The sequence below is a fragment of the Polypterus senegalus genome, chromosome 13 (assembly GCF_016835505.1).
Source record: "Polypterus senegalus isolate Bchr_013 chromosome 13, ASM1683550v1, whole genome shotgun sequence".
Lineage (NCBI taxonomy): Eukaryota > Metazoa > Chordata > Cladistia > Polypteriformes > Polypteridae > Polypterus > Polypterus senegalus.
Window position 1 is genome coordinate 72,104,325 of NC_053166.1, and position 143,056 is coordinate 72,247,380.

The 143,056-nt window shown below is 40.1% G+C and overlaps 3 protein-coding genes and 1 long non-coding RNA gene across 7 annotated transcripts in view; 2 read left to right on the plus strand and 2 right to left on the minus strand.

Annotated features, from left to right (window-relative positions):
- si:dkey-13a21.4 (uncharacterized protein LOC494576 homolog) overlaps positions 1–7,535 on the minus strand; it is a 32,792-nt gene extending 25,257 nt beyond the window's left edge. Inside the window, exon 1 of the mRNA XM_039775445.1 lies at positions 7,057–7,535. Within this exon, the coding sequence (XP_039631379.1) occupies positions 7,057–7,109 (53 nt within the window). The 5' untranslated portion in view covers positions 7,110–7,535. The remainder of the gene's footprint in view (positions 1–7,056) is intronic.
- A 2,645-nt stretch (positions 7,536–10,180) lies between these two features.
- Positions 10,181–29,111, plus strand: cdk20 (cyclin-dependent kinase 20). 2 transcript variants are annotated; one of them, XM_039775703.1, is made up of 9 exons: positions 10,181–10,227; positions 10,346–10,456; positions 11,924–12,037; positions 12,890–13,078; positions 23,301–23,422; positions 24,526–24,588; positions 25,562–25,685; positions 27,647–27,802; positions 28,683–29,111. In XM_039775703.1, the coding sequence occupies exons 1-9, from the start codon at positions 10,207–10,209 to the stop codon at positions 28,872–28,874; spliced, it is 1,092 nt and encodes a 363-aa protein (XP_039631637.1). In that variant the 5' UTR covers positions 10,181–10,206; the 3' UTR covers positions 28,875–29,111. The 2 variants fall into 2 exon arrangements, with proteins under 2 accessions (XP_039631637.1, XP_039631638.1); XM_039775704.1 differs by having other exon boundaries at positions 10,196–10,213.
- A 9,809-nt stretch (positions 29,112–38,920) lies between these two features.
- Positions 38,921–78,436, minus strand: LOC120541973. 2 transcript variants are annotated; one of them, XR_005636123.1, is made up of 3 exons: positions 78,076–78,436; positions 41,762–42,408; positions 38,921–38,975 (listed from the first exon to the last, which is right to left on the minus strand). It is a non-coding gene; the product is annotated as an uncharacterized LOC120541973 (long non-coding RNA). The 2 variants fall into 2 exon arrangements; XR_005636122.1 differs by lacking the exon at positions 38,921–38,975 and having other exon boundaries at positions 41,327–42,119; positions 42,231–42,408.
- Positions 76,397–120,403, plus strand: gata1b (GATA binding protein 1b). Of its 2 annotated transcripts, none has more exons than XM_039774001.1 (6): positions 76,397–76,582; positions 97,359–97,638; positions 99,617–100,078; positions 106,026–106,171; positions 114,040–114,168; positions 119,592–120,403. In XM_039774001.1, exons 2-6 carry the CDS (start codon positions 97,428–97,430, stop codon positions 119,898–119,900), a joined length of 1,257 nt encoding a protein of 418 aa, XP_039629935.1. In that variant the 5' UTR covers positions 76,397–76,582; positions 97,359–97,427; the 3' UTR covers positions 119,901–120,403. The 2 variants fall into 2 exon arrangements, with proteins under 2 accessions (XP_039629935.1, XP_039629936.1); XM_039774002.1 differs by having other exon boundaries at positions 114,043–114,168.
- The last annotated feature ends 22,653 nt before the right edge of the window (positions 120,404–143,056 follow it).

The window sequence follows — 143,056 nt, forward strand, 5'->3', positions numbered from 1 at the left end:
TCAAATTGGTCTAAAAGGCTACACAAGCAACTATCCAAAATTGACTTCCATAAAATCTGGCACTAAAAAAGCATGAAAATTTTGTTTAGAAAAGGGACAGCAGTCCCTGGACCAAATGTGAAGGCACAAATGGATCTGTTATTCCAAAAGAACTTCTCGTAGGGGGCTGGGAAGAGGAACCTATATATTCCACTTAAACTCAAATAAAAAAATGCATAGTAGCTCACAGGTGCACATACCATATCCAAGGGAAAAAGAGGATCAGCATAACAAGACTGAATCAAGAATGAACACTTAGTCTTGTTTCAATTTTTTTTTAGATTAAGTTCCCTGGTCTCAACTGGTGTGAACTGACTCTAGGTTTCTGTTAATGTTATGTACGTCTCAAAGTACACACCAACATGTAACATAATCTGCTCATACATGAATCTAGCACAATAATACCTTTGTCCATAATTCAGTGACATTGTACCATGCCAAAAAAATCTGAGGGAGTTCATTTTAAACATATGAGTAAAAAAAGATGCTGGCTGTCACCATCATTTTGTGGTGGTGTGGCAGCACAACTAGACTGTTCATTTTATACAGTAGACAGACATGGGAAACTCAAGCAGGTAAGTGAAAATGTCTGAGGAATGTATAGCAGGTACTTCCGTTTTGCCAATTTTAATCTTGCAGGAAATGAACACATCTCAGGAGAGTGTAAACAAGGTGTTCGCTGCCCGTTCTGTTAGGCTTTAGTGGCACACCAGGCCTGTTTAAAAAGCAGATTTAACAAGGATGCAGGTGTTCCAAACTAAGTGATTGTGAAGTCCAGCTTATATGAAGATCTACCTGGACTTTATCTGATAACAAAGGTGTAAATCAGAGTTGTACGGACATCTCTCTAGAGACCCATCTTCAGACCTCTTGACCCAAAAGGACCAAAATGGACTGAAGCAATGACATAAACCTATAATTCAAAGGATGACAACTAAGATGGACAGAAGAACTCACCTATTACAAGACTGATTTTGTAACTGAAAGTGACTTTAATACAATCAGGAGAAAGTTCCACCTTCCTTTAAAACTCGTTGCACCATCCAGAAGCTCCTCTATCTTTCTCTCTGGGATATTTGTTGGACACTCTTTTAACTCCCTGGGGATTCTCACGGGAAAGGGGAAAATATACAAAAGGACCCTCTGAAACCTAAAAGTAATGAGCTGCCCTCTTGGAGAGCTGAACCCGACAAACTCTTCTTTTTGTGAACCTGAGAGCTGGGATCCAGTTTACCAAGCTAAACAGTGAGCCAGTCTGAAGGATGAGAAGCAGCCATCACTACAGGAAGGGAACTTCTGCATCTACACTTGTGCCAGAATGCTTTTCCCGAAGATTCAGACAGCACGACAAAGGACCCTACAGCAAGCTACAGCAGCAACAAAGCACTAACAAGGATCGTGCAGCAAAAAGAAAGAGTGCACTGCAATGCAAAAAGAATCTTCCACTTGAACCCAGAGCAACAACTCCACTAACAGCATCGGACATTATCCATAAAAACATGGTATTGTAAAACTATTCATCTGTGCCAAGATAAAGTAGAACTCGAACTACCAGTAAATAGCCAGCCTATATTGTATGTTTGTCTATCTAGTGTGTCTGCATCCAGTCGTATATGTCAATACTAGCTGAAATACCCAGCGTTGCCCAGGGGAAAATAAAGGTTTTTTTTTTTTCTTGCAATTGTTTGAGAAAAATATTATTTAAAAAAAAAACACAACTTTAAAAATAAATGAGACGGTTCTTGAAACCCAAAAAATTGATCATAAAATCAGACTCCAACTTGTACGCCCGTTCAAAAATGTGACACTTAAATTTTTTTTAATACATCTTCTTGCCAGTTTCTCCGAAACATTGAATTTTGTTGCAGCAGCACAGTTACCAATTTCTTTTGCTACTTCAAAAACTTTTAATTTAAAACCAGCTTCATATTTTTTTCTAATTGAGTGCTCCATTGTAGATAAGGGATGCTCTTATGATAAAGGTTTATGAGGGTGTGAGATGCAAAAAACACAAAACAGTGCAAATGTTGCTTTGGAATAGTTCAGGTATTACTGTGTGGTCACGTAGACTGCGGTCTTGTAGTTATGTTATCATACAGTTGACGATCGGAATCAGCGAACTCTATTTAATTTCAAAAGCAACAGGGGCGCAGTGATGCTCCAACATAAAGAATGCTGGCAGTCACCTCTAGTTCGCCCTCTGGTGGTCATTCTGAGTGTCAACTGGATGATAACGTGCATACAAGACTGCAAGATCACCCCCCACCCCACCGAGAAGGGGGTGGGTTAGGGCTGATTATATATACATATACTAGCAAAATACCCGCGCTTCACAGCGGAGAAGTAGTATGTTAAAGAAGTTATGAAAAAGAAAAGGGAACATTTTAAAAATAGCGTAATATGATTGTCAATATACAGTAATTGTTTTGTGAGTGTTATGAGTGTTGCTGTCATCAAGGATTTGATTATCATTATTTCTTTCAATCAGGTTCGTATTTGTAGGATGTGTTGTGTTCAAGTTACATTCAGTGTTTGTCAATCGTTGTAAAGATAGCAGGTTTCATTCATCGATTCGTTTCTTACTGCATCAATAAACAGCTCGTCTTCCTCTTTATCTGAGATGTGACACACTGCATGCACAGGTTTTTTTTTACACTGTCTTCCTTTAGTGGGACATTGACTTTTTCCACCGTGTGCTTTGTTTCCGCAGTAGCTGCACTTATGAATATGCTTGTATGTATCAGACGCTTCATATTTTTTTGCTGCCTTCTCAATTGTGTAATTCGGTTTTTGTTCAGCACTCTTTGGAACTGTTGTTTTTTGTCTGTGCACTGTGTCAGTTCACGTGTGCCGCCCAGTGTACATGCATCGAAGGTTCCCAGCTGTGCTGGTGTCATCTCGTGCGATGTCCACGGCTGTATTTAATGTTAGCTAAGACCCGGCACTTAAAACTTTCTCTCGCAGTTTCGCTGAGTTTGTGCCAAACACCACCCTGACCATCTCATCTTCCTCTGCATAAGCACATTCCTTCACCCATGAATATTTAGCGGCAGTGTTTCTATTGGATTGCCGTTGACAGACGGCCTTATATGGGCAGGCACTAAATTACGTGGGAGGCGTAACTCCACCTCCCACGGCCATCGAGCAGACGTCTATTATAGTATAAGGACGAAAAAATAGGTTCCAGTTATGACCATTACGCATAGAATTTCGAAATGAAACCTGCCCAACTTTTGTAAGTAAGCTGTAAGGGATGAGCCTGCCAAATTTCAGCCTTCTACCTACACGGGAAGTTGGAGAATTAGTGATGAGTGAGTGAGTGAGTGAGTCAGTCAGTAAGTGTGTGAGTGATTGAGTCAGTGAGGGCTTTGCCTTTTATTAGTATAGATATGTATATATTTAACATAACAAGTGTGCTTCAGTTACCTCGAAACATGTCTAAAGGCTGGAGACTCTCCCTCTTACAAAGGAGAAAGGTAAATAAAGTAAGAATGCTGAATTATTGATTAATTACAGGTATTGCTGGCAGTTTAATTAATCTATATCAGCCCTAAAAGCTTTAGATGCATACAGTTATGTCCATAAATATTTGGACAGAGACAACTTTTTTCTAATTTTGGTTCTGTAAATTACCACAATGAATTTTAAATGAAACAACTCAGATACAGTTGAAGTGCAGACTTTGAGCTTTAATTCAGTGGGTTGAACAAAAAGATTACATAAAAATGTGAGGCAACTAAAGCATTTTTTTAACACAATCACTTCATTTCAGGGGCTCAAAAGTAATTGGACAATTGACTCAAAGGCTATTTCATGGGCAGGTGTGGGCAAGTCCACCGTTATGTCATTATCAATTAAGCAGATAAAAGGCCTGGAGTTGATTTGAGGTGTGGTGCTTGCATGTGGAAGATTTTGCTGTGAACAGACAACATGCGGTCAAAGGAACTCTCCATGCAGGTGAAAGAAGCCATCCTTAAGCTGCAAAAACAGAAAAAACCCATCTGAGAAATTGCTACAATATTACATGTGGCAAAATCTACAGTTTGGTACATTCTGCGAAAGAAAGCAAGCACCGGTGAACTCAGCAATGCAAAAAGACCTGGACGTCCATGAAAGACAACAGTGGTGGATGATCACAGAATCATTTCCATGGTGAAGAGAAACCCCTTCACAACAGCCAACCAAGTGAACAAAACTCTCCAGGGGCTAGGCATATCGATATCCAAGTCTACCATAAAGAGAAGACTGCATGAAAGTAAATACAGAGGGTGCATTGCAAGGTGCAAGCCACTCATAAGCCTCAAGAATAGAAAGGCTAGATTGGACTTTGCTAAAGAACATCTAAAAAAGCCAGCACAGTTCTGGAAAAACATTCTTTGGACAGATGAAACCAAGATCAACCTCTACCAGAATGATGGCAAGAAAAATGTATGGAGAAGGCGTGGAACTGCTCATTATCCAAAGCATACCACATCATCTGTAAAACACGATGGAGGCAGTGTGATGGCCTGGGCGTGCATGGCTGCCAGTGGCACTGGGACACTAGTGTTTATTGATGATGTGACACAGGACAGAAGCAGTTGAATGAATTCTGAGGTGTTCAGAGACATATTGTCTGCTCAAATCCAGCTAAATGCAGTCAAATTGATTGGGCGGCGTTTCATGATACAGACGGACAATGACCCAAAACATACATCCAAAGCAACCCAGGAGTTTATTAAAGCAAAGAAGTGGAAAATTCTTGAACGGCCAAGTCAGTCACCTGATCCTAACCCAATTGAGCCTACATTTCACTTGTTGAAGACTAAACTTCGGACAGAAAGGCCCACAAACAAACAGCAACTGAAAGCCGCTGCAGTAAAGGCCTGGCAGAGCATTAAAAAGGAGGAGACCCAGCAACTGGTGATGTCCATGAGATCAAGACTTCAGGCTGTCATTGCCAGCAAAGAGTTTTCAACCAAGTATTAGAAATTAACATTTTATTTCCAGTTATTTAATTTGTCCAATTACTTTTGAGCCCCTGAAATAAAGGGATTGTGTTAAAAAAATGCTTTAGTTCTCTCACATTTTTATGAAATCTTTTTGTTCAACCCACTGAATTAAAGCTCAAAGTCTGCACTTCAACTGCATCTGAGCTGTTCTAAATAAAATTCATTGTGGTAATGTACAGAACCAAAATTAGAAAAAAGTTGTCTCTGTCCAAATATTTATGGACCTAACTGTTTTTGGTAATCTGCCAGAGTTTTTTAAAATTTTGATCTGTCAGACTACTATATCAGACAATGAAGCTCAAAGTAATAACAGACTGGATCACACAGCAATAAAAAGACAACTTTAAGTAGTCTGTATTTACAGAGAATAAATTATTGTTCAATGGATTAGAGAATATTTTGCATTTGTATTCCAATTAAGATTGTTATCTAGGTTAGATCCAACATTTTTTATACAGTCAATATATGCAGTTTTCTGTCTCTTGAAATGAAACATCATTTCTTTGATCTTTTTGAAATTCAGAGAAAGACAGTTCTTGCTGCACCAGTTTACCAGACACTCCACTTGATTTAAATAATTGCTTTCATCTCCTGCAGATATGTGTCCTATCAACATGGTGTCATCAACATAGGTGATACCAGAACAATGGTCTTTGTTAGATCTTAGAACACTTGTGTACACAGAGTAAAAAGTAAAGGTGATAAGACACATCCCTGAAGACTTCCTTTATTAGAATGAATGACTTTTGAAAAAGTGTCCAGTACTCTGACAGTCTATGAATGATTTAAAAGAAATTCCTGAATCTATAACGTAATAAATGAGTTAACATTCATACTGTTCAATGTTTTAATTAGTATGCGAGTCTTGATTAAAGTCTGGCCTGTTTACCACAGATTTACAGTTTGATTCTAGACTCATGATCAAGAAAACTTTTAGGGCCAATTTCAGGCCAAACATTTTAATGGTCAGGCAGCAGACTCAAGTACCATCTAGAAGTCCCTGGTATGCCTACTCCCCAAGTCCCACGTACATTTAAGCATGCCTGATTGGTCTGCAAGAATCTAAAATTGGCAAGACAATAACTCTTCCAGTCAGTGGCCTTCTGCTGTTTTTGTTTTTACCAAACTTACCCTTAATGTATTAACATAGTTTTTTTTCAATTTAGGAACCTGTGCTGCCTGCCACTTATGCACCTAGAGGTCCAGTTTTTTCCTTCATCCCAAACCCAGACAGTTTAGGCTGACTGGTAATTTAAATTTGCCAAGTATGTGCACTCCTTAATAAAATGGCACACCATTAAAGGATTATTTCTTTCTTCTGCCAAGTGCTGCCTAAATACAGTTTCAGAAAGAGGAGCTTTAGTATTTGAACACATACAGTAGATCCAGAAAACTTGTCAATCCTTCTATTGAACATTCTGTCCCTTCTTAGGTGTATGCAACTGTCAGAACTGTATTAATTTATAAAGGTAACAAGTCTCCATATGGATAGTAGTTTCAGAACATTTTACCACAGGAAGTGTAACAGAAACAGAGCCCTTCCTTAAATTCTGTAATCTAATCCAGTTTCAATAATTTAGATAAAGAATGTTGGGGAACTTCTAGAAAATGCATTTCATCCATAGTATGGCCTTTCTTTGCTGTTTCACTTCATCTGCAGACACAGCACCACTCTCAGTCTTTATGGATGGACAGCAGCAGCTTCTGCATTACACTGTCAGTCACTGATTTAGGAGGATTGCGCAAACCATTACAGCGCACACCTCAAGTGACTTCGCTTTTAATAGTAACATTTACACACGTATTGTTTTTCTGACATTGCCCTGCAATCCCACATCTGTCTTGTGTGCACTTTGTTCATGTTTTTATTTAATTCCTCTTGACAAATTTAGTGAAATCTACGTCAACGGTGTAACGCACTGTGTGGCAGCTTAAGGGTACCTCAGCGCCGTGCCACGCCAGCACTGCCATGTAGTTACTTATTAACACGAAGTCGCAGTCCCAAACACAGAAGACAAGCACTTACCCCGAGTTCCCTAGCAGGATGACTTTCAGGTGCACCTTTTTCCAAAGCGCCATGCTGCGCAGGCGTGAAACTGGGCGAGTCGGACAAACGAGTCTCGCAAGCTGGTTTTAGTTTCACCGTGACAGAATGGAAAGAAACAAAGATATGCGCGTTAAAAAAAGGAGAACTACTGGGCAGTTTCAGCAGAACTTTCCCGGTGTAGGTTGTAAAGGTTCAGGATTAGCCTCTTGGTAATAACACTACATTGTGTAGACAGAAGTGAATCCCGGTGTTTACTTCTTCTCCCGAAGCTGTCTCAGCGTCACCAAGTTACGATCTGATCGCGCCTGGAGAAATATCGCGTATCTTAAAGCTTCTTAGTTCACATAACGTATAGCAATCGGAACGCCCGTGAAGAAACTCTGCTTCATGTACAGGTCTCGGTTCCTCCTTCTGCTTGCCCTGGCCTTTTTTCCCCTAAACACACCCTAGTGTTTTACTCTGAAGCTCAAAGGAGGAGTCTCCGACGCCAACAAATTCCATGTATTGGTGTCAGGGTTTCATGGCATAAAGAAAACGAGATTTCACAAATGTCTTATCTTGCCCCGCAGGCAAACAAATGAACCGATTATGTGTTTATTTATAGAGCAAGACAGATCTCGAAAATGAGACTTTTATAACCTTTGTGAAAGGTGGAGAGCCGTCTACTTATCTCAAAAACCTCGACGTGCTGAATGTTATTAACTGTTTAAAGGATGGTGTAGTCTTGCGATTCTCGTCCACAGAGTTCGAAAGACGTTAGGTACGCTGCGTTAAAGTAACCGAATTATTACTGTACTACTATTAACTTCCATTGTAAAACATTTAAATCTAGGACAAGCGATTATTAGACTACCAGTTTGCTGATTTTTAAATCCTGTGAACTTTTTTTGTTTCCCTAGGGTCTAATTTGTAAAACATTTCAATCTAGAACAAGCGATTATTAGACTACCAGTAGGCTATGCTGATTTTGAAATCTTATGAACTTATTATGTTTCCCTTGGGTCTAATTTGCGTTCACTTATTTTTACATAGCCGCTTATCTTATCTGCAGTGTCTTTAGAAGCTGGTGGCTGAGCAGTTAGTAAAGTGGAAATTCACACTGCACACACAATGGTCACTCGTACTGTGCCAATTTACAGTTCTTCCAATTAAAGGAAGGTGTATTTGTGGGAGGAAGAAATGTGCACATTTCACAAAGTTACTGTACGCTCTTGTGTTCGAGCGACGGTAAAACTCGAGCGCCCACTAACATTGGTGGCCCTGTGGCACAGTGGTGAGGGTTACTGCTTCTCAACTCCAAGATATTGAGTATAAAATCCGACCGCCGTCCAGTATATACGTGAGCTTTCCTCCAGCAACCCAACGAGAAGCGTCTTAGTTCAATTGTGACGCTAAACTGGGCTGGAAACTGTGTGTGTGTGGCGCTGTGCCTTGTAATGAGATTCCGGGTGCAAAATGCTGCATTAAACGGGCCACAAAGTGGATGACAGAAGATGTTAATTTTTCAGTATTGCTTTTTCAATCCGATCTGCCTGTTCATAGTTAACATCTAATCGTCCTGTCTATCCCAGGTTATTTAAATACTCTCAAAACGTATGGTTATTTAAGATTGGTGATACATTGTATCGTCTGCAACTCAATCGACCTCTTTATAAATTTATAGTTCTCTGTGTTCCACGGTTAAAAAAACTAAAGTAAAGTAGTTTGGTCATAGAAGCTAAAGAAATCGAAAAATTGTATACAGATATATATCCACAATTAATTAAGTTCGACCTTTGAATGTATTTGTAAAATGCGTATAATAAATCTGCTTTAAAGAAAAAAACTACTAAATTTGGTATTACTGTGTTTTACTTTATGACTTGGTAGATTCTCTCTCTCTTCGTCAGTATTTATTGGCCTTGATACGCCATGAACTACGAAACGTGTATGCACGTTATACATGCCAGACTATATACAGTTAAATATATTTACTTATGAATTTTAATACTGCTTTGGTAAATATGGCAAATACACACAATTACAATACTTTCATTATATCTTACGGCTTTCATCTTTGATATTTTAATCCTTACTCATTTTTTGACAGAGCCAACATAACACAAAAACTAAAAAAAAACAAAAAACTTCATGGCTTTTATAAAATATCCAGAGAATTATGGGATCCTTTGTCATAACATTGTACCTGGAACATAAACATTTTATTTGGATAAATAAATAAAAACGTAACAAAAACGACATTTTAACAGTATCTTTTAAAATGATATAATGCATAAAACATTTCTATTGGGTCAGGTGTCCCATAATTCTGTGCCAATGATGTAAATTAGTATTCTACACACATTAAATGCTGTGATGAGTGATTGACAGTTTCACATTTGTCTCCTGATATGAATGATTATATGTCCTTCTCCTGTTCTTACCTATCCATCCATCCATCCATCCATCCTCCCATCTTTTAGGGCCAGGGATAAAACCCTCAGACACAGGCAGAATTTGTATACTTAACACAGCTAGCTATTCACCTACCAGTAGTCAATTGGAGCCCTGCAGGTAGCATCACTACACAATATAATGCGCTTTATAGTTTCCTATATTTAAATAAATGTGCTGTTTTTTTTTTTTACATTTTAATATTATCAGTACACCAATTCCATTTTCAGCACCCTTGTCCAGAATAGGTGCATGGCAGGAAAAAAACCTACATGGCCATTGCAAATTATATTCTCTGTGTCTGATAATTTCACGCAATTAAATTGCATACATTTACATATGAAGAAGTGAATGTATTCTTATTTCCGAAGCAAAACGGATTTACATTTTACGTAAATTACGTTAGTGTGCCCCTGAAAGAGCTACTTACCCTGCCAGCATTCCACTGTGGAGATTTTGAAACAATTGTAATCTGCCGTACCTGAAAGTTAATTAAGTTGATATTCACAATAGAGAGTAAAGCATAGCTGCTCCTTGCCAGCATTAGGAAGTTGGTCACTTGGACATGCATTACGTCGCCCTTTGCAACCTAGGTACTCACTACGTGCCACCGTCCAAAAGTTGGCGCCCAGTCTTTCCCATGATACCTTGCGCGCAGTTGTCATGGTAACGGTGCTTTCGTTCGGCGTGTCGGAAATGAGAGGTCGGGCTGTAAAGGAACGTTGTTTAAATGTGTCGCTGTCCTAGAGCATGCAACTTATTACCGTCGGGCACTTTTTCATTTTTCTATCAGTACATTACATTTTGGCACTCTGTGTCACGTTGTTTCGTTTAGGCCCGACAAGACCGCACGATCCTCGTCTTTTCCTTGATGGACCAGTACAGCATTTTGGGTCGCATCGGCGAAGGGGCTCACGGCATCGTATTCAAAGCTAAGCATATCGAGGTGCGACTGTTATAACTCATTTTTATGTTTGTTTTAAAATATGTAAAGAAAAACTGTGCATTGTTAATTAAAATCGTGTGTGAACGTTCCTTATAAATTGACCCTGCTGTCGATGCTCCCGGAATAAGGTTCTTGCAAGGGAAAGGGTTAAGGGGATTTGAAAATGGATGGAAGAAGTTATGCTATGACAGCACCACTTTCATTTTAGCGTAATTCTGTCACATGTGGGACTAACGTCTGAAACTTTGTAAGTTTTTGTTATTCTAGATTTCATCTCGTGATTGCTGGGACAGGCTTCTGCTGTCACATTAATCGTTTTCAACAGAATAATTTATGCATGTAATACAACTGAGTAAAAACAACAACGTGTTTTATAGTTAATTCTAAGCGTTTTAAAAGAGTAATGTCAGTTGTATGTATTTCATCCTGCAATTGTGCTAATTTTAACATCAAGTCAGTCTTAAATTGTCTTGAGTTTTAGCAGTGCTTTATCTATTCATATTGATGTACTGAGCAAATTACAAATGATCGTGTACAGCAGTGAGTCAGATTTAGTAATTATTTTTATAGATATGTGTGTAATATGCATTACTGTATAAGAAAACGTGTGCAGCTCTCAGTCACTGCATGAAGAAGAGCACTACATAAGAATAATTCATGCTATACACAACATACGTTTTTGAAAAATAATTATAAAAAATAGGTATCTACAATTTTCTTTCTGAGGGCTTCATGATCTAGGCATGGTTCTAACACACACTTCAACAACAAAAATAACATTTAACATTTAAAAATTAAACCCAAAATGTTTTAAAGTGCAATTTAATAAAAGCATTCTGTAATGTTTGCAAAGCACATTAAAATTTTACCACTAACATAAAAGTTTTAAAAGGTTAGTAGTATCATTTATATATTTTATTCTAAATAACCCCATAATTTTTTTAATTACTTGTTAATGTCTGTGTTAGTTATGATTTATATATTTTATTCTAAATAGCCCCAGAATTTTTTTTAGCTACTTGTTAATGTTTTCAGAACAAAGCAAGTTCAGACAATTGGTACCAATATAGTTTAACAAAGGTGTAACCATTTAAGAAGTATATTAACCCACTCCCTATTATGCTACCTTTTTTAATCCTCTGTGCACTATTTAAAGCAAATCAATCAGTAATCTGTAATGGCTAGCTCCACAGAGTTTAATTTCAACTTAAATGTGTGCTTTTTTTACTGCAAAGCACAAGGCTGCTGTTTCATTCCTCTCTGCATTGTGTGGTAATTACAGAAATCTGAAATTTTAAAGTGTTGGAGGTCAATGTTTGCTATGAACTTGTTTTACATGAGTATATGGTATACTTTTAAGTTTATTTTACTCTATCTTTGCCTCCCTGTTATTGTGCCAACCTAAATTATAGAAATTTCCTGGATAACATATGACCCGGGCTTCTTGTATCCACTTCTTGAATTCAGACAGGAGAAACAGTTGCTCTCAAGAAGGTTGCACTGAGAAAACTAGAAGATGGGATCCCCAACCAAGCTTTGAGAGAAATTAAAGCACTGCAGGAGATCGAAGACAACCAATATGCAAGTGAAACCTGTCTGTCTTGTTTAGGTTTATTTTGAACAAACTTCTTAAAAAAAAAGTCAAAGAGAACCAAAACCATATATGCTTTCTTTAACGCTAAATAATGGTTATGTGTTTTTGAATGCACTTAATGACATTCAGTAACTTTTTGATATTAATCACAAAACAGTACCTCCAACTTTGATACTGTATTTTTAATTTCTCAGATTTTTTTATACTAATTTACAAACCTTTTTTTGCTGCTTTTTTAACACAACAATGTGAAACATTATTTGATCATTTAGGCTTAATATTTAACAACTGTAATTTTTCTAGTTTATCTGTAATATGCAGGCCATATTTCATCTTTGCTTTGTTCAGCTGGTATTATATCCTTGTATATGATCATATTTGTGTTTGGGAATGGAGGCAGTCCTAAATTAATTAGATCCTTACTTAGCATTTATTGGATGATGTCTATAATATGATTAGTAATAAGATTATGAAGCATCTTTCTAACGTCATGTTAAAAAATACCATTTCAATGATATTTGTTTTGCAAGTGGCAGGAAGCTTTAAAAGTCTTTGCAGTTGGTCTCCTTTGAGTCCCAGCTATAATTCTGGCTTGGCTATGCTGTCTGTCAAATCTTCCTGTTAATCTACTTTAATGAATATTTGCTTGGTTTGATGTTTACATGTTTATAAAGTCATTCATATTCTCACATTTATTTGAATTTTTCTACATAGCATTTAATTTTTATTGAAGAAAAACTGATGATGTGAAATGTGATTAAGTTAGTCATTTTTCATTGGTTATACTGTATGTTAACACCGTATATCTTACTGTTTCTTTTGCATCCCTATTTCCATAGGTTGTGAAGCTGAAAAATGTTTTTCCTCATGGCACAGGATTTGTACTGGTCTTTGAATACATGCTATCGGACTTGTCTGAGGTCATTCGGAATTCAGACAGGCCACTCACAGAATCACAGGTTAAAGGATACATGATGATGCTTCTGAAGGGAGTAGCTTTCTGTCATGAAAATTTTATCATGCATCGGGTAACTAAATACTTCTTGCAAATAGGACTTTTTGACAAAATGCAGTAGTTGGTGTATTAATGCTGTTTGTAGAGTGTGTTGGATTAGTTTTTTTGGCCTAAATTCTTTTTTTAGGTTTGCTTTCTGTAATTGTGGAAGAGGTCTTGATTTTCTATAATTTGCTTAGAATTCAATCAATTAACTTGAGACTCTTAGAGTTAGCAAAGTAATGAAAATTGATGTAGTTACAGTGGTGTGAAAAACTATTTGCCCCCTTCCTGATTTCTTATTCTTTTGCATGTTTGTCACACAAAATGTTTCTGATCATCAAACACATTTAACCATTAGTCAAATATAACACAAGTAAACACAAAGTGCAGTTTTAAATGATGGTTTTATTATTTAGGGAGAAAAAATCCAAACCTACATGGCCCTGTGTGAAAAAGTAATTGCCCCCTGAACCTAATAACTGGTTGGGCCACCCTTAGCAGCAATAACTGCAATCAAGCGTTTGCGATAACTTGCAATGAGTCTTTTACGGCGCTCTGGAGGAATTTTGGCCCACTCATCTTTGCAGAATTGTTGTAATTCAGCTTTATTTGAGGGTTTTCTAGCATGAACCGCCTTTTTAAGGTCATGCCATAGCATCTCAATTGGATTCAGGTCAGGACTTTGACTAGGCCACTCCAAAGTCTTCATTTTGTTTTTCTTCAGCCATTCAGAGGTGGATTTGCTGGTGTGTTTTGGGTCATTGTCCTGTTGCAGCACCCAAGATCGCTTCAGCTTGAGTTGACGAACAGATGGCCGGACATTCTCCTTCAGGATTTTTGGTAGACAGTAGAATTCATGGTTCCATCTATCACAGCAAGCCTTCCAGGTCTTGAAGCAGCAAAACAACCCCAGACCATCACACTACCACCACCATATTTTACTGTTGGTATGATGTTCTTTTTCTGAAATGCTGTGTTCCTTTTACGCCAGAAGTAACGGGACATTTGCCTTCCAAAAGTTCAACTTTTGTCTCATCAGTCCACAAGGTATTTTCCCAAAAGTCTTGGCAATCATTGAGATGTTTCTTAGCAAAATTGAGACAAGCCCTAATGTTCTTTTTGCTTATCCGTGGTTTTGCGTCTTGGAAATCTGCCATGCAGGCCGTTTTTGCCCAGTCTCTTTCTTATGGTGGAGTCGTGAACACTGACCTTAATTGAGGCAAGTGAGGCCTGCAGTTCTTTAGACATTGTCCTGGGGTCTTTTGTGACCTCTCGGATGAGTCGTCTCTGCGCTTTTGGGGTAATTTTGGTCGGCCGGCCACTCCTGGGAAGGTTCACCACTGTTCCATGTTTTTACCATTTTTGGATAATGGCTCTCACTGTGGTTCGCTGGAGTCCCAAAGCTTTAGAAATGGCTTTATAACCTTTACCAGACTGATAGATCTCAATTACTTCTGTTCTCATTTGTTCCTGAATTTCTTTGGATCTTGGCATGATGTCTAGCTTTTGAGGTGCTTTTGGTCTACTTCTCTGTGTCAGGCAGCTCCTATTTAAGTGATTTCTTGATTGAAACAGGTGTGGCAGTAATCAGGCCTGGGGGTGGCTACGGAAATTGAACTCAGGTGTGATACACCACAGTTAGGTTATTTTTTAACAGAGGGGCAATTACTTTTTACACAGGGCCATGTAGGTTTGGATTTTTTTTCTCCTACATAATAAAAACCATCATTTAAAAACTGCATTTTGTGTTTACTTGTGTTATATTTGACTAATGGTTAAATGTGTTTGATGATCAGAAACATTTTGTGTGACAAACATGTAAAAGAATAAGAAATCAGGAAGGGGGCAAATAGTTTTTCACACCACTGTATTATTATCATCTAATAATATAGATGTGTATTTGCGTCTTTTCTAAGTTGGCTTCTGTTCAGATATGTCAAATGCTTGATATATTTAGTCAAAAATAATTAATCTACTGAAATCATACAGCATTTATTTTAAATTGAATCCAATTTACTTTCTTGAAAAACTTGAAGAGATTTATTTGCAAAAAGCATTACAATTGTAATCTTTTTTTCTGAGTTGTGTTCTTGTTCACTTTAAAGCCCCTTGTTACTGTTTACTCATTGAAAGATGCTGTATAAAATGCAGTTTCACTGTTAAAAGACAGTTACATTAGAGCAGGGTTGTCAAACTCAGTAAAGGTCAAAAATAAGACTTTATATGTTAAATGCTTGCCATAATATAAACAAACATCTATTGCCACTTTTACTGTACAAACAAGGCACACAGGTACCTCTCTGCTGATCAAAATCATATGTTCTGCTGTGTTCTCCTTTTGAAGCTCTCTTTAGTCAGTTTTCTTTTCTTGGACATTACAATGTGTTAGGAAAGCTATCAGTAGCTGTAGGACCAAAATCAGCACTGAGTGGAAACAATTACATCAGTGGAAGTGCCAGCTCTTGCCTTTTTTGCTGCCCAAGGTGAATCTGTAAATGATGCTTCCCATTCTACCCTCCCTTATGTCATGGAATGTAGAATTATTTCTGTTTTACCCTTTAATACAGTACTACTGTATGTTGTATCTATGCAACATTTTGCTTGTAACCTGGTAGTTTTATATGGATTATAAATGGATGTATATATTTACATTCATGTACTGTATGCATTTTATGTGAACATTTTGTTTTAATGGATTTCACAGTATTGAGTAAATGATAGCTTAGTAACAGTTTATTACATATATTAGGTAAATTAATGTAAACTAGATCTGGCATTTTAGGACTGTGTATTTTTATTTAAAATTTGAAAACAGAAAAACATAAATATATCCACATAATAGTATATTACAGTGGTTCCCAAACTTGATCCTGGGTTTTTATATTTGTTTATATTTTTTTATAGGTTTTTATTCCAACCAGGTTAGCAATTGGTGATAATAATCAATAACAACTGATCTTATTTAATTAGCTGGTCTTTTTTGCTTTTATCGTTATTCTGCATTCCGAAAAACAGAACAGTATGGTTTTTAAATTTATAAGACATTTAGAAATATTTCTGCTTTTTTTCCAAAGCTATAAATGCTTAACTCTATTTTGTTGTTTTCCTATTATTTTCCCCTTTTCTTGTGTAGTTTGCTCCCTTCATTTAACCTTAATAGTGACAATTAACAACCAGCGCAGCAGGTACCTGGGATGATAAAAGCAGCAACGACTTCAGTGTCAGACTCACTAATTAGTAAATACTGTAATCAATTAAATAACCAGAACACATGGAAAAGCAGAATGAAAATTAGGTTGAAAATACTGTTAACAACATAAAAAAACACACATTCCCATATATCTACAACTTCCCCATATAACTACTTATTACATTTTAATAAAAATCTACCAAACTTAATTTGTAACATCTACATTGATTACAAAACGCAGAAACTGTGAAATAATGACTCCCTTAATTAGGCTAAGAGTTCAATGAAAAACAGAAGTTAGTTGGAACAAAAACCTGTAGCCACAGTGAGTCCCCAGAACAGAGTTAGAGAATCTCTGGTATATAGGCTAATTGCATGATCATAGTTCCATTTTATCAGCATAAATACCAGTTTTAAAAAGTAAATAATAATATGTTTAATTACAATTCTAAAAATACAAATCACTAAATTTGAAAACTGCTTTTTTGTTGTCTTTGTCTTTGCAAACTTACACAATATTTTAAATCCTTTGCTAGTGCTAGTTCACTGTTCACTGCTAAGGTTGCTGAGAATGATAAGCATAAAGATATCCATCTATCCATTTCCTAACCTGTTTATACAGGGCAGGGTTGCAGGGAAGCAGGAGCCTCTCCCAGCAAGCATTGTGCGCAAGGCAGAAACAATACCTGAACAGGGTGTTGGTCAATCAAAGGGCAAACACACACATCCTCACGTATACTAGGACCAATTTAATAACGCTTGTTTACCAAACCTTTGTCTTTGGACTGTTGGAAGAGACCAAAACACAAGGATTTATTACAGTATATACATTATAAAGGACACACAAGACTGCTACAATGAATGGCTAGGCTTTCCCAGATGTTTAATAAATTATTCACTTCAGTACTAAAATAGAATAGTATTAATAATTATTATTATAATAATATAAAACAGACCTTTCATAGATTTTATTAAATATGCAATACAGATACTGCCAAGGTTGTAAAGTTTGTGCTGACCAGTTCAGTGAATAGGCAGAACTCCAGCCTTAGATTGTTTTTGTTCCTTATTTGGTGTGGCAGAATATTATGAGGATTCGTAATGGGCACATGAATGATTTTTCTAAAACCAATGACATCAATGAGGAAATGGAAAGGAAAGAGTATTTATATATCCAAAATCTGCATAAATATGTAAATATTGTAAATAAATGTAAATGTAAGATAAAGAGCAAACTTGCCAAAAGGGAAACATGACAAAAACAAAAGTAAAACTATTAATCTGCACCAGAAGGGAAAAAACTGTTTGGTGTAAAGAGACACCTGCATTAATATGGACCATGATTGGAAGGCACATGACACAATAAAAAACGGGGTCAAATATACTGGCAATGGGTTACATAGACCACTGTCAGAGTTGGTCAGACATGCGCAATGATCACATTTAAAGCCACTGGAAATGCAAATGCTTTCCTATCCACATACAACAATCACATCCCTGGAAAAGACAAAATAATTGTGTGGTGGCATCAGTCAGGTAAGCTGCAAAAGAATAGCCAGCCAGTTTCAGGGAGGCATTTTTTGATTTACCATCACATAGTTGGCATGTTAAAATACTGAAGTTGTTTATGTTACAGTGTGGTATTATAGATATAAAATATATATATATATATATATATATATATATATATATATATATATATATATATATATAATATATATATATATATTTTTTCACATTTTCATTATGAGTAGCCAGACCTAACCCGGGAGGTTCCACCTCTTTCTACCGAGCCTATATGTTAGTTACCTCAGTGAGCATTTTAATGCCATGTTGTAATTATTATATACAGGATGGAGAAGTCCCAGAAGAGAAGGGGACAGGACCTGCAAAACACCCAGGTGGGAGCGTGCGGGCCGAGTATTCAGGCGGGAGGGTGCCCCGTGGTTCGGCGAGACCGTGCGGGCTCCGCCCCAGCACGCAGAACTAGGCCATCTAGAGAGGCCAGGGAGTGTGCGGGTGGGGCTCACGAATTGGGCTGCCCTGGAGGGGGGAGACAGAGGGACTCAGTATGCTCTCTTGGGGAGAGTGCCTGCCCCCAGTGAAACCACAGCCCCATTTACCACCTAGGGGTGCCCCAGACTGGCAGGTGAGTAAAATAACAAAGTGGAGGTTGGACCCTGAGAGGCCGACCAGTAAACAAGCCTGGTCCTTATGGGCAAAAGTATGGCAGTGGCTACGCCCTTGGAAAACAAGCCCTACCAGGTAATTGAGCAGGTAGCTTGCTATCTGCTCCTGAAAGCACTTCCCAGGGCTTCACCCAGCCGGTCTGGGGCGTGCAGTTTAAGAACATATAGCCGGGTATGTCCCAAGACCTAGCCCCTCCCTGTACACCCGGATATATATATATATATATATATAGCTAGCACACGCCCACCTCCTAGGTGGCCACCTGGGCACCGAAAAACTCTGGAGCGGATCAAGCTCCGTTTTACTGGCCAGGAATTAATGAGGAGGTTCGCCGCTTTGGCGCTTCCTGCCCGGAGTGTCAACTGCGACAGATTCCTAGGAGGGACCGTGCTCCTCTTGTTCCTATTCCATTGATTGACGCTCCCTTCCACAGAATCGGGTCGACCTGGTGGGACCTCTAGAGCCCTCAGCCCGAGGACACAAGTACATTTTAGTCCTCGTGGATTATGCTACACGATACCCGAAGCTGTTCCGTTGCGCCAGCTACCTCTAAAGCCATCGCACGGAATTACTAGGGGTATTGCGCGTGGGGATCCCCAAAGAAGTCTTGACAGACCAGGGGACCCCTTCACCTCGGAGACGTTCAAGGAGACTGCCAGATTACTGAAAATAAAGCATTTAAAACCTCGTGTATCATCCTCAAACCGACGGATTAGTAGAGAGGTTTAATCAAACTCTCAAGCAAATGCTGCGTAAGGTGGTCAGCGAGGATGGAAGGAACTGGGATCAGCTCCTCCCCTCGTCCTTTTGCCTATCGGAAGTCCCACAAGCCTCCACGGGTTCTCCCCTTTGAACTACTGTATGGGCGACAACCTCGGGCATATTGGATATTTTGAAAGAAGGCTGGGAAGAAGAGGCTCTTCCCACCACTAACATACTGGAGTATATCGCGCAGTTACGCGATAGATTTGGAAAGATTCGCCTGTCCTTAAAAGTCACATGGAGGAGGCTCAAGCAGCACAGGTTCGCTACTACAACCGCTGCACGCCTCTTGGGAGTTCCACCCGGAGATCGGGTCATGGTCCTAGTGCCTACCTCCCACTCTAAGTTGCTTGCCCACTGGCAGGGCCCCTACGGTTAAGGAGAGGAAGGGACTGGTCGACTATTTGGTGAGTCAACCCAATCGTCGGCCAAAGGAGCGGTTTATCATGTGAACCTGCTGAAACCGTGGAAGGACAGGGACCCCGATCCCTCCTCCGCCAGCCCCGCCACTCTTCGCCACACACACGACCTTAACTTTGGCACAGACTTGAGACCCAGGCAACGGCAGGAGCTGGAAACAGTTATCCGGACCGCTCGAGAGGTAGTCAGTGAACACCCGGAAGGACCTCTCTGATTGAGCACAACATTGTGACAGAGCCCGGGTTGTTGTCCGAGAACGCCTGCACGCCTTCCCGAGGCAAAAAGGCTGAAGTGGAGCTTGAGATCAAGCGCATGCTGGAACTAGGTGTAATTGAGGAAAGTTATAGTCCCTGGTCCAGCCCCATTGTGCTCGTCGGTAAGCCTGACGGGAGTTGGAGGTTCTGCAATGACTTCCGCCGGCTTAACCAAGTCTCCCAATTTGATGCCTATCCAATGCCACGCGTGGACGACCTCCTCGAGAGGCTTGGACAGGCTCAATACCTGACCACACTTGACATGACAAAGGGTACTGGCAGGTTCCTTTAACGGACTCCGAAGGAAAAACGCGCTTAGTACCCCTAGCGGACACTGGCAGTATCGTGTCCTTCCATTTGGGTTACACGGGCTCCAGCAACCTTTCAGCGCCTGGTGGACAAATGCCTCATAACTCATACAGTGCTGCCTACCTAGATGACGTGGTCATCTATTCCAGCACATGGAAGGAACATATCCAAGCGGTATTACGGACATATCGGATTAATCCCAAGAAATATATATATATATATATATATATATATATATATAGATTTTGCTATATATATATATATATATTTTGATATATATATATATATATATATAGGTATGCGGCGGTAGGCTCTGGCGATTAAATATCACTCATATATACCTGTTGGGCGGAGTTACCCTTGTATACCTCTACAGTATATATATATAATCATCGCCGGGTGCTCTATACGCTGATGCTCTCTCGGGTTCACGACCTCTCGGTTATATATATAGCTAAAGGGCTAGTGAAGGCAGTTCTGAGCCATATGTATAATATACCTAACCCGGAGGTTATATATATATATGTCACATATAAACCAATGAAAATATATATATATAAGCACTTCAGTGCTGGTATAGTTGCAGCCAGGATATATACCTTTTCTGTCTTTGTCTCGTTTTGTGACAATATATATATATATATATATATATATATATATATATATATATATATATATATATATATAATATATATATATATATATATATATATATATATATATATATATATATATATATATATATATATATATATATATATATATATATATATATATATATATATATATATATATATATATATATATATATATATATATATATATATGAGGAACTTGTGCCATGAAAATGTGCCTTCAGTTATGAATATCTGACTTTTTTCATGCAGAGTAAGCATGCAAGTTACAATTGATTGGCAAGAGGCCGCAGTATAAGTATAAGCAGTAGTCTTTTGTAAATTGTCTTGAGTTTGATATTGGCAGCATAAACTCCATTTGCCTGTGAATTTTTCATATTTAAAGTAGGTTCACAAAGTTATTTGCAATACATTTTAGAATTAAGAAAGATCAAGAGTGGCCAAAGTGTTTTTAAAGTCAAACATCAGTGAATAAAATCATATCAATCGTATTTAAAAACTCGGTTTTAAAATACAGTGCAGTGCATTATCAACTTAGGCTGGGCACAATGCTATTTTAGATCAACTGTGTTTAAGCATATAAAATATGGTTAGGTGAATCATTGTAGAAAGATGCAAATTTCCATTTTCTTAAACATAATTTTTAAGCAGTCTTGCATATAGTGACATGAAAATGAAAACAACACATAACATTTAGTTTTTAAAATTTTTTTTTGTCAATTTATGTATATTTGTTAAATTTATATTTATTACTCTAGGGGGGCTCTGCCCCCTGCTCGCTTCGCTCGCCAATCCCTGCGTTTGGTTAATCGGATATATAATTTTAAAAGCTTTGTTTTTTCTTTGGAATTGTTTCAGTTTCATTATTTACACTTTTACTTTAAAGCTTCATTAAAAACAATACTTGGAATTACCTTTTCTTCAAGATCGCATTGAATTTTGATTCTGTTTTTGGAGATGCATTGTGACAACGTAACGCATAACTGCGTGTGAGTGAATATTGTTTCTGTTTCTCTAATAAATAATCTGGCTTTTTCTAACGTTTGTCCCTGTGATTTGTTAATTGTCGTAGCAAAAGCTATTCTCACAGGAAACTGTATATATTTTAATACAAATTGCATATCAAGATCTCCTTTGGTAATGTTATTCGCGGAATATATATTACATTACCTTTCTTGTCGCCTGTTAAAATTTGCATCGCTTCTCCGTGATCATAAATATACACCTGACCGAATTGTGTTTTCTTTGAAATTAAACTTGTCATTGCTTTAACTGTTGCGGGACCACAGATTCTCATAGCGTATGGTCCATTATTGTGTAAATCTACATTCTGTGCATTGAATGATGCGAAAGTGAAAAGACTTTGTTTTCTGCTCTTTTCCTTTTATTCCTGACCTCGATTTGACCTGCTATTTTTTCAATCACACCTGGTCCTGATGATTAATTTCCTTTTATTTGCGCTAATGTGATCTTTACTATGTTTTTTTTTTTGATACCGTAGCGACTGACATAATAAAGTGTCACAAAAGTTTTACTTGAACAATCGCCTACTTCGTATCCCCAAACACAACTTTTTAGCACCCTCTCCAACCCCTCATCCCCCGGGTCTCGATTACTGCATCAGTCAATACCCCACTATCATCTTCCGTGCTGTACTCTGCCCTCCCTCAATCGGACCTAACAGTCACTTAAAACAACAAAACAAAAAAGGCTTCAACCTGGCTGGGACGCTACAATACTTTCGAATTGTACTGCTTTCATATTCTTTACCTTTCTCTGCATGTGTATCGTGCCATCGTTTGTTTGAGCCTTTCGAATTCCACTGCTTTCATCATCTTTTATCTGCCTTTTTTTCTCTAACGCTTTTGGGTCTCTTTTCTCCGTGCTGCTCTTTCTTCTTTGCTTAGTCGTTGACATTTCATGTAGAACGTATTGTCCTTATACGCTTTATATGTGCTGAGAGCACATGATTTGTGTGTGCTACGTGTCTTTACACGACTGAGCATTATTTGATATTGTTTGTGTCTCATGGGTCTTTTAAGTGTCTTCCAAGAATGCCCGAGAAGATCACGTCTCGTTGCCCTGCTTTTCCTTTCTATGTACAATTATCAGTATTACTCAACTCTAGGTGATATTGGAACTTAAACACCCTCCTTTAACATCAAGATATTGAATGTATAAGTTGTCTAGTATGATTTTCTTTAAGAACCCACTTGCTTCAGCAAATGCCTTGATGTACTGCAAACTTTTTCCTTTTTTGTCAGTGAGCTTTAGAGTCCTAATGGATTGTTCCTGAATATTTTGTTTTCCTTCCACATAGAACATTCCTACATACTTTATAATATTATTATGGATGGTTTTTACACATTGTAAACAGACTTAACTACTAACCGCACAGGTACAGGATACTTCTGAATTTTTCTGTCCATTGTTTTTGGTACATGTATAGTAAACATGCATTTTCTTTATGTGTCTGTTTAATTACATTGGTAGGATCTGAAACCTGCTAACCTCCTAATAAGTTCAATGGGTCACTTAAAGATTGCTGATTTTGGACTTGCGAGGGTATTTTCAAATGAGGGAGACAGACTCTACAGTCACCAGGTGGCCACCAGGTGGGGACAACTATATATGTTTTTGTTTCCTTACTAATAAGTGTTTGCCTCTCAACCTTGAAATTGGATATTTTTAAATGTATAATGCTGCCATTTTCTTAGACTAATTTTTGTAATTTTCCTTTAAATTACTGTTCTTATACATGTTTTAATTACTTTAATTACTTAATTGTGCATTTTAATTACTTAGGCACTTTCTCATGCAAATTACAAGTGCCAGTTTTCATTAAATATAAAATCTCAACATCAAAAATGACAGTCTTAAATGTTTTTGTATTTTTAAAATTGAAATAAATGAAGCCCTTATTTTTTATACTTTAAATAATTTTGTTTTACCGTAAAGTGTCCTTGTGCATACTTTTTAATATATGGAAATACTGTAAGCCAATACTTTATGGTTATTCAAAGGTATTTAGTCAGTTGGAATGGTTTAGGACAAGATTGTGTGGAGAGCTGCAACTGCATAGCTGTTTGAATTGCCATTTGCTATATTTTGGTGACATGCTTATTGCCCACACGTGTACACTGGTTTCTTAGCCTCCAAAATTAACCTTTGCTCAGGCCTTTGCAATTTTTTTCATAATGCAAGTCAGTTGTAAGGACTGAATTCCAACCAAACTTTATCAGATTTGTTTTAGCAAATAGATATGATTAGTGGTCGTAGGTGTGTCTTTGAAGTCCATTGTCACAATACAAAATGTACCTTGATTAACCTGGACAAATTAGCTCATGTAAAGCTGTTGATCTTTAGGTAGTCTGGATTAGGTGGTTTACATTTTTGATTGCTTTTTGAAATCAGAGATTTTCTTGTGTTTTGTTATGACCATGCCCTGCACATTTGACTATTTTTGTGAAGAATTTATCAGAATCAACAGTAATATCGAGTTGAATGTGGTAATGATGGTGGGTGGAGAACCAACAATGATGGAGTGTTTTACAAGAAATTCTTGAAATTGTTTTAAAATACTAATTAGTTATAATGATTATATTCGTAGCTTTATTTTGACTTTTGTATTTGAAAATAAATTCTGCTTAGATAGTACATATTAAAAGCATTAATACAGTATACCAAATACCCAAAAAAATTATTGATTATTTTGTAGATGGTATCGTGCTCCTGAGCTTCTTTATGGAGCTCGTAAGTATGATGAAGGTGTGGATTTGTGGTAAGTAGTCTTCCATTAGTAATCTGCTTTGTTCTGTTTTTCCTACAAAACAGCTAAATGATTAGATTTTTTTTTCTTTTGGTTGGTTAATGATTTACCGATAACTGCAACAGGCTTTTCTTCAGTATTTTTGCACTTTGCTAACTCTTTGTCTTCTACCTTCATTAAGGTTCTAGTTTTTGACATGGTACTGTCATGCTTTATGGTACAAGTGTTAATTTTTTTAAACATTTAAAGGTATAAGTAAAATTTTGGCCCATCATACTACTCCATAGATCTTCTGCTACCACAGCATAGCATCTCATTTTTTAGGTGGCTAATTGTAATTAAGATCTTACATCAATTTAGTTTCATTTTGCTGCTTTCCTATTAAACACACATTTTGTGAAGCTTATTGAAAGATTTGCCATTTGGAGAGTTTTTTCCATCTCATAGTAAATGTGCTTTAGACATGCTTTAGGTCTTTTAACCTCTCTGACTAGAGTACCAGTTCTTAAATAGTCCTATTTTATATAGATTCACAACTCCTCACATATTTTATACTTTTTATGTAATGTTAGAAAGTGACTTTTACTCGTTTCAGTGTGTTAGTCATTCTCATATAGAGTTCATTAATTTGATGCTTTTATGTGCACTTCCATGAAACTGAATATCTTAAAATCTTGTTTAATATTAGTGGTTTTTGGTTTAACAGTATTTATAAATACAAACATCTAGCACTAAAACTAGTAGTGGACTACTTTTGTACACTATAAATAGCTTTAGAAAAATTGTTGCATTTTTGTAATTATTTTATTTAAATTTAGTAAGTGTGATTCAGAGATCCATAGTTATTTTGTAAGTTATACTGGTGCAATAAGATCCTCTGCCTTGTCAAATAAACTCATAATGCTGCCACCACAAAACTGAAGAATTACATCAAAACTAATACTAAATCAGTTTTTTACTATTCAAATTTTTTATTGTGTTGCAGGGCTGTTGGCTGCATTTTTGGAGAGCTGCTCAACAATTCGCCTCTTTTCCCAGGAGAAAATGACATTGAGCAACTTTGCTGTGTCTTGCGAGTACTGGGCACCCCTAATGAAAGAATCTGGCCAGTAAGACTGTCATTATAATGGGGGGTGACCTTATTGTGTAAACATTCAATGCAAATTGCTTGACAGATGTAGTCAACAGTTTCTTCTCTTTATACTATTTAAGGCTCTTGTCATTTGATTGGAGCTAGCCAAGATAAATCAGCCTTTCATTATATAGAGGTTTTCTTTGCAATCACTGTGCTCTACTATTTTATTAAATAAGTGATAACATTCAAGAACAAATCAAGTAGTGCTTTTGAATGCCAGTAAAGTCAAAAGAACATACAATTTAAATTTAAATGGTGTTTTTGGCAGAAAATCTAAAACTTGCAGATTGCATAAGTGCCTTTTGTTTTACTTGCAGCAATAGTCTAGTCTTTACCCTGGAAATAATGATGAAGTTTTATATACAGACACTTTAACTTTACTCCTAAATAATTTGTAATTTAAACCACAGCAGCATGCTCATTTGGTTTGCAGCAATTGTTTGTGTATCTGTGACCCAATTTAGTGGAAAAACTTTAATAAGGTCCTTTATATTTCATGTTTGATTATGCTTGTTTGATGGAGCTATTATGTTGTAGTTTTGTACACAGAAATTTAAAAAAAAAAACCTTTAAATTGTGTTTAGGAGAGTATATATACATTCAAGTCTGATATTGAAACACTCAGAGATAGTCATCAGCAAAATTGTAAAACAAATCAATATAATAATCTTTCCCAAATTATGTAATTCATCTTCACAGCATGAAGATGATCTTTTGAATCTACAAACTGAAAGTAGTGTGCCCTACCAGTATCTCCCCATAACTAAAAAAAAATATCAGAGTCCAAGCCGACAAAGAAGGGATCAACACTAGGAGAACACAAAGTACAGAAGAATTTTATAAAACAAGAAACATGTTTAAACTGTATGGTGGAGTGGTTAAAAATATGACCATCTTAAAAATACATACTAAAGCACTTGCTTGCCTTTCTGACACAAACATAATTTCTCATTCTTCACCACCAAGCCTTGATCTGAAACTCGCTTCTACCAGCATAAACCTTGGAGTTTTGTCTTCACCATGCTATAGGAAAAAAAAAACCCTCAGTCATAGATGGCCCTTTTTTACTATAATGACAACACCAGGCTTTGAGTCTCCTTTACATATACAGTACATCCCAAGTCCTGTGCAGCCTAGAAAGGCTTGGATTCTCAAAGCAACCTCCATAGTGTTATTTCCTTTAAAGTAGAAAAAAGATTACACTCCTTCCAATCAGGGGATATTTGTTGCATTTTAGCAGCTTAGCTTGCCCTGTCCTCTTCTTGCCCTTCATGTTGTCACACTGAAAAGGGCAACATGGTTCCAGTTTCCCCTGTGCTGCTGCCAGTTAGGGTGGAAGACTTTGTAGCCTCTTGTCTGCCTTCCATGGCCCTTCTGTCCCACTGAGTAGAGGGTGAGGCCTCCAGGCATTTTACCCTCTAGGAACCGCTTCGTAATCCCCTCAGATATCTCATTCTGGGTCCTGCTCATAACTGGCTTACTAGATAGATAGATACTTTATTAATCCCAAGGAGAAATTCACAAACTACACAAATACTAGCCACTCTTTGGGCACTGGTATGTAGTGTGTTACTTTTACATAGATGTTTGATTATCAGTAAAAACATTATGTTGATATGTACCCTTTTGCAATGATTTTACACCTGACGATCCTTTGCTCCCACAGGCTGAGAATTACAAGTGTGAAATGGCATATGTGATGTGGGTTGGAGGTAGTGAACCTAGGTTGAAGTGGTAAAGTGAAAGCATTTTTAGAAAATGTTTGGCCTGTAAAATGCTGTCAAGGATAAAATGTTTTCTATTATTATATAATAAAATTTTGTTACAATGATCTATGTTTATGGTAAGGAATTTTAGAAATATTTGTTTTTCTGTTGCTCCTTTCAATCTTTCAGTAATAATGACCTTCCTTGGTTTATAATGTTTGTTTCTTAGGAGATCACAGAGCTGCCAGACTATAACAAAATCACATTTAGAGAAAACCCTCCCATTCCTTTAGAGCAAATTGTTCCAGATGCTTCACTGCAGGCTGTGGATCTGCTGAAGAGGTTCTTAGTGTATCCTGCCAAAAAGAGGATCAGAGCCAAGCAGGTCAGTATATTAGCATTCAGTCAACATTTGTACTAAATGGCCTACCTGCATGTAGAACAAAATGGTAAGCACTGAATTAATTGTTGTGTAATGACCTTATTGTTAAAAAAAATAAAACTTAAATATTTGAACTGATTCTGTATGCTAATAATTATGTTTATGCTTTTTGTACAGTATTTTGTGAAAAATCAAGTCCACATGGTGTTTTAAAATACTTTTACCATATATACTAATTTAAATGTTATTTAGACTGAGTCTTGCCTCCATTCTGATATATTTTTGTTGAAAACAATTACTTCAGTTATTCCATTGTAATCTGTTATAATCCATAAGTCAATTATCATCATAATTCCATTATAATCAAAAGGTAATTGTAGCTTCAGAATGCTCAAAAGACTTGGTTGTTAGTCTGGAATCTCTTCCTGTTAGGGCCTGAGTTGACATTATAACAGAACACATGAAATATTTACTCTTGCCCTCATGTATGTATAAGAATATGTATAGGAACCCATCTGCAACAGAGATTTATTAATTACTTGAATTATTCAATATACAAATGACATTATCCTGTTGAATGAGCTAACAACAACAAAGGGATCTCAGAACATTTTATCAAGCAATGTAAAGGTCTAAATAAATGTACCGTATTTATCCTTTCAAGTGGTTTTCTACCTATTCACTCATTATATATATAGTACAAGTCCTAAAAGCCGGAATGCCTGTTTCAAGTGTCATATCACTGATACAGTGCAGACCTCTTCAAACTTTACCTAGAGACTTTGCTTCAGGGATGTGACTCAAAAACTAAGTATAACAAATATAATGCATGCATATGCTATTTACATTCCCTTTAAGTATGCTCCATTTTGCTTTTTTTCAGGCACTACTGCACCCATACTTTTTCACAGAGCCTCTTCCTGCTCACCATTCAGAGCTTCCAATTCCTCAAAGGAATAGCAAGAAGTCCCGCCAGCGTCTTCAGCATCCCTACGAGTTTACTGTGGATGAGCCCATTGAGGAGAGTCTAGTTGATCCACAGCTAATATGTAGACATGCAGAGGTGCTACTTTGACAAATTCCAGATCTCAAATTGACCAAAATGCCTCCAAATAAATTTGTATTCTTTTTAGTCATTAAATGTATTTATGCTGTTTCTTGCTTATACTTCATCAAGAAATTAACTGATACTGTACTTGCCACAATCCTTGAAGCTGCCCTTTTGAATTAATATACTTTGAAATTAAACAAGTGTCACAACAACAACAACATTTATTTGTATAGCACATTTTCATACAACAAAATGTAGCTCAAAGTGCTTTACATAATGAAGAATTGAAAAATAAGACACAGTAAGAAAATAAAATAAGTCAACATTAATTAACATAGAATAAGAGTAAGGTCTGATGGCCAGGGTGGACAGACAAAACAAAAACTCCAGACAGCCGGAGATAAAAATAGAATCTGCACAAAATCTGCAGGGATTTCAGACCATGAGACCGCCCAGTCCCCTCTGGGCAATCTACCTAACATAAATGAAACAGTCACCAGTATGCGTTATGCATTTTAGAGAAGTCCTCAGGGAGGATGTCTTCGGTTTATTTCTTCTGGAATTGCACTGCTATAATTTTATTGAATGTTAAATCATTTAAATTATTCCAGGCCTTTAGTGGACTCAGTGTTAATGTGAAATCACTTCTATTCATACAGTGTTTTAAATCAAATTATTTTTATGAGCTTTTTTAGACGATTTAGCAAGACAAGGTAAGACAGAATACAGCTATGTGAAATATGGGACACAGAGGATGGGTTGAAACTCCTGAATCTTATAAATTGCAGAAAATGTTGTGTAGTGGCTAATTAACTCAGCTTTAAACCACAAGTTTGCCAGATTTCCATCTTGTGCTTCAACTGTAAAAAATACATTTGACGGTTTTACAATATCCAAGTATTGTAAGTTACCTTGGTTAAAGATGTCAGTTAAATATGTAATAAATGTGAGTGTAGAATTTGCCTTGAAATGTAAAATGTGTTTTTATCACTAGGTGGCTCTATTGGGTAACAAAGAACATTCAGAAAATATTCAAATACAATCACTTAAGTCTAATGATATGTTAAGTTAACATAAATAATATTGTTATAAACTTACAAAAATAAATACAATTTGACAGATACAGTTGTTTAAAATACTTCCTGTAATTTAAGGAACGATATTGTATCTCAAACCCCAAAAAGGTTGCATGAAAAAAGAAAAGTGCAGTGACTGTTTGGGAAATTGTAAAGAATGTGTGTTAGGCCACCTCTTTGTGAAGCCCTAAATTACACTGTTAAAAATACAGAAAATCACAAGGGCGTTTGTCCCTGTCCATGTGGTTTAAGATTATGTACATTTTTATTGGATACTTAAAAGTATAAAGTAAAGTTTCTCCTTTTACTAGTATGCTTTAAAATACTTGAACAAAATATATGTATACAATTTCTTTTGTAGGTTATGTTTAACTCCATAAATAAGTCACCATGTATTGGGTTGCAAATACCAAACTTACATGGCAATACTCGGCAAGCTCAACTTTTAAACATCTACTGCTAATAGTTAAAAAATAAACTAAATCCTGTTGTTATAAAAAGAACAGCACTTTGACTTCACTTGAGTTATTGCTTTTGGAAATGATTGAAATAAAATAGATACTGCTGTTTATTTGCAATCATATTTTAAATGAATAATCAAATATGCACTCAGTTGACAAGTCAAGGTGATTCTTCACTTAATTAAATGTGTTTTGAACAATTTTAACTTTGTTTCTATATAAGCTTGATAAATTGCTTTTCAGTTATATATATATATATTTCAACATAGAGTATCATGCTGTGAAAGTGTTAACAGACTGTCTTTTCTGCTTGTGTGTTTTGCTGTACTGCATTATTTGTATGTAGTATGATTTTTGATATGAGCAGTTTAAAAGTTGCATTTGTATGATGTAAATTGTCTGTCATTGCCACCAGTGTACTCAGGGAAATTGTCTTTTTGTGAAAAAGAGAAAACAGTTAAGAGGAGATTCAGTACAAAGAAATATTTTACTGAAAACTTTACAAAGCTTTAGCCAAGTGGCTGCTTTTATGCATTAATCTTCATCATCAGTTCATATCATTTTTTATTTTGTGGTTATGTACTTCTTTCTTAGCATGAACAAGAGAGAATTTCCATTTCTACACACAATCCAAACTCAACACTTTAGTAATCTGAATTGCATATACCTATAGATGTACGCCCAAAGCCTGTTGTAGGGTGTTGGGGCTAAATAGCACATTTGTGCAGTATGGCACAGTGGGTAAAAGCAGCACTCTCAACCACATGGTTGCCATTTTAATTCCTGCCACCAAGCCATTGTGTGACACTGAGTCCAAAAGCCACTCAATCTACCTGTGCTCCAGTTGTACAAAATATATGTAAGAAGTCATACTGTATCTGTACTACTCAAGTGCATTGGGGGTGGTGTTAGCTATAGAAAGGTACTTAAAAAAATAAAGGTTAGTTAGTTGTTTAGATTTCAGAATTAATCACTGGCGGGATTTTGCTCTGCCACATTTAATATAATAACAGTTTGCTGGTGCCCAGTCTGATAGTCCGTTATATAAACTGTTTACTGTTGTTGACAAAAACTATCAGTTTGCAAAAATATTTATTTCCCCTATGTCAATAGCCATACAGCATATGTCTTCTGTTCAGACTGGCATACCTAGCATACAGCCTGCTTGTGCGCCTCCTTTAAAGTAAGTCGTCCCACAAAGTCTGTGTATCTAAATGGTTCATATCACAATAGTGAGTTGTCACTCCCATGTCTGCCTACATTTCTTAAACTCTAAGTGTAGTCACAGTTGCATCACTCTACTTCCAGTTAAACAAAGGCTAGTGTGGAGTGTTCAACATTTGTGGTCTTGGATTATGGGCCTTCTTCCAGCGGGTGACATGCATTTAGTAGTTTTTAGGGGTGTGAATGGTGTTGTCAGGTCTTTTTTTTCCTCTCTCTCTACCCCAAATTTAACGTACCTAAACTTTTGTTGGCATACATTACTCAATGTGTGCTATTCACCTAATGCCAAAAGGCAGTGAGTTTCCAGTGCACTTATCATCAAATTTCTGTTACATTTTAGTATTCTGTGTAATTTTAACACTTGCCTGAGTGCTGCTTTCAATCCATCGGGCTGATTAGTTTAAAATGTTTTATGGCAGTGATTGACCATCAGATGAGCTTTTTTCAGTTATGTATTCCATGGTCTTATTTATACCATTGACATTTGCTCTTTTTCTGGCAGTGCCACACTAGAGGAAACCTATCAGTGCATATGCCTTGAGTTGTGATTGTCTTAAATTACCTTCCTCTCAACTCAGAAATAATTTTGCTTTTTTCCAGTTACTGCATCAAGACAGGTGATGGAAATACAGACTTACCATTAACAGTGATGCGCATCATTTGTGTCTCATTCCTGTTAGAAATCATGATGGACTTTACCATGAAGAAAGCAGTGGCACAATCCACCTTTGGCATCTTTGGGTGGCAACTCACCGACTTGGACTTCGCCAACGACATCTTGTTGCTGATAGAAACCAAGAAAAACCTGTGAGACATGACATCCTGGCAGAGACTGGGAAGATCAGGATAATGGAAGGTCCATGGAAGTCAGTATCAACATGAAGATGCAGATCTGAATTTGCTGGCAGGTAATCAAGAATGTCCAGGAATTTAACTATCTCAGCAGTGTTGTGGCCTGTGATAGGGCACTAGGAAGGATGTGAACAGCAGAATCAGCAAGCCGTTTGCAGCATTTCAGCGACTTGGCCTAATTTTGTACTCGCCATCTATCAGTATAACTATAACGATTCTGCTGTGCAAAACGATCCCTGCTCTGACGGTCATCTTTCTCAGCAGAACATGGAAGATCGTTAAATGGGTTCCTTAGAGGCTGAACGTCTTCCACCTATACTGTCTTCACCATATACTCCGCATTTCTTACTTACTAATAATAATAATAACACATTTTATTTATTTGTAGGCGCCTTTCTAAACACTCAAGGACACCGAACAATAGACAAAACACAGATTATAAACAAAAGTTAAAATCAGACGGAGCAATTGTAATCGAAGAGAAAAGCAGTCTTAAACAAATGAGTTTTAAGTTTAGATTTGAAAAGTGAAAATTATTCAATATTTCTAAGCTCAGGTGGTAGTGAGTTCCAAAGCTGGGATCGAATGGCAACATGGAGGAGGTCAGACAGATATGGAGGGGCAAGGTTGCGGATAGCCTTAAAAGTTAGTAGAATTTTGAATTGAATTTGGAACTGAACTGGAAGCCAATGAAGCTGCTGCAAAACGGGAGTGAACAGAGGAGGTTCTAGTAATGATATGGGCAGATGAATTCTGGACCAGTTGAAGCTTATAAAGAGATTTGCGAGAAAGACCAAAGAAAGGGGAATTGCAATAATCCAGATGAGAAGTGACAAGGCTAAGAACAAGGATAGCAGTGGTGTGAGGAGTGAGGGAGGGGCGAATACGATTAATGTTACGCAAGTGGAAATATGCAGACCGGGAGATGTTATCGATGTGGGACTGAAAGTATAAAGTACTGTCAAGGATAACACCCAGACTCTTAACCTGTGGGGAAGGGGAGACAAAGGAATTATCAATAACAAATTAAAAATGATCAGTTTTGGATAATGTTGATTTTGTACCAATGAGGAGAACCTCAGTTTTGTCACTACAGTAGAGTCTCGCTTATCCTACCTTCGCTTATCCAACATTCTGTATTATCCGACGTCCCACCGCAAAAAAAAAAAAAAAATGCATCAATCAGCAACAAGAACTGCAAGTTGTGAGCGTAGTCTGTTTTTTGTTGCTCCCGACTCTACCGCAGCTAATTACAGTGGAACCTCGGTTTGTTCTGGAAATGTGCTCACAGTCCAAAGCACTCGTACAGTACATCAATGCGAATTTCCCCATAAGAAATAATGGAAAATCAGATGATTCATTCCACAACCCAATACTATTCATATAAAAATGATTAATACAAAATATAAAGTAAAAATACATAAAGCAAATTAACCTGCACTTTACCTTTGAAAAGAATCATGGCTGGTGTGAGTAAGGTTCTAAACTCTTGTGGGATTCCGCCCAACGTGACGACACGCGGAAGAGCGTCCCAAAGCAATCGCAGGCAGCCAGCACTGTAGCACTTCACCATAAAAGCCAATCCGAAAAGATCGCAGACATGCTATAAGCGCCTGCCGTCGATGGATGATACAAGGAACATTATAAATGCACAGGGCACAGTACCACTTGGCCACGACCCTGCCTGACTGCTGTGTCTGTGTATAGGAGAATGGCAGATCCAGCTACAATAAATAACCACGCTGTGCTGTTGCTGTTTCAAGCTTAAAGCTGGTGTTGCTAAAAGTAATGAGACTCAGCTTCGAGTTTTCGGGTGGAAGACGGGGACTCGCAAGTCACAGCATAAACACACACACGCAGTCACAATGCTGTAGTAAACAGTATACGCTCGTATGGATGTTGACTATATGAGTGACGGAGTTAAGGCTCTAGAAACTGCAATTAATTACATTGAGCAACAAGAAGAAGCTACATGAATCGACATAATGATGCTGCAAAGATGGCGAGACTTGACAGCAAAGAAACGGCACTCGTCAGGAAAGCAGGCTACAATCAAAAATGTCTTTATATCATCACAGGACTGAACTTTGTAAGTACAGTACATACTGTATTTAGCTTCAGACAATTCTGTAACTGTAAGTTCATTTTTTCAGTTTGTTCTGTTTTGTTGTAAAACAACATTATTATGTTCGTAATGTGTAAAATTATAACATAGTTTGACGTTTAATAGGCTTTTTCTTAACACCTGCCATTATCCAACATTTTCGCTTATCCTACGTTCTGCCGGCCCATTTATGTCGGATAAGCGAGACTCTACTGTATTTAATTTAAGAAAATTTGAAGAAAACCAGGATTTAATTTCTGCTATGCAATCAGTAAGTGAGGAGGGTGGAAAGGAAGCAGTAGGTCTGCTAGTGAGATAGAGCTGGGTGTCATCAGCCTAACAGTGGAAGCTAATGTTATATGTTATAATGTACGAAAGATATTGCCAAGGGGAAGGAGGTAAATAGTGAAAAGGAGGGGCACACCTGAAGTAACAGCGGTGGTTGGGATGTGAAAGTTTTAAGCTGAACAAACTGAATGCGGCCTGAGAGGTAGGATCTTGTTACAGATTTCCGAATGCGACTGGCTGGATACATTCTGCATCTCTCTGCAAGCTCCTACCAAAAACTACAACATACTGGACACTGCACAAAGGTCACAGATAGACCAACAAACACAATGGCATGCAGTATTCTAAGAACACCTCCAGTCTGTCAATATCAAATCTATGGACACAGGAAATGTAGCTTCAGATCAAATTCAATGACATGCATTACTTGACCAATGCACTAACAGCACCAGAAGTCCGAAGACTTAGGTCTATTTTTTAAATAGACTGAATGTTTTTGTGAGCTAGTGTGGTGATGCCGAGGTCCAAGCTAACACTATCCAGCTCTAGAGTTGTCTGTAGAGTTTTCACGTGTTCCACATATCTCTGTGCATTTTTTGCTGTTCCTGTAGTTCCCCCAAGTCCCCAACCCATTCCTGCTAACTTAATTCACTATGCTAAACTAACCATGTTTGTCTGAGTGTGGGTCTGTGTCTCTTTGTACCCTTTGATGGAGTGTTGTTGCCTGCTTTGTACCCAGTGCTACTACGGTACAATTCAGTCTTGGTGGCAGTTTTCTTGATGGATGGATGGATGGATGATGGCCCCTGGTGCTATGGCCTGTTTGCTCGCAGTGCTCTTGGAACCTTCCTCCACATGTTCTGAAACTGTCTCCCTGTGGCTTCGCTTTGGACCAGTGTTTCTAACTCCCTCTCCTCAGTTATTTCCTGCCATATTCCTTTGTCTCCTCAAATGTTGGTACTACTGGATTTTTCCTCCATATTGTTCTCATCTCTCCAGCGGAGGCTTATAAATTTGGCTTCATTAGCAGCAAAGTTATAGTTAGCTTCTCATTGGAAACATCCTGAACTGTGCTCTCCCCTCACTTGGAAATGTTCTCTCTAAGATCTCTTCCATTTAGAACTAATGAAACCCACTTAGTTAAGGACAAGGCGATGGTGGGCCTGTGAATCATGCTTCATTACCTTTTCCTTCCTCTCTTCTTGTTTCTATCTCCATTGGCAAAGGCACCCCTGGTGGTCTGCATTTTTAGGTGTTATGTGACCTGTGGCTTGGGTAGGCGTCTAATTGATTTTACTTTGAGTGGCAGTAGGCTAAGCTTAACACGAGATCCCAATTCAGGCTGCCAGGAATGACGTTATTTAGATAGAGTGAGCCGCCTCATGTGTTTCACTTAAGATGTACTACCAGAAGACTCTGTCTCTTCAGGTCCATTGAGAGTTCACAATAACACCATCGTCTTTGATTGCTCTCGACCTTGAACTCACTCTTGTTTAAACACATTAGCTTTAATGTGTTTGTGGTGGATGTGGCTATGCCCTTCTTTGTGGCCAGAATCCTGTGGTTTATATCCAGTCTGCTTTATTTTAGACACTTGCAGCAATTCAGACATTTATGTTACAAAGGTTTCTTGCTGGAATCAAAAGTTGTTGTTTTGTGTGTTTCCTGGTACCAAGTTAGATCCCCATTGTAAACAACTGCAGAAGCCACATTTATTCATTTATAAATAATCACTATCAATCAATCAATCAAGCAACATTTATTTATATAGCACATATTCATACAAAAAAATGTAGCTCAAAGTGCTTTACAAAATGAATAGAGAAATAGAAGACACAATAAAAGATAAACATAAGTCAACATTAATTAACATAGAATAAGAGTAAGGTCCGATGGCCAGGGTGGACAGAAAAACAAAAAAACTCCAAAGGCTGGAGAAAAAAATAAAATCTGTAGGGGTTCCAGACCACGAGACCGCCCAGTCCCCTCTGGGCAATCTACCTAACATAAGTCAAACAGTCCTCTTTGTATTTAGGGTTTTCATCGAAGGACCTGATGATGATGGTCACGTAGACTTCTGGCTTTCAGTCCATCAATGTTGGTGCATCATGATGCTTTGAGTAGGTGGTGGTGGCGCAGGCCGCCACCACAAAGAAACCGGAAAAAGAAACAGAAGAGAGAGTAGGGGTCAGTACGGATTTTAGAGCCACCATGAATAGTTATTATGAAGAATTGAACATACAGAGTATCAGGATTAAGTTAACTCTTTGAGGGCTGAATATTTTTTCCTAAAAACGTACTTTTCTGACAAGCACACAAAGCAATGGTTTCACACAGAAATGAACCTAAAACCTCTGTTGGCTCCCAGGCTGTCTTCACGTGGCGGGGAACGGGGGCAGCAGTGGTGGTCGTAGTGCACTGTTATCTGGTTTGTACCCCTTGTCACTGTCCCCATAGGCACGTCAGCAACACAAACCTGCTCAGCGCCACGATCAGCTGATGTGGGCACCTCACATTCATTTTCAATCACGTGAATCAGAATCGGAGTCTGAAAAGTCAGAGTCCAAGTCAGCAATAATGTGCAAAACATCGTCCACGGAGTATTTTGCTTTACTCATTTGCTTCGATCTCTCGCCAGATGTCGCTGCCATTTTTGCCGTTGTTCGCCCCTTTCTACTCACGTGAGCGCGGGGAATCTCGGTCAAACCAATGAATTTAACATCTCTAGCAAAGAGAGTCCAACTAAAACATAACGGCCACCATTTACAGTTGATTACCCCTCCTTTTGACAAAAGTCGACATCCGCCCCGAAAGAGTTAAAGTGAAGTTATAAAAAGGCCATGTTAAAGTAATGTGTTTTCAGCAGTGTTTTAAAGTGCTCTACTGTATTTGCCTGGCGAATTCCTATTGGCAGGCTATTCCAGATTTTGGGTGCATAACAGCAGAAGGCCGCCTCACCACTTCTTTTAAGTTTAGCTTTTGGAATTATAAGGAGACACTCATTTGAAGATCTAAGGTTACGATTTGGAATATAACGTGTCAGGCATTCCGATATATAAGATGGAGCGAGATTATTTAAGGCTTTATAAACCATAAGCAGTATTTTAAAGTCAATCCTGAATGACACAGGCAACCAGTGTAGTGACATCAAAACTGGAGAAATGTGTTCGGATTTTCTTTTCCCAGTTAGGATTCTAGCAGCTGCATTCTGCACTCGTTGCAAATGATTTATGTCTTTTTTGGATAGTCCTGAGAGGAGTGCGTTACAGTAATCTAGTCTACTGAAAACAAAAGCGTGAATTAATTTCTCAGCATCTTTCAATGATATAAGAGGTCTAACTTTAGCTATGTTTCTTAAGTGAAAAAATGCTGTCCTAGTGGTCTGATGAATATGCGATTTAAAATTCAGATTACAGTCAACGGTTACCCCTAAATTTTTTACTTCCGTCTTAACTTTTAATCCTAGTGCATTAAGTTTATTTCTGATAACCTCGCTGAATCCATTATTGCCAATTACCAAATAACACTAAATAGGGAGAACATGCCAACTTCACACACAAGTGCCCAGAACACAATTCAAAAGCAGGGCTCTGGAGTTGTGAGGCAGCAGTGCTAGTCAGTGGGCTTTTTCATGTTAAATTATTATTAATCTAGCTGTGCTACCTGTCTAAGATAGGTTGAAATTTAAATCACATAGACTTTAGCATTCACGTTTGCAGTGCTGCATGCAATATATATGCCAATGTTTTATATTATTTGGTATGGGATTCGTAAAAGCAGTGTTAATGTTTGTGATACTCCATCTATTGGAATGACAAATGCAATGCATTTTATTACTATGCATGTTTGTGATAAGCCATGTGTTGGAATGACAGCTACATAGCAATTGTACAGAGTTGGGGACAGTTCTCATTTTGTCAAGGTGGACTATATAACAGAAATCTGCTCACCTACTGTATGTTACAGGAGCAGCTGCTGAAATGACACTGCCAGTAAACTCAATCAAGCGCTGGTGATCCAGAAGAATTTGTATCCAACACCTTTTGCTGGCACACCATGATCAACTAGAGATCTTCAGCTTCATTGTTGTGGTTTCTAAAACTTGCACCCTTAGGTGTAACTGTGGATTAAAGTCTTTAATTAGGAAAATGAGATGTGACCTGCTCTTGATGTTTCCTTATGGATTTGGTTTAATTAGGAAATGCAGACAACATCAAACAACTAAATACCCATGCAAGAACTGAGAAAATGAGAGCAGATAGGAGCTGATAAAGTAATCAAAAACAGGCAATGATACCAGCAAAAACCTCAAAACAGAAGGGCCACATGAGGTGATGTAGTCCTATACAACAGTGAAGGGGGCCATAAGCAGAGACTTGTGGAAGTGTTGCTGAAGGGCTGACTGCTTGCATGGCCAAGTCAATGGCTCAGTCAGTTGTGGGTGATACAGGAGACGTTTGTGTCCTGCAGCCAAGTGAGACTACAGACGATTACTGAGCACCCAATAAGCAAAGAGTGGACTTGCCGCCTTATCAGATCTTCCAACTAAAGTTGAATCAGCGAGAAACTTCTCTGAGTTTTGTTGTTTTTGGTGTCCTCAGGTTACTCTTATAATAATTCCAGATCACAGTCATGTTGGGTCACGTGAGTTTTCACTTTCACCACAAATAAATTATAATTCCTATCCTTCTCTAGGCTTTATCGATCCACATTTTCAAGGTGTTTCAAGCTGAGGTGCGGAAGCAGTTGTATTAGAGATTCGCAGTATGCACTGTATAGTCTGTCATCTCTTTAAGAAATGAACATGGACTGATGAACCCGTGTCACATCATGCAGTACGTCATCTTCATATTTAAACTGATATTATACATGCTCTTTATTCGTAAGCATAAGCCCATTTCCACGCTCATATCGCGATGTATAAAATTATCAGCTTTGTGCTGATGTGTGCTTTGCAAACGCTAGAGGCTGTTGAGAGTTTTTGGTCTGTTCTGTGGTGTGAGATTTAAATAAAAAAAAAACATTTTGATCTTAAAAACTTGGGTTTTGTTTGCAGTTAAGGAACCGTGTGGGGAATTGTTAAAGTTTTTTTCTCTTTAGAAGGGTTTTTTTTTTGCTTTTTTCCCCCTTCGTTGTATCTTAATAATGACAATTTAAAGCAAGCAGATCAGACAACCAGGCAAACAACACTGAATAATCAAAGGCTGCAACTACTTTAGAGTCAGCCCCACTAAAAATTAAACAATTAGAACACCTAGAAAAGTAGAATAAAAATCAAGATGAAAATACTGTTAAAAAGAAAAAAAAAATATTATTCCTATATAACTGCTTAGTACATTTTAATTTTTTTTTTTTTTAACAAACTTAGTTTTCTAATTTCTATATTGTTCCCTAAACACAGAACTTGGGAAATATCAGTTCACTTAATTAGCCCAGGAGTTCAATTAAAAACAGAAGCTGGCTGGAACAAAAACCTGCAGCCACAGGGGGTCCCCAGGACCGAGTTTGGGAAACACTGCTTTAGAGAGATAGTGTGCACCCCCAATGTGGTGCGGGAGGAGATTCCGGACCAGACAGGTAGAAATAGGTGGGTCAATAGGTGGGTTGCCATGGGGAAGGAGGTAAATAGTGAAAAGGAGGGGCCCCAGGACAGAGCCCTGGGGCACACCTGAAGTAGCCAAATACATCTCAGTATTTTAATTATTCAGAGAGCTGTAATATCACGTAATGTATCATGTAATGGATTCTGTGTCCTGTCGGAGGAAGAGAAAGCCCATTTAAGAAGCATGTAGTGATTCACACACATAGAGCACATAGAAGATCAAATACAAAACAAATGAAGAAACTAGTAAATTAAATGATTTTAAGATGAAGTTTATGATATTCTACTTTAATGGCAAAATAAACTACATATTTAAAGTGAAAATTTCGAGATTAAAGTTGACATTTCAAGCTTTTTTCCCACTTTGTCCCTATTTTTTTCTTTTCTGTGCACCCTAATAATCTTTCATATGACACTCAAACGGTGGGCTATGACTTACTTTTTTACGGCGACTTTGATATCTGAGAACTTTTTTATTTCGGGCACTGTGCGACTTTGTGAAATTGATCTTTCAAGTTTCTCCGACACTCTATGTCACTCAATCAACTTCCTTTTGTTGTTTATACCACTGTTTAAACTAACAAATAGTATGTTTTTCCTTGCCTCCACTTGGTATTTGCTGAAATTCTTCTATTTCCCCCCGTGCTTTTGCAATTGCCTTTTCACAGAACGCTGAGCTTGAAGGCGATTTATATTGATTTGCATATTCAAAGAGTCGTAATTCTGGGAGGAGCTGGGGAGTGGCAGCAGGCATGTGCACGTGTGTTACTTTTCTTGCTGATCGGGATTTATGTAGCAGAAGAACGTGGAAGTTGGCATACGCACAGATTTATGCATCTGGATTTTTTTGTGTGTATACACATTTCCGCTTTTGTCTGTATGCCATGTTTTAGTATGAATTATATGCATGGCGTTATGCATGAGGCCCCAGAAGAGCTAAGCTCCTGCCATGTTGTGTAGGTTTGACCAACGCTACCTGCTGTGCATATTCTAATTTCTGACCTTGAAATAATATAATGCTGTTCAAGTCTTACATGTAGTTGCCTCCATTACAGACTCTCAAGTGCATCTCTATATTCATTCATTTGTTCATTATCTTAAAACACAGTGGGGCTTGGGCCTATGCTGTCACAAAGACAGGACTGTCCATAACATGGAAAACAAGCGTCTGAAGGTCTGCAAAGGCCATCCCCTCTCTAACTCTGAAAGCTTGTGACGAGGAGTGGTTTTTCAGATTCTGTCTGCAGTGCCTATTATTAACCTCTAGACCATCTCAAGTGCATTACCACCAACCCTAAACTCACTTGTGGTGTTAGTCAGGAAAAGGACATGAAACCACTGTACGACCCCCTGTTCACCCTGGCAGCTGGTGATGTGTTGCTGCTGTCTTCAGAATAAGAAACAATGAAGGAGACACCATCAGGAAATGCAAATGTGTAGGGATTAACAGCTGGCTGAAAATAGACAAGCGGAGACAGAGAAGAGCTTTTCAGATTGCTGAAAATATGAAAGAAAAAGAGTGGAAGAGGAAACAAGTGGCCAAACCTATGACCTTCATCTTTTGCCGGTGCTTCCATTAGTTACTGCCCTACAACCTTCTCAGTTCTCACCGTCTCACCTCGTTCAATCATATTGCACAGTCAGGGGTCACTTAATCAGGTACTGTGAAAGAAACAGAGGAAATAAGGGTTGGGATTCCCTGTTTAATTTAGTTGTTTGAAGGATGATGAAGATGTTGCACAAATATGATGAACAAAAGGGTTGATGTATCACCTGAAAACACACCAGAAATTTACGAGATTCTGAACTCCATTCTCATAACCTGCTTTGAAAGTGAATGCCGACTTCTGATGAGGGCTTCGACTATATAAGGTTGTGACTGGAATGGGTGGGGCTTCATTGTTGAAGGAAGTGACCTCATTAGTTGTTTGGTGTTTTCTCTTCCTTCATTCTAAGGCAATAAACAGAAGAAAAGTTAGTAGCAATGTCACACTCACTTCCTTCCCCATCTTCATCAAGCACAAATCAGTAAAATGCTCCTCACATCCAAATGTCTGATAGTACACATGGTTGTTCAGGCAAATAGACTGCCTTTCAAACAGCCAATCACGTGGTCAATAGGCTGAGGTGTTGTTACTGTAAACATTAAAATGGACAAGGTGCATAACCTAAGTGTCTTCAACCGTGGAAGGATTTTCACACACTACAGTCTCTTGAGCTTGCAGGCATAGATTCAATACATGAAAACATTTCTGAAGAAGGTCAAAGGGGAATGGTCAGACTTGTTCAAAGACAAGACACAAAGAGCAGCTTTTTACAAGAATGGTGTGCAGAAGGGCATCTGAACTTACAGTGCATTTGGGCCCTGAAGTGGACTGGCTGCAGCAGCAGGAGATGATGTCAGCTTCTACTCCTGTTGGCTAACAACAGCAAGGTGAGGCTACAGTGGGCTCCAAAGTTGGACAACTTGGAATTGAATAAATGTCACCTGGACTAACCAATCTTGATGACTAATATTAAGATGGCCAAACCAGAATTTGGTGTAAGTTACATGAATATGTGGCTCCATGCTGCCTTCCATCAACAGTACTGGCAATGGCTTGGTGTTGTATTGATGTGAGGTGTGGTGTGTCAATACCAGTTGAGTGTCATTTAAATGCTATAGCTCTTACAAAGCATGCATCATCTCAAGCTGGTTCCACAAACATGTCTTATTACTCTGATGGCGTACACATTCTCCTGGTCCAAGTCCAAATGATTGATTTTCATCTTCAATGTGTGTTTTAAAAAAATCAGAGGGAATTGTGTGATGCTATTAACATCCTTAGTGTTAACCCTGAATGTGACTCGAGATTGGAATTCTGTATAAATACGGTGAAGCCAAAGTCAGATTTGGAGTGATGTGTTATGGCCTGCTTTAGTGTTAATCCCAAATAGCTTCTGGGACAGTATGCTCCTGCCATCGAGTTGATGAAATAACATCATACTACCAAAAATCATGAATATTTCCGTGCATTATGTCACTCTCTGCCAGTTCATTAATATTCATGAGTGGGATGGAGCCTTCAACCAAAAACACAATGACAAATGAAAAGCTGTAAAGCCAGTTTTAGAACAAACTGAGGCTGAACCACTGCTCAAATTGAGTGAGGTTGATGTGAATTGGGCATCAGATGTTGACATGGGCTGTGAAACTGACAGCTGTCTTGCGGATTCCGACCTTCCAAATTTCCATGATGTTTGTGTTTGCTGCCGGCTTCATACTTCTGCTGACAATCCTGCACCTCCGCAATGCCCATTTATAGGTAACCCCGGTCTAAAGATGTCTGTTGATCATGATTATCTGGATTATTTAAGACTTGTCGATGGTAGTCTAGTGGAGGAAATAGTTGCTGAAACAAACCCGTATTACTGAGCAGTGTTGGAAAAGTCAAAGTTGCTGGCAACCTGTCGCTGCAGAAGACATGTGGGTATTTTCACTGTATGGCATAATGGATAAACCAGTTCAGAGATGGTGCTGGTCCATAAACCAGCTGTTGCAAAAGCCCATTTTTGGCAAAGTTATGAGTAATTGTGGTTTTTCATTTATTATGATATCCCTTGTCACAGACGACTGGGGTTCTGACCCGGCAGGGATGCCTAAAAGGACTGTAAGGTCACAAGAATAGCTTCCGGGCCACGAGAGGGCAACCGCCCTGGAGCAGGAGAGGACCATGGGAGAAGAACAAAGAGCTTCTGGCCTGTTGGGACCCGTGGCCACTGCTAGGGGGCGCCTCAAACCTCGTAGCACACAGAAATAGTTACTTACGCCACACTCAGCAAGATGGCGGAAGAACCTGCCGGGGACGCCCGGAGTGCTTCCGCCACACCAGGAAGTGCTGCCAGAAGGACGTCATTAGACACCTGGAGCACATCCGGGCAGGAATAAAAGGCGCCGCCTTCCAGCAATCTGTAAGCCAGAGTCGGAAAAGGGAGTTGGACAAAGCTCCCAGGAGGAGAGTAGAGGCGGCTAAGGACTGAATTGGAGTGATTATTGCTGTGTGCATTGTGTGGTGTTTTTTTTTATTTATGAATAATAAATGTGTGAATTTTATAAAGATGTGGTTTTCCGACTGGTGGTGTCCGGGAAAATAGCACACCCTGCATTTCACTAATAACGATGAGTATGATGAAGCCAGACTCCCAGCACCAAAACTGTACAAACTGTGGGATGTACATTGTACATTCCGTGTGAAGAAATCTGTGGGAACATCTGATAATCGAAATTTGACACTGATAAAGGGGCCACAGTCAGTTAATATGATTGGATAGGTCAGGCAGTGAAATTCTACCGTGTCATACGTAAGTAATGACAAAAAAATCTTACGACGTCTACTCAGACTCTCCCAAAGTGCAATGGTGACGTTTTCAAAGCTTGTCGCATGAAGCATGTGCACTACATCTGCATCAGCACAGCGGTGGACACTGGACATACCCTACTGGGATTATATTGACGTCTTTGATGCTTCCATCTTTCTGTTACTCATAATAGCAGTAAACATAACGCTAAGAAGGCTACATCAGCATGGAGCAGAATTCTAGCGGCTTATTGAATCCTTGCCTTAAAGAATTCAGAGCTGTTCTGGAAGAAACTGTGTAGTAGCTAAGTGCACCTAAAAGGTGGCTACTCGATGTATAGCACCTTGTCACAGTGATCACCATTATGAAACCAACAAGAATATCCACAAAACGCACAGTGTGCATCAATCCTGGGTGGTGGACTAGTCATCTGAAAACACGTGTAACAGGACTGGGGTGTCTTCTCTCCTCTTTGTTCGTATTTTCTGTGTGGAAAGATCCTTTGAAATGAGCTCTCCACTTGACGATGTTATGATCTAATAAACTTGTCATCTGCTCACTGTTTGTAATTCTGGGTCACGTGAAAGTTAAGGTGCAAGGCAGGAGCCAAGCCGTGATAGGGCGACAAGTCCATCGTAAGCTAAAGCGGCTTAGAGGTGCCAGTTTAGCACACCAGATTGTACCTGAGAAAGTCTGCGCTGCGAATGGCCGGACTAGAAGCTGAATCTGACTCCATAGATCTGTGAACCTGCAGTGCACACCGCTGTGCCGCCCTGCAGTAAATTACCATTTAAAAAATGACGGCTTTGCTTTTGAGAACTTCAATTGAATGCAAAATAAACTGCTCAAAAAAATTAAAGGAACACTTTGAAAACACATCAGATCTCAATGGGAAAAAACAATTCTGCCGGATAATTATACTGATATGGACTGGGTGATGTGTTAGGAACGAAAGGATGGCACATCTTTTGATGGAAATGAAAATTATCAACCTACAGAGGGCTAAATTGAAAGACACCCCGAAAATCAGAGTGAAAAAAATGATGCGGCAGACTTGTCCATTTTGCTGAAATTTCATTGCAGCAGCTCCAAATCGTACTCTGTAGTTTGTATGGCCTCCATGAGCTTGTATGCATGCCTGACAACACTGGGGTGGGCATGCTCCCAATGAGATGACAGATAGTGTCCTGGGCGATCTCTTCCCAGATCTGGACCAGGGCATCACTGACCTCCTGGACAGTCTGAGGTGCAACCTGTCGCCGTCAGATGAACCGAAACAAAATGTCCCAGAGGTGTTCTGTTGGATTTAGGTCAGGCGAGCGTGGGGGCCAGTCAATGGTATCAATTCCTTCATCCTCCAGGAACTGCCTGCGCACTCTCGCCACATGAGGCCGGGCATTGTCGTGCACCAGTAGGAACCCAGGAGCCATTGCACCAGCATAGGGTCTGACAATGGTTCCATGGATTTCATGCCGAAACCTAATAGCAGTCAAGGTGACGTTGTCTAGCCTGTAGAGGTCTGTGTGTCCCTTCATGGATATGCCTCCCCAGACCATCACTGACCCATACTGAACGATGTTACAGGCAGCATAATGTTCTCCACAGCTTCTACAGACCTTTTCACGGCTGTCACATGTGCTCAGGGTGAACCAACTCTCATCTGTGAAAAGCACAGGGCACCAGTGGTGGACCTTCAAGCTCCACGGTGCCAGGCAGTGACCACAGGGCCCACTAGAGGACATTGGGCACGCAGGCCACCCTCATGAAGTCTGTTTCTGATTGTTTGGTCAGAGACATTCACACCAGTGGCCTGCTGGAGGTCATTTTGTAGGGCTGTGACAGTGCTCATCATGTTCCTCCTTGTCCAAAGGAGCAGATACTGATCCTGCTGTTGGGTTAAGGATCTTCTACGGCCCTGTCCAGCTCTCCTAGAGTAACGGCCTGCCGCCTGGAATCTCCTCCATGCTCTTGAGACTGTGCTGGGAGACTCAGCAAACCTTCTGACAATGGCACGTATTGATGTGCCATCCTGGAGAAGTTGGACTACCTGTGCTACCTGTGTAGGGTCCAGGTATCATCTCATGCTACCAGTAGTGACACTGACTGTAGCCAAATGCAAAACTAGTGAAAAAACAGTCAGAACAGATGAGGAGGGGAAAATGTCAATGGCCTCTACCTGTTAAACCATTCATTCCTGTTTTGGGGTGCGTCTCATTTTTGCCCCCTTAGTGCACCAAAGCAGCTGAGACTGATTAACAACCCCCTCTGCTACTTAACTGAGCAGATCAATAGCATAGGAATTTCACTGACTTGATGCTATACTCTGATTCAAAGGTGCTCCTTTAATTTTTTTGAGCAGTACATAAAGAGTCACTTTAAAACGAAAATAAAAAGCTCAGGGTCTCGACGTAAAAATTCACAGCTTGTCACAGCCTGCCTGCATCTCACTATTGCTCAGCATTTTGTGTGTTTGTCAAAGATAAGGCGTCTTCAGAGAAAGAGACTTTCAGGCGAAGCGTGGGCCTCAAGTGACTTACACCCAGTTGGGCTCATTTCAGGGGTGAAATGGAGAGGGGTGGTGGCGGTGGTTGTTATGGCTCTGTTGTGTCCCAACACACAGCACAAAGTTGTAAAAGAATTCAAAAGAGACCAATTTACCAATAATTCAGCCTGTCATGGCGCATCCACTATGATCTCCTCATGGGCAGCATGGTGGTGCAGTGGTTAGTGCTCCTGCTTGCTCATACTGGCGACATACAGCATGATGATTTTCATAGTCCCCTGCACGTGTGACAATAGTGTCACAGTGATTTATAAATGGGTGGACACTCTTATAAAAGCTTGTAAAGCACTTTGTAATGGAGCTCGGCACGAAAGTCCTCCAGCTCCAGTTAGGAATTGAACTTCCTGAATGAACATGCATCCTTCCATCTATCTGCTGAAGATCAAAACAGGCAGCCTGAACACTTCATTAAGGGTACATTTCATATTGCACATTTTATTGTTTTGTGAACTTTTAGAAAACTATATTTGTATATTTATTGCTAACATGGCTAACTCTGGTCTGCTTCAGTGTCCTGAGTGGCACATATAACCGCAGATCCGAGGCTCGCTTTCTGTATGTCACTAATGAAAGTCTCCTTCGGCATTTGGTGCTCTCCGTCTTTCCTGCTGCTTTGCTTTGTAAAGTTCCTCTGGCGCCGCCATTCCACGCCATGTCCACCTCCATTGCATTGGGAAACTGCTGCTATTAATGTTTCTGTTTTCCATTTCGGTTCCTTTCCCTACAAAATACCTTGTGATAGACATGGCACTCAGTTCATTTTTCGTATATGGCTATCAATGACTTGAGGCAGTGCGATCTGTGAAAGGTACTATATAAGATAAAGGCTCATTGATGGATTTTGCCATTTTGCCAAAATGATTGCTGAAGAACAAGCGAGATTTATCACATTGTGTCACCTTCCCTTCTTATCTGTGTAAGGCTTTGTAAACCTTCTTGAGCAACCATTCTTATCACTTTTATTGGTCAGTCATTGCTGTCCTCCTCGAGATGCACCCTGTAGGCGTGTGAACAAATGGATTTATAAGTAAAGATATCAAAATGTCATACTGCGGCTTTGCTGAGGGTTATACTGTACACCCACAAAATTTGCGGGGATTACATTCCTAGAGCACCCGTGAATTGTGAAAAACCGTGACTTTTGGATGTGGTTAAAAAAATGCCTATTTTTATAGTTAAAACCTTAAATATGCCCCCAAAACACTTTAATTTAATTTCAAACAGCTTAATCCATCCATCCATTATCCAACCCGCTATATCCTAACTATCCCAGCCAACACAGGGCGCAAGGCAGGAAAAAAACCCTGGGCAGGGTGCCAGCCCATCGCAGGGCACCAGCTTGATACATTCCCTAATAATAGAATGTAAAGGTAAACCTGTATACTGCTCTGCTATGCCTCCCGCGGTGCTAGAATGTAAAATACCAATGTTACCGCTATATGTGCTGTAATTCATGCAAGTGCGTTTTCATTGCCAGAAGCCTTAGAAGGTGCAGGTCATTTCAGTGGCATCTTGGGGCTTTAACCCTTAAACTGCCACATACTTGGGGGTTAATGCATCCCTGGACGCCAAATACTTTTTTGCTGCACTTTTTAAGTAAATGTCACAATTCACAAAGAAAAAGTGAAATTTTAATGGAACACATTTTTTTTTCATGCAAAGAGCATCAACATAACTGCTACACTGATCATTTTACACAGTTGCAATGAACTGTAAAAACTATTTAAAAAAACTACTGGAACAATATGTACAAGGTGCAACTGATGCCATGTATGAAATTCAGTAAACCACTGAGCCAACTGCGCTTGAACTGGCTGCACTCAAGCACACAGAGGTAAACGCTGATGCTTGCAGGCTAGTTTAGTGCAGCAGCTCAATCCCAGAGACAGTGAAGCTGCAGTTCTGCAGGGTGTCACACTTGTGTCACAGAATTGCACAGAAACACAGGAGATTGTAGAGACGGGAACTTTATTCAAACACTTCAAACAAACACGTCTCTTTCAGAAATAAAACGAGCTCAGTATGCAGTTAGTTCTCGATTAAAGAATAGACAAACATCATAGGGGAGCACAATGGTAGAGGGACCCCCAACAGGAGCAGAGGATGTCTGGGGGAGGAGAGAGAAAACAAAGCAATCAGCCAAAAAGGACAGGTGCTATTCAGCTTTTAACTAGAGTAATGTCACGCGAGAAGCATATCACGCGACAGAGCAGCCGCAAGTAAGCCCAGCAAGTAAGTGAGTAATGTGAAGTAGTCTATCAGTGTTTTTTAAGAGGGATTTTTTTTAAGAGCGTCCATGTCTTCTAGGGGTGTGTTCAGCCCCCCTGCTCACAAGGGGCTGGCAGTGGTCATGAGCTGGCTGCTCAACGAATGTACGGGACTGACTGATCAGCCCCTGTGTGCTTGCAAATGGCACTGGGAAACGACTATACCCGGTTGTGGCATCACAGTCAATCAGCAGCAAGGAGAAATGAATAACGCTTTAGCAGTCTGGTGCTGCTAAGATTCACACCGTTGAGAAGACGGTGATTTATTTATTTTTATGGTGGAGATTCCAGGGACTCCCCCAAACTTGACCCAACACGCATGCACTCACAAGCAGAGACAAAAACAAAGCAAACCGGTAATCAAACAATGAAATGAAATGAATGTAATGAAAACAAATGAAATAAATGAAAACAACAATACCCTTACGGTGATCACACATTAAATACAACAAAGCACAAACAAACACACATAGTAAATCATGAAAAAGTTCATGAAAAACGGCAACGGATGAAATGTAATGATGAAAATAGATAGTCCACAGATCCGCACGTTGAATGGGAATGTACAGATAGACCTACTGCTGGTTCCTGAAATGGTGAAGACAGGTGGACGGGTTCAGGAGCGCTCCTTTCTTTGCAGGATGGCCAAGAATCCACTTACAGTCCTCATGTACACAGGCAGACAATCCAGACGCACTAAACAATCCAGGACAAAATGAATAAGTTCAGGTAACCCTACAGAAGGCAGACAGACAGGAACTTGAAACACAAATTACAAAAACTTTTTTTTGCTTTTGGTCACTGACATCCTTTGACCCCAACAACCCCAGCACCCTTAGCAGAAGACCAATCAGGGCCACTGCAGAGACTGCTGGGAGTTGCAGTTTCAAATTCTATTGGCTACTTTCACCATATCAAGCCATGTTTTCCTCTACAGTTGCTTCCTGTTCTCTATACAGTGCAGTATTGCCACGATAAAAGCCATAAAAATTGCGGAGGATATTTGCTGTTTCTGATAACAATATTAAGATAGGTTCTAAGGAAAAATCCGTGAATGACTGAGGTCGTGAACTCTGAACCACGGCTTCCTAGGGGTCTGTACACAAACATGTAGGACCACTCAAGGACTGAGCTCTCAAAAAGCAGCATCACGTCCGCAAACTGAGATTTACGTGAGTGCTGTGTATGAATCTCCATGTGTTTTTGTTTTTTATTAAAGACATAATAATAATAGTTATAATAATAATTAATTAGATTTATATAGCACTTGTAACCTACTCAGAGTGCTTTACATAGCGGAGGGCCACCTCAATGTGCAACATCCACCTGGATGATTCGATGACAGCCATTTTTGTGCCCTGTTTGCTCAGCACACATTAATTATTAGGTGGTGACAAAGATAGCCAATTAGACCGTTCCACCACTGGGCTTGCGACTGTCCTGGGTAAAAACCAAGATCCTGGCCTTCATTGACGTCTTGGGCAAAGCCATCAGCAGGGTACCTGTCTGCGGAGAGAGTGTCAACCAGGTCAAGAGTCAAGAGGTTTACTTACGTCTCTGGTGACTCTTCCTATGAAGTCAGTAGACAGATTGGGAGAGCATGGGGGGATCATGAGGTCACTGGCAAGGGGTGTGTAACTCTCTTTGTAAAAGGACGAAGGTCCAAGTCCTTGGAGTCCTGGTACTTTCTGTCTTACTATATTGCAGCGAGACATGGACGCTATCCAGTGACCTGAGATGAAGACTGGACTCCTTTAGTACTGTGTCTCTTTGGGGGAATCTTTTGGTACCGCTGGTTTGACTTTGTGTCGAATGTGCAGTTGCTCATGGAGTTCTGAATGAGGCTCATCAGCTGCATTGTTATGGAGCATCAGTTATGGTACTATGGCCATGTGACGTGATTCCCCAATGGTGGCAACCAATGTTTGCATTATAATTTCTTTTCCTGATTTTTCATTTGAATCAGGCTTTCGTATCAGCTTCCCTTATGGCCTGTGTCTTGCTATGATCAAAAATCTTCCTGCTCTATCTATGAACTTCCTGAATGAACTTGACTTCCTCCGTTCATCTGTCTCCATATTTTTTAATCCTGTCATTCCATGTTAACATCCTTGCTCTTCTCTGCTCATTTCCTTCAGTTTCTTTACTTCTCCTCTCTACTTGCTTTGCTGGCTATGAAGTCGATCTTATTGTCACTTGCAGTCAAGTCTGTCGTTGATTCTCACTTGTAACTCCTTCTTGTTCTTGGTGACACTTCATTCCCATCTACACCTTCTCGGCCTTTGCTTATCGTCTAACTTGACTTTGTGTTTGTTTTCCTTGGCCTCCATACTGCTTTCAGAGTTGTGGTCCTTTCCTACAATTTTGGCTCCTGTTTGCTTTGTCCAGCACATTGTGATTCAGTGACCAGGCTTCTCTTCTCCTCAAAGTATCTTTTCTCATCCTTCAGTCCTCCTAAGCACACATACTGTATTAAAAAACATTTCCCCCTCCTTGAAAACTCCAGTGACATCTTTTCTTTAAGAAGGACTACTAAGCTACTAAGAGTGCAGCAGTTGTGGTGACACTAAGATTTTCATCGTCTCTCAGAGTAAGTTAAATCATTAATAATACAATATATTAAATGAAATAGAAATTTAAACAAGAAATAAACAGCTTACCCTCCTTACCTCCCCTTAAATCCCCTACCAAAGAGCATATAACAGATGCATCATCTGTTAAAATGACAAAAGCTTTGCACTTAATTACTGCAAATGTTCAACAGAGTGTAATTGCAGCCCACATACACTTAATGCTCCAACATCATGAAAGGCCCACAATGTCAGTCATGAAGCACCCATCGAATGCCCGGGTAACTTATGGATTAGGGTTGTGAAAGGGTTATGTGACTCAGAGGGTGTTTTGTGACTGATGTTGTGGGTGTTATGTGATGCTTTGGGTGTTACGTGACCTACATCATACCTGTTGCGGACTGCAGTTAGACCAAAATATTTGTGATGTGCCAGCTGTTGGAATGACTAATGCAATGCATTTTATTACTACATGTTGGTGCACTTCAGACCCCAATGCTGAAGTCTTCCTTGAATATTTAGATTTCATCCTGTCTTTGACGGATAGCACAGCTAGTAAAGTAATAACTAAATAAAATGATAATAAAAAGGACTATTCCTTACTGTTTACAGCCTCTTAATGCCAATTCTAAAATGTCTTTGAGACTATAATCAACCTCAAGACAGTTCAAATGCTCACTTCATCCCACAAAAGTCTACTGTCAAATTTTATTTGTCTCATGCAAATTATACACACAGTTCAACATGCAGTGAAATGCTTAGTTTCTCAGCTCCAACTAATGCTCAGAAAGAATATAAAGGACAATAACACTAATACATGACTTTATACAGTAAATATCAATAAAAATCATTATGCTAAACGAGTTCAATATTATGCACTATTGCAGAATTTTAAATATGCAAAAAATAACAAAGTTAACAATAGGGTATCATGTAGTTCTTGACACCTTCCTTATTGAAGATGCATATGGACTGTGGATAGCAGCTCCTCCTCAGTTTCTTTGAACTGGACTTTAGGCAGCAGTAGTGTTTACTGACCGCAGCACAGAGAAGAGACCATGTTGAGATGCTGGAATCATTGATCCTTTTCTTTGCCCCGGTGTGTAGATGTCCTCGAAGTTGGGAAGTGCACACCCAAGGATGCGTTCAGCTGACCGCATCACTCTCTGTGGAGCCTTGCAATCCTGTTGTGCGCTGTTCCCAAACCAGGCATTGATATTTCCTGTCAGAATGCTTTTAATGGTCAATGGTGTAGAAGTCCTTTAATCATTGGGAGGGCAGTCTGGAATCCCTGAGGGATCTGAGGTGGTAAAGGTATTGTTGTGCCTTCTTCACCAAGATGCTGATATGCTTGGACAAGGTCAGGTCCTCTGTGAAGTGGACATCGTCCACCTTCTCCTCCTGTTAATACTGAGGTGGTGGCTGTGCCTCTGCTGTTTTCACCCCAAGTCCACAATCAGCTCCGCATTCAGCAGACTGTTTCAAAGTTTCACGTCTTAAAGGCTAGCATTGTCTCCATCCTGGCCAGCTGCTACCAGTTTCTTCTACAATAACATTTATTTCTATTTCACATTTTTGTCTTTGCTCTCCATACACACTGCTCCAGATACATCAGCATGTCTCCAGATCTTTTCTTCATCGATTATTTCCTACAGATCCATATTTAATTTGTTCCAACACATGGTCTACTGTGAACTGCCCTTTACTGAGTGGTTTGGCAGACTCAAATGAAAAATTTATGTTAGCAGAGTCAGAACTATACACGAGAAAGAACAAACAATGTGCATTCGTAGCCCAGGCTTTGCAGGTAAGGCCTTTGCATAAAAGCACGCAATGTGCATTTGAATGGAGCCTTCTTAACCTGAAGATCTTCAACTTTATTACTCTTAAAACCTTCACTACCTGTTTCATTTATCCAGGGTCTCGGTTATCAAAGTGTAACATCCATCCAACTCTCTGAGTGTCCTTTTGATGTTTCAGAGATCTGGTAGAAACTCGCCCTGGATTAGATATTGGTCTATAAGCTGACAAACATCTCCGCATACTCAAATAAAGCAAGCCAATTTAGGAAGTCCTACTGTATTTGAGATATTGGGGCAGGGAGTATTTATGTGCCACACACTATCATGATTTTTAGTTTTAGCAGATCATCCAATGAAGGCTTAACATGTTGCAGTAGTGTCTTTTTTAAGGTTTCAGTCATAAATTTAATTTTACCTGGTTAGGTGAAGTGAAGAAGACCTGTCATCCCAGCCAAGAAGCCATGAAGAAGGGTGAGTATAAAGGATGAAAGTACGTCCCAAGACAGTTCTTGCTTGTTCTTCCTCACAGTCAGGAGGACAAATTAATGGATAGACTGGCATCCTATCTGGGTTGCATGATGGCTCCATGAATGGCAGGGTGGTCATACTGGAGGAAACTCAACACCAGGGATGGATGGGTGTTCTGACCTGGATGGGTGCTGCTCTCTGCCTCAGTGAAGAAGCAAGAATAGTAAATGGACAGAGACAAGGCTAACCCCCCTGAAAGTCAGCTGTTTCCACCATACACTAGGTGGCAGTGCTTCTATAGTGTGGCTCCACTTTGGATACCCACAGAGCTATATGGTACCTGTAGACCTGGAGGGCAACACAGTTGGACTCCTTGGGTGCTGCCAGGAGAGGACTTCTTTACTTTGGTGGTAGTTCCACGTGACCCAGAAGTGCTTCCTGAGTGCAACTTTCTGGAGTCCAACCTACTCAGGTGAGTCGGAGTCAGAAGAGGAGAAGGAGTGGAGGTTTGAAGGAGGAAGGAGGAAGAGGAAAAGAAGCTTGTGTGAAACCGAGAACTGTAAGAAGTGATTTTGCTAAATTAACAAGCCTTTTGAACCTGTGACTGTTGTTGGTCCAGCTGTGTCTGGGGTTTGGGGAACTACTATGCCCCTACGGGCCACAAATGCTATTGGATAAGAAAGGCTAAGCGTTAGAGATGTGCAGGTAAATAATTTGATGATGTTTAAGCTATGGTGGTTTTGACAGGGGTGGTGAGACTAACTGTTAAGCAGAGGCTTGGATTTTTACTGCATTAAATTTAATTTCTGAACCAGGCTACATTAGATTGTGTGGCACAAACCCATCTTAAATGCTATGCCAATCACCAGTGTCAGCTCCAGGAGGATATGGGAAGGGGGGGACTCAGAGCTCCGCTTGTGGGTCTGTTTTCTTCTTTTTGTTACTAGGCCATATACTGAACATACAGCAAGGAGACAGGTATGTATTTATGAATGATATCTCATTTTTTAAGCAAAAGTAACTGGCTGATTCTGAGACCCCAGTGTGATAAATCACATAAGTGTGCCCCCATTCAAAGTAAATGACTTTAAAGCCTGGATTCAGGAATGGGCCGGGGCTCAGCTGCTAGTCCATCATTTATTTCTGGTATTGTCGGGGCATTTTCTGTGCTTTTGGAAGATAATTTGTCTTTGGCCCTTCCTGTCTCTATTTGTTGTTATCCATTTGTTGCTTTTTAGAATTCAAGCACGTGATGGCAGGTCCAGAGACATAAACTGGGGAGCTCAGTTGGGCCTTTGCTAGAACAGTCCATCTGTGCTCTTATTCATAGGAATATTAAACGTCTGTAGACTTTTTTTTTAATGTTTTGGATGTTTTCAATACTATCTACTGGTTTTTGATCCTGTTTGGGTTTCCTGATTTTTGGTCTTCTTCCTGTTTTTGAATTCAGTTAATGTTTTTACACTGTCTGGATCTGGCTTCTCTACCATCTTGTTGTTATGTCACAGATTAAAACACAGATAAATAAAGGGGCGAGAAATCAGCTGGGCACTTCAGAGACAGCGATGCTTCTTGAGCTCTTGGAGTGTTGACTCACATTAACCTTTCACCTCATTAGTAATATAAAATGCAATAAACAATAACATGGTCAGCTAAAAATTGCATTTTGAACAGGCCGATACATTTTAATGTGTTTATTTCGCTGTTTGGTTCCATAGAATAATGAGAGCATCTTTAATTGGTTTTTGTAAACACCAAATAGCAGATCACTAGTGGGCTTGATTGTCTCTCAAAAATCTGACCGATAATTCACTCAAATGTAATAAACGGTGTGATGGTTGGATCATATTGAGTGGCGTCTCGGCTCGGTTGAAGTGAGGGTTCCTTACGTGGACAGGAGATCAGCCCTTCAGAAGCATGAGAAGAAAGCAGAGGACCGTCCTGCCTTGGCCAGCAAACAGGCACGAAATGCCAATGCAGAAGTGGGTACGCTGGTGTCCTGGCAATGTTGGGCTAAACCAGTCCAGTGTGATGGAAGGATAAGGGAAGCCGACCTGTCAGGACTACTAGCTCCCCTAATATGTTAGGTGGCAGCATATCTGAATGACACTAACTGTACAGACACCTGCAAGGTATGCTGGGAACTCTAGTCTCATGGGGCAGCCTTGTCTGGCTCCGTGGGTGTCGCCAGGGGGTCCTGCAGGGATGCAATGATCCCTACTTTCCATTTGACCCAGAAGTACTGTACAGTACCTCCAACAGGTTATACTCTAGCACTGGACTTTCTCCTGAGTCCAAGATAAAACAAACCATTCGACCTTATCCAGGCATGATGGAGTCGGGTGTGGAGGAAAAGAAAGAGATAAAGGAAGAAGAGAAAAAGGATTGTGCTTGTGCTTGCCTTAAGGTTACCTTTATTAAGGTAACTGATTATAATAAACCTTTGATTTGAACCTGGGATTTGTGTTCGTGCAGCTCTGTCTGGGCGTTGGGGGAGCTGCAATACCCCTTAGTGGTCACGACTAGGAAGAAGAAATGTTACATGGGAATTCAAAAAACTCTCAGAGCATGTGAGCACAGCAAAGGCAGCAGGACAGCGAAGGAGCAAAATGTCAGTTGCAGTGTGACTATGTACCGATTTTAGGAAGGATACTTTGAACGTTTGGATTGAGTTAGAGAAGAAAAAAAGCAGTCAGTTATTCTCCTTTCGTTTTTTACCAGTTTAATGTTATTGCTGAACTCTCCTCTCTACTGCCTGTCTCAGCCTTTCAATATTTTCTGCTGTTGTTACAATTCTTGATTGGACAAACAAACCTGTCCTTTACACTGCCAGCGGACTGAAGTTTATCGGACTACTTTACAACAGTGTCATGAATGGGAGTGCCCCCTCACTCAGGTACGTTAAACTTAATACAGAACTTCTTTGAACCTCGGTTGTGGATTTGAATTCTATTCATGGCTCAATGGTGAACACACGTGCATGGCCTCTTAAATTTCATTTAGTACAAAATACAAGCCCATCTCACGCAGCACCCTGAAAATTGTCACACCCTCATGTCACACTCGTTGTAAAAAACAGGCTTGTTTAAAAATTGTAGAAAACCCAAAGGCCCAGTAATGCACAAATCTAACAAATGAATAAAACCAAAAACAGTCACTGAATAACTTATTTACTTAAAATGTTTTAAAGAGTGTAAATATTGTTTTTAAAGTGAATTGATGTGACGACTGACTAACTGGTGTAGTGCCATTAAGAGGAGCAGACAAGAGAACCCATTTGAAGGCAGCGTCCATTGGTAGTGGAAGGAGAAGGAGTAGATCGCTTGATGATAGTCAGCCTTTTAATTATCTGCGTTGCTTTCGGAAGACATTTCAGTAAGGATCTCATTTTATTAACTCATCTTTCTCAGTAGGTTCCTGTCTGTTTGGTTTACATTAAAGTAACTGAAATAGAATAGTCCAATTTATAGATACAGTAAAGAGACAAATCAGAGACAAAGCAGAAACAGTATTGGGGCAGCTGAGGAGCAAACCTTGTATAACGGATGAAAAAATAAAAACAAATGTATTTTACAAATACCGTTCATCACGTCTTTTCAGACCAGACTCTAAGTGTCAACTGCCCAAGATGGTGGATCTTCAGGGTTTAGCGCATACCCAGCAGGGACAGGCAGGTCTAGGTCGGTGGACACCAGGAATGATGTCAGTTGTGTTAAAGCCGTCAGTCATCCGATCTGCAGATGCTGACACAACGGCAAGCCCTGGAGCGGCAGGAACTTAGCATCACTGGAGCCATCAAGCTGAGAGGATGCATGTGACCACATCAAGTATAGAAATATGACTTCTCTTGGATTGTTTTGTGGCTTTCTGCACTTTCTTGGTTTTAAAAGCTTTTGTTTATCATTTTCTCTTTTGGAAACTTTGCATGACGTTCCATTCAGTTGGTCCGTGAATGCAGAGAGAGTGCAAGGTTCTACGGTCTTTTGTTTCCAGTTTAGGTAAAAGACAGAAACTTCCTTGACGCCATTATTGTTGGGTTTGCTACACCATAACAATTAAACATGAGAAAGGAAATACATCATTGGCAGGCTGTTTACTAGCTAGATAGGATCCATCCACACTGCTACATTTACATTTAATAAAAGCAGACATTAGTCTCAGTTTTTGCCCTTCCTCTACACTACCCTGGCATTTTCAACCCCTGAAAATAAAGTCTTTTGAAAATGTCCTCCAGAGCCGTATACCTCTGATAGCACAGTATCAACATTCTAATTTGGACTTCAGAAAACACAGTTTTTCAAAAACTCAGTCTCTAATTTGTTCATGCTGATGATCACGTGACTCTTCCCTGATTGGATCCTGCTCATTACAACCTCTCGTCACATGAATGGTCACCCTTGACAGAAGAAAAAGATGGAGGGCATTGAGGAGTTGCTTTCCATGTCATTTGGTGTGTCGCATATTGTGGGCATCCAAACTGTGTTTTGTACAGTTTCAATGCAAATTATTTACCAATTGGTCCAGTTTAGTGTGAAGTCCCCTTTAAGGATGATCGTATGCCTATGTCCAGTGTAGACGAACATCTACGTCATATGTGCTTTCAGCTGTTTTAGTGCTGATGGAGATACTTTCATAAACAATGTGAAAATGCTAGTATGGATGGATCATATTTATTTAAAAACACATTCAGTAAAAACATAGTAGTGGAGACATAGCCTTAGAGTTCTGATTTGTCTAGGCATATACAAAACAGTTTTAACAATACCAAGCCTTGATGTCTTAACGTTGGTTTATATTTGACACTTCCACACTGTGCTTGAAGGCCGTGCAGTGAAAATGACAACAGAATTGAAGACACACCACCGGTGTTTCCACTGCACACAGCGCATGGAAAGTTTTCTGACTACTCGGTGATGCAGACAAGGTGCTGTGTATCCAAAATGGTGAATTTCAAGGAAAGCTTGATAACATCGATGCCAGAATGATGAACAAAAGGCTGATTATGGAGCAACAGGTCATCAAAACACAAAGAAGACATGCAAGAACATTTGAAATGCGTCTGCTCATCTTGTAGGTCCCCACTCATTTGTAGTTCCTTACCTGATTTTAGTCAATGAGTCTCACATTCCTTTTCTTCCTCTTAAAAATCAGTAATAGCAGGCACAGCTCTTCATCCATCAGCAGTCTCCCGCCCTCTGCCGTGACATTGTTAGTTGTGTCACACTGACCAAACACGGTCACTTACTGACCAGGAGAGACTATCAACGCACTAATCGAATAGACTGCAACAAGTATAAATGTGTTTTGGTTGCTCACAGCACACGCTTTGCAGTGTGGTGTCAGTAAGTATAAACCAGGCATTATATGTTGTCATTGCTCTCGTTCAAATGAACAACTTGTCCATGATGTGGTGCTGTCTTCTTCAGCTCACTTTGGGTGTGAGGCTGTTTGCTTTGCCCTCTTCAATTTCACGAGAAAAGCATCTGAGCACCCTGCTGTGATAAGCTGTCTTTCCAAGAGTTTGATGTGAAGCTTTGGTTTTTAACCTTCACTGTGGTTGAATCACTGGCAGCTTGACTTGGATCAGCTGTTTTTTGAGCCAATGATGCCTCATGAAGTTCAGGAGGACTTCTGGGATTGTCAAACTCCAGGAGCTCTAAGGAGATCATCCAGGATGCATAAAGATAGGTGCTTTATTTCCCAGGGATACTGAGGAGATGCATGCATCTTGTTTTTATGGCACGTCTGGGTGCAGGTCACTGGCTGCTCATAGATGTAAGAGTGTTTCCACTTGAGATAGCAAAATGTCCGCCTGGAGTTCCTTTCAGGCTCTTCTTGGGCTAGCAAAGTCTTTAGAAAAAGTGACTACAATGAGCAATAAATGGCGTTAGTAGCTATTTTTAGAGTGCTTTGAAACTGTTTTCCCCTTTTCTGACTTCTGTAAAACTCTTATGTTGTCAGGACTTCAGACAAAATTGAATATTCAAAAAGAGCACCTGAGTGAATGGGAGAAACCTTTTAAAACTTCCATCTACTGAACAAAAGTTGTACAATTACCCCGAGTTAAATTCATTCAGTTCAGGGATAATTAGAGTCAGTAGGTTAAACACAATCAAGATTACCAACAGCAAAGGCCTCCTCAGTGTACAACTGATTCATTTTGACCTTTAGCTTCAGATTGCTGGCATGAAGATTTAACAAGCATATAACATCATGAAAGCAGATAATTCCTGAAAGATTAGAATACCGTTTTTGATATCTAACTTTAATTTTGAGGTTCTGGGAGAGGAATAATCTCCAAACTGAAAACACTTGGAACAACAGTGAACCCCCTTAGTCGCAAGCCTTTCAAAATCATCCAAGAAATAACAAAGGATCCCAAATGACATCCAAACAACTATAGGTATCTTCAGCAAAGGTGAACAGTAATGTCTATTAACCGATAAGTTCAACTTTGGTAGGGCAAATATTTAGCAAATATGAGTCTGAGGAGGATGGATAGGGATAAACGTTTAAGTGCAGAGACAGTCGAGGAGCAGTGTAACAGATTTAAAAACATACTGCATATAATGCAGGATAATTACATACCTAAATTTGGAATTTAAACAAAATTAAAACAAAACTCTGCAGTAGGTTAAAAAAGAGTTAAAAAAGAAGCTGCAAAGGGAAAAACAGCGGTGAAAGTCATATAAGACTAATAACTAATAAAGTGAATTCTATGGTGTTTGAGAACACGAGGGCAGCCATTAAGAAGGATACTAGGGAAGTTAAAAGGCATTTAGAGAGGAATATAGCAGATAAGGCAAAAGACGACCCAAAGAGATTCTTTCAGCGTTTTAGTAGTAAAAGAGTAGTAAGAAGGACATGAATCAGGAATAATAAAGGGGAATTACAAAATACAGACAGTGAAATAGTGAATGCTCTAAATTAGCATTTTTCTGAGGTCTTCGCGAGTGAGGAAGAAGTGGATAACCTCTTAACGTTAAAAAGGACTACAAAGGAGATATTGAGGGATTTGGAAATTGTAGAGGGAGAAGTACTGCTCAAATTAAATAGGCTAAAATCAAATAAATCATTAGGACCAGATAAAATTTACCCTCAAATTCTTAAGGAGGTTAGTGAGTACATGTATAAACCATTGGCACATATTTTTAGGAAGTCACTGCACACTGGAGAAATTCCAAAGGACTGGAAAATGGCAAATATTATCCAGCTATATAAAATGGGTGACCAGGCAGAACCAAGCAAGTATAAGTCAGTAATCTGAACATGCATCACAGGAAAATTAATGGAAGGAATTATTAAGAATAAGATTGAGTGACACATGGCAAGAACAGGAGTTTTACTGAGCAGTCAGCATGGGTTCAGAAGAGGGAGGTCGTATTTTACAAATATGCTGGAATTCTATGAAGAAGCAAAAAAAAAACGTAGGATCAAAGTGGAGCATATGATATTTATTTGGACATTCAGAAAGCATTTGATAAGGTGCCACATGAGAGGTTGGGCATCAAAGTAAAAGAAGTGGGAGTTCAGGGTGAAGTTTATAGGTGGGTGCAGAATTGGCTCAGGCACAAGAAGCAGAGGGTGATGGTGCGAGGAACCTCATCAGAATTGGCCGATGTTAAGAGTGGTGTTCCACTGGGGTCAGTGCTAGGGCCGTTGCTGTTTTTAATATATATAAATGAATTAGGTAGGAATATAAGTAACAAGCTGGTTAGGTTTGCAGATGATAACAAGATAGGTGATTAGCAGATAATCTGGAATCAGTTAAATCATTACAGAGGGACTTGGACAGCATACCAGCTTGGACAGATTTGTAGCAGATGAAGTTTAATGTCAGTAAATGTAAAGTATTACACATAGGAAATAAAAATGTTAGGTTTAAATACACCTTATGAGGAGGATTTAGGAGTCATAGTGGACTCTAAGCTATCAACATCCAGACAGTGTTCAGAAGCCATTAAGAAGGCTAACAGAATGTTAGGTTATATAGCACGATCTGTGGAGTACAAGTCCAAGGAGGTTCTGCTCAAGCTTTATAATGCACTGGTGAGGCCTCATCTGGAGTACTGTGTGCAGTTTTTGTCTCCAGGCTACAAAAAGGACATAGCAGTGCCAGAAAATGTCCAGAGAAGAGCGACTGGGCTCATTCCAGGGCTACAGGAGATGAATTTTGAAGAAAGATTAAAAGAGCAGAGCCTTTTCAGTTTAATTAAAAGAAGATTAAGAGGTGACGTGATTGAAGTGTTTAAAATTATAAATGAAATTAGTACAGTGGATCGAGTTCATCAAGAACATGGGGACACAGTTGAAAATTTGCTTAAGGTAAATTTTATACCAACATTAAGAAGTTTTTCTTCACACAGAGAACCATATGGACACCTGGAATAAGCTACCAAGTAGTGTGGTGGACAGTTAAGACTTTAGGGATTTTTGAAACTAGATTTGAGCTTTGTTGGGTTGAATGGCCTGTTCTCATCTAGAATGTTTTACTGTTCTAATGACTCCACAATCATAAAAACAATGGGAAAAATAAACTTCATCAGAGAGAAACAAGGCAGAAGCCATAGCTAACCAAGAAGAATATGAATGTTCATCTCTCATTCGCCATGAAGCAACATGAATGATCCCCCAAGTCTTTTGGGGGTGTACATAATAGACAGATGAGAGAAAAGTGTGTCTCATTATGTCCAGCAAACAGATGGCACAATACGAACAAACATGGCAGTTATTGTGTGATTGAAGGGGGGTGTTTAGGCTGACTCAGGACCTGGACAATTTGCAGTAAATTAAAAAATCATGAATTCTGCTCCATATAAGAACATTCTTAAGGAAACTTTCCCATCATCCATTCCCAACCAAGCAGTTAAATTATAGCTACAGTATGATGTGCAGCAAGGCAGTGATCCAAAAAACAAAATGCAAGTGAAACTTGGAATGGCTGTCCTAGGGAGATATAATCAATGTTTGCCTTGGGAGCTTCTTTTTTTCTAGCTTTCCAGTTTGGACACCCATTAGAGAGTCATTTGTACCCAAGTGGTCCCTGTCATTCCTCTGCCAATGTGTGTCTCGCTCATTGTCATATTGACCTGTCCTAAAGGACTGTCTTGTATTTGGCAATGCCTTCCCAGCTGGAGGACCCCCTTCATTAAAGACATGACAATGCCAGCATAATGTCCAGAGAGAAGCTGCAAAATAGGAACTATTAAATGCATTTGTTACAGTTATCATGCTGAATTCCTCACACAGCATTGGGTCTCCCGTGCTCAAAAATATGCAAGCCAGAAGCCAGGAAATGCCTCTTCACAGAAATGTAATCGTCATCTGGATATAATGAGTCATGTAGTTGACGCAGATACTCTGATGACTTTCAAAAATCTCCATGTGAGATATTAGGATAAGAAAGTGATAAGCCGGCCTAGCAAGCTAGGTAAAGTGAAGAGCCTCACCTCCTTTGTAAAGGATTTTCACTAGAAGTACCAGCAGTAGTAGCATCAAGTGTAGCGTAACCTCCACTAACTTTATGAGCACATCTCCTGCTGAGCAGCAGTGCATGTAGCACATTAAATTCACTTCCCACCTTATGCTTCTTCATTAGCCTTAGCATCTGTGAACCTGAAGTTCCTCCATTTTGTTGAATGAATGCTTAAGTTATTACCTTCTGTCCTGTCTTTCATTGCCCTGAAGTCTAAAACATTCTTTTGCTTCTACTATGAATATCATAAATTGATTTGTAAGGTTAATTGTCAAAATGTAATTATATCTGTCTTTATGCTTAGCATACCTGCATCCAAACCATCAAGACTAACAGACCACCATGGCGCTGAACATTAGGTGATTTTCAGGCAGTTTCCTATCCCAATTCGGGTTTGGTTCTCTATGCTGTCAGGACGGACCCCTCAATCAGTTTGGATGCGTTCAATAAAGTGGGCTTCTGTATTTGACTACCTTCTTGTTTGTCATGGCACTGGGCAGTGGTGATACGTTGCAGGTTTAGACTCTAATGAAACTGTACAGTCTGTTGAAATATTAATATTAAATTAGACTTTACTTTTCTCTTTTTTTTAATACATCCTACATTTAGTTCGGTGTTCATGCCAGTTACTGATGCCAGGTCAGTTTTGGCTGGAGATGGATGGATGCGCTGGTGGCTCTGAGGCTAAGGATCTGCGCTGGCATCCCGAAGGTTTCCGGTTCGAATCCCTGTCACTGCCAAAAGAGATGCTACTCTGCTAGGGCCTTGAGAAAGGCCCTTAACCTTCAATTGCTCCAGGGGCGCTGTGCAATGGCTGACCCTGCGCTCTGACCCCAAGGGGTATACGAAAAGATGAATTTCACTGTGTGTTGTCCTGTATAACTATGTATGTGACAAATAATCAATTAATTAATTAAGAATGTGAACTGCTCTTGACACTCAAAAGTGTTCACTAAACTGTGTTGTCCTCAGATTAATAAAGAAATTGCTTTCTAAATTTCAGCTTTGTTTCATTTATTGGCGGGTGGCACTGCTGCCTTGTAGTAAGGAGACCTGGGTTCGTGTCCAGGGTCCTCCCTGTGTGGAGTTTGTTTGTTCTCGCCGTGTCTGCGTGGGATTCCTCCTATAGTCCAAAGACATGCAGGTTAGGTGGACTGGCAACACTAAATTGGTTTACAGGTGTGTTTGCCCTGTGATGGACTGGTGCCATGTCCAGGGTTTGTTCCTGCCTTGTGCCCTATGCTAGCTGGGATTGGCTCCAGCAGACCCCTGCGTCCCTGTTCAGGACTAGGTGGGTTAGAAAATGGTATAACATTTATTGATGACTCTAGTCTCTGTGTTGTCACGCTTACAGACTATGGTGACATTCTAAGTTGCATGTCTTACCAACAAAGTGTTGCCACACTCCAGCGCCATGATAACCAAGAAAGTATCAAAATAAATTATGTCACTTTATTTAAATGAATAATCGACTATTATTCAGGTTCAAAGATGGATAGATATAAATAACGTAAAATAAAATTACATAATAATGCCAATGACTGCCTTGAGAGGCAAAAACAGGAAGATCAGGAAGGTTCATTGAAGAGGATGGCAGGGTTCTCTACAGGGCTCTGCATATCATCTACTAATGGAGCATTCATTCACCAGGCAGGCCCGAATGATAACCCCTTTCAAGTGTGGGGGATTCCTGCTCAATTTATTCAAGTATTCAAGGTGAGTGACAGTTGGAAACAAAGGTGACATCCAGAGAGTGCAGTAATAGGGGTGAGAGAGCAATCGGGACCACAGCCTCTGTTGCAATGCTGAAGAAGAGCAGCCTTGTCTTGGCCGCACTCACCGAGCGCACAGTGTGGTGGAAGTTTGGGGCCGGCGTTAGGAGGGGGTGGTGTTGTTTTTTGTTAAGGTTTCACACTTTATAGCTCGAGAGTAGCCGGCTTCATTAATTGTGCTATTCCGATTGTTGTTGCTGGCCTGGTGATGACAAATTTGTGGTTGTTATATTGTGTTGCTGTCCCCCTCTCCCCCTCAGACTGCTGCCTCCTCCTCCTCCCTGCTCATTTGGGTTCGATCGCATGAGCTGTGACATCTTGCGCACCCAGCGGCTGAATCGTTTCATCTGATAACCTCTTATCAAGCGAGTGCAGTCATCAGAGAGCAAGCCACCAGCCACATCCCAGAGCAACTTTCTCAGCCAGAAATGTAACAGGCCAGCAAGGGTGTTTTTTTTTTTTTTTAACTTTTTTCTTTGTTGAAAAAACTTCTTATTTCATAAAACAAAGTTCTTAGCAGTGGCAGCTTGTTTAAGCTACCCTACAACACATTAGGACTGGTCTGTTGTTACGAGGAGGGCACTTCACCTCAAACAGGAGTGTGAACACAACTAAAGAGTGGATTAAGACTGAGGGTCTGTGCTGTCCCACTCATGCACACCTGGGATTGTCTGAATTGGTTTGCAAAGCCCCTTGGAGATGACACTTTCCCTAAGTGGCACCTGTGTGGAGGACGGTGGTGTGAGGAACACCTGTAACACCTCCTCCATTTCTCTTCTCTTCTCTTCTATTTGTCTTCTGGATGAGAGCAGTCAAGATCCTCCATGAAGCTTAATTATGCGACAGGTTTTTTTGTCTTCATTGTTTCACTTTTGAACAAACTACACAAAGTAGCATGGCATACACATTTTAAAACCTGCTTCATCAAATTCAGGAATGTGGCGGTCTGTAGCCTATCAGGCAGGCACTAACCCTGGATGAGGTGACAGTCCATTGCGGGGCACATTTTCACTTAGAATCTCCTGTTAAAACTTAATATGCACGTCTTCCAGATGAAGCAGAAAACAAAAAGACCCCAAAATAAATTAATGTACACGTGTAGAGAACATGAAAAAATCCACCTAAACAACAACAGGGCATGTGACTTGAAACCATACTGCCCCTCACTTAGTGTTATCCAAGGTTTGCCGTTAGATATGTCCTGCTGATAGCCAACCTGGGATTGTCAACCTGAGAGTGTGGGGATGGTCTGCTGTAAATGTGGGGTCCCCAAGTGGCTCTTTATTATATTATGTCATTTGCTAAACCTCTTAATCAAAGTCAGAGGCGTGGGGGGTGCTGGAGCCTATCCCAGCTAGCATAGTCCGCAAGGTAGGAACAAACACTGAACAAGGTGCTAGTCCATCAAAGGGTGTATTATATTATATTATATTATATTATATTATATTATATTATATTATATTATATAGTCCTCCATCTTCTTAACCCACTTATCCAGGGCAGTATATGATATTATGTTTGGCACAGTGCAACAAGGGCTGCTTCTGGTGTCTCCCAGATCCAGGGTCCTGGGCTTCAGTCAGTCAGTCAGTCAGTTTCTGTGTAGAGTTTGCATGTCCTCCCCCTGCTGGCAGGGGTCTTCTCAGGGCTCTCCTGCTACATCTCTCAGACATGTAGGTTAGGTTGACTGCCTACTGTAAATTGGCCCCATTTTAGTGTGAGTGGGTCCTGTATTGGAACATACAATGCTGCAGGGAATGGGCTCTAATTCCCCCAATTAATATTAATCAGCTTATATTATATTATATTATATTATATTATATTATATTATATTATATTATATTATATTATATTATATTATATTATTCTCAAACCCTCATATCCAGTTCAGAATCCAGGCAGCATTGGACACAAGTCCTTAAACAGCCAGTCCAGGGTGCTTGTCTACCACACACCCACACAGGCCCAGTATGGCACCACCAGTTAAGCAAACATGTCTCACAGGATGTGCCCTCTTCTTTCTAGGTGTTTAGTCTTTACACTTTCTTCTCTCCTTAAGGCCATTGACCAGTGGGATTCACAGCAGAAATTACTTTTCCTTTTGTAAGTGATTGTGCTGAAGAGTTTGGACCCTTTAGTGAGAGGCTGACTACAGGGCTGAACAGATTGTGGGACACACAGAGAGCCAGGGATTGAAGTGTGAAGCCCAGACCTGCCACCGGTTCTTCACAATTTTGTACATGTAAGTTCTTCTCCTAGTTCTTTGACTTCCATCTTCCATACTGAGTATAAGGTTGTGACTGTCCTGCAGTGGATGTGCCGTCCTCACCAGGTCTTACACCAAATGTCCCAAAGACATCAAAGAATGAAAAATCTGTTATGGGGCAGGGCAGGGAAAATTCTTACATCTTGGAAAGCCAGATAAGAAATTGCAGTGATGGCACACATCAGATCAAAACATGCAAAAAAGTGTCACTTGTAAACATTGACCACATTGTGTTTGCCCTGGACACAGGCCACAAGAATAAAAGGAGTTAATGGAAAGGGGTGCAATGAAAAAGCCCATGTCTGTGGACCTGCCATTTTACTGTAGCTTGCTACAAATGAACAAAATGGTGAAGGGCCTTCCACAGACTGACAACACATTAGGCCCAGCATTCACCATCCTAAGGAATTCAAAACACATGAGAGCCCTGGCCCTTCAGCGTGAGGCGGACTGTAGTGGTGAAAGGATCGGGGGGTGCGCCATAGTCTGCTCTCTCCCACCATTTTCTTTGATGATCTATGAGGCTGATATTGGAATGAGGGAAACAGAGGACTTTGACCGAGGCAATTACAAGTGAATTAAGGAGGAGGAGGAAGAAGAAGAATGCAATTGCACGTTTTGCTTAACAAATTAGGCACTTGCCATTAAACAATCCTGCAGTGTCTCACTCTGAAGGCTCACTGCTGCGATTTCTGTTAATTGATAGGAGAGCCAATTTGCATTTATATTCTGGGAACTGCTATCTCACCGCAATGATTGCAGCATGGAACTTTCCTTGTTTGAGTTGCACTGCTCATGTCTGGTGGTGTGCTAATCAACATGTGAGAAAAAACATGTGATGTGAGAAAAACACCTGCTCTTTCATGGTGTGGCAGTTCTTAGAGAACTTAGAGTGTCTACTTGGCTGCCCGACATCACCCACATGATAAGAGCATTTCAGGGGTCACTAGTACCCTTTTTTTCATTGACAGGCCATTGCAAACTTTCTTCACAGTATGTGTCAGCTTTGCATGGCTTTTCTCTTTCATTTTTGAATCGATACGGTGGCTCAGTGGTTAACGCTGTAATCTTACAGCTCCAGAGTCCTGAGCTCACATCAGCTTTGCCTACTTTCTATGTGTCTGTGAGGATTTTTTCTTTGGTATTCTTCCTAATCCTATAGACATACAAGATAGGTTCAATGACAGACTTAAATTAGCCCTGTGCCTCGTGGTGGACTGGCACACCATCCTTTGTTGTGCCAAGTACTGTTGGAATAAATTGTATCCTCCTGCAACCATGAACTGAATTAGGGGTATAATAAGTGGCTGATTAAATGATAAGGCGAGAAATGAGCCGAACAGGATGAGAAGAAACGAGAAGAGTCACTGGTAAAGCAGGAGAACCTCAGTTGAATTTGAAATCTGAAAATCACACTACCTCTGGAATATGCCATGTTTGTGCTTCAGTGTAAAGGTTTACTAGCAAGGCCAAAGGGATTGGACATTTTGACAAATCAAGTTGTATGGTGTGTACATTGATCTCACAGAGATGGCTGACACAGTAGTTTGTGTTCCTCCCACACGGGGTTAGGAATTGAACACCGGTCCTCAGACCTGCCACTTGCTGTTCTCCTTGTGCTCATGGGAGTTTTTCCTCCTGATTCTTTGATTTCCACCTTCCTGTCAGAGACCCAAAATGTAATGAATGCGGGGTTACGACTATCCTGCAATGGAATCGGTGTCCTTGACAAGACTGGTTCTTGCTTTATACCAGATGATCCAAAGGGTGCAAGTCAATAAAGATTTGTACATCACTGAAAAGTAGATAACAAATTGCAGTAGTGGCACACATGCAGATCCAACGTGCAAAACAGGTGGCGTCATGATGCCAAACTTGTTTCTCAAAACTTCCTCTGAATGCATTTGAAACTTTTCTATGATGAGTTGGGCTGGTAATGCTAGACAGATGTGCCAGTGAAGACCTGAGTGCAAAGCTTACCACTTTATGTGACCTTTGGTGAAGCAGGCGGCTCAGAAGAAAGATTTTAAAAATCCTTGCAAGCCAATATTGTCCACTACAGTAGGATTATGAATAATCTCCTTCTGGTTGAATTGACAGAGGACCCTGAAAGATGAAAAATCTGTTTGTACCATGTGAAAAATTATTACATTTTAAACATGTAATCTTAGAATGTTCATCGCATTGCATTGGGATTTATTGAGTGTGTGGCCTGCATGATGGCTTTTAACATCCACATGCTACTAGAAAATTCCCAGCTCAGGCCAACAGAATAAATATCAGTTTAAAGGACACAGACAGAAATGTTGGGACAGATGTTGTTAATAAAGGGGAGTAGGAGTGTAGCTTGAAAGCTGGGACTGGAGAGGAGCAGCACAATCAGACCACCTTCTGGTCCAGCTTTGGATTTTAACTAACATCCATTCTATACATCCCTGTATTTTCATAAGAAGATGGAGTCTGTCACAACTGCCGTAAGACTGCGGCAGGATGGGACACCTGACCATCACGAGACATCATCACACCTACATTTACTGAGCCAACTAAGAATGGCAGATCATCCAGGCAGAATCTTTGGGGGGTGGCAGCAAAACAATGCAAACATGGAAAGATCATCTAAACAAGATGGCGGCCAGTGGGTGTGAAGCCTCAATGCTTCCTGCTGCTCTGCTGTGCTCTCCATTCTGCAATGTTACAGTGGGTTCACTCAACAAATTCCCTCACTGGCACCCACTTTCACATTTAAAAAGTATTCACATGGAGCTAATTATAAGTCTGTATTTGGGGTCCAAATTCATATACAAGGGCATTACATAAAACACCTTTCTTGCTAGATAGACTTTTATTTACTTGGTTTATTCAAGTGCATGCCTATGAAATGGGAAGACCACCATACACTTAGGTGAGTCAGCCATATTTTTCATATATTCAATGCCCTATTTCCTCTTCCTTTTAAGGGATTTTCCTTGCATTTTGTGAATCCCTGACTCCCCGCTTTTCATGTTGCCTTTTCCTCCCTTGATTCATAAGTTGCTGGCTTCTTCTCACTATGTTTGATGACATATCTGGTGCTTTTGCTCTGGTGGGTGTAGGATTACAGTTGCAACCAAATTTGAATCCACCTTGGGGTAGCTGTGGCTCCAGTCTAGGATATCAATTTTCTATGGTACAAGTTGTGACATTCTACCAGAGCACGGCCATGCACGCATTTGTGCATGGGGTACCACAGACTAGAAAATCAAAAAAATAAGTTTACAACAAATGAAACTTTCATTGAACAAGTTCTGACGAACCCCAAAAATGTCATCGTTTTTTGTAAATCGATGTTTCATGAAGATGATTCCACTGATCAAAAAGAGCTCAAGTCAAAGCCTTCCCTTTTACAGAACGGCCTAAGAAAAATAGGATGACAATCCAATTGGCAAAAACAGCTTGGCGACCAAGAAAGAGAGTAAAATCCACACTAGCAATAGAGAGTACAATGTGTTCAGACAATGACTGCCAGGGGATGGCATTGTGATGTAGTGTCATGGGTGAGGACTACCATTAGACCATGAGAACTCTTCTATTCCATCTACATGACAGAAAAAGTCGCATAGGAACTTAATACCTGTCTTGAGCCTATCAAATGGCAGGAGTATCTGACTTTTCAAGAAAAGGACACCATTGACCTGTAGATACTAATCCTGTATATAGAGATCCATGATAGAAGCAAATGATTGCTGAATAGCAATGAGTTCAGCAAATAGGTACCAGGAATTGTTTGCCATAGTTTTGTGATATGGAGTACATAGTGAGGACTGCCAAGAAACCTTTCATACCACCTACATGGCAGCAATAAGCACATATGACCTCACTGATGTGTTGAAGGTCAAGCAACCGACCAAATGCCAATGAGTTTTTAGGAAACACCAAGGGGATGTAGACAACTGGGAGGCTGTTATTACACTTCTTCCAAGTCAGCAGGTGGCAGCACTGCCTTATACAGATAACAGGAAGCCGAAAAACCTTTTGGAAACAGAGGGCACTCTAATCTGATGGCTCTGTAGGATGAAAGGACAGCTCTGACCACAAACGACTCCAGAATATTTAGGAAATGGGCATCACCCATAGAAGAGATGCCAGTCTTTCACAGGGCACTCATTCAAACAGAGACCCTAAAAATGATTCTGAGATGGGGCTTGGCATTCTTCATTTACTGGTTAACTAGTTAGCTCGGAGTCAAGAGGTGAGTTGGACAAAGGCTGATGGGTTTAGCAGGAAAAGAGGACTAAAACTGCAATGAAAAAAAGAAAGAAAGAAAGAAAGAAAGAAAGAAAGAAAGAAAGAAAGAAAGAAAGAAAGACCATTAAGACAGTGGGTTTATTCTGTGCTCTCCCTGTGACCCTTCCCTTGTGATCTCTTTTGACAATTTGAGGCAGCATGTGGTAAGTCATCAAAGAGTTCTGTGTACATTTAAACTTCCCTCTACATATTTTTAATAATGAAAATTTGATGCTGTGATATCTATCTTTATGGGGTGTTCACTTGATGGGAGGACAACATGTAAATACAGCCCATTCCTTTTAATCTTTTTTATCAGCAGGTCTAATAATGCTGCTTTTGTCTCCTTTTCCCTACCATGGTGTGTACCATCTCTAAATCACCCAGGCTTATGGTGGGCTGGCACCATTTTGAACTGATAGACTGGATGACACAGTAGGTGGACAGCTTTAACTTTCTGCCAAGATGTCTTTTTCTGAGTTCTGTGTCTCATTTTGATCTGGTCAGCAGGTTGGCATGCTGCAGGATGGTAGAGTGAGGCACTAGAGGTGTGCCATCTCATTTTCCAACAATAATCTGTCTTCTTTCTTTGGTGGTAATTCAGTTACAGCTGTGTGTTCCTGTACGTGTGATACATGGCTGCTGGCTGGGCTCCTTGGGCTGAGGGTTCAGCATATCAGAAGAAACATCTAACCATAGATGACGTTCAAGTGATGCAGTCATTTTTGTCCATGATTGGTAGGAGAGCATAGTAGGGGCACATTAAATAAACTGAGCACCCCAATTGTTATATCATGGAGATTCCTCTTAGTATTTAGCAGCTGTCCTCTAATTGGACAGGGCCTCAACATACAAGTGTGAATGGGCCAAAATCCTACCAACTGAGAAAGCGCCTGACCACTTGTGTCTGACCACTTTAAAATGAAGACTTAGCTCAGTCTGTCAGTTCAATATGGTACCAGATCACCATAAGCCATTCACAAATCAAGCTTGTTGTGTGTGTGTGGTTTTTTTTAGTGAATATAGTAAAATCAGCTCTCGGGCACATAACTGTGGGTGAATGCTATGACATTGCATAGGCAGAAGTGTAGATGACAATGCAAAAGAAAATATATAAATACTGTACGCATAGAATATATAAATTGAGTGGGTGAAGTGACATCCTGACTGCAGTCGGGGACAATCTCCCACCCAAATGGCAGGCTGTAATGGAAGGAGTGCAAGAATGGAGTCACATCCCGGCTAGGAAGATCCTATGTTTCTGTCCCAGTAGGGAGGAACAATAGATGTGCAATTCCTTCCTTCAGAATGAGAAGTGGCAGTGCTGCTCTCAGTTTGGATGCCCACAGGTAAGCATGGGATTTATAGTATGGAAGGACAACCCTATCAGTGTTCTTGATTGCTGCCAGGTGGTGATGCCAGGAGATGACCTCCCTGTTATGGGCAGCCTCCATGGGACCCAGAAGTGCTTCCATCATGCAACTCCTTGGACAAACAATAAAGGAGGCGTCTTGCCTCAGTCAGGCAGTTGGGAGGTAAGGGTCGAAGGTTGTCTCTTGGAGTGTGGAGGGACATCATTGGATTCGTGTTTTGGATTTGTGCTTGTGATAACTGTTGTTTGGAAGAAGAACCTGCAAAATGTACTTTTGTATAATAAAAATACACTTTATTTGAGCCCTTGACTAAGTCTGTGTACTTGTGTCTGGAAACAGGGGCTCTGGGATGCCCCCTACTGCTCACAATATATAAATTGTTTTGTCCACCAGTAGAAGGGATGCAGGTCCATCACATGACATCCACTCCAGTTGATGTCCTCACCACCGACCTGCAAGAAGAACCTTACACAAGTACGTGGAGTTGGGGCCTCTTCAGGTATCATAAAATATAAAGTAGGAGCCCACCCCAGAAGGGATACCAGTTTGCCACAGAGCACACTCACATTTAGTCTTCAGGTCGCCTAATAGGACATCATTGGCCTGTTGGGAGAACTTCTGCACAAAAAGGGAGATAGCTGGAGCCCATCCACAATGGCAGAAGTGGATTACTGCTGAACGGTAGTGTGTTTGGGAAAGGGCCACTATGGAATGGAGTAACATGGTGATGACAATCAGGGTGAGGGACTTCCAGGAAACCAGGGGACATCTTAGAGACCACCTGCATGGCAGCAGTGGACACATAATCATTTATTGAAGGTAAAGCAATGTGTTAAATGCCAGGAATGTTTCAAGATGTTTCAAGAAACAAGGAATAGATACACTGGTGGGATGTCAGAAAACCTCCATATCAGCAGGTGGCAGTACAACGATAAACAGCCAAGAAGCTGACCAGGCTCTTTAAATGCGTGTCAAGGTTACTGATCTGGTGGAAATGGGCACTCTAATCTGATGGCACTTCAGGATTAAAGGACAACTCTAACCCCACAAACAATTCCAGGATCTGTAGGAGATGGGCATCAGGTGCAAAGTAGGAACCAGAAATAGAAGGGATGCCAGTCACAGGGCACTCATTCATATATCAGCTCTAAACAGTCTAATAGCACATGACTGGCCTGAGGAAAGAAAATCTGCACAAGTATGAGCTGAAAGAAAGGGATGGCAGTCTGTCTTCCAAATCCTAACTGTCTGACAATTGGCCAATCTGAAGACTCCAGGTATCCATCTAGTACATCACTGGCCTGTGTCAGTAAACCCTACACACATGAAGATCTGAAACCAACCTCAGCAGCATTAGATGCAAAGTGGGAACTGACCCTTGAAGGTATGCCAGTCCATCATGGGGTGCCAAGACTCTAATCAGTCTAATAGTAGGTCATGTCTGCAAAAACTGCACCCACATGGGGAACTAGAGCTTGTCCCACCACAACGCAGGAACTCAGTCCTAGGAGGGATGCCAATCTGTCTTATAGCACACATCAGCAGTTACTGACAGCAGGCCCATTTAGAGACTCCAGTTAATCTAACAGCACATTATTGCCATGAGCAGAGGGAGCTGGAGCCAATCCCAGCAGCATTAGGTGCAGAAGAGGAAGCATTCCTGGAAGGGAGTTTTGTCTGTCTAAAAGCACACATTCATGTTCAGCAGAGGCACTCAGTACCTTAGGTGACCTATGTAATCACCCCCCCAAAACAAACAGGTTACCTAAATCTGATGATACTGAGTGGGCACTGTTAACTGCTGGGTGCCTTAACATTCAAGGTATAAACACAAAGGGGTGTATGCTGTGGACATTGAGGAGGACCCCCCACACACACAGGTCTAATAATATCGACCACCTGCAATAGACCATGAGGGATGACCCGCCTAGAGCTCCAAAGGGGTTTTGACTGGCATTGACTGCCAGCAAGTGTTTTTCAGAGACTCCAATGAGTCTAATGGCCAACACAGAGCAGAGGGGTCTACATAGTCTACATAGATACAGGGAGGCCTTGCAAATGTGACATAGAAGGCACAGACATGGGGTGCAAGTACTGAGTTCAATAACTTTTTCATTAATGTCAGTTTCAATATAGCTCCTTTCACAGTCAGCACTATCATTGAGGGCTCTGTGATTATAGCAATCTCCACTGTACAGGCTTCTTTGTAGTTTCCCTTAAACTCCTACTGCTGAAAAACACTGTAAAATCTGAACCCAGGACTTGCTGTACAAACCAGCAATGGCAGACAGAAGGTTGTGTTACTTGGAGTTTTTGTTTTCCTCTTCTCTGTTGTCAACTGGCCAGATCTTCCATTAATAAGATTTTAACTACATTCCTGCTGAAAGTTCTAATGGACAGAAATGTGTTTTCCCTTGCTAAATTACATTTATAAATCAGCATAAATGTACTAAGGTTGTCTTCAGTGAAGTGCACTAGATAAAAATGAGGTGCATTAAACTCCATCAACCTGGGTAAGACACTATGGAGGTCTGGGAAACCAAGAAAATGCAGACGCCTGTGGACAACAGGGCTCTTTCAGTGTACAAAACAGCAACAAGTCCTTTTTTGTCCTCCTCATAACTCCTGCCTCCTTTAACTTCCACAGAGCAAGTAAAAGTTTACAAAAAGGGAAGAAGAAATGAATTAATGAGAGGCTCAAGGGGGAGGGCTTCTGTCCAGAGCAGCAAATAAAACCCTGCAGACTGGACCCTTGGCCCTCCCACTGTACCCTGCCACTTAACCTTAGGGGCTGCCGGCAAGAAGAGCAATCCAGGGCTGCGCCGTCACTTCTGCACCACCTCTGCCTCTTGCAGCCTTCCTATTTGTCTTCAGCAAATTATATGAGAGTTCAGAAATTATATTGTGGAGGTCATCTGTGTGGAGAGAAAAACGTCCAAGTCTGACTAATCGGGCAGAGAGAGAGAAGGTGAGCCACTCACTTAATTAGAATTGTGCTGTCATTATGGGGACATCCTCGGGATTAGAAGCAGAAATGGTATCCGTTCTAACTGGCTTGCCAAAGTCTTTCTCTTTGTAAAAAGTTGCACTGCATGTACAGTACTCTCCTTCACTTTTTGTGCTTTTTTATTATTTGTATAAAAGGTAGTGCTGGTTTGTGGCAGCACTTCTTCAGTTTTTGTATTTAAAAATGGTGTCTGTTAAAGTGGTGAAAGGTGAATTATCAGTGCACAGTCAGTGAAGGGACGATGTCAGCTTAGTCACAGTGGTACTTTATTTATGTACAAAACACTTAAGAAAATGTCTTAGGGGCAACATTGACGTCACCTATTTATTTATTTATTTGATTTTATTTTAAATAAATGCAAATGCATTAAGGCTTTAGTCAAAAGGCTCTCAGATGTTTAGTTAACAAGTTGAAGGAAAGTTACTGGAATCCATTAAAGTCACACACCTTTCATTAATATCCAGAGTAAAAAAATCCTAGCAATTTTGGAATTAGAGCATAAATAGCAACATTAATAAATGCTAATCTTATGTCATTCATTATGTTTTGTGTATTTTACACCCATCATTAAAAAGTCTCCAGTTTGCCTTCTGAAGAGTTGTGACACCCTATTGTAGCCTTATTAGTATGATGCATTTTGTTAAAGGTAATATATAAAATAAAGATGGACGCATTGAAGCTACAGGTGGCAGGTGACTGTCACAGAATACAGTCTGTCTGCGTGAATGCACTGGAATTGTAACATGTGTGGACACGACTGGTTGTGCTGCTTTTCTTTTACATTTGGGCCATTCAAACAGAACTCATAACTGCTTTTAAACAGACACACGAGTTTACCAACTGGAAGACAGTCATTCTGGTTGTGGGGGTCAGGGTGTTAAATTATATTGAATTTATTCTTATTAAGTTGGCTTCCATTTAGGTTCATTGTAATATTATCACAAGTAGTATTACAGTAAGCATTACAATTTAATTCAGATATGGGAATGGAAACAAGAAATGTAACCATGAAAGCAATGAAACAGCATACAATATATGCAATATGCAAAAAGATACGCGTGTATATACATATGTCTAAATTATATATATATATATTATAAAGAAAATGCAATACATTCATATTATCTATGTGTCTGTAGATATATTTGTATATATATATATATATATATAGTAAAATATATAATAAATGTATAACAGAGCCAAAGAGTGGGTGTGTCTATGTATGTAAACAGTGTACTTATATATATACAGTATATAGTATTTATGTCTGTCCCTCTGGAATTTTTATCTATCTATCTATCTATCTATCTATCTATCTATCTATCTATCTATCTATCTATCTATCTATCTCTCCAGAGACATATACATATACAGATACTCTCTCTCTATATATATATAATGTATCTCTATATGTATATACCGAGTATTACAATAGCGGGCAGCGGCGGACTCACAGAAAGGTCCGACTATCTTCGTCCTCGTCACTCTGCACAGCACTTCCACTTCAAGTCGCCTTTCGGACGCCCACCTGGTATACCTGAAAACGCGCTTGACGGAGCCTCACTTTCTTTGTGCCTGCGACCGGTTGGATGTCCTGGAAGTAGCTGATCTTACCCTGCACTCTTCGATCTGTCCGACTTTCCACCGCTAATGTTTTAAAGAATATCCAAAGATGGGGATAAGCACTAATAATGGTAGAAGTACACATCCCAGCTGTTTTAGGAGGCTGCCGCTGCCGCCGCTGCTGCTTGTGTCTTTCTATCTGAGGTACTCTGTAGTATTAGATAACATACAGCGATAGCAGCATAACGCAGTGTGTCGAAAATAAAAGTCATAACTTTGGAAAAAGTTGTATGAAGCTACTGAAAAGCAGAACGTCCCCCTCCCACTAATATTTCCTCAATAACAGTGATATTTTTAATCCTGCATTCACTGACGTGAATCGTCATCCTCTTTTTTTAATTAAGCGTTGTATTTCAGTAATTTTTTGATTCACTCCTTCCATTCCTCTCTTGAGTCTGCTTTGTCCTGAATCGGTGGGCTCGCGACAAGAAACTGCCGGGGACAGGACGCCAGTCTACCGCGGGTCTCACCTCCTCTCTCTGCCTTAGGTAGATAGACGTCTGTAATTTGTCCATTCTGTTAAGCTTTACTATAAGTATGCCTGCCATTGATATTTCAAGATTATAGTTGTGTTACGACCAAGCAGAAGATGATCGCACGGTTTATTGGAGTTTATTGTAGGAATAGTATCAGACCAGTGAAGCTAGGTAATTAATTGAATTATTTATTTTTTTATATCAGGGTTATATTTTCACGTGGAGCTTAATGAACAATTATATTATTAGACAATGAAATCTCCCGTGCTGCAGGTTTGTGCTTAACAACTGTAGCGGTTTGTAAAATAACCGCACCACAAAAAGTCGCTTATCGTCACTGCAATTGAGATGTTCATATTATACGGTAACTAAAGTTTGTTAAATTAATAACTGTTTTGTGACAGCATACATAGTGTGAAAAGACATTTGGGCACATTTTGTTTACATTTCCTACCCTGAAAAGGAACACCGCCTTCACGTCTTACACGAAGAGGGAAATGTGAATAACATCAGTTATTCTTTTACGAACAAACACGAAATTATGGCACCCATCTTAACGACATTAAAAATGACCTCTCTTGTTACACCTTTTACTTGCAACCCAAAATGTAAAGCATACCCGTAATCGGATATAAGATGACTTGGGCAAGCGGTGTTAGCTGTAGGCTGCTTCAGCTTCTACCAGAGTCCACGAACACGTGACTCGGGAAGGTGCGGACTAAAGAAAGGCGCTATATAAAGTAGGGTGCTGCCTCCGGTGCAAGCGAGCTCAGTGTAGCCCCTATCGAACTGCCCAGGCAGCATCAGTTGTGTGTGTGTCATCAAATCACCATCATCATCCTCATCATCATTGTCGCAGTCCAGCAGAGTCCGTGAACAGAGCACAGTGAAACTCTTACATGTGGTAGAGAGGAGGGCTTTAGGGGCCTTCAAATCTCGTCTCGAGTTTATTGTGAATAAGACAGTCATTCCGAGGTACCGTCCATATAATCTTTTTACAAAATAGGATATTTTTTGAAATTAACTTATAGATGAAAGCAGAAAACGCATTAAAGAGTTTATGTTCACACAACAACCAAAATGCAACAGAGCAAATTGTTCAATATTCTCAGTTAATCTTCAGGCACGGAATTCTACTTTTAGAGGAGTAACTTTGGGCTCCCAATCAATGTCACCGACATTAAACTTAGCACCACCTCGGGCGATTTCCTTCACCTCCCTGACTGGACAGAAAGGCAGCATAGGCGGCTCCTGGCATCTGTCTGGCAGTTGGTCTGCACGGGCTAGATAAGACCATCGGGCATGAAGTGGCAGAAATGACCTGGAAGGATAGGGGTGGGACACCATAGGCGGGCGCTATAGCGTGTCTAGGGTCCTCCAGTTACACGGATACCGAAGCCCCGAAGCTTGGCGGGCTGCAGTATCTTTAAAAATGATAAAAATGGAGAGTAAGAGAGCGTAGTGCGTGGCGATGGGCCGGGCAGCGGGGCTTCAGTCGCCATAGACAAGCAGGTAAAGGCGTCCTGCGCTCGCTGCGGGCAGTTTAGGTTATTCAGTGAAGGAATTGAAAGGCGGCCCGCTTTGGATTTCGTTTTTGAAGATGACAGCAGGTGGCTATGAACAAGAGACCCAAAACGTGCGTGCTTTGCGCAGACTCAGCAACGAAAAGACGATTTCTAAAGAAAGGGCATTCCAGGGGAGACATTAGTGCTGCGAAGAGACACATCGCTCTGGGATGGATTTTTGATCAATTTCAGAAACTAGACTAATACATCGGTTTCCTAATGTTTTATTTTGGAAATGGCTGCTGTCCTAAAATCAACCAATAAAGACGGCAAGCAATCATTAAATTAGACCTAAACGTGCTATGCTCAGATTTGTATTTGTTCGCTAATGAGAACTCCGACTTCCAAAGCTTTCAACTGAAATGTGATTAACTCTCATACCATTTTGTCATAAATGACTAAAAGCACACACCGAAATCTGATTCAAGTTTACCGTGTTATTATGCCAAAAAGCCCACATTACTACGATCAGGTTCAGCCACGCGCTCCTCCATTTTCTAAACTCAGCAATTCTTCATGCTAGAAAATACGGGCTCTTTAATGACATTTTATGTTTTTTTATTGGGTTTTATGTGGTCCATTGTAGGACTATTGCTTGACAAAGCACCATTTCTTTCTGGCAAGGGTTCTTTGCTTATGAAGTCTGGGCTTTAGTACTAGGGTGTTGATCCGTGTCAGCCATTATGGAGGTAATAAGAAGTCAAGCAAAATGACACCAATTAGAAAGATTACAATATGCGAGCTTTCGATGCAACTCGGGCCCTTTCTTCATTGTAATCATTTTAGTTAGCCAATAAAAGGTGTAATTTTGCTTGACTTTCTGGGCTTTGAAAAGGACACTAACAGATTAAGTAAATCTGAATTTAGCCTGTGTGATTGTATGCAGTGAGAGTCCTTTAAAATCACGAGCCACTGGCATTTCAAAAATCTGTTATCTGTTCATTACTGTGTGGTGCGTGTTGTACATCTAAATTGATAAGTTGTTCTTTCTGGAACTTTCATATGGACGGGCTTTTAAGGATCCAAAGATTGTCCCCCTATGTGGCTCCGAAGAAGCACTCCTGCACCTTTACTTTTAAGGGTGCGCGACCCTCCATTTTCCCGGCATGCTTGCCGCCGCTGCTCCGGAGACCCAACTGCTGTGGCTGCAGGTTTCGTGCCAACCGATGTCTTAGTTGGATTTAAAACTCAGCTGCTCATCTCTGCTGTCTGCACTTTAAATGCCCGGTTGGTCATTTTCTGAAAGTATTCACGGTACACTCTTGAAAATGAAGGTGACAGTGTGGTTTTTCAGAACGATGTCATGTTTGGTTCCCAACAGACCCATCTACGTGCGTTTCCAAAAAGAACCTTTAGATCCAAAACAGGGTTCTTAAATTATCAGGAACAGGTGATAACAGATCTGTAAAATTAATTTTAAAACGAGAATACCAATAAACGCAGGTTTTCTTGATCTGTTAGTACCCTACACTATACCTTAAAGAGATCATATTATTATTTATGTTCTTATCTGGCTGACACCTTTATTCAAGGTGACGTACAACATTTGAGAGATACAAATGCTACATTTTTTCTTTTCTTTTTTTATTTGGAGCACAGGTAGGTGAAGTGACTTGCTCATGTCAGTAACAGGATTTGAACCCACGGCCTCCGAAGACATACACCTACTTAACATATTAGGATTTTTTTCAAAGGTCAAAGGACCAATGCCATAGACAAAGAACTCTTCCAAATAAGTGAAACAGTACTTTGTGAAGCGATGGTTCAATGAGAAACCACACAACACATGCCAATAAGGAACAGTTACTTTAAATAGTGTTGATGGAATTATAGCAGCCTTATCAAAACGATAACTCTAAAGTATTTTAACTCACTTTCTTAACCGTTTAATTTTTTTCTCTTAATTGCCTGCCGTTTAATAATGGAGGTGCAGGCAGAAGAGTATTCAGCTAAGGATGAACGATTCGTTCCTACCTGTCTCACTTTGTATGTGTGTAGCAGAAAATGTAGAAAAAATAAGGGAAAATATCAATAATTTGATTATCGATCGACTAATGCACGTTGTGCCAAACATTTCCGTATTTCTCATCACAGTGCGGTGTACGGACTAAAACACTGGATTCGAGACTCCAGAGTCTGAATGTTCAATCCCCACCTGTACTGCTGGCCAAGTCTTGTGTAATAACGTATCCAAAACGTGTACGTCGCATCGGAGAAAGACACCCGCCAAACAGGCTCTTATAATAAATCAAATCCACTTTGCCATGAATTACTGATCCAAATAAATGAAAGCTGCAATCAGCCGTCCGATGAAAACGTTCGGCCCATTTACAGCGTGAGCCTAAGAAACAAGAAGGAAAGACCATCAGCAACTGTGGTCCCGTAGCACCAGAATTAAAGACCCAGAAGACGGGAACACACTCAGACAGGACGCCATCCACGAGCAGCTGTGCTGCTTTCTTATTGCATGAGAGCTATATTTGTGCGCAGTTAAATATTCAACAACAACAACAACAACAACATTTATTTATATAGCACATTTTCATACAAAAAATGTAGCTCAAAGCGCTTTCAGTTCAGTTTCTTTGGATTATTGCCTGATTTTATGCGGGGTTGGGATTTTGAGCGAATGCCAGCTAGGACAGGCGCTATAAAAACGGGAGTTAAATAACAGCCTCCTTACATGTAATTTGTGTCATAAAAGGACCAACTCGCAACACTTTGTGTTGAAAACGAACATGAGGGAAAATGTTAATTAATATTAACTGCTTTGGGCGTGATCGTACACATCAATCTCTCTAATCATGATTGATAAATCAAAGGAAGACTTCACTGGGAACTTGAGGTTAGTGAAAGTGCAGTGAGGAGGAACAGCGGCAGGCAGGGAGGAATACAGCAAACGCTTGTCGCCCAGGCAGAAATACAGAATAACAGACCGACATGTGCGGTCTCTGTGCCTCCCAGAAACCATTGTACATGGAAAGCGCAAATAGGCGCTCTCTTTAGGCGTTTATGCGGCGTAGTCTGCGGGTGTGTAGTCTGCGGGTAAGATTACAAGCAGAAACTGTCGGCTTATGGGCAAGTGTTCCCCAAGAAAGATTTCTTCTTCTTTTTTTATCTACTTTCCTTTCTAAAGATCTCTTAAAACAGATCAAACATTAGCAGGAAGACTTACTTTCTGCTGATTGTGTTTTTTTAAATGTTATCTCGGAGCAGCGTTTGAATGTCACAATACCTTCAAGATTTTAGATACTGAGAACCTAGGCGATGACTTGGAGGGAAGTTAACGTGGTACTCAGAAAGTGATTTAGCCCCTAGTTCGCTGAGCACTTGATGTCACGGTGGAGTCGGCCGAACCCGATAACCGTTTGGTGCGCGCGCACTGTAGTCTTCTGCTCTGCGTATCCCGACGGGTTCCTTTCTCTTTGCGGATCGTTATTTGTGTGCGTTACGTTACAAACCTGAGAAGTGTGTAGTAGCAGAATGTTGTTCCGTGTTAGCCATTATGAATGCAATGAGAAGTCAAGCAAAGTGACACATTTTATTGGCTGACTGAACAGATTACAATATGCAAGCTTTCGAGGCAACTCAGTCCCCTTCTTCAGGCAGTTAGGGGCCTGAGTTTGCAAAATTTCTGAAGAAGGGGACTGAGTTGCCTCGAAAGCTTGCATATTGTAATCTGTTCAGCCAACCAATAAAAGTCATGCTTTTGCTTGACTTCTCATTATACAGTACATAATGAAGTGTAAGTCGCTTGTTCTGCACAGATGCGATTATACCGTTTTAAACTCGACTACGAATCTCACTTCGCCTGTACTCATCTGAACACCTTCGCCATCTGCTCTACTGGAGCCACTTCAGGTCTGCCTCACAACCCATGGAGGCTGGAATGGAATATCAACCGAGTCAGATTGTCTGGGTGTGCGCCCCCTCCAGGGCCGTTTCTTACTCTGGTCCTCTGTGGCGCTGTCATTAAACAGGTTTTAAATGGGATGGATTTGTTGGTACATGAACTCTCATCTGCACCCTCTCACATCGCTTGTGATTAAACATTTAACCTTGAGACAGTTGAACTAGTGCCACGAAGTGATGTTCATCCTCAGTAAACTGATGCCGTTAATTTAGTGGAAAGGCACCGATCCAATCGGGCTGTAATCCAGCTGGACACGTGTAGTCAGCTCTTTTTTTCTACATCCATTTTGTTGAACATCATCTGTGTTTGTGCTCATTTTGATATCATAGGGGAAGTATCTGCCTCGAATAGTTTAATGATATTCAGAAAATATACAAATATTGCTGAAAAGACTCGTCGTGATCCATCAACAAGACGATTCATATTTTCTTCTTTTAGATCTAAACTAAGATCTCCAAAGCCCACTTTGTACTTCTATTTCCTATTTCTCTATATGTATTCTACCCTATCTAATTGGGCCTCAACAATTCCAGTAGATACCTCTTTTTTGCCTGCTTTTCCGGACCCTCAATAAGACGAGTCGCTATTTTCCTTTTAATGACCGCAAAGTCAGACCCGAGCCTGTCGAATTCCTGTCTTCTCCTTTTTCCATCTCTCAGTCACTTTCTGTCCGCCCCATCCACTCGGAGTTTTCTGTGCGCTCATAACACTCCCTTAATCCTCTTAACGCCGTGGGTGTCGTCCGCTTATTTACTGTTTATTACCCCTCAATCTCGGCCAAACAGCCCTGATGGTAATGGAATTTTGGCTGCCCCGAGATCCTCAGTTATGGTTAGCCTGGCTCTGCCTCACTGATATTCTGTATTTTTACGTAAAAGGTCCGATGATTCTTTTTGTGGTTTTAATAGAAACAAAAGATAAAGAAACCAACAATGGAGACTGTGAACTGCTGAACGTCTGCATCTTTTAAGTGTAGACCTCCCCCTCCGAAGCGAGGGCGATTATCTTGCTTCCTGCTGGACCAGGCCTATCTCTATTAGCTGATAGCATATTCGATCAAACAGCCACACAATGACATGACAGACTTATACACGGGCAGATAAAAATCTTTCTTTCAGCTTCTTTATCTGTGGACGTTGGGTTTCCTGGCTAAAACATATAGGGTTAGAGCTCCTTGGGCGCCAGTGCGTGTTCATGCGGTGAGAATTGACATTGCGCAGCGGTCCCTTCATTGGAAAGTAACATCACTTAAGTCATTCATTTTATGGTTTCAACCTTCACTCTGTCGTAAAAGCTAAAATTTGGAGGCTCCTTTTTGGTCCCCTGAGCCGTCGAGAGCCAGTCCGTATCTTGTGTCCGCCGCTGCCCGGCTAGCCCACGCCCCCTTCTGCGATCATGTGATTGAATAGAATTCAGACTGGGAGTCGTGGCGCGGGCAGCATGGGTGCCTCCCCCCATTTAAATATCCAAAGTATAGCGCCATGTTCCTCACGAGTCTGGGGTTTAGGGTCCACGGGCAAAAAAGTCGGGCTTGTGTTAAGAATATTTGCAGTAATACAGTACCTCTGTTTTACATTTTCAGTGTTACCTATTTTTTAATGGCACGTTTAAATTATTAAGACCAAAGCTTTAAAGAATCTGTGTTTTAAAGTTGAAGCTAACTTTATTTTGACACAGATGTTTATTGTATTGCATTTGGCTATGGCAGGCACACAGTTAGTGTTTTTGTTTCAGTTTGTTCATTTTTTGAATCCGATGTCGCAGTGCTCTGAACAGATCTTCTAAAAACAGCGTTACAACAAAATAAATGGAATCATAATTCTTGACCTATGTGTATAAATCACGGCGCCACAACTTTAGCTTAGACCAATACGGCAAAACGTTTAACAGATGCATTCAGCTTTCTTTTCAGTCTTTTGGTAATTATTATTGAACTATTTAATAGCTGTTGGTCCAGAAAAAAAGCTTTAAAACCTGCAGTTGGTTTAAGAACCATTAATTTCAAAATCTAGTTTGGAAAGTTGAGTTGTGTTTTCTAATTAAGTGGACTTCTGTACTTTATGAATTCTTGTTCATCATGGGCCTGGGGACTAGCAACATAACACAAGTAAGAGTTTCACTGTACTGTACTCTGTGAATGTGACAATACGATTATTAGTACCAATAGCATCCTCGTTCAAATAACTCAAAGGAGACAATCACGACGCCGGAGTGTGGGGTCGTGCTGCATGTTGTAATTATGATTTTAACTATACAACACGAGACAGTAATGACCCTGTAAACATGTCGCAGCAGCTGCCATCATCTCAAGGTCCTGACTGTTGTCATTCTTTTCTTCTTCTATCCTGAGTTGACCGCTAAGCCTCGCTAAACCTTTAGGTTCCTGTTTTCCCACTGGGAGGCGCTGTTTTTCAGCTTGGATTGCTGATTTATTGAAGGGCTTGTCGCGTTGCCACCCTTTCTATGTATTGTACTCTGTTGTTATTTTTCTCCTTATTGTTCTGCCTGTGATATTTACACCTGACCATTGCAGTTAGTTGGCAATTTCTGGAGGTGTCATGACTTGTGTCCTGTCTTAACCTTTTTCAGCTTTCATTACATATATTTTATTTTCAAAGTGTGAATTTTTTTGGGACTACTGGGAAAGTTGGCTGGCATGGTGGCTCAGTAGTTAGAGCTGCTGCCTCTTCACAATTTCAGAAATCCCAGCCCAGTCACTATCTCTGTGTCATTTGCACATTCTCCCCTTGTCTATGGTGCTAAGTCGAACTTGTGTGTTCTCTGCTTATTGCTGCCGGGGTTGCCTATAACAGAAAAATATGTTTAGAAAGTGATAGACAAGTATTACTAAAGTGAACGTTTTGATCTAAGAAAATTGGAGAAGCCCTTAACAATATCATTGTCTCTCAATTGTCACTTGGGAAAAATATTAGAAGCTTTTATAAGTTCTACAGTTTCCAACAGTCCTCACACTGGGGTAGGGGCTACAGTCGCTACAAGTGAGCTGAGAGAAAGAAAAAGAAACCGTAATTTATTCAAATCTATGACAAAAGCGAGCTAATTGAGAGTAGAACAGGAAGACAATGCTGCATTTTATATGACATGCCCTTTGTACAAACAGCTCAGCTTTATTGGCACATAAACAGAGTACACAGGACAGTGACATTCATAAGCCCGTGCCTCATTAGATGACTTTTGCCAGAGTTCTTCAGATGTAGCCTTCATTTACTTTGTGCTCCTGTGAAGGCCAGTCGTGTAATATGGCATGCCAGTGACTCACTCCAACTAGTAAACAAATTACTCTGGTAAAATCAAAAAATGTTTTTTTTATCTGTAGTTGTAGGGGTGGGCTCTGTGTGAGCTGCCAAGCAGTAAATGTTCATCTAGAAGTGTAATGCATAGAGTGCAGCAACCAAAAATAAGAAAGTGGACCTCACAAACAGAAGAGAAGATCTCTTTAAAATTTCATGCTTTATGTACGACAGCAAAATGGAAAAAGAAGAGTATAGAGCAGAGACTGTGGGTGAACTTGCCATACCTGGTAACCCTTCGTACAGCATGCTATGCTGGCACAGAAAGGGGCCGAACACAACTGTGCTAGAAAGTCGGCATGTAGTCGCTAAATGTGAGGTAGCCAATGATTTTCAGTCATTCAGACTGACTTGATCCAGCGACATGATCAGCAACTGCAGTTGGCAAGACTGGCATACCCCATGACTAGAAGTCACGTAACGTGACATTGGCTTTACTTGTATGTCTGACCACCAGATAGTGACAACTAAAAAAGAGCAGACAATATCATATGTGTCTCATTTGATAAGGCCTTCAGTTTTCAAATTTATCAGGATTTGAAATGGTCCACAGTTTGTTGAGCCCAGAGATGGTGCTGGGATTTGCTTCAGCTGTAATGGACAAGTGTGTTCCGAAACAAAGGCAAGTAATATAAGGAAAAATTGCAAAGTGTTTGAATTTTTTATGAATATGTAATTGCTGAGTGCATGTAATTATTTGTTAAGTGCATTATATTTATAAAAGTCTTCATTGTCATTGTTTTCATGCTCTATAACATCTGTCATAGTTTACTATTTTATAATTATATAGAATTACACAATAAACTTAATTAAATAAAATACTATTAAGGAAAACAGTAAAGCCACATAACATAACATAAAAACATTCTCAAACTCACGTAGCCCATTTCTGTCTCACAGGGGACTGTAGACAATAGAAAGTGAATCAAAAGAGGCCAACAATTAGGTTTCTAAGATTAAAACAGGGTGACATTGTGGCAATGTGACACTTCCTATTGCTTCTTCACAGCTCCCTGGACACAGGGGGAGTTTGTTTGTTTTTTTGGAGGGGGGTTAAATTTAATTGAATGCAAACTGTTGTAAGTAAAAAGGTAATAAACAATCGTCAAAAACACTTTTTAACAGGGTTTCTTAACTTAGAACCACAACCATATTCACCCATGCTGGTGCCCTGTACCCAACCATTACTGGACAAGTCCCGAATAATGGTATGCTTATAAAAAATGAAAAATGCCAGAGGGGAATGAGGAAAGATGTACTGGACACAATCCCACCCAGGCAAGGGACACCCAGTGGGGATAATTAAGGGAAGAAAGACAAAGGCCCAGGTTGTGTTGTTGACCTGCAGTGTCCTACTCCCAAACTAGAATCCACTTATTGATATTTTGGCTGGATGAGCTGTAAGCTAGCAGGGTACCACGCAGAGAGAAGACCTTCCAAAGACAGGGAGCCACAAGATTTCCACAAAGAGGCTGAGATCAACTTGTCTGATTGTCCCAAAAGAGAGCAGAACCTTTTCTGTGTAAAGCTGGAAGTAAGTAAGGAGAGACCTAACAGAAGAAATATATGGAATGTGAAAGGGATATTAATGCAAGAAACTGAAGGATAGGAAATGTAAATTACTAGGCCAGAACATGCAGACTTGGAGGCAATCCGAAAGGTTTAAGTAAAAAAAAGCGCCTGGGACGGTCCAGACCTGACATTTAGGGTTAGATCTAATGGCCCATAGTATAATATCTATGGGGGTAAAATGCAAGTAATGTATGACCTTGAGCTGCACTTGCAGATAGTTGGAATTTCTACATGAGACAGAAGTGTTGTTACGGAGAGAACAGCAAGTTATAGGAGGAGCAGATTGAATGTCCCAAAGACAGAGAACTATCTGAGGCCCTATGCAACAGTCTATAATATATTCTGGCCTGTTTTGATAAAGGAGATAAAATAAATAATAAATAAAAGTAAATTAATTTTTGAATGGAAAATAAAGTAGAACTAGAAGTTCAAGTGTCAAAGTTTACCAGCACAACAGAGAATTGGTTCCTCATCACCCTGGCTCTTAATGGTGGCCATGAAGGAGCCTAAACACAGCTGACAGTGCCAGAGATGGGTTATAAGTGAGCTGGTCAAGGAACCACTTCTCTGTTGTTGAATGCCATAGGGTGCCAAAGGGACAAAAAAAAAAAAAAAACCTCCCGTGTTTAACTGCAGGTCTGCTGGTGGCTTCATTCTGCTATACTGAGATAAGAACACATCAGCAGTGGGTATGCTGCTAGAGAAAGGCAGCCCAGGCATGATATCTAGGAAAGGTTTGGAAAAATGATATAATTTAAAGAGAATTGCTAGTTTCCATAAAAAAGACTGTGGGCCATCAGTAGCAGAAATGTTTCCGGGGCTCCACTTGGTGATATTTTTAAAGTACTGAAATGACAGAAATATTGGACACTGCGATACAAATCTTTAAATTGACTGGAGTGCAGTTATGGCTCAGGGAACCAGGCAAAGCATCATTTGGTGGCATCATGCCCTATGACTTGAGTTCTTAACCTAGCGGCTCATGTGGTGCAAACAGAAGAAATAACAGGCTCCAGTAAGACTGGTGATCACAGCTGGGATGTAGTAAATATGTAGAGCCAGAAGAAGGAAGCAGGAGAATGAGGACATTAATGTGGGGCCTAGCGAGGTAAAGTAGGAAATGATCCTTCAGCTAGTTAATCCACCTTTTATGTTCAAATAGAAGTTGAATTGATATAAATGTTATATTTGTGTGATTGTATGTCTAATTTCTTTCTAAATCTCTTGATACTTCAACTCCACATAAAATAATTTGATTTGAATGCCTGTAGTGGGGTTGGGGCACTGCTTTGGCAGTGAACATGGCAAGGGTGTCCTCTGTTAAACAAAGTGTCCTAGGAAATGACTGTGATTGGCTCATTCCCACATGACAGAGCTTTCTTTGGATGTTGATAGTGTTCGCACATACCAGTCCAGGGAAGAGGGTTAGAGCTCCAAACAGGGTGCAAGAGGACCATGATCACTGACCTCACAGCTGTTTTTGACTGATATGATACTGAATTTTAATTCTTCTAAGGAGTTGATCAATTTTGACCAGACAACTGTCCTGCCGTCCCTTGCGCACACTTTTCCCTCCATTGGTAGAATAAAGCAGACCTGAAGTGAATGGATCAAGGCGGTGTCCAGTGGTAAAAAGGTTCAACAAATTCCTTTTCGGCTATAAGAGCAACAGCAACTCCATTATTTCAGAATCCCTCAAATTTTAAAACACCCAAACAACAGACCTTCCAAAAATGAATAAAATATGTAAAACAATTTATGTTAGTCATATGCTTTAATTTACTTTTGTTGGAGACTCTTGTGATTGCTTCATGTGTTTCAACATCAGCAACTCCTGGAAGTTATGCTGAGTTCACTTCCTGGGGACATTTACCTTCAGTTTTGTTCCCACATGCCATCGAGCCATTAGTTTATAGGTAAATGCCTGGTTATGTGAAAGGAGGTTGAATTTGTTTTAAGGCTCTGTTTCTTGGCAGTGGTGCTAAAGGACATCAAGAAGAAGCAGAGATTGTTGTGAGGGAGACCTGAACCAATATGTGTGAGGTTGAATTTGATGACGATGGAGGGCTGCTCTCAAGATGGCTTTACAAGATAGCAAATACTTAGTCTGTCCTCTCTATTTGCTTCCTTGCTGATTCAGCTGCACACTTTTACGGAGAGGCATACAAATGGCAGGTGTCAAACCTCTGTTGTCACTCTGTGTGTCCGGTACTGTCAGCATCTTCAGCAGATTAAATGTAATTTAATGCTGTGTGGAAGATGACCCGGACACAGACAGGCAGACACGTTCAACTAAACCCAACACACGTTTATTTGTAGTATCCATGTTTACAATAAGTGCACAAACCTCTACAAGTCCCCAAAGTCCAGGCCAACTCTAATCAATGCCTTCTTCCTTCAGGCCGCCTCCTTGCCACCTCCAAGACCTTTTCCTTCTACCACCCGACTCAAGTCATCATATGGAGGGAGTCGGCCCCTTTTATAATCGCCCGGATGTGCTCCAGGTGACTCCCGACAATCTTCCAGTGTGGCGGAAGTGCCGGCTGCGCACCTGGAAGCACTCCGGGTGTCCATGCTCCTCTTCCCCCCAGCACTTCCGGGTGTGGCGGAAGTGCTGAGGTCCAGGGCTTCCAAGGCATTGGGGCACCCCCTGGCGGTGACCACGGGCCCCTACAGGGTTGAGCTTCAAAGCTCTGAACCTGTGGCCCCCATAGGCACCAGGGCGGTCGCCCCCACATGGTCTGGGGAAGGCGTAAGCCCTCCTCCGGGGTGTCCCAGTTGGGTCGCACCCCCAGCCACCTGCGACAGCTGTTTGGGGAATTTTAAATCAGTTTTATTCTTTGTTTCTGTTCTTTTATTTATTGCCACCCTGAAACACCATGCCTTGCTTTCATACCATGCATCCCATCCTGAGATGCTTCCTTGTTACAACATGTCACTGTGCATGTGCCAGTTGTTGACACTTCACCTGCTGTCTATGTAAGAACCAGGGGTTCCATCACAGACCTTTTCCATACATAACACAAAAATAAAGGAAAGACTGTCTCAGACTAAATGACTAATACCTCATATTCTTGGTTAGGACTTCTTGTATTATTTGTTAGCCTCTTTGAAAATGAATTCTGGTTTTGTGATATCACTCTGTTTTCTAATTCTGAGTTCAGTGTTTCTGAAATAAAAAAGACAATCAGTCACAGCCTGTATTGTTTAAAAAAAACATCTACCATAGTCACCGGTGTGGTTTGTGATAATCCAGCCATGCTGCCATGATCACACCTTGGTGGGAAGTAAGATATCTCCTCAACAACCACTTGTTCATAGAGTGTGGGTCAGCTGCTGGATGAGTTCAAGACTGGAAGCATGGTTTCAGTCATTGCCCAATGTTAACTGTAAGATTGATCACTGCAGGTAAAGCTAGTTGATGTTTTATGCTTATTTCACTTCTTGTACATACAGTGCCTTCAGAAAGTATTCAGACTTTTCACAATTTGCTATGTTGTAGCATTGTGCTAAAATCATTTAAATTAGTTTTTCCCTCATCATGCAACACTCAATATCTCAGAATAACAAAGTGAAAAGAGTATATTAGAAATAGTCATACATTTTTTTTTAAATAAAAAAACCTGAAATATTACATTGACAAACATATTCTGACCCTTTACTTAGCAGCTAGGTGTTACTTAGTACTTAGTAATTATGATAAAGAGTATGACCATTACCTGTATGCTGCCGTTACAGAAAAAACAAGAGACAAAAACCACCGCCATGTTCAGTTATGGCCAAGCAACCTGGACTAGACACTTTGTCATTATATTATGGAAGCATTGTTACTAAATTATAATGCTGTTTGTTTTCAGTGCACACCAATATCTCTTGTCTATATTTTTGTACCTGCTGCACCCATTTTGTATCTTGTCCTCTTGCACACCATACCTAAAGTACTGTATGTAATATCTGGGAGTACACGTTCTGTAACCGCTTTGTTCACTGTGCTTACCTTTCTCATGGAATGCATTGATTCTGACTCAAAATAAGCAGTAGCTACACTGCTCTTCTAAATGTTGTCAGGCTCATTCTGTACAATGTGTTCTGCCATTTATGGTTTTAATTGACTATTACCTTAAGTAGATTTCTGAGTGTTTGTCAATAGGAAAGTGTAATTGGTGAGCATGCCACGGAATTCAAAATATTAATCATCAACAACAAATGAAATTGAACAGAAAACTTTTTCTCCAAGGAACTCAATTTTATGAATCTGTATTATGGCTTTCCTGACGTCACTTTGGCATGTTTTTTAAATTATAATTCATGTATTCTTTATCATTTGCTTTAGTTTTAAACTATGCCATTGACATAACCATGACAGCAATTTATAGTCTGTTTTTGAATGCTTGCTACTATTTTTCTATTTTTATGTTTCACCTATCAGCCAGGACACCAGAAATATGAAGAGATTTATACAATGTATGAGCGAGGTTCATATACTAGCGAAAGTTTACATTAAATACTTTCACTTTCTCTCTTGTAGTTCAGACATGATGATGGACTATGTTTCAACAAAGGGCCCAGACAGACTTGCTGCAATAAACCAAATAATATTATTTATTTATAACATAAGGGTAACAGAAGATAGATAGATAGATAGATAGATAGATAGATAGATAGATAGATAGATAGATAGATAGATAGATAGATAGATAGATAGATAGATAGATTGATTGATTGATGAAGGACAATAAGAAACAACACAAAACAATATTATGATAGCTTAGTTTAACTTTTTCTCTCCTGCAGAAAAGATACATGACTTATGAATTCTGATCTTTCAATTCGTAAGGTCAAGATGATAAATTCTTTATCTAGTTATTAAACTTCTAGCGTCTACACTGTGGAGTTTGTGTCTGTGTGTGTGTGAAAGGGTGAAATGTTGCTATAAACTTTCCTACTGGATTTAAGAAGAAACATAAAACAGCTAAAGACATCCTTCACAAAGTTTAACACTTTTCAGTTACAGTGATACTAACATTATGGTACATTGACTGGCTTTTTCCTAACTGTTAAGTAAGAATTAATAGTTCTTGGAATAAATGTAGGTGTATTTATAGATTGGTGTAGATGATGCTTTGTTCCTTCCCTGGTTGGCTTTTGTAGGTTCACTTGGAAATATTAAATGTGCCTTGCTTTCTTTGCTTAGGGTTTGTTTTTTTTTTTTTTGCTTTGACCACATCTTCAGGGTTGCGGGCTGTATTGCAGTTTTCTTTTCAAGGTTTTTACACAGTGTCATCTTTTGACTAGGATAAAGTTTATGTCTACTGGGAAACTGGTGATTAGTCAGCAAGACAAATGTGTGGCTTTTACATAAGGTATCTCTCTTGCTCAAGCCGTTACTATTCCTTAGCAAGGTTTGGACTAATGGCACCCTCATCTGCCTCTAATACGGACAAGTCTTTCAATTTTCCAGTCCTATGTTGCAGCCATGCCCTAGGCAATAGGATAATTGCTATAAACAGCAGATGCTGTGGCCAGTCCGAGCAGTGAGAGAACATAGAGATCATAGATATTTTCTGGCAGTGTTTTTTAAAGGAACGAGTAGACATCTTGCTATTGGTTTCTTGAATGCACATAAGCCCATCCTTTTTGGTTTAATATTGATTCAAAGCTTTGAACATCAAGGTTGCCAGTCGTTGAAGTTATGGGTCATTGTTTGAGCCAAATTTTTATATGGTATTGCAAGAAGACACCTCTGGGGTGTCACTACTTGATTGATAATTTTATCAGAAGTGGCTCCGAGGCTGCACTCCAAAGAGGCCCTCTTTTCTCTAAAGGTGCTTTGTATTCTCTGGGATAAAAATTTATCAACAGATTCCAATCACTTTCGATATCAGGCATGTTAGGCCAAAAACAAATCTTATCAGTAAGGTAGCTGATTTTAAGAGTGATGCAAGGTTGGATGGGACTGCTCATCTTAGCTCATTATTCTGAAGCTGCCGAAACTCCATCAGAAAACCTTATGCAGTTTCAATGATTAATAAAGAGGACATCTTCTGTCTGCTTTTTTTTACTACTGCAATGATGAAAAATTCTCTTCAGGAAAAGCTGCCGTTATAAGAAAAAAAGGCTGGAGATTTAGAGACTTAATAATATTCTGTCTCATTATGACAGATGGTGCATACACTCATGTCTTTACTCTTCTTTGTGCGTCTCACATTCATACTTCCTCTTTCATCGTGTCACAAAAACCAAACCAACCAATCAGATTGCCCTGGGGTCTGGAAACATAGACGTTATTGCTTTATTATATAGCAGACTAGCCACACTACCTGTTGAAAACTTGTGAGTAAACATCCAAGGTAACTGAATTCCTCCATTTTGGGGCAGCTGCTTAATGTGTATCCACAAAGAACACGCCACTCTTTTGTAGGAGTTCCATAACCTCATACATACAGTTGCTGACTCTTATTTCTGTCAAAGACAAACAATTGAATAATTTTAAAATAATTGTTACCTTGCACTCTGTGTACCTTTAGCGCCATTCCTCAGTAACTGCATGTGTCTAAACGTTTTTTGATCGGTGCACCCTCACCTCAAACACATTTTCATACAGCCTACACAGGCCCCATCATTATTTTCAAGATGCCTTTCTTGCCACCTGTTTGTTTTTGTACTTTTCCTCTCTGAAGGTGACTATCTCAACAGGCCTCCTATGCTGTTTCTCCTCCTTGTGTGTCTCACACTTGCAGTATCTCTTTTGATTGCATCACCAAAGCCAAACTGACCAATCATATTGTTCTGAGCAACATGACACACACATAGACCTTAGTGTTTTATTATTTAGTAGATGGAGTGATATCTCTGGTAAGGGTTATCAAAGTGGAGTCAGTAAGGATGGCCAAGCATAACATACTCTCTTGAACTTGATTAGTGATCCTCCAATTATAGTACGCTGTCCTTGGCAAGGTCCGAATTTGGCAATGGTCCCTAAATCTTTTCCATTTGATATATTAATGTATATATGTTATATATATATATATATATATATATATATATATATATATATATATATATATATATATATATATATATATATATATACATACATATATATATAAGGATATTTTATATAAAAATTCCAATATTCACAACTACACATAAAATAGAGTATAGTAGTGTGGTGATTAGCACTGCTGCCTCACAGTGCCACAGACCTGTTTAAATTCTGGCCTGGTCACTGTATGGGTGCAATTGGCATATTGTCCTTTTGTCTATACTTGTGCCTATGTGGGCTTCCTTTCGTTACTCTCATGTCCACCCACATCTCAAAAGCATGCATTTTAGGTTAACTGTGTGCTGTGTGAGTGTTGTGTGGTAGGGACTGGTATCCTATTCAGTGATGGCTTCTGCTGAATTAGGTGCTGGCTACCAGTCATTCTAAAACAGGATTGAGCAGTTTGAGCAAATAACTGGTGGATTTAATTGATTACTCCTCCTCAGGATATCTTAGCCATGGATTCATCTAAAGTGTGTAGAGTAGGTACTTTACTGTTTACTTTTAACTGTTTTAATTAAAAGGAAATTTCAAAAAAGTATCTTTATACATGCAAATGCATTGATGTAATAAGAATGAGTTAGATCTCTGTTTATAGGGTCATTATTGCCTCTTATAGACAGTATAGAGTACAGAGATTTACTATGATCAATAAGAATATTAGGAATCGTCTGGCTTATCTTTCTTTTTATGCTTCAGCACATACTTAACCTTTACTCCACCTACTCCACATACTTACCTGCTTGTTCACTGCTCCCAGCTGTGTCTTGTCTCAAATTCTTTTAAATACAGTTAGGCTTGTATTTGACGACTCTTACAGTATTTGCTTAACCCATCTAACATGTACAGCTGCACCAGGCCTATTGTCAAAACATTTACAGACATGTTTACTATGGAAGGTGTTTGATTGAATAATGTTCTACTAATTCATAATAGTCAACCCATATTCCTGAACTGGACAAGTGGGTTAGAAAATGGATCGATGAATGGATTGATAACATAAACTAGTGCCATGTTGTGAAATGACTGGCTGCAGTTGTCTAAGGCTTTTCTTTATCTTTTACGCACTGTCTGCTATTGTTAGGTACTGTAGCTTTGCTAAGAATTACATTGAGAATTGTCCACTTGTTATCTGTTTCTGTCTCAAATGGAACAGCTCCAGGTTCTTAAGTTCATTGTGTCAGGCCAATCGTGTGTATAATGAGATATCAGTTTTTCTTCTGCATTTTCAGGTGTTGTCTCGGCTTTTACTCATCCAGGCTCAGTGCTGTTTCTCAACCTTCATACAGAGCCCAGGTGCCATGGAGGAGGCTGGTGAGCAAGCCCGCTGGATTTCCCCGGCTCTGATTGGACAGGACGCTTTAACATCTTTTTCTGAGCCGAACCTTCTGCAGCCCACTGAAGAGCCTGAATCTTTCTACAATGGATCTGATTCAGACTTCACATCGCTGCCTTCCTATTTTAGCAATCCAGTGTCCAGTCGATCAGGAGGAGCATATCGTCACTCACCCGGTGAGTAGGAGCCTAGCAGTAGTGTTTGTACAACTAATATTGTTATGATATCTTTATGGTGTTTGCTAACTAATATCCAGATAACTGCTTTAATCGATTACCCATTTCCTGGTGGAAACAACCAAATATTTGAAGCATTTATGTTAGCTTATATTTAAAAAGACTCACAGGATGCCTGTAGACAATGCTTTGAAATAATGGTGAGGTGCATGCCAGCAACTTTTGGTAGAAACACAATCAGCAAGGCTGATCAGTCCGCCCTATTCCCAACAATGTTCTCTTTTCCAAGAAATACCTATATTGAAATTCCCAGAACAATGAAAAGACATAACATCCCCAGCATGTTCTGGTTATACCCCCAACGTTTTTTGATAGAAGGTTATGCCTTGTACACCTCCAGCGGGAAACACCCAGGGGAACATCCTAACTAGATAGTTAATCTAGCTGTTTGGCTCTTCCATTTTCCTGATTTGCTAGGCCCGGTACTGCTCCAGGTCATTAGTCAATCTCACAATTGCCCTTACTCTCACTTGTGTGCAAACACCCACTGTAACTGAATTCCTCCACTTGGGGGCAGCTGCTTATATATGCAAGAAACGAACCACTTTGTTCTAGAAGGACCATAACTTCAGATATAGGTGCTGATTCTTATCACACTGATGTGCAAACTGTTCCACTGCACAGAGAAGATCACAGTCTAGTGATAGCAAGAGGACAACATCAACTGCAAACAGCAGAGATGTGAACATGTTTCCATATTGGATAATCTCTACATCTTTGGCTGTGAATTGGTATCCTGTCAATGCAAATCAAAAACAGGAGAAGATACAAGACACAGAATCTAACTTCCACCTTTAATGTTCTCAGAGTTAGAAAACACAACTTTTGCACCATAAAGTTTGATGCAAAATGGGGGGTGCCTAGTTAAAGTCAATCAACTGCATTACAGCATGTCCATCTAGAATTGCAACACTTTCTGTTGTACACAAACTTGACAGGAAATGTGCAGTAAGAGCTCAAATCTTTGTGCATGTGGTTCTTCAGCCGATACTCTGGTTTCACTCCTTTTCACAAAAATGTCCATGTTAGGTTAGATAACAATTTTCAGTTGGTACCGGTGTGCCCTAGTGTGTCCTTCAGACAGCTGTTCCATGACATGGACTTACAGCAGAGGCGCCACCTTGCTATAACCATGTAAATGAAAAAGTAAGCCTAGAAAATGGATTGGTGGATGTAAGAGATGACATGTAGGCTCAAAAGCGGTCATTACTACCTTTCAGTGGCTTGACTATTGTGTGACTCTCAGCAGGGTGTCTTGTGTGTGAAGGTTATATGTTCTCCACACATTCAAAGGAACATTTCCTTGGAAACTTTTAGTTCACTTGGTGGAAGGATAATTTTAACTTGGAATTGTATGGTTGTGTGTTTACCTGAGACAAAATGGAATCCCTTTTTTGCTGCCAGTTTAGACTGTGGTTAATTGCATTGCTGATCAGGTAAAAGTGAACTGAAAAATTCCTGAATAGATATATTGGAAGAAATTACAGATGAGTTGAATATATATCACATTTTGTCTATGTAATATGTATAAAATATGTGTAAGTTTTAGTTTGCAAAAGACAGCTTTCTGAGTCCACTCTCTAGGTTTGATGTTTATACTTTGTTGTACAGTATATTGTGAGATATTCAGTTATATACAGAAGGAAATGTCTTATGCAGATGCTGGCACACTGCCACTGATACAGATGTACATGCATGTTTTTGTTCTAATAATGACTATCTTCTGTATTTTTCTTTCTAAGAATCCAAGTGTGTGGCGGGATTCCTAATGCCCAGTCTCTATTTACTATGCTTGTCAGCACTCGTCTTTGGCTGAACACAACATTTCCTACATTTGACTCTGTTTTCTTGCCCTGAGTTTAAAATAAAGAATTGGCTCCACTGATGAGACGTTTACACTCTCTCTTTAATCTTTCAGTGAGACCGGTCTACTCGTCGCCCATCCTCAACAACCTGCAATGGCTGGAGAGTGGTACCCATACTCTGACATCCCCGTACAGCTCCAACTGGTCAATGACCTCCTTCAGCAAAATTCCAATCCACCCTCAGCATTCCAGTTCTATCTATCCTGCCACCTCCTCTACACAACTGTACAGTCCTCCCAAAGACATCATGCCCTCTCCAGACCGAGAGGATAAAGACAGCCCAAGGCTGCAAGAGGCCTTGAAGACGGAGCGGGCCAGCCCTGGAAGCAGCAGTAGTTTTCTGAATCTTGGCATCAGCAACAGCTCGATGCACTCGCATGGTTTTGGGCCTTACGCCACATATCCTACCTCGCCTCAGGACTACAGTGGAACAGGAATGTACTCCAGCACAGCAGGTCTCTTCTCCCCTAGCTTCTCCCCAAAAATGCGCAACAAAATGCGACTTTCTCCGCCTGGTAAGAATTGTTTGATTTCTTTGATCTGTCATATGTCCCTGAGGTCACTTTTTGACATACTCCTGCTTTTAAAACTGAAGTTATGTTTTATGTCTAACCCTAATAGTCAGCATTTCAGTGCTACACTACTCTAAGATGAATAAATTAAGCAGTATGATTTCTCTCTGATCATGGAGTCACATTTAATACCATTTGCATCATGCAGATTTAAATATGAATCCCTGGTGGGTCAGCACATTCTTCATCCTTTTAGTTATTCATTTCAAGCAATCTTTATATAACACTCTTTTCAGTAAAAAGGCAGTGTTTTGCACCAATTTAAAATTGGAAGTAATAATAGTGAAATACAAACCACATCAAAATGGCATCAACAGATTTTTAAATGTGTATATAATAGTAATAGTTCTCGGATTAGTAGAAGATACCAAAATCAAACTGACTAAAATTACTACCTACCTGGTGTGCATAGTATTAAGACATTTGGAAGATTTAATATGCATGGAATTTTTATGGGCAGAGTAAATTATGAAAAGGTATTTAGCTCAATCTAGCCAGTGATTCCATTTTTCAAGGCAAATTTGATAGCCAATAATTATTATTTTCCCACATCATAATTTTGCTCTGCTGAAATTTTTACGATAGTATTGTACCCACCTCACGGTACTAGATGTTTCTACTTCCACTTCATATTGAAGAGAAATGTCAATGTCAAAATAATTGCTGAAGTAAGAAGATTCTTCAAAATGTTGAAGGACCTTGAGCTTCAGTAGTCCAAGCGCACTTGAACTAAAAATCTTAATGAAAAGGGAATGAAAAGAGAACTGTAATTCAAATACTCAAGGAATTGTCTGGTGGTCTCCAGTTCAGAGTAATGAAAGCTGCTTTTTTCCATCTACAGACATAAACAGCACTGATGTTTAGTGGAACTCACATTTTTATAATTTTGCAAACAATCTATTCTTCCTTAGTCTTGTACCTCTCTCACAAAAATAATGCGAGTATTATGGCAATTTGAAAAAGTCAGTTTATAGTGACACAATTTTCAGAATTTTGGCTCTGTGAACCACCACAATAGATTTTAAATGAAAAAATAATTACCTGATTGAAGTGTAGACTTTCAGCTTCAGTTTAAATATTGAATAAGCCATTTAGTATTGACAGCCATTTTTCTGCATAGCCCTTCCATTTCCATGGCCTCAAAAGTATTTGGATAAACTAACACAATCCTAAACATAATGATAATTTTCAATATTTAGTTGAAAATCCTTTCCATTCAATGACTGCCTGAAGTCTGGAACCCATGGCCATCTCCAAGTGCTGAGATTTCACCCTACTGATGCTTTGCCAGGCCTTTACTGCAGCTGGCTTCAGGTGCTGCTTGTTTGTTGGACTTTCGTCCATCAGCTTTGTCTTCAGCAAGTGAAATGCATGTCCAGTTGGGCTGAGGTCAGTTGATAGACTTTGCCACTAAAAGAATATTCCATGACTTTGTGTTGAAAAGCACTTGGCTTGCTGTCACAGTATGTTTTGGCTCATTGTCCATCTGTACTGTGAACCATTGTCCTATCAGTTTTGCAGCGTTCGTCTGAATGTGAACAGAGTGTATAGCCCTGTACACTTCAGAATTCATCCTGCTACTTCTGCAAGCAGTCATATCATCAATAAACACTAGTGACTGACTTCTATTGGCAGTCACGCATGCCCATGCAATAAAACTGACTCCACCATATTTCAAGAATCATGTGGCATTCATCAGACAATGAGCCATTTATTCTCTTCTCCATATGCTCCCTAAGCATGTGTGTGTTATACACTTCAATACTTTTTTATGAATCTGTGACATATTTAAGAGAATATTACCTCTTTATGAATTAGGCCTGTTGCCATTTTTTAAAGGTGAAGTGAGGGGCTGAAAGAAATAAATCTTGAATTTTTATGCTTTGTTGGTGAGTTTTAAGAACAGGTCATCCACCTGAAGCTAATTATGTTTGGGCTAGCCAGTACTTGGACGGGACACCAACCAGGAAAATCTTGGGTTACTGCTGGAAGATGTGTTGGTGAGCCCAGCAGGTGGCACTTACCCTGTAGTCTGATTGTGGATCCCAATGTTTCAGTGCAGTGATGGGGATACTGTGTTGTAAAAACAGCGCCATCCTTTGGATGATATGTAAAACTGAGGTCATAACTTTCTATGGTCATTACAGTTCCCTAGGCATCCTTCTTGAAGAGTAGGGTGTATCCTGATGTCATGGCTAAACTGTCCATTGTTAGTCATTCTGGCCCCCTAATTATCCCCTGTCTCTAATTGATCAGTTTACCACCTAAAAGCTAATGAGTGGTGAGTGTACTGGTGCAACATGGCTGCCGTCGCATCATCCAGGTGAATGCTGTACATTAATGGTGTGTTGAAGTGGCTCCCCACTAACTATGTAAAAAGTGGTTTGCATAGTGAGAAAAGTGCTGTATAAATAGAAAAAAAAATATTATTATTATTATTTAAGTTATACTGACACACCAGACAAGAACTGATCAATTTTTAGCAAAACCTATGTTTGTATTTTATTTTTTATACATACTAGGAGGGTATGGCAACTGAGACTGCTCTTAGTTAAACTGAAAAGTGATTTACCAGTTCAAAAGGTTTTATTTACATAAACTACTGAGGTATATTTCTCTCTTTCTCTTTTAGATAGCCTAGTACAGAGTTTCTTCAATAAATTAATATCCCTTTCATAACTTTCTTACATATCATGAGTGTCATGTCACCTTTAAGTTCCTCAGAAAGACCATTTCTAAATTAAACCATATATATATATATATATACAAGGGTGGGCAGAAGTAGATTTATAGTTGTTAGTATGTAAGAAGGCATGTAGGTTATGACTGCTACACTCAGGCACACTTTAATAATACTAATAAAAATGTCAATTTATTTATATAGCACATTTAAAACAACATAGTAATGCTGTGGCCAAAGTGCTTTACAATAATAGAATAAAAGAAAAACAAAACAATTAACATAAATACATAAATAGAAATAAAACATATGAACATAAAATAAGATATATAATAAATAGAAATAATGTTATATAATCACAAAGAGGGAACCTTCAGTATTACTGAAGGTCACGGAATGCAAGTGAATAGAAATGAGTCTTTAATCTTGTTTTAAACAGTTCAATTGTAGACGACTCCTTTATTATGATGAGGTAAATACTTCCACAGGTGAGGCGCAGCAGCTGCAAAGGCCCTGTCCCCCTTGGTTTTACACTTGGTACAAGGGACAACAAGAGACAACTGAGCAGAAGATCCAAGCACTCTGGATGGCTGGTGTAAAACACACAATTCCGATAAATAGGCAGGAGCAAGCCCATGTAAAGATTTAAAAACTAGCAGCAAGATTTTAAAATCAATTTGAAAACTGACAGGCAGCCAGTGTAACGAAGCTAAAATAGGAGAAACAGAGTCATACTTTCTTGCCCCAACCAGAAAGTGAGCAGCAGCATTTTGGACCAGCTGTAACCTGTGTATGAGATAATAATACAATAATCAATAAATAAATTATAATACAATAATAAACCCTTTCTATATATGTATATATATTCACCAAAGAACTATTGACACAGTTTTAAATTCAGCAATCAGCTTGTAGCTGGTGCCTTTCTTTCAGGAAGTTCAGCATCTAAAGCTAATCAGAACTGCCTTAGAAAAGTTTTCTAAATTGTCAATCTGCTATCATTTAGAGATTTTGCCCATTCTAAGGGTTTCCTAGCCAAATGTAAAATGATACTTTAGATTATTTGGTAGAAAAAATAACTTAATTTTAATTTACATTGATTTAAGAAGCCATAAAAAAACAGGGGTCCCTCTTGTTATATTCATGAATATGAGACGAGCTACTGATGTAGCAGCAGCTTATGTGTTGACCCTTTGGGTCACTGACTAAGAGTCACTGTCTTCTGTGTGCTTTATAGTCCAGCACTGTGGTCAATAAACCATACTTTCTGGAAGTAAAAAAGCAGTCAGGATTTAGACTGAGTGAAAAGAAAAAATATATATCTGTAGTTGACTAACAGCCTGTTTGTTTAGTGGTGGTTAATTGAAAGAAAGGACAATAAACAGCTTGGGCCTTTTGAGGATACTTTGCTGGAAAAACTGTGCTTCTGCTCAAGACTAGGAGGGGCATTAGAAAAATACTTAGCCTTCAGTTCTTAGTGAGGTGCCATGGTGTTCACATCGATTGACCAACTTTATTCTTTCCCAAGTATATATAAGAACATTTTTTACCCATAGGAAATCATGGCAAGTGGTAGAGTGTGGAAGAGTGAGAGGAGCTGAAGTTGTCCCCACCTGATTCTGAACAACTCATTTTTCCATCACATGCAGAAAAGTTAACCACTGAAACTTTAGAGAAATCTGGTGTGTAGCTGGTTGAACCCCCTCCTTATTCATTCATTTTAGAGCCTTGTGATTTCCTACTGTTCCCTAAAGTTAAAGAACATTGGTGTTGAAAAGCTTTTGAGACATGTCATGAATTGACTGATATGGTAAATGAGGAAGTTGTGAGTTTAACTCAAAGTGATTTTGAGGCTTGTTTTGACAAATGGAAAGTGCATTGATCTTGAGGGTGACTATGGGGAAAAAGCTAGAATGCTGTGTTGAAGCCACAAATAAATGAGCTTTCTTTGGGGGAAAAAGCTTTGCTTAACATCGTTACTTCTTTCATAAAAGGCTAAGGACTTTTCCAATGCCCCCCAGTATACCTTTCTTTGGCAGTCCAAATTTTAGTAATTGCTCTTTCATAATTTTATCTCCAATAAAATGTCTCCTCAGGCATGGAGGAACTAGTAGTACTTAAGCAGAATTTCAGTTTTTTTTTATTGGTCAGAATACATGCAAGTGATATTTTATAACAATTTTTACAGTCAAACATTTATGACTGTCTGCAGGAACTATGAAGAAGAATTCACTATAATCATGCAATGGGTGAGAGAGAGCACAAAGACGTGGACTCGTCCCTGTCCTCAACTAGGCAATGGTCCAAAAGGCTAGTAGGATGATTGGTTATACTGTGTCTGCACTGTATGAAGTACAAGTCAAATGTGGTTATGCACAAATGCGTCCACATGTTGAAGACTGTCGGTAGTTTTCATCTTTCAATTGATAGAAGGTTCTACCAGAGTTAGAAAAATTCTAGGTGGTGGTTGAGTGACGAGTTTATTGGTGTGTCTTCAGAAGATATTATTGTGCTTCCTGCACTACGTTAGTTTCATTTGATTGTCTCTATATGAGTGAGTTCATGAGTGTGCTGTACATTGAATTGGCACCTAAGAGTTCTGGGGTAGGCTCTTGCACCTTCCATCATGAAGCTGGCTAAAGATATTTTTGAAAACAGAAGGATGGATAGATTGCTGTGTTGTTACCCAGCAGTTAAGGAGAACTGAACTAAAAAAAGTGTTGGTGTAAGGTGGAGATGAGTTGATTTGTTTTTACTGCATTTCATTGTACTCCTACAGTAGTTAAAATCACCTTCAATATCTAATATTGTCATACGTTAGAGAAGTCTAACAATTTTGATATTCTGTGCATATTCAGCCATAACTGTAGCACATGGCGAGGTGGTCTCTGGGCTAGAGACTTGCTGCACATACCTAAGAGGATACAATACCCCAAGGGTAAGACACACAGAAGGTTGGCTGCAATGGTCTGACCTACTCCTTAAATGTCTCAAAGAAGTTCTTTTAACTTTTTAAAACTCTTGGTGTCCTTGACCTACATTTCACAGAATGGCACAATGATAACTGGTATTCTTTACTGGAAAGGAAAATGAAAGTTTTAGATACATTTATTCAGACTGTTTTGTACACTCATGATGTTACATAACTTGTCTGATTGTTAGTTAATATGATTTCATGTATTAAGAATCTTAGCCTCTTTGTTGTTGCAGAGGCCAGGGAGTGTGTCAACTGTGGAGCAACTGCTACCCCACTATGGCGGCGAGATGGAACTGGACACTACCTCTGCAATGCCTGTGGCCTCTATCATAAGATGAATGGACAGAACAGGCCTCTCATCCGGCCCAAAAAAAGACTGGTATGTATCAATTCAGTGGGTCCATTTTGGATATTTGGTAAAGTGGAGTGAAACAAGAAAATACAGAAATGTAAGGTTAGGACAAGGGGGTAGAAATTACATATAGAATGAAGAATCATGGGCTTGAAATCAGAGGAAAACATGGAGCAAGGTGCGTGAGATTAAAGGAGTGGGGCAAACTTTGAAGTGTAATGGTGTGCAGTTTTACAGTTCAAGTGTGATGGGTTCAATTACCATACTCGAACACGGTCTGCTGCACATTTTCTCCAAGTTAGTTTTCTGAGTACTACTCTTTCATTTTTGACTTAGAATACTGTTATCAATTTTTAGTGTAATGAGTACTGTTACACTGTACCTGAGCCTCTCAAGGTTTTCACATGAGGACCCCCTTCGATCAATTAGATACTATAAACGCTCACAGTACAGAACTCTGCTGTTAGTCAGGTAGGTCAAATAAACATGGATACTCTGCTGCGGGATTGCACCATACCTGAAAAACGCACTGTAATGAAATTTCTTTGGGCTGAGGGAGTAAAACCTGCAGAAATTCACTGTGAGATGTTAGCTCAGTATAGAAGTGAAAACAACATCAGTCAACAAAACGTTTATGAAAGGGTAGAGAGGTTTAAAGTGGGAAGAATAAATAAAACTGACGAAGCTCAAAACATCAACATTGTGCACATAAGCCCCAAATGATATGGTGAATGCCTTCATCACAGAAGATTAATGGATTACATTGTCCACTGTTGCTGTACATTTCAATATTAGCCAATGATCTCTGCACATGACATACTGCATAATGACCTGAGGTAAAGTTTGCTCAAGATGGATACCCAAACAGCGCACTGATCTGCACAAGCCTTCAGTGGATTTCAGCAGGTTTTATTCCCTCTGCCTAAAGAAATCTCACTGCAGCTCATTATTCAACGATGGTGTAATCCCACAGCATCCAGAATTATTTGACCTTGACTTCAAGTAGACTAATAGTAGAGGTTGTGATGTGCATGTTCAAGTTACCCATAAGCCATTGTGAACATGTTGTATTGTGTCAGCTTCTATCCATTACGGTTACTGCATAATTTCCAAATTGCCTTTACTTTTTGATTTACTGATACTAAGACTGTTCTTTCTTCAATAATGAAATGTTTTTTTTTTCCATCACTTGATCTGCATATGTGTGAAAGAATTTGGTCGATAGCTATGGGTATGTGCTTAATGAATGAATTAAGTTTTGCAGTGCTATGGGACAATGGTGTAGCTAGCTTGCTGAAGGCAACTGAGCAGCGCCTCAAGGTGGGCCCCTCCTGTCTAGCATAACTGTTAGTAATTTATTCACAACTAGATCGTAGGGGCCACAAACACACTGACTCTCTAAATGAAATTTGTAATAACTTTTTAAATCGCTTTATTACAGCCTCTGTAATAAAAAAATTAATAAATAAATTATGAGAATGAAATGTAGGAGATGTGGGTAGTAGCAGTCATAAATATATGTAAAATGTGGACATGCTTACTTTTCCAAGACACCTTTGTGAGAGAAGATGATTAAAATGTACTGTAAGCTAAAAAGTAGAAATGAAGCAATTTCAGTTTGTAGCAAATTAAAACGACAACACCAGCTGACAGGATACTACTACACAATCGACCAGTTTTACACAAGTTCTGAGAAAACTGACATCATAAAGTGGTGAAGCTCAAAAATCCTCACAGCAGTGACACTAATGCACAGTGAGCCATACTAAGGTACACAATAAATTAGATTACAGACATGTTAAACTGTTAAAGCTTATTAAAATGGAGCTGACTGATAATTCACAAATTATATTACTCATAATATCACTTCTCCTTCTTCTTTTGGCTGCTCCTGTAATGGGATGCCACAGCGGGAACCTGAAAATACTCTCTTGCATGCCTTCTGTTGTGCAAAAGGCTGAACAACGTTTGACATGACTAGTTTTCTGGCATGCTCATTTTCGATCAGGGGATGCACAAACCAGTGTGTTTCTTTGTGCCGGTCCCATGCCCGGATAAATGGGGAGGGTTACGTCAGGAAGGGCATCCGGTATAAAATTTTGCCAAATCAAATATGCGGACAACAATACAAATTTCCATACCGGATTGGTCGAGCCCCAGGTTAACAGCGACCGCCACCACTACTGTTAATCAACAGGGTGCTAGCGGAAATTGGGCTACTGCTGGCCAAAGAAGAAGAAGAGGGGGGAGACGTGTCCGGAGGCAGGAGTAGAGGAGGAAGGTAAAGAGAGTGGAGCTGAGGGTAGGAACTTTGAATGTTAGCAGTATGACTGGTAAGAGGAGAGAGTTAGCCGATATGATGGAGAGAAGGATGGTTGATATATTGTGCATGCAAGAGACTAAATGGAAGGGGAGTAAGACCAGGTGGATCGGAGGTGGATTCAAATTGTTCTATCATGGTGTGGATAGGAGGGGAAATGGAGTAGGGGTTATTTTAAAGGAACAGTATGTCAAGAGTGTTTTGGAGGTGAAAAGAGTGTCAGGCAGAGTAATGATTATGAAGCTGGAAATTGGAGGTGTGATGATGAATGTTGTTAGTGCATATGCCCCGCAAGTTGGGTGTGCAATGGACGAGAAAGAATATTTTTGGAGTGAGTTGGATGAAGTGATGAACAGTGTACTCAAGGGACAAAAAGTGGTGATTGGAGCAGATTTCAATGGACATGTTGGTGAAGGGAACAGAGGAAACAAGGAGGTGATGGGTAGGTATGGTGTCAAGGAGAGGAATGAAGAAGGTCAGAGGATAGTGGATTTTGCCAAAAGGATGGACATGACTGTGGTGAATATGTATTTTAAGAAGAGGGAGGAACATAGGGTGATGTAGAAGAGTGGAGGAAGATGCACACAGTTAGATTACATCTTATGCAGCAGAGTCAATCTGAAGGAGATTGAACACTGCAAAGTGGTGGCAGGGGAAAGTGTAGTTAAGCAGTATAGGATAGTGGTCTGTAGGATGATGTTGGAGATCAAAAAGAGGAAAAGAGTGAGGGCAGAGCCAAGGATCAAATGGTGGAAGTTGAAAAAGGAAGACTGCAAGGTTGAGTTTAGAGAGAAGGTGAGACAGGCACTGAGTGGTAGTGAAGAATTACCAGACAGTTGGGAAACTACAGCAGATGTAGTAAGGGTGACAGCAAGAAGGGTACTACAGAAGAAAGAGGAAAAGGAAAACCTGGTGGTGGAATGAGGAAGTACAAGAGATTATACAGAGGAAGAGGATGGCAAAGAAGAAGTGGGATAGTCAGAGAGATGCATAAAGTAGACAAGAGTACAAGGAGATAAGGCGCAAGGTGAAGAGAGAGGTGGCAAAGGCTAAATAAATGTGTTTGATGAGTTGTATGAGAGGTTGGACACTAAGGAGGGAGAAAAGGACCTGTACCGATTGGCTAGACCGATTTCTGAGCTGGGAAAGATATGCAGCAGGTTAGGGTAATAGAGATAAAGACGGAAACGTACTCACAAGTGAGGAGAGTGTGTTGAGCAGATGGAAAGAGTACTTTGAGAGGCTTTTGAATGAAGAGAACGAGAGAGAGAAGAAGGTGGATGATATGGAGATAGAGAATCATAATGTGCAACGGATTACCAAGGAGGAAGTAAGGACAGCTATGAAGAGGATGAAGAATGGAAAAGCCGTTGGTCCAGATGACATACCTGTGGAAGCATAGAGGTGTTTAGAATAGATGGCAGTGGAGTTTTTAACCAGATTGTTTAATGGAATCTTGGAAAGTGAGAGGATGCCTGAGGAGTGGAGAAGAAGTGTACTGGTGCTGATATTTAAGAATAAGGGGAATGTGCAGGACTGCAGCAACTACAGGGTAATAAAACTGATGAGCCACAGCATGCAGTTATGGGAAAGAGTAGTGGAAGCTAGGTTAAGAAGTAAGGTGAGGATTAGTGAGCAGCAGATGTGATGTTTGCTCTGAGGGTGTTGATGGAGAAGTATAGAGAAGGCCAGAAGGAGTTGCATTGCGTTTTTGTGGACCTGGAGAAAGCATATGACAGGGTGACTCGAGAGGAGTTGTGGTATTGTATGAGGAAGTTGGGAGTGGCAGAGAAGTACATAAGAGATGTACAAGATATGTACAAAGGAAGTGTGACAGTGGTGAGGTCTGCGGTAGAAGTGATGGATGCATTCAACGTGAAGGTGGGATTACATCAGGGATCAGTTCCGAGCCCTTTCTTATTTGCAATGGCGATGGACAGGTTGACAGACAAAATTAAACAGGAGTCCCCGCGGACTATAATGTTTGCTGATGACATTGTAAACTGTAGTGATAGTAGGGAGCAGGTTGAGAAGACCCTGGAGAGGTGGAGATATGCTCTAGAGAGGAGAGGAATGAAGGTCAGTAGCAACAAGACAGAATACATGTGTATAAATGAGAGGGAAGTCAGTGGAATGGTGAGGATGCAGGGAGTAGAGTTGGCGAAGGTGGATGAGTTTAAATACTTGGGATCAACAGTACAGAGTAATGGGGATTGTGGAAGAGAGGTGAAAAAGAGAGTGCAGGCAGGGTGGAATGGGTGGAGAAGAGTGTCAAGAGTAATTTGTAACAGACGGATTTCATCAAGAGTGAAAGGGAAGGTCTACAGGACGGTAGTGAGACCAGCTGTGTTATATGGGCTGGAGACGGTGGCACTGACCAGAAAGCTGGAGACAGAGCTGGAGGTAGCACAGTTAAAGATGCTAAGATTTGCATTGGGTGTGATAAGGATGGATAGGATTAGAAAGTTGTACATTAGAGGGTTGGCTCAAGTTGGATGGTTGGGAGACAAAATCAGAGAGGTGAGATTGCGTTGGTTTGGACATGTGCAGAGAAGAGATGCTGAGTATACTGGGAGAAGGATGCTAAGGATAGAGCTGCTTGGGAAGAGAAAAAGAGGAAGGCCTAAGAGAACATTTATGGATGTGGTGAGAGAGGACATGCAGGTGATGGGTGTAACAGAACAAGATGCAGAGGACAAAAAGATATGGAAGAAGATGACCCGTTGTGGCCACCCCTAACTGGAGCAGCCAAAAGAAGAAGAAGTGCTTCTGAGGTCGTTTTTAGTGAGTTTTAACTTGGAGTAAGATCGTCCACATGCAGCAACAGTAACTGGCGTAGTCAGCAGTAACATGTGAGCCATGCAAACATCACTGGAAGCAGACAACATTGCACAGGGATCTATCAGCAACAGTTCAGCTACTTCGAGAACAGTCGATTTGGTTGACAGGATCGATTAAAACATGCACAAAATAACAACAATTGAGTGGAAAACGGCAGTGAAATGTCAGTGTTATAGCGTTCAACGAGAAGATTGGCAACGGCATACAATTCATCTTCAGCCATCGAGGTCAGAGTTGATTGTAACAAGATATTGAACGTTGAAGCCACTGCATCAAGACTGTGAAATCGCTGTTTTAGTTATTAAAAATAAAAAGAAAATCTATACGGCCTTGAGTGGGTCCCCCAAGCTAATAGGCCCTTGTGCTCTGCACAATCTGCACAATCCATTCCTACGCCAGTGCTATGGGATATGAAATCTAAACTTGGTACAATGAGAGCTGACAGATTGGGACATTAAAGAAAATTGACTCCAGGGTTGTCTTGGTCATTAACTGCAAAATCCAGTTTTTTGGAGAGAAATCACTAAAGCCACATTTTTTTGGTGTTTTATTTAGTTAAAATTGGTGAAAACAAAGGTTTTTAGTGATATAAATCTTTTAACAATATGGCTGTTACACTCAATACTCTTCAACTATTTACAGCTCCTTTATCAGATAAGCAGAATAATAGACATTTTCTTTAGTTACGAAATTTAGACACAATAATGACAAAAACACCTAGGGCATAAGGCATTAAACTACAAGAGTCTTTAGTTAAGATTCACTTGTAATAGTTGTAAAGAAGATTAAGATGATATGCACCATGAAAAATACTGCATAAAATAAAAAAAGCTTTTCAGGTAAAAGTTATTCCAATGCAATAAGGTAATGTGTGATTTTATGTTGTGCACCATTCCTTCATTCCTTGACTTCACACATGGAGGTGTTTAAGGGAAGCCCACCAAATGTCTTCAGCATCTTTTACCCTGTACTATTCTTACGACAAATGTCACTTCCTCTTCCTTTTGTAGTGTGATAACAATACTTTGTGTAATAAGTTACTTTGTCAGCCTTCTGCTTCTTACACCTGTGTCCTTGGGAAACACATTGTACCCCTTCTACTGAGTGAAATACCTTGGAAGAATGGAGCACTCTTATTTAAAATTTGTTAAAACACAGCACTTATTAATAAATCAATGTTCATGCTCCAGAAAATAAAAATGATCATATCTAGCCATTTTGACACAGAGAAAGCTCTTCCTGGTTTTAGTGGCTGTCACAAATGCACAGCATTTTAACACTGTACTTGCTGATGATCTTTAATTTGAGTTCTTTCTTATTGTCCATGTGTAATTTGCATGTTTGCTCAAATCTCAAAGTCAAGCAGATTAGACAGATTTGCTTTTCTAAATTGGCCTGTTGTAAATGGGTATAGCTGTGTATAGATGATAGACTAGCACTCAGGATCAGTTTCCATCTTGTCTCCATTGCATCCAGGGTTGTCTTGTTTTGACAGGAAAACAGAAACATACATAGGCATCAGAAACATTGTGGGCTCTTCTGCTCCTGGGACCCCCGGCCAGTGCCCATTGTGCCCATATGTTAACATGGCCTTGAGTGCAACCAAGAATGCTCCAGCTGCCCATGCCCCTATACTGGCCTAAGAACACTGAGAAAATTAATAAGCACAAAGCACAACTAGCTCTTCCTGGAGGATTTTCAGTCAATAGGCCGTGGTGAAATAAATACCTCCAATGTCCAATCACAGCACACTTCCAGCAGGGGGTGCCTGAAGGCATTCTTTTTAGATGCCCAAACCAATCGTTCTTGATTCTGAGGAGTGAAAACACTTCTTTGAAGTCCTTGTTTACTGCCACCAACACTGCAATCTTGTGAAGAAATATCCCTGAAACTCTTGTACCGGTGATCCAATTTTGGTCACTGTTCACATACACATCAGAACCCTCACTTATAGTCCCAAAAAATGAGAATTCTGAGGAGCACTGACCAGTAATTTCCATGTTTTGTATGAAACAAGCTCTTGCTTCACCATCAAAGTGTCAGGCTGCAACCATTCTGCAGGTCTTTACCACAACCCAGACTTCATTCGCTCACACAGAAAAGGAACAGCTGCTCCTCTCACTTCTTTATTCGCAAATATTTAATATAATTAATTGATGAAAGTATTATACTTTTAAATGCATTCATTAAGTGAAATATTAAGGAATCATCTCTCTTTAATTTGTAACAGATTCAGTAATTATCTCATGTAATCCGTTTTAAAATGTTGCAGATGTGGATGACTTAGTGGTGAAGCAGGTAAACATCTGTATCTGTAATAAATGCCTGTGTCTGCACGTGACATCAATCAATCTGGGGTGTCACTTGATACTTAATATTTTGATATTCACGGGAGGGAAAATGGTTTTGCTTAGTGAAAGACCACCAAAAGAGGACATTTTATTCTGATAGCAACAGTAAATTTGTAACAATTCTGGCAACAAATAAGGGGGCATCTACCACACCCTATAGAGTGGGACAAAGCCTTCCAAAGGACATATTTGGGATGTGTTTCTCAACAAATTAACTGTGTTGCCTCTTTCTATTTTGATACTCCTCTTTTCATTTTTGTGCTTAGGCAACTTGATTTTTATAGCAGATATCCAAGGTGTCTAAAATACAGGGATGTGGTCCTTTTGGTTAGAGGAACATGACTAAGAGGGCCTTTCTCTGAAGGCTTTATTTTCTTCTCAAGCAGATTGTAAGCAAGCGAGCTGGCACTCAGTGTGCTAACTGCCACACGAATACCACCACACTGTGGAGACGCAATTCCAGCGGGGAGCCAGTGTGCAATGCCTGTGGCCTCTACTTCAAGCTTCATAATGTGAGTATTGCAACCATTACACTTTCTGAGACTGCTCAGCCTGATGCTGAGGCAGATAATGTCTTGTTTTGTCACTCATGTACAATTTTAAATTGGGATTGCTTTGTGCTGTAGCAATATATAGTTAAATGCATGTTTTATATAGTATTACCTTTACAAAATAAGTGGGAATTGTGCATTAAAATGTACAAAAATACGTCATGTTTATGCTTTCCATAAAGAAGCTGTGTTAAAAATTCACTGGAACACACTGTTTGACATAAACAGCTATAATCATTTTTAAAATGCTCTTAAAGTGGCTCCAGGGTTTGATTTCTGGTCTAGCCCCAGGCTCTGTGGACAGTTTGAGTTCTCCTTCACTTTGTGTAAATCCACTTTTGGTGCTGTGGTTTCCTCTCACATTTCAAAGATGAACATTTAGATTACTTGGTGACTATAAAGTGACATGGTATGTGTATGAGTGGACCCTTTAATGGACTGGTATCTTGTCCAGGTTTGAACCATACCTTATGATCAATGCTACTGAGATTAATTCCAGCTTCCCATAATCCTGTAATAAAAAATCTGAAAAAAATGGCTGGGTGGCTGAGAATTGAATGACATTGATTAGACAAGAATTGTGGCTTGGTTTAGAGTAAAAACTTGCTTTGTACCATTTGATGAAGGAATACACTCTGTTTTCAGTACAACTCCACATTAGATTATGTGTAATTCATTTTCCAAACAGTAACTTGCTAAATGGGGTGATGCAGCACCAAGACTAGACTTGTGCCTGTGGTGGTTGAGGCTCTTAGTATCATCAAAAAAAAGCTTCAACAAGAACTCACAGTAGCTGCCAGGACACCAAATGAACTCATGGTCTCTGGTTAGGACACAGACACCCCAGTAGCAACCTGTAAATTCCAATGATAAGCAAATAATAATAATTATTCAAGTCTGTAATCCTCAATTGGACAGACAACATACAAAAATGAATGAATGGATAAGAATAATCTATAACCCAGAATTGACTAGACACCAGGAGGTAATTCAGCGAAGCACACATATAAAATTGAGACTTGAATTATTCTTGCTTGAATGAGACTTGTTTTATAGCCAGGGTTTAATTGGTTCTACAACCACAAAGTGTTTCTTGTTAACTCAAAACGGGTTTAGCCAATCCACAATTATGCATACACTCATGATATTTTAGCAGCCCGGAGAATCAGCCATCTAGAACAGAGGTAGTCAAAGTCCATCCTGGAAGGCCAGGTTTTTTTCCAACCTGATTTCTTAATGAAAAATTGATAATTGCTATTGAAACACTTATGGTCTCACTTGTTAAGATTGTTTTTGTCTTAAACAGCTGCATTCACTGATTTTGCTGGCTGCTTATTAGCATTAAGATACAAATCAGAAAGGAACAAGCAGTTCTCCATATAACTTGTTTCCATTTACACCTGTGTATATTCATCATCAACTATCGAATTTACTAAAATATTTGGACGATAACTGAAGAGAAAAAGGTGAATGACTAAGGATTATTATTCTGTTTCAGCTATTAAGTCATTTGAATGGTATCAGTGAATCGTCAAGAGGTTTACTTACCTCGGCAGTGACATTCATGTCATTGGTGATTCTTTCTATGAAGTCAGTAGATGGGATGGGAAGGCCTGGGGGTCATGAGATCAATGGAAAGGGGAGTGTGGCGTTCCTGATATTTCTGCTAAAGGATGAAAATCCTGGTGCTTCTTGTTTTGCTATAAGACTGCGAGACATGGACACTATGCAGTGACCTGAGATGAAGACTGGACTAGACTTTGGTACTATGCCTCTTTGCAGAATCCTTGGGTACTGCTGGTTTGACTTCGTGTTGAATGAGCAGTTACTCACGGAGTCCCAAATGAGGCACATTACTAATATTGTGAGAAAGCGTCAGTTACAGCACCACAGCCATGTGGAGTGATTCCCCAAGGGTGATTCAGCTCACAGGATCCTCATTCTTAAGTACACGAGAGGCTGGACCAGGCCAAGGGGATGCTCACATAACACCTGACTACAAAAGATAGATGGTCATTTCTGGAGGATGGGACTGGACCACGTGTCTGCCTAGGGGGTTGCCAACCAGGATCCAAAGCTGTTTCATTGTGTGGTTGGTGTGGCAACTCGCTGTACCAGTGCATGCTCCCTAATCTGACCTGACCTGACTTGGTGAAAAGAAAAAAGTTTATGATATAAGATTGACTTGACATGATAGCAGGGCTGACTCTACTATTTAGAACAACTAGGCACACACCAACGGGGCAAAATTAGAGTAGGGGGTAGAGATCTTTTTTATAAGTACAGACCCTGACCAATGAACACTCAGCTCAATAAAATTGTCTGTCTCATATTACTCTTAATACATTTTTCTGAATTACTTTAGCATATTTTGGTCTTAACCTCTGAAAAGCTATACAAACTCTTTATGAGTTGCCTTCCACATCTCAGGACTCATCGTATGCAGCTTTAAAGAGGCTGTCTTTATTGTTCTTTATATTTTTTACCATCCTTATTTCAACATTGGGTTGATGCAGATTCTTAATGCAGGCATATTGGCACATGCGGCTGGGGGTGGAGCCCAGCCAGGACACCCAGGAGGCAGACCGCGAGGGGGCAACCGCCCTGGTTGTGTTGGGGGCCTTGGGTTAGGTGCTTGGAAGCCCAACCCTGTAGGGACCCGTGGCCACCGCCAGGCGGCACCCCGGTGCCTGAAGAAACCTGGAGCCCAGCACTTCCGCCACACCAGGAAGTGCTGGGGGGAAGAAGACAGGGGACACCCGGAGGGCTTCCGGGTACACAGCCGGCACTTCCACCACACTGGGGCGTGTCTGTGGAGGAACGCCGGGAAGCAGCTGGAGCCCATCCGGGGTGTGATAAAAGGGGCAAGGAAGGAGATGGGCCCCACGTTGGGTGCCATTGTGGAAAGCGTACCCCCAGACACAGACAGACCAACACCAGGATGCCCAAAACACACTTCTTTATTTTCTTTTTCACTGCACCCCAATGCCTTCAATGACCAATCCTCTCCTTTCTTTTCTTCTTCTTCCTTCTTTCTCTCTTTCTCTCTTTCTTGACCTCCTTCCTCCTCCTCACAAGCTTCGTCTCCTTCCTCCCAACTCTGGCTGATTGTCTGGAAGGAGGCGGCCCCTTTTATCTTGACCTGGATGAGCCCCAGGTGCTCCCCTTCCTGGTGTGGTGGAAGTGTCAGGAAAGCACCTGGAAGCACTCCGGGTGTCCTCAGAATTCCTTCCGGCAGCACTTCCTGGTGTGGCGGAAGTGCTGCCATCCAGGCTTCTCTCACTGACCGGGTGCCCCCTGGCGGTGGCCACGTCCTCTCATGCAGGGTGTCCCAGCTCTGTCCCTGAGACCCCCAAATAGTCCCGGGCGGCTGCCCTCTCGTGGCCGAGGAAAAGTATTGTCAAACTGGGGAATTATCCAGGCGTTCCGGCCGGACAGTGTCCCCGGTCATCTGTGACATATATATATATATATATATATATATATATATATATATATATATATATACTCAGCAAAAAAAGAAACGTCCCTTTTTCAGGACTGTGTATTTCAACAATAATGTTTTAAAAATCCAAATAACTTTACAGATCTTCATTATAAAGGGTTTAAACAATGTTTTCCATGCATGTTCAATTAACCATAATCAATTAATTAACATGCACCTGTGGAATGGTCGTTAAGACCTTAACAGCTTACAGAAAGTAGGCATTTAAGGGCACAGTTCTAAAAATGCAGGACACTAAAGAGACTTGTCTACCGACTGTGAAAAACACCCAAAGAAAGATGCCCAGGGTCCCTGCTCATCTGCGTGAACATGCATTAGGCATGCTGCAGGGAGGCATGAGGACTGCTGATTTGGATAGGGCAATAAATTGCCATGTCCGCACTGTGAGACGCCTAAGACAACGCTACAGGGAGACAGGAAGGACAGCTGATCATCCTCGCAGTGGAAGAGCCCAGATCTCAATCCCATTGAGCACGTGTGGGACCTGTTGGATCGCAGGGTGAGGGCTAGGGCCATTCCCCCCAGAAATGTCCAGGAACTTGCAGGTGCCTTGGTGGAAGAGTGGGGTAACATCTCACAGCAAGAACTGACAAATCTGGTCCAGTCCATGAGGAGGAGATGCACTGCAGTACTTCAGGCAGCTGGTGGCCACACCAGATACTGACTGGTACTTTTGATTTTGAGCCTCCCTTCATTCAGGGACACATTGTGAAACATTTTTAGTTTATGTCTTATGGTGTTGACTCTTTTAGTGTTCATACAAATATTTACACATTAAGTTTACTGAAAGTAAAAACAGTTGAAAGTCAGAGGACGTTTCTTTTTGCTGAGTATATATATATATATATATATATATAGGTTTATGGGTGATAAAATTTTCATCAAATGTATCTTTGGAGAAGGTATCTGTTCAGACAATGAATTCAAAAGAAATTGCTTGCAAAGATGAGGTCAAGAAAAAAGCAGTTTTGTATATTAGTAATTTATATTTTGAAAAAAAGTTTACTTAAACATATTTTTTTTTACTTTTTAAGACTGGTATACTGAACATGAAACTGCAATCACGCAAATCGCCTATTTTATTATTAAGTTGCATTGTTTTTCTCATAGATTATTATGTTTATGTCTGCACATTTTGTAAGTAAAATATACCCAGTTCAAAAAGCTAAGTCAAATTTCCATTAATTTACCTAATATCAGTAGCAAACTGCTGGTTTTCTTTGCTGTCGTTTATTTGTAAAATTTATTGAAATTCATATATACCAATAGACACATTAAATCCATACTTGAATATAGATTTATAAATTATTTAATAACCCATGTAAACTACCAGAATACAAAAAATGTACTGAAATACTACAGTTTGCCAAAGGGTAAAACCACAAGACTTCCCTCAGTGTTGACCTTATGAACCAGCTCTTACCAATCTGAAAAGGTCATATGTTTCTTTGGATGGGCTCCATTTGCAGCTTCGCCTAGGGCAGCAAAAATGCTAGAGCTGGTCCTGTATGAAAGAATGAAAACACTAACAACATGTAAAGCTAAATATGATCTTTTTTGGCAAGGGTCATTTTCTAGTTAAGCAGTCAGGTTGGAACAAGAACTTAGAACCACTATAGCCCTCCAGAACCATCTCTTTTGTGCCCCAATAGTGCTGTTAAGCAGACACACAAGTATAGATTGGATCATTTCATTTTTACTTTCCCCACACATTACTGTTTTTTGTCTTCTTTTGTATTATAGGTAATGCATTGACCCTAAATAGAAGTTTTCTTGTGTGCTCTTAAACTTGCTCGTTTGTTCCTCTAGTGACCTTGACATCTTCATCTTACCTTCCTTCCTCACTAACCCATTTTTCACTCTTGGCTTTGGCTTGCAGGTGAACAGACCACTCACCATGAAGAAGGAAGGCATTCAAACCCGAAACCGCAAAGTCTCCAGCAAGTCGAAGAAGGCCAAGAAATCAGCAGAGAGCTTCCCTGAGTATGCCAAGATGCACTATGATGAATCTGGCCCTTACCCTCTGAGTCCATCCTCCTTGCCTGCTCACATGACACCTATCAGTCACATGCTCCCCTTCAGCCATTCTCCACATCTTCTTACATCGTCCCCATCTTCCTTACATACCAGCGCTGGACTGTCATATGGGCATCATGGCCCATCTGGAATGGTGCCCACCTTGGTATAGCAATCTGCACAAACTTTTAGGGTTTAAACTGATCATTTGATTATTTGAGCTAATTTACAGGGAAAGGTCATTGCTCAAAACATGCTATGGCCAAGTACTGCAATGCTAATATGGATGTTCTGCCCTGGCATCTGCACCCTGACAGCTGGCAGGATCTTATTGAGCTGGGTGCCCCCCATCAACTCTTGTTAGGCCCAAGATGAGAGAGTCCATTGAGTCTTCTTTGGCTTTTTTTTATGTTTTGGGAACCACTTTGTGGAGTTTTTTTATTTTGATACGTGTTGAAAAACAGACCATAAGCAATTTGATGTGTACAGTGTAACCAAGAGAAAAGTAAATTATATGATGAAACGGCCTAAACATTCTACTCTGCTTCTGAAGCTGTCTGTTTGTTTTGGTGAGAAGAACAAGGATTGTGGGTAAAATACTAACCTCATGTTTGACCTTCTTTGTGATTTATATTTTTGTTAAATAAGTAAAAAGGAATAAAAGATTAAAAAGCATTGTTTGTATTTAAATGTATGTTAATGTGTAGCATAACAGTCAACGCTTTGAAGTTCTCTAAGCACCTAGGTCCATTTCCTGGCCTGGTCACTGGCTGTGTTGAATTTATGTTTTCTCATGGGTTTTCTTAGGTTATTCCTGTTTTCTCCGATGTCCCAAAGTAGTGTGCTACATTGAAAGTTATCTTGCAATCCTAAATTCACCCAATATGAACAGATAAGTGCTCCCCAAAGTGATTCTGTTTTACTACAAAATACAAGGGGTGCTGGAGGGGTCTGGGCCCTGTAAATAACCTCATGCCTACGCTAAGTCTGAAAATCAAATTTGTGTGTAATTATTGAAAAGTGAAATTTAAAAACAAAGTATTATAAATTACTCTGTTCCCATTACTGAATTTGGGTTGAATGTCTGAGTGGCAGCAGCCCACCAGCAAGGAAGGGAGGCACATCCTTTACATCAGAAGTATATGAGAAAGAGGGCAGAAATATTTACAGGAAATAAATAAATCAGAGTTCCACGCTAGGGTCAGTGATAATGTGAAGGGGCATCATCTCAGTGAAGATGAAGAGTATGATGGTAATTGCTTATACATTGACACCAAAAGGGTCCAGGTTATTAATAGCATGAGGGCAGCCACATCTTATTCCTAGTTCATATTGTTTGCTTCTAAGTTGTTTCCTGTGGATTGTAAAAAATAGAAAGTGAAGTCATCAGTCTAATGTGTTGTTGTTCAATAAACAAGCCTGTTATTGCAACGAGTCTGTGATAGTTCTACCGAGAGGACTTCAGTTCCCAGCAGTCAGCAGTAGTGCCCAGGCTCCCAAAGGAGGAAGTCTTGATTAGTGCTTCAGAGTGGCGCTGCAGCAGTCTTTAACATGCATTGCCTAAGTACATGTATGTTATGATGCTGGTGAGAAGCACAAGGTGCCATGGATTGGGCTTTACAGAGTGTGTGTCCTATGTGATGTGAATCATCTACTTGAGGTAAGCATATTCAAAGGAACTGAATTATCCGGACTTGTTTTTTTGCATATTCCATAGTTCCAGAATGAGATTTCAGTGCTCAGACAACACTGGAGCACTAATGGGATCCCCCTTTTGCCTTGAGGTATTTCACACACTACTGATTCTGACTACCCATGATTCTGTGTTGGACAAAAAGGGAGTCAGAGATTAAATGGAAAGGTATTTAAATATTTTTAGGTCCAGATTAACATTTCTGTGATTTCAAATTAAATTGAAAACTGCCTCTGAACAGTTATTTTCATCAGAAATTACACTGCACACTAACATATTCTGTGGTGCATAATCACAGGAATCTAATGATTTCATACGAATGTAGCTTTGTAGTGCTGAAGCTGCTGGTGTGGAGGTACTGCCGCTCTTACTCCAATAAGAAAAAGATTTTTGAGTTAAGTGGCCCCATCCAGTGCTGGTCAAATCCCATGTGCAAAGTTCACCACTGGTTAAAAAAAAAGCCATGGCAAAATAATTGAACAATCAATGGATGTAAAAAAACAAAAATGCCTTTGTTTAATACTCTAGACCAAAATAACAGCAAAGCCCACGCAGATCCTCCCAGCGTGGAGAATGGTTTGAATAGTGAGAAAAGTGCAATATAAATGTAAAGATTTATTGTTATTTTTATTATTAACTAAACATAGGCAAAGTGCTGACAATAATAATACCTTAAATAGGTGCTTTCAACTGTATACATTACACATTACATTGCTTAAACATAACACAGTAATTACAGAGCTTTCACAACTAACATTTACCAAAATTTAAGGACTTACATGACAATGAGAACTTTTGTGTTTGCAGAACTGAAGAAACAGGGACACTTGAGTTTGACGTGTTTGCTGAGGATGACATAAATGACATATATGAAATTGCATAGTCACCCCTTTTACCTTTTATTATAACATTACTGGACCATGTCACTGATTGAAGCTGTTAAATAGAGGGATATAAACACAGATTCTGGGGGATATTCCCTGTTGACTTAATATGACTATAGAGGCATGCTTGAGTAATAGAATTAATTACATAATTATTATGACATTACAGAAACTTCAGGCTCAACGTGCAATATCTTCCTTAAAATCTTTCTCACCACTACAGAAACTGGTGATGCCCATAATGTCTAGATCGCACTGTTAGGCATACAAAGAAAAGGAAATACAGGTGGCTGAGTACAAGGAGGTAGTTAACAGGCTAACTTTGCACATCCATTATATAGCATAACAAGATTATTTGGGTTACATTTGTGCTAATAGTGATTGTGGTAAAACAATTTATGTTTATGTTCATACCTCTCTGTTTAGCTTGTCTCGCTTCTTCTTCCTTTTTCTTTTTGTGGAATTTAGCACTTGATGGCTTTTTCCTTTGGATTTTGAAACCTTCTCTGATGAGTCCTCATCCTCTTGTCACTAATTCACTTGCAATGTATTTTTTTTGGTGGGGATGGTGGGATGCTACACCAAACTAAGCTAACAGCGGACTTCCCATCCCCACCTATTGCATACCAATTACATTCCAGAGCCTCTAAGCCTCTAAGGGCTTGAGGAGCATGCAAAGTACCATCCAAGGCAAAGTGAAATTGGCTTGCTAAATCAGTGCCCACCTATGTCAGCTAGTAGGTTGACTGGCACTGGCCCCATCCCAATCTCAGGCAAGGGAAGATTGTCTTACAAGTCTTTGTCTCTTTCTTTCACCCACACACCTTAAAATATTTGCAGACACATCATCTTTAATATCTTTTCACAGCCTTATCTGCTTTGTAGTAAATGTTATATCTCCCCTGGTATTCATTTTATTAGTTAATTATACCATCTGTCATGTCTATGTTTATACTGTAACTATCTCTACAATGTCATCTGTACTATTGGAGCAGCATTATATGAGCTAATGTTTCTCAGATATTTTACTGAAGAGTTTCATAAAACTACTATTAAAAAATCCTACTAAGTCTGGTGTCACACAAAAGTTTGCGGCATGCCAAATCTGTCATTTCAATTTTCAGTTCCTCTGTAAATTCTGAGATAAAATTCACAATATTGAATAGTCAGGAAAAATTAGTTATTTTCTAAATTTCATAATAGCATTCAAGCTAAAATCAAATATGGTGTTATGAACACCAGTGGAAAAGTGGTGCTCAGAGAGATTTTACATGGTGGAATGTACTGTAGTCAGAAGGCAGATTAAACGAATATGCAGATTTATAGTCAAAGGGGCTAGCAAAAATCAGAAAACCAAAAGAAGCCATCAAAACCAAAGCAGAAAAGTCATATGCAGGGCTGGATTTTCCTATAGGCTAACTAGGCTTCAGCCTAGGGCCTCAAGATCAAGAGGGGCCTACATTCAAATTGTTAGCAATTTGAACAAACTTAAAAATGGGAGGTGAAAGGGCCTCATAAGTGGAATAGCCTAGGGCCTCTTTTTCATCTAAATCCGGCCCTGGTCATATGCCAAAATCGATAACTGAAATTAGTGGTGCACTGCATTCAAATGAACTTTTCATGAACTACTTCTAACCAGCAAGGCATTTGTTTTAGAATCCAATCCTATTGCTAGTCATTTGGATGTTTGGAAGCGCTGAGTGATGACATTACACAAGCAGATTACACAGCTAACAATGGTTGTTGTTGTCAAGAACATTATGGCTGTGGCAAAAGATTACAAATCACAAAATGGTGCTTTGATACTGTTATTGTAAGAATGGTAAAAAAATAATGACAATAATAAAAACAAGTCCAAACAATACAAAAATAATATGAACTGAATTCTAAGATGGCAACACTTGATTCATTCATTATGTATGTACCCATCTAGCAAATGCTTCCATACAAATGCAGACCATGTGATTGAAGAAAAAACGTTTAACTATTATTGAAGAAAAAATAATCTTAATATTACTATAAATGCCGGCCACCCCAAAAAACCAAAGCAAGTGCTGAGGCACAGTAAAGTAGCACACCAGAGCAAGAGTATGTCATCCACTTTAGCTGAAACAATCAGACACACTCCTCTTTGTAGGTATCTTCATAATCTTCACAATTGTTTTTTGTTCTGTCTAGATGAAACTGATAGAAAATAGCAGGCCCTTGAGAACTTTTATATATAAGGACTAGAAGATAAATCTTTTAACAAGAAAAACATGTAAGGTCAGAGGAAAAACAGGCAAGATCAAAAGGCATCAAATCCAATCAAATCCATCAATACCAACAGTTAAAAACCTTGTCAATACCCATGGAAAACTACACAAAATTAAAGCCATAAACAGCCAGAAACAAAAGCAATGCACACCAAAAATCTCAAGAATTATCTGCAATCTTGGACGCATAGGCGGTCTTAGGGGTGTGTGGGGCCTAGGGCTGACCAACCCCACGCTGGGCCGGTTACACCAAACACTGTTACCGGTATGTGTGGACTGTATAAATCTGCGTGCAAATTTAATAAAAATAATGTTAACATATACCGGATTTTCTCATTACAGTCTTCAGCTAAAGTTTTGCAAGATAACATGTGGACTTTATCAAAATATAATGATATAATCTATTAAAAAAGTGCAATTCATAATTCATGACAATACCATGACAGTGTGAAATGCAATGTACCCAGATTGCAAGTATACTCTGAGTCTCGATATGCAGGATGTCATAGTCATAACTCCCATTGATGTTATATCAGCCGGTTATCATTAGCGATACATCTTTTTGTGCATTAATATTCTGAGTATGGAATGTTTTCAAGGATGTACATGTACGGAATTTGACCTTGATGAGAGTTTTTAAAAGGGTTCCTCTTAGAAGCATCTCAAATATATACATATATACTGGAGAATATAACTTGACAAAACTGCTCGAATGGGACATGCGGACCTCAAAGTGGGGCCTCTTTGGGACGGGCTTGGGCGTTGGAATGATCAAACAGCCAATGTTTAAACTGCTGCACTGGCAATGTCATGCATTGTAGCTTATAAGAAGTGGGACTGTTGCAATGGCTGGGACATCATAGTGATTGGATCTCATAATGAAAAACAAGATGATGATGTGAGAGAATGAAAACATGATAATAAAATATACTATAAGTCCAAAACAAAACAACAAAATGAAAGTGAAACTAAAATCAACACAGTCCAAAACCTCTAGAAAAAAAGAAAATGTATTCAATCCAGGAAAATAATTACAAAGTGACTGAAAATCATAACATCAGACACCATTTCCTGAAACTATCACAAAACTACTAAGACAAATAATAAGATATTCAAAGCCAGTAATCTATGTTTTTTTGTGAGGTTTCATTTGCTCATTTGCTAAACCTCTTGTTGTGGTTTGACATCAACAAACAGGCACAAAAATAGCTTGTCATCTAAGTTCATCACACACATCCTTTCCTGCTAAAGAATCTTGTGGCTGTCCTGTAGATTAATGCAACTAAAAATTCACACCCTTGTGTTTCATACCGCGTCTGACCTTAGTCAGATTTTATCTGTGCATATAACCATCAGCTATATTTACAGTATACTAATGTGTATGGAAAGGTAAACCATATATTGCTTTCAAATCCATTTTGAGTACAGATCACAGTAACATCATTGATTACTGATTATTTAAGTGCTTACTATTATGATTCAGGCATAAAATGTGGTCAAACATTTGATTTAGAAAGCAAAAAAATGTCATAAGGTCAAATAAAACTGACATTTACAATTTCTAATTATCTGAATTACCTGTAAGTGACAGAATAATAAGAACATCATATGAATATTTCAAAATACTGATAAATGGCTTGTGTTTACTTACACTTAGCCCAAGGCAATCTTGACCAAGGGAAGTTGAAGAATGTAGCCACAAACACAGAACTAGAGACAAGTGCAGAAAATATTGAATCTCACTGTGATAAGTGTTTACATCAAGGATTAACGCGGGACCAGAATTATGCACAAGGCTGTGGCTCAAACCAAATCCAAAAATAAATTCTAGAAGCTGGTTGCCCAGTCCTAAACTACTAAAGGTCATGTGTTTGTACTACACCATTAAAAAAGACTGCTTGCTTACTTGATAGCTAAGCTTTCCTAGTCTTTCTTCAATGATGGGAATTCCATAACACCCTTACACCAGTGTTTCTCAACATTCTTGGTGTTGTGACCCACTTTTGACCATATAAGTCTTTGCCTACCATGAACATCGATGGGGATTCGGAAGGCTACCCATTGGTGAGTTGAGTGTGAATTTCAGAACTGGGGAAGAACTAAGCACAACATGCCATGACCCACCTGAAACCCACTTGAAATCCACTATCATTATAAACAATAGCAACTCACAACCCACTGGTGGCAGCCCATAACTCAAAAATGGGAGAGAAACACTGCCTTATACTACCCTCTGTGTATTCTTAGAGGCAGCTGGAAAGGTTCTACCCCAACACAGAGTTGTATTCTCTTGTGGTTGGCATTACACTGCAAAAAATGAAGTGAAAAGTATTTATGTCATGACATTAAATCTTGTTTTCTTTATTTTAAGAATTATTGACTTATCAAAAAAATTGTATTGCAGCCAAAAGAAGAAGACTACTTTAAGAAATCTTGTCAAGTAAATTTTGCTCAACGCATTGTCAGTTATTTTTGCTAAATAAAAGCAAAATTTAAAAGCACCATTTATTTTTTTGTCTAGTTTTTGTATATGCATTTTTCGCAGTGCACACAATAACATCTATACTCCCAAGTCCCAATACTCAATTTTGTGGCCTGCTTAGTTCAATTTATAGCCACAATAGCCATTCGCTCCATAACATATGTGAGTTTTAATGTCTCTGATCAATGAAAAAAAAAATCAAAGTAATCTCTTATGGACACAGGAAAAATATTAAGATCAAACTTTAACTGGATGTTCAAGTGTGGAAAAGCACACATGTTTGGAACAAAAAGCAATCTGGTTATCATTAAAATTCATCAACTTAACATTTTCGAACCTGTATAATCCAATTAAATTCACATGGGTTTGCATAAAACGCTATTAGTCCATTATAGTTTGCTAAATGATACAAATCAGACAGACACATTTTCTTTGCTCTGGCCTTGAGTGGCAGGATGTTATTCCATAATTAGGGTGTTTACTGGTTAACACCAACTTGAAGAAAGAGAAGGAATTTGTGGTCTGGGCTTTACCTGTGTGTATAATTATGTGCCAATGAAATCATATTTTCATGATTTCTTGTAGTCGCCTCTTAAGCCCTACTATTCGCTACATCAGTTCAAATGTGGCACTCCGTGCAATGGCACTGTTGCACAGTTTCAGACTCTGGGACTCAGGGTTTCACTATTTCAAACTTACACCTTTCCACATGTGCATGTTTGCGACCACGTCACGTAGGTAAGTTACACGGTGAAGTTTCACCTGCTTCCACTCTGTCTTTTCAACCTTTTTCCTTATGCACGTGTATTTTGCTGGTAACCTCTTAAACTTGGTGCTCTTCTTTTTAATTCCCACAGCAGGCTTGTGCTTTGGCATTTGAATCTGCAGCTTTGGACACTAACCATTTCAAGCCTGGAGAAACTCCCTAACTTGTAGGCCTCCAAGCTAGTGGAGCGACTCACAAGGAGAACGTTGACCTCCAGTGTAACTGTGCCCTGCCTCCGCGTTATCCGTCTATGGAGTACTAAAACAACAGATGAGCAAATTATACTTCTATAGCTATTCTTCTATTCATGATAAGCTATAAATGATTCTATTACCATATTTTTATATATAACTGGGTCTTGACTTGTCACAGCAAATAAATGTTTGTAAATAAGATAAAATAAGGAACAAAAACATAAATGTCCTGCCATCCATTATGAACACCAATGTATGTGAAACTGAAAAGACCATTTTTGTGACTGCCTAGGGGACACCTCTATCATCCATGAATGGTGCTGAAAAGGGTGCTTGCTGTATGACAGCCTGCCCTCCTATGAATGCAAAGAAAAGAAATTTGTAAAGCTTCAAAATTTCAATATTTTGCATCCTATACAAGCTTAATTAACCAAGCCTTGGCATTAAAGACACTTTTTCTTTAATTCCAGAAAGTCACTTAAAGGTCAGGTTTGTACATATGAGTCACCTTTCATTTGTAGCAGAAAATGACTAATTTGGTTATCACATGAGACTTGCTTAAATCTGTCGGGGAAACTTTCAATTTAAAGGTGTAGAAAACAGAAAATGTATTCATCATGATCACTTTTTCATATAAAATCAGTCATGCAGGAAGTGGTTAAGGAGCTTAAGGCTTTGAAACCTTGAAGATTAATCTGTGAATCACACCCTCGATTTTTATAACTGGCACAAAGAGAGTAAGAAAATGTATTATAAGGCACACCTCTTGTCAAGTATACCACATGCAGTTTGTGATGAGCCACAGTCTCCCAGTTACAGGGGATTTGCAAGCGTAGATACTTGTGAGGTTTCCAACCACTGCTGTCAGCCACTTTCAACTTCCACATTCATCCAAAGCCTTCATCCTTCGAAACATCTCTCCTTCCAACTGAGCATTATGAATGAATGTAAAAGAGAAGTTTACCTGCATTCTGGGTAGTGATACAATACTAACTAACTTATAAAGATATCATATAGAGTGAAGAGTCATCTGGCTGATAAGAAATTGATGGGGTGAAGGCTACACCAGGATGATAATAATAATAATAATAATAATAATAATAATAATAATAATAATAATAATATTTTTTTCCATTTATATAGCATTTTTCTCACTACTCAATGCACTTTTCATAGTAAGTGGGGAGTCACTTTAACTACCACTAATGTGTAGCATCCACCTGGATGATGTGACAGCAGCCATTTTTGTGCCAGTATGCTCACCACACTTTAATTATATTTGGCTTTGAAGTGGTGAGAGAGACCATTTGAGACAGGGGAAGAATAGGCGGGCAGAATGACTAGGCCATGGAGGGGAGTTTAACCTGGACATGGGGATACACCCTGCTCTTTACAAAAGTGTTTTATGACCTCAGAAAGTCAGGACCTAAATTTTACATTTTTAGTGTGCCCAGCATTGCACTGGAGCATTGGGATCCACATTCAGACCACGGGGTAAGTGCCCTCTGCTGGCCTTGCCAACAGCCCTTCCAGCAGCAACCCAAGCTTTTCCTAGATGGTCTCACATCCCACCATTAGCTGGGCAATAACATGATTAGTTCAGGTGGATGACCTGTTCTAAAGTGCTTGTGGTATGGCTGGGATCGATGAATTTCTGAAGCAAACTTCAGAGTAACAGACGGACTCTCTCAAACAGAGATGGAGATCATCTTGGCATGCAGATGTTAGAAGGCTGTGACAGGCAGTGAGGGCAAATGATCCTAGCCCTACTATTATCCTAGCATTTCCACCCATCTGTTATCTTGGGCATGGCCGGTCGGGTCCGACCCGTGTCCTAAATCAGCCTCCCTCAACCCTCAAACATTTTTTTATCATCCAGTTTGTTTCCTTACCTCTTGGTTACCTTGTTAGGCTTCCTTATCCATGAAAAGATTTTAAAATTTGGTTTTAAAATTTTTGGTGTGGCCCTCTGAAGATGAGACGTATGATGTCAATAAAACGGCCCAGTCCAAAAAAATTGGTAAAATAAACCTCAGGAGAATTATACAAATAAATCAAAGGTTTATATGTTACCTGACTATTACTGAGGGGTATTAGAACACAACTGTAAAAAAAAAATTACAATTTTTTATTTTAATAATATTACTATCAATATCAATATTATTAATATTAGTAACATCTGTGGTGTTAGGGTCGGTTTTGACCCATATATATTTACTTCAAGAAGAAGGCAAAAAGTATTTTTTCCAAAAGTTGAACTTTAATTCAATCACAAAGACAAAGCCAAACAAGTAAGACAAAATAAAATACAAAATAAATTACAAAATGTAGATCAAACAAACAATCAAACCAATAGAATTAGTAGTACGGTGGTAGGGTGGTAGCTCTCCAGGAGCAGGATTGCTACTGTATGTTTACACTATGTGCAAGTAGGACAGTAAGTGACATTTTTAGTGTGCTCTTTGCAAATATATTTCTTGCATTTGGCACACATGGAATTGGTTTTTCTGTCCTTGCTGCTTGGGCAGACCTGACAGCGCTTTCTTTTGGAATCCGGCAGCCTCTCTGGGTCTGGGTCTGTGGCTGTGGCAGGGCTGGCTAAAGGGAAGGATGCTGGTGCTGAAGCTCTTCGTCTTCCTGCTGACGTGGACGGAGTGCTTGCCGTGGTCTGCAGCTCTCTGACCACAGCTGCAGCGGCTGGGTCTCGGGGACCCGTTCCCTTTTTTCAATGTGTCCCTTTATAAGAGAATCCCCTAGTTCTTGGAGAAACATTCTTTGCCTTTGATTCTTCCCTGCATTCCACCCTTGGTGGATTTGGGTCCACAACACAAATCCGTTGTAGGCTGACACATCCAGCATATTGTAGAACAATACCACTGGCCATCTCCTGGTCATGCGCTGGCATGTATAGGTGGCAGTCAGCTTGTCCAGGTTGTCCACCCCTCCTTTGTTTTTATTGTAATCCAAAATAATGATGGGCTTTTTCTCTTTTGCTGATGACACAGCAGTGTCCTTGTGGAGTGTGGACATGAGTATCACACTCGGTTTTTGGACAATATGACACAATAGTGGTTGTGTCTGTAAAGGCAAATTTTGAAGACAGTGGTGCCCTGTTCTTCAAATTCACAATTTCAGCTAGGCAGCTCAGGTTTATTTTTTTTTGATAGTGCCCACCATGGTGAGCTTTCACCTCAGAAGTTCCTGTCCAAGATCAAAACTTGTAAAAAAATTGTCACATGTAATATTGTGTCCGCGCAGTCCAGTTGTCAAGTCGAGGACTACACGTCTTCCCTGGTTCCTCTCAGGGATGCCACTTTCAGGTTTTCCTGTGTAAATTTGCATGTTCCAAGCATAGCTTGTTCTTGCATCACAGGCTGCCCAGATTTTTATCCCGTATTTGGCTGGCTTATTGGGCATGTATTGCCGGAAAGAGCATCTTCCCCGGAAAGGCACAAGACGCTGTCTACGGTAACCTCTGGCCCTGGATTGAACATCAAAGGCAGGCGCTGCACCCATCTCTCCCAGACATCCCTTATGGGAGCAAGCTTGTCACGTCTTGCTCTCATGTCTCGGTTGTCAAACCTGAGGACTCTCGAGATCATGTGGAAGCTCTTCAGTGACATCGTGGCCCGAAAAATATTTCTGCCTGTTGCTGTGTCCCAGAGACTGGCTGTGGCCTCATTGCTGGATCGGTATACTCCAGCAAGAAGAAGAATTCCAATATAAGCATCCAGGAATTCTTCATCAAAGTCAATCCATGTGTCTCCGTAGACTTTTTGTCCTTCTAGGTTTGTCATGTCAAGTATTATTTTTTCAGCGATGATGGCATGAACTGTTCAAAACTTGTTTTGATGTCACTTATCCTTGTTATGGCAAACCTTGTGACCCCAGGAGTCATTCTGATGATATTTTCAGCAGCTGCCCTGCCAGTTGTCCTGCGAGTCTCGTCAGGTGGTACTAACCTCCAGGAGATGCTGCCATTCTTGGACTGTAGTACTTCAGCTGGTGGGGAAACTGCTTCAGAGGTGATCTCCTCCTCAGACTCTGTGTCTGTGTCTTCTGACTGACACTCCACAATGTCTTCCACCTCATCAGTGTCGCTGTGCCACTCTGTAACTTGTCCTTCAGCTAGGATATGATCCAGAGCTTGGAGTGCTGTGAATCTGGCCATTTTTACCTCTGCAAATTAGATGCTTTCTCTCCAGTCACAATCACCAAACTGAACTGGTCTGGGTCTGTTTTGTCTGGGCTGTCTCTGTTTTTTTATTCGGGGGAGGTGTGAAGAGATAAGCCCCTGACTACAGCTCGGGGGATGGGAGAGGCCTGCTACCTGACAGAGTTGTGTGGGGGGGGCCAGAGTGAGCTGAGAGTGTGTTTATACTGTAACTTAAGTTTGGCCAGTATTTATTGTTTTATGATCTCTTATTGTACCCTGGGTCATGGCCGACCCGGTAAGACCACAGGCAGTGAATTTCTGATTAGAGAAATAATTTACCTTTTTTTTTTTTTGTTTAAATGGAAGTTTCAGAAAAATGGAAAAAGCCTTGATGCAGTAAACAAAATGTATGTGGTACTTTTATGCATTTAAAACTTGAAAATGGGTCGGTACCGACCCTAGGGTAATAGTAGGGCTAGATAAGTGGAATGATAGGCACTGAGAGTTGGAGACTAAAAAAAGAGAGTAGTCAAACTCAGGCAAGGTTCTAAACACTAATAGGCAAGGAATACGTGCCCAAAATAAAAGGACAACACAAAATAGTGATCATTAAACAGAAAAAAATTATAACATCAACCTAAGACCAGAAATGGTTTTGCTTGAGAAACAAGTTTTATGTAGCGAAGAAGTCTTTCTTTTACTTAAAACAAAGCAGACAGTTAAGAGCATGTGACTTGCCTTTAAAATTGAGATTACAATGAATTTTAAATGTGTATTTTGTTCTCTGTAGTGTTTTTAATTACCAGGATTATGTTTCTCAAGTTTAATTTTAGTTTTGATTTCTCTTAAATAGTTTTTTTATTTTTATCCAGTCTTGCTTTTCAATGTTTATGCAACGATTTTTGAGTGCATCATGTAATCACAATCATGGTGTTACTGACATCAAGGACATGATGGTATAAATATGGTGGAGAGCTTCAGTAAGCATTATTACTTGGTGAATCAAAACTTTTTTTAATTAATTAATTAATTTATTTATTTATTTTAATTAAATTATTTGAAGAAAGCAAAATTCCTTATGACAAAGCCTAACTTATACAACAAAGGAAATAACATTACATGCAGTCAAGTCAAACTTAACAAACCAGAATTCAAAACTTACCTGGGAGAAAGAGACAAGAGCCAACGGCCAGAGCAAATTTAAAAAAAATCTAAGAATGTGAGAATGTCCTTTTCCCCGATATAAATGATAATTCTATTTTTTTTAAATTAGACCTGGCCACATTTTAAAAAGTTTTGAACAGATCCTTTAAGCGACAATGTTATTTTTTTCTATTTTCAAATAGTATAGATCAAAGGTGCCCACACTTTTTCGGCTTGCGAGTTACTTTTAAAATGACCAGGTTAAAATGATCTACCTTCATTAAAAATTATATATATATATATATATATATATATATATATATATATATATATATATATATATATATATATACATATATATATATATATTGTGAGATGTGGCTGGCTTGTCATCCCAGGCCGCCAGATGGAGCCCTCCCTGCAGTATGGAGGTGCCCCAAAGACCAGCAGGGAGTCATGGGACATGTAGTTTTTATACAAGACCCTGCTGGATACCACAGGGGCCGCAAGAGGGAGCTGCAGGGAGGACCAAAGACTTATTTGTGCCCTATGACCCGGAAGTTCGTCAAAGGAAGAGCGACGGGCTTCCGGGGTGAAGAAAAGAACTTTTACCTAACCCGGAAGTGATACAGGATCACATGGACTGGGATTGGGAACACTTCCGGGTCAGGATATATAAAAGGACTATGGGAGCTCCCAGACGGCGAGCTGAGCTGGGTGGAAGGGTGGCAACGCGTCTGGGAGTGGAGTATTGTTTATTATTATAGTTATTGGTTTGTGAATGAGTATAGTGGAGGAGAGGGTGCTTTGTGCACTGTGGCAATTTAATAAAGTCAACTTGTGGACTTTTACCTGGTGTTTGGAGTTGTGGCGCTATCGCTCCCTTGAACCCTTGTCCAAGACGCCAGACACCAGATAAAAGTCCAAATGTTGACTTTATTAACACAGCACAGTGCACAAAGCACCCTCCTCTCCACTATACTCATCAAATCACACAAATACACAATAATAAACAATCCTCCACTCCCAGACGCGTTACCACCCTTCCATCCAGCTCAGCTTGCCCTCTGGGAGCTCCCACAATCCTTTTATATTCCCTGACCCGGAAGTGTTCCAATCCCCAGTCCATGTGATCTCCTATCACTTCCGGGTCAGATAAAAATCCCTTTTTTCACCCTGGAAGCACGTCATTCCCCTTGTCCATGTGACTCGGACGTACTTCTGGGGCGTAAGGCAAATAACCATTGTTCCTCCCTGCAAGGGTCTCCTAGTGGCACCAATGGTATCCAGCAGGGCTGTGTATAAAAACTCCAATGTCCAGGTTTCCCTGCTGGCATTTGGGGCACCTCCATGCTGCAGGGAGGGCTCCTCCTGGCGGCGTGGGGGTATTGGCCATCTAGATCTTTATAGATTGTAAAAGACGAAGCAAGAGACAACATAAATGTTTGGGGTTTCCGGCCCCGTATACTGTAGTATTTGCCACAGCCAACAAAAAAAACAGGTCATATACATCAAAACAAAACAGTTTCCCAATGCACGACACCAGTGATGGCGTCGGCGGCCATTTTATGAAGGAGGAGCCGGAAGTGGGGGAATGCTGGGAAGGAACCGTGGTGGAAGATGGGACTGATGACGTCAGGAGTAGTGAACGGAGGAAGGGCGGAAGTAATGTGCTGCGGGAAGAAGGAGGCTTATGGCGGCGGAGTGTCTTTTTTTCTGTAGGAAATAAGAGGAGAAAGGTTAGTACCCCGCCACTCCCTGCCGGCGAATGTCTTCCTGAGTGTATTAAGGTCCGTCCGCGGTCCCCTACTCGCATGTGCATGACTATATATATATATACTGACTAACAGAGGTGTAGTTATGAGTTACATTTACTCTGTTACATTTACTTGAGTAGCTTTTTTAAAAAACTTATACTTCTAAGAGTAGTTTTACTGCACCATACTTTTTACTTTTGCTTGAGTACATTTGTGAAGAAGAAATGCTACTCTTACTCCGCCACATTGGGCAACACTCGATTCGTTACTTTTTTTCCATTAGATAAAGTCTGACAGACAATTTTCAATCTGTTCTGTAGCATATGCTGTCAAGTTGCGCACACGCCTTCCATTGCATCTCCAGCTCTGACGCAAGGTTTTGGATGTTCTCCAAATCAAGGCGCTGCAGCTTTGAGGACAGATGTTGCATTTTTCGTTTGAAAGCATTAGCTGAACTAATCATATTGACCACAGTTTTCTCTTTTCCTTGCAGCTGTAAATTAAGCTCATTCAACATGTTGGTCAGATTGGAAAAAAAATGCCGAGTGTAGCGGCCATTGATCATTATTAAGTTGCTTGTATTCTGCATGTTTAATGACAAGGAGAAACTTCTTTTTCTCTGGCCAGTGGTCTTGAAATCTCAGCAGGAATTTCTCCCTAGCCATCTGTCTCAACGAAGGCATCTTTTATCATCTCTGCATCTTGGAAGGACTTCTTACGCTTAATGATCGAGTGACTCACCCAGAATGATGCTTCGGTGTGTCTGCCTTTGCTTTTGAATTCAGCTGAGTGAAAAATGACGGCTGTCCGATTAACTGCGATTTTAGTTCCCTCTCCTTTCTCTTTCTCAGATTGCTTTTCAGAAGGAAGTCAGTTTCACAGTTTTTATGAACAGTTCAAAAGTGCCTTTCCACATTTTCCATCTTTGTTATAGCAATGATAGATTGACAGATCAGACAAACGCACTTCGATTGTGACATTGTGAGAGAAAAAAATCCTCTTCCAATTCCACATCCAGCCCATAACCAACAATTTTTTTTTTTAAATCCCTTCTTTAGTCAATATAAATTGGAAGGCTAACTAGATCACTTAGATAGCTGGAGTTTTGCAGTAGCTCACGTGTTTGATGACCAGTGTTTTAGAAGAAAAGAGATCTCAGGGATCTCTTCTAATTCCAATCCTTTTAAAGCTGCTGCCATCATGAGCAGTTAGTACATCAGTTTTCAGATTCAATCAAATGAGGATTAACTGACAGTAAAAGGGCAAGGTATGGGAGAGAAAGAGAGAGAAAGAGACAAAGATGTACCTAGGAAGGAGTCTGATGCAATTCTACCAGAATGAAAGAAGACTGATGACACAACACATAGACACTAGAGAAACAGAGAGAGAGAAAGAGACCATAAAGGACTGACCAACAAGAGACAACACATGGTTTTTATTTGGGGAGTACTGGCATGAGAAAAATGGCTGTGACATTTTATGGGCAGCATTGAAGCCATCTTGGAGACTCTGCTCTTTAATGGGGCTAATGAAGGTGTAGGTACAAAAGTACAAAAAAATACAAGGATACAAAAGAGCCACTAGCTTAAGCCGGAGATTTGTATTGTTCCCTGGTTTCTTGTCTCCTAGCATTTTAATTATTTTCAATTATATGCCAGGAAGGTTGGGGCATAATGTGTAATTGAGACTCTCAGGTGCTGCATTCATAATGACTGCAGTCACCTGGGTGTCTAATAAAAGACTCTGGCTTACCACGGCTCTCCTCTGTCATTGGTCCCTTTACTTCTTTGCTCTGTTTGCATGCAATCTTTAGGTTTGTATTATAGTGTTCACCTGTTTGGAGATATTTACAGTAGATTATATTAACAGAGCTTGTCTCTTGTGAGACTTTCATATTTTAGATAAACTCACATTTGATCAATTCTTTCTTTTTTAGGTTCTTGTTTGGGTATTTTACTGTTTTTATTTCTTTTTATTATTGATAATTCTTCTGTGTCTAAATCAGTTTGTTAAGCCCTTTGTCATATTTCAGCCAATATTTGGGGTTCAAATTCATATTTTGGGTCTATTTGTATTTATGTTTATTTTTGTTATTATGTACATTTGTCTATTTGTATGTTGGAAAAGGGGAAGGGCTTTAGTTATGTCCCTTGTGCTTTGTGTGTGATCCCACAAGGGATGAAGTTACCTGCACATCACCACCAGGAATAATATTTAAGGGAAGGTCTCCTTATTGTTCCTGGCAGTTCTTTGAATACACAGGGAGTGAACAGTGTTTTGATGAGTTTATGCACTATTACTTTGTTTTGTGTTTTCTGGAATTTTGACCATGTGCCCTGCTTTTGACTTTGCCTCTTGGATTCAGTTTTTTGATACCATGCTTATTTATTTTTCAATGCTTTGTTTTTCGAAAACAATTTTTGAATTCCATTTTGGGACTTTGTTTATTGTATATTAAATTGCCATTTCAGGCATCTCCTTGTGTTCTTCGGAACTTTGGGGTTTGCGCAGCCTTTTGGTGAACATAAACCTTTTTTTATCACAATTTGTGTTTATAGTCAGGGAATTTTGATGGTCTTTCCCCTCACTAGTGGGCAACCTTGGAATTGTTTTTGCAGCGGTGCTTTTTTGAACTCGGGCCACTTCATAACATCCTAGTTTGTTCATATCATAGTTTCTTTCTTTGTTATCTTCCCCTGTTTTGCCTCAAGTTGATCTCGTTCTAATTTCACAATTAATTTAAGTTACAGCAGTTGTTCTTTTTCAAAGTCCATGGTTAAAATTATTTATTTAATTAGTCAATCATTTTGTTTAATTTAACTCATCAATAGTTATTGATACTGTAGTTAATGGTAATTTCAATTTAAAACGTGTGAGTTTTATTAGTTTTTGAATGATTTCTTTAGTTTTGGCTTTTGTATCTGGACAGATTATTAACAGGGTTTAAGCTAATTCAGGCAGAAATTAATTTGTGACTAAGAATTTGATTTTAAAACAGCCAAACCCCCAGAAGGGAGACGGAAAAGATCAGTGCAGACAAACCTGAAAGCAAAGGGTTATGCATTCAGGCTACATCTCTCGCTTCTGTGTTCTAGTAGCACACAAACAGCAAAAGGTGTGAGGCTTAAAATATAGCCACAAAGCAGACCACAATCCTAACCTTTTTTTCTAGATAAGGTACACACTAAGACAGTCTGAGTTCCTCCTCTACAAGCTGGCTTCAGTCTACACTGGGCCAAATGGGCTTTGTCTTAAAAAGTCCCAAACTACATAAGCAATGTCCCAAAATAGTCAAAATGACCCAGAAAAAAAGGGATAACCATTAATCCATGGTTTGTGAAAATAAAGGGCAAATAACAGAATGTATGTTAAAAGGTTTTTACTAACAAAATTTAAATTAAAAAATCAGGCAAGCAGAACAGACACATGGGCAAACAATTCTGAACGCTGATTGACTGCAAATACTTCAGCGTCAGACCCAACAGGGCGCTCATTGGAACAAAATGATTAAATAACCAGAACAGCTGAAAAAGCAGAATGAGAATCATAGTGATGAGGATGAAAATCTTAAAAAACAAGTTTAAAAAATACTAAATTATCCACAAGTAACTAAAAATGTATCCAATGTAGTCTTTCAACATTGACCCCAAAACACAGAAACTGCAGCTTTGTTAATTAGGCTAGGAGCCCATTTAAAAACAGAAGGTGATTGGAACAAAAACCTGTAGCCATCTGGGAGGCCCAAGACTGAGTCTGAGAACCACTGCACTGTATGAGGGAGGCACAGCAGCACAGTGGTTAGTTTTGCTGATTCTTGGACCCACCATCCTGTGTTTGAATGCTGTGCTCAGTCATTGTCTGTAGAGGTTACATGTTCTTCCCATGATTGTGTGGTTGATCTACCGAATACCCTGGTTTTCTCCCACATTCTCAAAGACATGATGTTCAATTTATTTGGCTCCAGCATTGAGTGGGTGCTGAGATAGACTGGCACCCTGTGTAGGGCTCTTCCCTGCCTTGCAACCATTGCTACTCCTGCCTCACATGACCCTAAATTGGATTAAGAAAGTTGGAGAATGGAATGATATTGTATGGAACATTGTATGAAGCTGAGAAACTACAACTGTTGAAAATGTAAAAAAACACACAGATCCAAAATTGAAAGCAAATTTTCAACTGAAGGTCAAGCACAAAATTTTTAATATACACAATAACTTCCTGAAATAGTTTTGTTTCAGAGATGGAGAGGAAGGGTGAGATAAGAAGGTGTGATTATGGAATTACATAGTGTAATGGGATAATTAAGAAAGTAATTGAAAGGTATTAAAAACAGGCAGCCATAATACTACATCCTGCTGCTGATGTTTGTTTGTCTCAATATACCACCATCTGACTGCAATTTAGAAAATACCTTCCATGCTTTGCATGTCTATTTTCTGAAACAAGTCGCATGGGCACTGCAGAAGAGCCAAGAACTCAGCGACAGGCAAGAAGTTTGCCCAAATTCCTGCTAAACCAGAAACTCTTCTTCTACAGCTACTTGTATGTATCAAGTTAGAACAGCACTGAAAGTCAAGCAGACTGTTAGTTTTTGTCTAACTTCCAAGTGTTTTGTTGTACATTTTAAAGAATGTGGAGTGTTTTGAGGCCAGCATTATGGTGCAAGATAAAATAATCTGTTTTTCAGGGAGTATGGTCCCTGCTAAATATTCCAATTTAAATAAAAAAGAATGCAGATTCACATTACCTGGGCAAATCAGCCTAAATGCTAAAGCAATTGGTAAGTGGCCTCTGAGGTGCCAAGCCAGGGCCCAATATAACCATACAGTTTTTGAAATAAACACAGACAAAGTGGAAATCTGCCCATTGATTTCTAAACCCTTTTTCTTCAATTCAGAGTAATGGGTCCTATAATGGGTTCACTGGGTGTAATAAGGACAATACAGTTTTATGGCAAGGACATTCTGAGGTCCATAACATGATGCCCCTATTAGTTGCATCTCTTTTGACTCTGCCCACTTTCCAGGAGCCACTCCCCTGTTTTGTTGGTGTACTGATGCCTACATTACATGACCCTCATGTCAATTTCAATTCCTTTTAGTTCTTACTCTCAGACCAGTGGACTTGGTAGTTTTGAGGCCTGTGTATTCATCCATCCATCCATCCATCCTCTTCCGCTTATCCAGGGTCGGGTCGCGAGGGCAGCAGCTTAAGCAGAGGGGCCCAGACTTCCCTCTCCCCGGCCACCTTTCAGCTCTTCCGGGAGAATCCCAAGGTGTTCCCAGGCCAGCCGGGAGACATAGTCCCTCCAGCGTATCCTGGGTCTTCCCCGGGGCCTCCTCCCGGTTGGACGTGCCCGGAACACCACACCAGGGAGGCGTCCAGGAGGCATCCTGATCAGATGCCCGAGCCACCTCATCTGACTCCTCTCGACGCGGAGGAGTAGCAGCTCTACTCTGAGCCCCTCCCAGATGACTGAGCTTCTCACCCTGTCTTTAAGGGAAAGCCCAGACACCCTGTGGAGGAAACTCATTTCAGCCGCTTGTATTCGTGATCTCGTTCTTTCGGTCACTACCCATAGCTCATGACCATAGGTGAGGGTAGGAATGTAGATCGACTGGTAAATTGAGAGCTTTGCCTTACGGCTCAGCTCTTTTTTCACCATGACAGACCGATGCAGAGCCTGCATTCACTGCAGATGCCGCACCGATCTCATGGTCCATTCTTCCCTCACTCGTGAACAAGACCCCGAGATACTTGAACTCCTCCACTTGGGGCAGGGTCTCTCCCCCAACCCTGAGAGGGCACTCCACCCTTTTCCGGCTGAGGACTATGGTCTCGGATTTGGAGGTGCTGATTCTCATCCCAGCCGTGTCACACTCAGCTGCGAACCGATCCAGGGAGAGCTGAAGATCACGGCCTGATGAAGCAAACAGGACAACATCATCTGCAAAAAGCAGTGACCCAATCCTGAGTCCACCAAACCAGACCCCTTCAACACCCTGGCTGCGCCTAGAAATTCTGTCCATAAAAGTTATGAACAGAATCGGTGATAAAGGGCAGCATGGTGGAGTCCAACTCTCACTGGAAATGGGCTCGACTTACTGCCAGCAATGCGGACCAAGCTCTGACACCGGTTGTACAGGGACCAAACAGCTCTTATCAGGGGGTCCGGTACCCCATACTCCTGGAGCACCCCTTACAGGATTCCTCGAGAGACACGGTCGAATGCCTTTTCCAAGTCCACAAAAGACATGTAGACTGGTTGGGCAAACTCCCATGAACCCTCCAGGCACACCGTTCCTCCAGAATTCGAGGTTTCCCGAATAGACTTTTCCAGGGAGGCAGAGGAGTGTGATCCCTCTGTAGTTGGAACACACCCTCTGGTCCCCTTTTTAAAGAGGGGAACCACCACCCCGGTCTGCCAATTCAGAGGCACTGTCCCCGATGTCCATGTGATGTTGCAGAGACGTGTCAACCAAGACAGTCCTACAACATCCAGAGCCTTGAGGAACTCCGGGCATATCTCATCCACCCCTGGGGCCCTGCCACCAAGGAGTTTTTTGGCCACCTCGGTGACCTCAGTCCCAGAGAGCCCACCTCAGAGTCCCCAGGCTCTGCTTCCTCATTGGAAGGCATGTTAGTGGGATTGAGAAGGTCTTTAAAGTACTCCCCCTACGGACCCACAACCTCCCAAGTCGAGGTCAGCAGCGCACCATCCCCACCATATATGGTGTTGACACTGCACTGCATCCCCCTCCTGAGACGCCGGACGGTGGACCAGAATCTCCTCGAAGCCATCCGAAAGTCGTTCTCCATGGCCTCTCCAAACTCCTTCCATGCCCGAGTTTTTGCCTCAGCAACCACCGAAGCCGTATTCCGCTTGGCCTGCCGGTACCTATCAGCTGCCTCCAGATACCACAGGACAAAAAGGTCCTATAGGACTCCTTCTTCAGCTTGACGGCATTCCTCACCGCCGGTGTCCATCAACGGGTTCGGGGATTGCCGCCATGACAGGCACCGACCACCTTACGGCCAAAACTCCGGTCAGCCACCTCAACAATAGAGGCACGGAACATGGCCCATTCAGACTCATTGTGCCCCAATTCCCTCGGGACGTGGTTGAAGTTCTGCCGAAGGTGGCCACCCAAGGCAAACTGGTCCTAGGTGAGGGATGAGACAAAGAGCGGTTCAATAAACCTCCAATGATGAGCAAAAACTCTGGACAACGTTTTCTCTTGCCTGGACGCGGGTCACCGGGGCCCCCCTCTGGAGCCAGGCTTGGAGGTGGGGCTCGATGGCGAGCGCCTGGTGGCGGGCCTGCACCCATGGGGCTCGGCCGGGCACAGCCCGAAGAGGTAACGTGGGTCCTCCTTCTCATGGGCTCACCACCTGTGGGAGGGGCCAAGGAGGTCGGGTGCAATTTGAGTTGGGTGGTGGCCGATGGCGCGGACCTTGGCGGTCTGATCCTCAGCTACAGAAACTGGCTCTTGGGACATGGAATGTCACCTCTCTGAAGGGGAAGGAGCCTGAGTTAGTGCACAAGGTCAAGAGGTTCCGGCTAGATATGGGGGATTGGTTGCTAGAAGGGTGTACTTTCTGGGGACTCCCTCGTTCTGCTGGGAGACTTCAATGCTCACGTGGGCAATCACAGTGACAGTGAGACCTGTGTATTCAGCATATCTTAAACTTTTAAACTACTGTATTGAGATCTCTCACTTCTCCATCCAAAGCAAAACCACAAAATGGATGTGTCTTTTGTTATTAGTTTTTATACATGTATAAAATTTTACATATATACTCCGGGAGCCAGAGTCGGGAAGGGGGAGACAAAGCTTGCCAGGGGGACTGGAGAAGAAAAAGGAGAAGGAAAAGGAAAATAATTGTTTGATTATTGTGCTTCTGTTTGGGACTGTGTTGCTGTGTGTGTGGGAGACGGGGAAGACGTTTCCCACAAGGGAAAAGAAAAAGAAATAAAAGTTCTGTGTGCTTTGAACT

Coding starts and splice junctions, on each gene's coding strand:
- cdk20 (XM_039775703.1), top strand. CDS start 10,207: ATGAGAGGTCGGGCTGTAAAG. Junction 23,423..24,525: donor AGTCACCAGGTGGCCACCAG/GTGGGGACAACT, acceptor ATTATTTTGTAG/ATGGTATCGTGCTCCTGAGC. Junction 24,589..25,561: donor GATGAAGGTGTGGATTTGTG/GTAAGTAGTCTT, acceptor ATTGTGTTGCAG/GGCTGTTGGCTGCATTTTTG.
- gata1b (XM_039774001.1), top strand. CDS start 97,428: ATGGAGGAGGCTGGTGAGCAAGCCCGCTGGATTTCCCCGGCTCTGATT. Junction 100,079..106,025: donor AATGCGACTTTCTCCGCCTG/GTAAGAATTGTT, acceptor TTGTTGTTGCAG/AGGCCAGGGAGTGTGTCAAC. Junction 114,169..119,591: donor TCTACTTCAAGCTTCATAAT/GTGAGTATTGCA, acceptor TTTGGCTTGCAG/GTGAACAGACCACTCACCAT.